This window comes from Podarcis filfolensis (genome assembly GCF_964270895.1).
Source record: "Podarcis filfolensis genome assembly, chromosome: 14".
Taxonomy (NCBI): Eukaryota; Metazoa; Chordata; class Lepidosauria; order Squamata; family Lacertidae; genus Podarcis; species Podarcis filfolensis.
Genome location: NC_139616.1, coordinates 23,424,491 through 23,568,367, shown reverse-complemented (window position 1 = coordinate 23,568,367; position 143,877 = coordinate 23,424,491). Strand labels below are relative to the sequence as shown.

General features: G+C 45.3%; 2 protein-coding genes across 10 annotated transcripts; one reads left to right on the top strand and one right to left on the bottom strand.

Moving 5' to 3' along the window:
- Positions 1–28,131: 28,131 nt before the first annotated feature.
- Positions 28,132–93,511, top strand: CHD2 (chromodomain helicase DNA binding protein 2). 9 transcript variants are annotated; one of them, XM_083586140.1, is made up of 41 exons: positions 28,189–28,924; positions 29,270–29,408; positions 44,686–44,905; positions 46,060–46,146; positions 46,803–46,868; positions 49,087–49,201; positions 52,653–52,714; positions 55,063–55,188; positions 55,829–55,978; positions 57,673–57,806; positions 58,515–58,740; positions 60,207–60,307; positions 60,572–60,616; positions 60,754–60,929; positions 61,581–61,705; positions 63,145–63,361; positions 64,394–64,483; positions 65,571–65,761; positions 67,009–67,197; positions 68,320–68,482; positions 69,561–69,713; positions 70,867–70,938; positions 71,715–71,864; positions 73,050–73,198; positions 73,345–73,441; positions 76,907–76,999; positions 77,526–77,699; positions 78,817–78,992; positions 79,410–79,451; positions 80,509–80,648; positions 80,789–80,927; positions 81,780–81,930; positions 82,901–83,023; positions 83,516–83,644; positions 84,821–84,961; positions 85,176–85,310; positions 85,818–85,996; positions 87,364–87,463; positions 88,960–89,173; positions 90,221–90,470; positions 91,706–93,511. In XM_083586140.1, the coding sequence occupies exons 6-41, from the start codon at positions 49,127–49,129 to the stop codon at positions 92,037–92,039; spliced, it is 5,211 nt and encodes a 1,736-aa protein (XP_083442266.1). In that variant the 5' UTR covers positions 28,189–28,924; positions 29,270–29,408; positions 44,686–44,905; positions 46,060–46,146; positions 46,803–46,868; positions 49,087–49,126; the 3' UTR covers positions 92,040–93,511. The 9 variants fall into 9 exon arrangements, with proteins under 9 accessions (XP_083442263.1, XP_083442262.1, XP_083442270.1 ...); XM_083586136.1 differs by lacking the exon at positions 49,087–49,201 and having other exon boundaries at positions 28,175–28,924; XM_083586139.1 differs by lacking the exon at positions 46,803–46,868.
- A 3,121-nt stretch (positions 93,512–96,632) lies between these two features.
- Positions 96,633–132,481, bottom strand: RGMA (repulsive guidance molecule BMP co-receptor a). The gene is made up of 4 exons (XM_083586812.1): positions 132,271–132,481; positions 122,232–122,347; positions 102,800–103,311; positions 96,633–101,734 (listed from the first exon to the last, which is right to left on the bottom strand). Exons 1-4 carry the CDS (start codon positions 132,282–132,284, stop codon positions 101,024–101,026), a joined length of 1,353 nt encoding a protein of 450 aa, XP_083442938.1. The 5' UTR covers positions 132,285–132,481; the 3' UTR covers positions 96,633–101,023.
- Positions 132,482–143,877: the final 11,396 nt, after the last annotated feature.

Genomic DNA, 143,877 nt, shown 5'->3' with positions numbered 1-143,877 from the left:
TTAGAATCAAGAGAACCTCTTCAGATTAAGATTCAGGTCAGATGAAAACAAGTACTTCTTTACACGGTTCGTAGTTAAACTATGGAGCTCAGCGTCACAAGAAACAGCGATGACACTGGCGGGGTTGGAATAACGCTAACAGTAAGGGGCTACTATGTAAAAGAGATAAAATACGTGACTATAGAACCTATTTGATACTTACCAAAGGAGTGGAGGGAAGTCCAAGGCTCTCGGCAGAGCCTAAAATAACTGTGTATTATACTTATGATCTATGGAGTGGATATATTATGTGTAAGCTATGTAATGGATTTTGTATATGTCTATATGTATATATGTATAATATTAATAAAAAAATTATAATGGGGGAAAAAAAGAAAGAAACAGCGATGGCAACCAACTTGGATGTCTTTGAAATATGATTCCAGGGGCAGATTCATGGGGAAGGCTGTCAATAGCTACTAACACTGATAGCTATGTTGATCCTCCCCTCTTAGAGACAGTGATGCTTCTGAATACCAGTGGCTGGAAGCAACAGGAGGGAAGAGGGCTCTTGTGCGCAGGTCCTGTTTGTTGGGTTTTCCACAGGCATCTGGTTGGCCACTGTGAGAACAGGATGCTGGACTAAATGGGTCATTGGCCTGATCCAGCAGGCTTGTCTTGTTTTCTTAAAGCCTTATGTGGCTCAGAACCCCAAGGCTTGATGGAACGCTTCTTCTAACACGAAGCTACCTAGACTTTGAGGTCTTCATCCAAGGCCCTCCTGCAAGAGATGTTTGGATGGTGACAAAAGGAGAATTTTTGGGGGGTCATTCCCAATGAGTCCTGCTTGTCACCACCAACTTATGCTATTTATTTAGCTCCAGCTTGTGTGTTTCCTTTATGCTCAAGCATTCCTTTGTATCTGATGAGCTGTGAACTACTGATCACCTTCTATTAATTGACAGCTGTGCTGGTATTAATTTAGGCCAGTGGTTCTCAATTAGCTAATTATTGAGGACCCCCTATTTGTCAAAAGCCAAGCCATGTACCCCCTAGTTTTGACAATTTTGATAACTCTACGTTGGTTACCTCTGCAAAGCAATTTTTTGAACAAAATGTGGGGTAGCCCCTAATAAGCAAAGGATTTTAGGTATACCAAAGAAACAGACAAGGGCTGGGCGATATCTGGTTTTCAACATCATGCTATATCAGGAACTAAACACTGCAATATTCCGATATATCACAATGTCTGAAATTGGAGATCAGGTGTAGGGATGAGGGAAGGAACAGTCATGGAGATCGCATGGGTGGGGTGAAGCAGTGGTATTGGCTGAGATCATCTTGCGATCTAGGGGGTGCCTTGAAATCGTCCGCTCTGTTCTCCCTCGTGTGAGGAGCAGTATATTGCTGCTCATTGTCAGGTCAAAATCATTATTGCGGTGTGATTTCAAAACTGATTTTGGCCAATATATTTAACACAGTGCTAAAACAGGCCATAAAATTTGAGGTATTATCAAGCAAAAATGACAAAAAATTAGTTGGGGTGGGAGGCAGGGGGTGGGGCTGTGAACCCCCATGGGAACTGCGGACCTGTAACTGGGAACCACTGATTTATGCTGTAATCCTAACCCCATTTACCTAGCTCCATTGAATTCTATAAGGCTTCCTTCTGAGTAGCCATGGTTAGGCTTGTGCTGTTTGGTATTTTAATGGAGTGGTGTGCTTTTTTTGTATGCCTGAAATTGTTGTTTGTTTTTGTTATGTTTTTAGATTCTTTGTTTTATATCACTTGTACAATGCTTTGAAACCGCTTTGTAGTCTCAGCCAAGACTACGCCTGGCAATCCCAAAATTGTTGGGTGGATGTTTTAAACTGTAGCTGCTTTTAAATGTTTTAAATGTTTTAAATTGTAATTGTTTCTAGAATGCTTTGACCTGGTTTATACTGTTTCTGCTTTTAAATTGTGTATCTGTTTGCCACCCTGGGTTCCTCAGGGAGGAAGGGCAGTATAAAATTTCAGTAATCATCATAATTATTTGTAGAAGCTGTTCAATAAATTGTATCACGCTCCTTGTACCAGTCTTAGAGACAGTAGTAATTGAATATAGATAACTTTTCAAAATAAAAAAAAAAATCTAATAAATAACAATTAATAACCACGTCCCAATTTGTGCTGCTGCTGAATGTGTGGCACAAAGGAGCATTTCCCCCTTGTGCTGTGCATGGAATCTATGCAGAATACATTTTCACTTGGTTCTGATGGATCCATGTTTGTTAAGAGGAGGCTGTTCGCTTTTCGCCTCTGTAACTAGGGCACGGTAGCAGTTCTCTCCTTAGAGAGTGGGTGGAGGGAGGACGCTGTTTGCAAAGACTTTATTGGCTAGGGAAAAGGGCAGAGAGAAACTCGTGGCTCTTTTACACAGGCTATATTTAGTGAAGGCAGCAACAGCGGAAACAAGAAGGTGCTTGTTATTTGGTCTGTAGAGCTTTCTATTGCTCCTAAAGGGAGTGGTTCAGTTTCTTCCTGTAATGCTGGGTTGTCTGCCCTAGCGCACCCTCCCCCATTATTTGGGTGCGTGGAGGTGGGTGAATTTAAAGTTGCAGCTTGATATTAGTGGAACTTCTGATGGCTCTCAGAAATTTATTGTTAGGAGGTCCTCACATCCTTAAGCGAGGCATTCCAGGGACAGTACTCTCTTGAAGATTTATGGTGGTCTTGTATTTTTTTATCTTTAAGAAAGATACAAGCAGTGCTTTTTTTCTTAAAAAATGTTTAGGGGTACTCAGGGCTGGATTTAGGTTTGATGAGGCCCTAAGCTACTGAAGGTAATGGGGCCTTTTATATGTCCAGCTGTCCTTTGTCAACAGCAATTGTCGCTGTTTTTTGTGTTGAATGTATGCTATATGGTAATTTATGGACCTAATAAGTATCTAAAGCCATTTGCACATGCAGAATGTAGGCACCCTATATATAGAAATGAGCAAACCAGTGATATTTCAGGGAGCAGACTAGCAGGCGGGGCCCATTACTTACATCATAGAAGTCTATGCAACACAAAACACTGTTGTTGTATGTAGGTTTTTATTTTATTTGTTTTTTATCTCATATTTTGGAAATGTACATCCAGAGTTTTTTTTCTTTATTTTTTGGGGGCTCCCTAAGCTATACCTTGTTTAGCTTACATAAATCCGGCACTGGGGTATTCTCATTTTGACTCCAGAAAAATCACCATTTTATAGTTCAAATCTGGAAAAAATAAATACAGTAAATGGACAAAAGTACAAAGATTCACAAAATGTTTATGTGTACCCCTGCATCCGCCCAGGAAAAAAGCACTGGATACAAATAAAATGCACATGGTGGCAAACAGTGTTGCATTCCTTGAAGGTGGTAGATTCACTGTCCTACATTAGATTTATAGAGGTATTGGCAACCCAGGGTGCCTCCTCCTCAAAGCTCAGACTTCTTTCTCTTTCGTGGAGCAGGTCCCTAGCAAAGTAGTAGAGCATCTGCTTTGCATGCAGAAGGTCCCAGTTTCAATCCCCAGCCCTGCAGAACTTCTGCCAGCCAATGCAGATAATACTGAACTAAACATTCCGACTTGGTTTAAGGCAGCTTCCTATGATTTCTGGATCAAGAAACCGTTTTCATAAAGATCCCATAGAGAGACATCACTTGCCCATTAAGGAATATTAACCAGTCACTCTGTCCCATTAACTCTCTTTAGACGAGGAATGGGGAACCTTCCAGATATTGTTCTACTCCCAATCGCAGCAGCCACAGCCAAGACAATGGAAGTTGGGGGTCCAGCAACATCTGGAGAGGCAGAAAGAGAGAGAGCATGTGCACCCACAATCCCCCCCCCCTTTTTACAGATTTTACTGGGTAAAAGTCAGTTCCAGTAAAGTTAAACAGAGCCTTGAAAAGCCCATCATGAAGAGATGGGAAAGAGTTCTACACTTCCAACTTCTTCCTCCATCTCTATAATTTTCAAGGAAGAAAACAGTAGCTACCATTTCATGGCCAATGGGGCAGTGAGGTGAAGGGGGCCTTCAGAAGCTTTGTGGGCACTGGGAGAAGAACCCAAGGGCACAATTATGCCCACAGACACCACATTGGTGACCCCTGTTGCATGGAACTAAAAACTTGTACGGATACATGTTTGCTGAAAAGATGCTCCAGCAGTGATCCTAAATAGGCATGGGTGGGGTGCACAGATGAAATAGGGCAAGGTGATTAATTGGGCCCAACCAAGGCATTTATTTGGGGGCTACAGATGGGTGTGGTGTAGATGTGGCAGTGGCAAGGAAGCAGGTGCAAAGGAGGCAGGGTGGCATTTTCTGCATGAAGCAGCAAAACATCCTGGGCTCAAGAGGCAACCAAAGATGCTCTTAAAGATGATTGTTGCAGAAGGCTAGTCTAGCTGCTAACCCAAGCTTTGCCAAAGGAGCCAGCTATGACTTGGTTTTTCCCCATTCTGGGTGTGACATCCCAGTTTGACTGGTTTATGGCAATCGGGTAAGAGTGTGGAATAATGCAGAGAAACTGGCTTCTGTATTTGGTTTCATAATATCAGCATGGTTTGTTCACTCAGTTTTTACAGGGCATCTTCATGATGTGGGGTGCTTCCACACTAGGGGGGCTTTCTGACAGTTGTGTGATGAGTGCTACTCTTTGCCCACCCCCAAGTTTAATCCAGATTTATCCTTTACAAGGCTGAAATCCAATAAGTTAAAGAACAACAACACCCTGTTGTCAACAACCCATTTATGATACCTCAGTGACCCATTTTACAATATTAAGCCCTTGTCTGGAAGCATTCTAGGGATGCTTCCAGGCTGTTGCTATCATCACATACTTGCTAATTAAGTTTTCACATTTAGTTGATTGGGACATCTTGCACGATGAACCTGCTTCCCCCCAAATATCAGACTTTTCGCAATAGGGAACATGGACTAGAAAGTGTAGATCAACATGTGCTTTGATGCAACATAATGTAACCTACAAGCAAATCAGAATGAATCCTCAGTAATGAGGTTGGCTGGTAGCACCCTACTTGTTTATTGTGAGATAGCCATGCTTTGTTAATTCACTTTATATGAGGATATACATTACATCTTTATCAAGTTGTTCTCTTCCTTTGGTTTTCCAGTGCTTCATCCATCTTATTTCAGATCTCAGTAAGTGTCTTTCTTGTGTCTTTATTTATTACTGTTTTCTTTGATTCCATGTTCAAAATCCAAGCTTTCCAGAAGCTGAATAGTTAAATCAAATACTAACTTGTCCCTGCAGAGCTCCAGTCTTCTGAGACAGATTATTGACACAAGAGCCACTTCCTTTCCCATCCCCCACCCTTGCAAATACATATCCTCTGTTGAGAAACTGAATACTTTGTGACGCAGTGCAGCTAGAACATTTCAGTAGCATCATGGCACAATATTTAGCGCACATGCAGGTCCTTTTATATCTCAGAACTAGAGGATAAGATTTTTTTTTTTTAACATCCCTGTGAATTGCACAACAGTCCCATGCATGCCCTTGATTAAATTATGTGAAAAACTAGTGGGTGTGGAAGTCTGCTGTTGACAGCTGACACCCAGTACAGTATGAGTGATGTGCGAAAGGCCAGGTGGCTAATAATGTAGACAGCACTCAGCAGCACATAATTTTTTCAGTTCTCTATTCAGCACGCTGTAGTTCGGGGGCTTCCTGTTTCAATTTCAATATGAAAATAAGGACAGTGAAGTCAGTGCAAATAAGAATACAGTGGTACTTCGGGTTACATGTGCTTCAGGTTACATACGCTTCAGGTTACAGACTCCGCTAACCCAGAAATAGTACCTCAGGTTAAGAACTTTGCTTCAGGATGAGAACAGAAATCATGCTCTGGCGGCGCGGTGGCAGTGGGAGGTCCCATTAGCTAAATTGGTGCTTCAGGTTAAGAACAGTTTCAGGTTAAGTACGGACCTCCATAACGAATTAAGTACTTAACCCGAGGTACCACAGTACTACTTTTGTTGTGCTTTTAAGACTGAAAGCTGCAGAAACACCACATTGACCATGCAAATGAACAATAATCTGGAGAGGTTTTGAAGGGTGGTATGGGTAATGCATGTGCAAATTTATATGTGAGATGTGAGGTATGAGGAATTGGTCCATCTAGCTCAGTATTTTCCACAACAGGGAGGGGAAAGCTCAGGCCTGGGTGCTAAATGTGCCCCTTCAGGTCTGTTTGTCTAGGGCTTGGGACTATCCTCAGACCACACACCTTTCCCAGACTGCATCCCTGCCCTGCTTTGCACTCTCCTTTACTGTTTTTGCCTGGCTGGACTGCACCCTTGAATGCTGATAATGCCTCTTGCTTGCCTGGATGGAGGATAAAGAGGACAGAGGATATTTCCCCACCTCATGTCTACAACTACTGGCAGTGGCTTTCCAGAGATTCAGGCAAGGAACTTTCCCAGGCCCATCTATAAATGCTGGGGATTTAAGCTGGGAGCTTCTGCATGCAAAGCAAATGCTCTACCACTGATCTATGGCCTTTCCTAATAGGTTTTCCATTATGCGCTCAGTTCAGTACATTCTATGGGTGTGAGACCTCATGGGCAGATGATCCTGGTTTGGGGTTATTATCAGAGTTGTTGTCAGAAGAGATCAGAGCCTAGTCAGAATAACAAAGAAGAATCAGTGTAAATCGTGCATAATTACACTTTGGGTAATTGTAGCTTATAGAGAAAACAGAAGCAAAATAGTTACACCTGAAAGGATCAGGGGACTAGAATGACAAGGGAAGAACTCCAGAGAAACAATGTGAATGTAAAAACTCCATAGATTCGTCTACCAATACATTACAAAGAAATTGTTGAGGAGAAAGTATAATAGCCAGTTTTCTACAGTACTGTGGGTGCCTCCAGACCATCAGCATCTTCTGAGAGGGATTCAAGTGCATACCCAAACTTTGGGATTGCACTCTGTAATCCTAGCACAACAAATCCACTTTTTAAAATAACAGACTTTTTTTAGTTTGGAAAGTAAATGTAAAATGCATTGAAAAGTGTGGGGTGAATGAATGATTACGAGGAAGACATGTAAACACTTCACAAGAAAATCAAATGAATGCTCATTGTCATATAACCTCATCATAAGTAAATGCTCAATAAAGACCAGACATAGCCTAACTATGTTGTAAGCTTTATGTATGCAAATCAGGATGAATAAACAGGTTATCTGGAGGAGTCCTATGTGACCATCCTTCTTTGTCTAAAGCAAGGGTAGTTAGCCTACTGCCCACTAATGCTTCTTTCTTGATGGTAAAATTTCCTTACCGCCCACCAGTGCTCGATGGAAGGAGGATTCAATAACTCTGATGTAGTTAGTGCCTTGGGACACGGGTGGCGCTGTGGGTAAAACCTCAGTGCCTAGGACTTGCCGATCGCATGGTCGGTGGTTCGAATCCCCGCGGCGGGGTGCACTCCTTCGTTCGGTCCCAGCGCCTGCCAACCTAGCAGTTTGAAAGCACCTCCGTGTGCAAGTAGATAAATAGGGACCGCATACCAGCGGGAAGGTAAACGGCGTTCCGCGTGCTGCGCTGGCTCGCCAGATGCAGCTTGTCACGCTGGCCACGTGACCCGGAAGTGTCTGCGGACAGCGCTGGCTCCCGGCCTATAGAGTGAGATGAGCGCACAACCCTAGAGTCTGGCAAGACTGGCCCGTACGGGCAGGGGTACCTTTACCTTTACTAGTTAGTGCCTTAGGTTCTTTGGTTGAGGCAGTTACCACAGACCATGTCATTTTCTTGAAGCTTTTTCTATGTGTCTAAACTTGCAGATACTGTATTTATCAAAGTCCAAATTCAGAAAGCACCCAGTCTGTGGGCTTCTAAGTGATCTACTGTCAGGTATTGGTTCAATGGACAAACTAATCAAAATTTTACTGGCAAACTAATATTTAGAATAAGAGAAGCTGAACTTTCACATTTGGTTTCCTCATTATCCTCTGGTGTTTGTTCTTAACATCCTCCTTGGGTCACAGGGCAGCCCCACTATTAGAGTGAATAAACTTTTTCAGCTGGCTGGGCGTGAAACGTCAACAAGATGATCGTGCTGCTGTCTACTGTGGGTTCACCATCTTTGTTGCAAAGGCTTAAGGCAAGATCATCAGGAGCTCATGAGGCTTTGCAGCAGCTAAGTTAAAGCGCTGAAGAAACCTTGGTTAAGTAGCGACTTTCTGTGAAGAATAGTAATGATTTATAAAATCACAGTCTCTGGTTCTCCCTTGCCCCCTCCCCAATTGTGCAATGCCCTCACTGGCAAGTTGGCATTGTCATTTGACATCTTTATCCCCAAGGCATTTGGACACCACCATTTCAGAACCCATGATCATATATGTGAAATTAATGTGGAGGGGGGAGGTTTGGGCGAAGATGCATCACTTTACACTTGTTTACACTATCATTTGCCATTTTACTGCCCATTCACTCCGTTTGAGAGGTTATTTTTGGAGCTCTTCCCGATCCTGTTTTGTTTTTAATTATTTTATTGAATTTATATACCGCCTTGTACCCGGAGGTCTCAGGGCAGTTCACGGAAAAGAATCAAAATATAAAACCACAAAATATATAATTAACCCCCCCCAAACCCCCACATAGGATGTTGATAGAGTCAACCAAAGTATCATAAGCAAAATTGGCCACCTAGTCACTGGCTCCCAACTAACTCTAGCTTATTTGTGAACAAGTTAAATAGCACAGGCGCCAATAGTTTCACTTTGCACCTCATCTTGCCCTGACGGATCTGAAGGAAGGAGCTTGAGGGACTGTTACCATCCAGTGCCCATAGTGGGCCTCCCCACAGCTGCCACCATTGGGACGACCTTGCCCTGAGGGGGGAGTGCTTTTCTAAACAACTTGTCTTTTACATTCTTTTCTCACTTTTAAAAATTATAAATCTCTGTTCATTCTCATGTAAACCGCTTTATGAGGTCCACCTGAAAAGCGGCATATAAATACTACGGAAAAATAAAGCTCTCCATTCGGAATACTTTCCATTGATTCTTACTTTGATATTAACTTTGATTGTACAGGGATTTTATCGTCCCACCAAACACACACAAAAATTCATGTGAAGCAATGCATAAATTGTTTATTTAGTCGAATTTCCATTGTGATGCGGCATCTGTGGGAGCGACACAACCGCACTTGACAGATGGAGGGAGCGTGGGGGAAGGGCGAGTGATGACCCTGCGCGCACGCGCAATAACCGCGCCAACCCCCTCCCCCCACCCCATCAGCAGCTTCGGCAGCTTTCCCTCCCTTCGCGTATTTTCTGTGGCTCTGCAAGAAGCGTGAGAGGGCGGGGGGGACGGTGAGGTGTTTCGCCATCGAAGGGGCCGGGCGAAGGGTACAGAGAAAACCGTTGCAAAGAAGCAGGGAGAGAGCGAGGGGCAGGGGGGCGGCGCAGGAGCAAACCTAAACTCGCCAATCAAGAAGAAGAGGCAGCTGAGGGACTCGCATCTCAGCCAGTTATAGTTCGTGGAGGGTGGTGAGGAGGAGGCGGGAGCAGCAGCTGTCGGAGAGCTGATGACAACAAGGCGGTGGCGAGGAAACTAAGCAATAGGGACCCCACAGCCCCGTGACAGGCGAATGCCAAAGCAGAACGACCAATGGGCGTGAGGAGGAAGGAAGGCCAATAGAAAAGCGGCTTGTCCGCATGCGCAGCTGGATGGAGGGGAGGCGGGTGGAGAGCTGCGTCGTGCGCGGGCCCCGCCTCCCTCCCTTCTCCCCCCTCCCCCTGCCGCAGAGCCGTTGCTGAGGGAGCGGAGGGCGGCCATTTTGTGATGCTGGGTAGGGGCGCGGGTGGGGGAGGGGGAGGAGAGGAAGGCTTCGCTGAGAGGCAATGAAGACGGGCACAGACTTCACTTCCCTCGCTCCCTCACACACACGCACATACAGCACAAGATGGCCGGGGAGACAGGAGCCTCCGCTGGTCGCTGCTGCCGTATCCCTCCCTGTCCCGGGCGCCTGTTCCTCCGGCCACCCCCCTGGCCCGAGGCGGCCGCTCGCTTGAGGAGTGGGTCGGCTCTCCGGCTGGGCCCAGGCTCCTGAAATGGGGGGTGGCCTGTCCGACCCCCAACCCCTCAGGAAAAACAACCGCAAAGAGAGGCGCCTATGCGGCAGGGCTGGCTCGGCTCGCCCTCGGGGCGGCGGCGGCGAGAGCGGCGGCGGCTGCGCCCGGCGAGTCCCTTTCGGTATGCCCGCCTCGTCTCTCCCGCTTTGGGTGGTAAGTATCGTCCGCCCTTTCAGCCCTCCATATCCTCCTTCTCCGCCATTGTCTCTTTGTCCTTGAGAAAGGGGAGCCGCCTGGGAGAGGTAGGTGGTGGTTTGTCGGGAAAGAACCGCCGGCCATCACTTTTAGCCGTCCCTCGACGCCGTTTTTCACTCGGGGCAAAGGCGGATTTAGGGTCCTCGCCTTCCAGTTGGGGGTCCTGTCTCCCCACCTCTCAATTAAAATCGGTGGGGGGGGGGAAAGGTGCTGAGTGTTAAGGCTTCCTGGGACAGGACCTGAGAACCGAGGGAGCAAAGACACAATTCACTATTTCGCCTGGAATTTTTTATGATTATGGGAAGGAAAAGGGCAAGAACTGACCCCCCTCCTAATTTTCCCCAATTCGGGGCATCTTGGCAGCTGGAGTTGGGCGAGGGGGGTGCCACGTAAAAAGAGCGGCAGAGGAAGGAAAAAGACCCGGTTCCTCGCCGTTTACCTGTCAAGTCTTGGGTATGTATTAAAACTCACACTTTGATGTGTGGCTTCTTAATCGGAATTAGGGGTGCCCATGAGGGGCTTCTGGGGGCAAGGGCAAAACCTGATAATCAAGGCTGGGGTGGAAAGAAGCCAACACCCTGGCTTCTTTCTCGCTTTATTTACTGAGCATGTTCTTGTTTGTAATTTAAAGGGGTGTTAAAGTACCCCTTCTCCATTTTGAAGGAGTTCCTAAATTGAATTAGGGGTTCTGTCTCTCTAGACTCCCGATCTAGGCACAGAACCTGATCTTCAAGGATGTTGGTGTCAAACCAGAGCCGCCATTTGAGCCAGAGTTTTTCTTCTCTCTTCTCTGTTGCCTCCCCCCATCTTATGCACCATTTCTTTTTTTTGCGGGGGGGGGGTGTGCTAATTAATACGCAACATTAAGGACTTGATGCACTTTCCCTTTAATATTGATTGAAAAAGGTCTGTGTGGGGTTTTTTTTTGCAAACTATTTTCTTGCTATAATTAATCCTGAAGGGCAGATATTTTGTAATGCAGCTTGTTGTTGCCCCAATGCAGCATTTGTGTAGGGCATCATAGGGTGGGGGTCTGCAGCAAATGTAGACTGCACCCCTTTACAGTATTTGGAGGAGGGAAATCAAAGGTGCCTTATATGTCTTCTGCAAACTCCTAAGTACTTTGAAAGGGAGCTGTTGTTCACCATTGCTTCTGAAAAGGGGAAACAATCCATTTCTATTTTGGTAAGAACAAAAGACGCCATGTCTGTTCTTTCTCTCAAATATAAAACTTGTTTTTCTGTATGTAGGGTGTTGGCTTTTAACTCTTTCTAAACTACCAGTAGAAAAACAGGCTGTGGAAAAAACTTTACTTTGAAATGATATGTTGAAAATATATATACACAGACAATTTATTTGTGCGTGTGTTTTAACCTGAAAGTGTCAGTGATGCCTTTATACGCTTTGGACTTAAGATGAAATATTTAGTGAGCTTATTTAAATGCATAAGGATTTTTGGTATGTGCCAATTGTACAGTTGAGTGAACTTCTAAATTAGAACTGGAAAACATAAGTGGAAAGTGCAGCTTAGTAAAATGGGACGCAGTAGGATAAAAATAAGAAATTAGGAGTTTAAAAGTCATGGAGGGGATTTTTTATTTTAAGTATGTCAATATGTCTCAGAAGCATCAAATTTTCTGTTGTTCTTAATGGAGTAAATTTAATTTTAAAATCTATTTCCTTTTACCTGAATTAATAGTAAATGCTTAAAATGGAATATTGAGCAATTGCTTTTCCTTGGCTTCCTGGAGTCTTTTAACACTTGGATGCTATGCCTTAAAATTTGGGGTTTCTGTTTGTAGAAGAACTGCAATTATATTTTGTTCAGGTGTTGTGTTAACTACTTTGTCCTTGTTCTAGAATCTTCCTGTTCAGGCTTACCATTTAGGTGGCTTGGACACTGTGTGACATAAGAAATTTATCAGAGATAAAGTTCTACCAATGAAACGAGTAGTTGGTATATCTTTAGCATGTTAGCAAATTTATTTTATATTTTTGAGGCTTATTAGTTTAAACTGATGATAGAACCACTATTTGCCATGCAGATAACTCAGTTTTATTTTTTAGGTATGTATATATATTAAAGAATCAATATCAGTGGTTAATTTAATGTATCTTCTGAAATTGTGATCTTCTAAAAAAGAGGAAATTTATAGTGTGCTCTTATGAATAAAGTTAAGTGTGACCAAGTTACATAAAGACTTCTACATCAATGCAAGAAAACAGATGAATTCAAGTGCAAACATGAAGGTTGTAGAATTTAGATACTTCACGGGACTGATAAAGATGAAAACTTCACAGAGACTCAAAAACAACACTTAGAAGATTATCAGTTTAGGTTGTCTACTTTGGAGTTTCAAAGTGGTGGTAAAATATTAAGTGTGTTGCTGTTTGATGTAACTACTCAGAATTTTGAGATTAAATACTGTATAAAGGGTAAACACTTTTGAGAGTAAATGCAAAGGGTAAGCACTTTTGACTAATACTTTTACCTTCAGATATACTCACACTAGCTTGAACAGTGGTTTAGGGATAAACATCCATAACGATGCTGTTACTATTTTGTATATGAAAGTGCAAATTGAACAAAAAGCCTGTTATGCCTTTATTAGTTATGTTATGCTAAGTTAGAAAATTGCTTAGCTTTAGAAATGCGGCTAGCACAGACAACCCTTCCAAAACATATGCCGCTACGACAAATATGAAACACTTTTAGATAAACCTAAACATGCTTTTCCTTGTTTAGGTATTCGTGAATGTTTACTACTTCTGTAACAACTGTGTTTCAGATGACCTGTACAGACTTACTGTTTGTTAAGGTAAGAATGGTTTTGAACTTCATTTTTTGTCCTGTACACTGTTTTCAGTATGCTGATTAGTTGTATATAATTTCCCCTAATAAGAATGAAATAATGAATTCTGTTAAAATTGAATGCAGTGTGGTTGTTTCTATTTATCTTCTTAATTTTTAATTGAATAAAGAATAAATCTAAGATTTCTGACTAATAAAAAAAATAGTGAGAATACCTAATTGGAAAAATTTTCAATTGAAAGTCAACAGGACTTTTTCTAAGTAAGTGGCTTATGGTCGCCATCGAAAGTAGCAATAGGATATGCTTCAGGAAGCCAGTGATAAATAAGTGGCATTTACTTCTAAATTTAGATATATTTAGAATTAGATTGCAACTTTAGGAAGTGAATACACAGTGGGCAAGAAAATGAATCTCAACATTGAGAAGAAAAGGATGGGCGACCTTGAATACCCAGTGTAACTTTAGAGAAGACAACATATATTTACTTAAAGTATATTCCAATAAACACCTCAGTAGAATGTTATTGGAATGTAGGACCTATCTGTAACTGTTTAAAAAGTTTTTAAATTTTGTGATTCTTTGGAACAAAACACTCATGCTCAACAGCGCAGTTGGCTGTGTTGTGTGTTCCTATTTTAACACAAATTTGTATGTTTCCTTAAAGATCGCATCAGGATTCTGGTAACTGGGAAGATTCAGATGGCATCAGAAGAAAACATGTCATGCCCTTCAGGTATGTTAGTTTACCCAACTTCTAATAATAGCTATTTTGTATCTTCTGCAGTTTGCAGCTTGCAAGTTTTTTTTTACAGAGTTCTTGCTTCTGTTTAAATTAAATACTTATAACTTCAAAGGCTCTGGGTAGTATTGCCCATGTCATCTTCTAAACAAGGCATCAACCATACATATGTCTTTTTAAACAACTGAGGCACTAGAAAATACGAATATTGTTTTAGCATTACAAATGAAAGTAGCTTGGAATAAATGTGTAGCTTTATATAGCACTTAAGTGCTCAAAATAACTTGCATATATTAGCTCAATCATTCAACAAGTCATAGGACAGATTATGGGGCCTAATGCCACCCGTAACGCGTTAAGGTTGAGCAGAGATTTTAACCAGACACCCCAGCCTATACTTTAAGCCATGACATGATCCCATTTTCTGATGCTGATTTCCAGTAATCCCATTTCTTAATGCATTGCGTCATACAAAACTGAAGACCACCACGGTAAAGTACATCCTGTTACTTTACTTTTGGATATCTGCACTTTGGTAATCTCAACTATGTTCTGTCTTGCTCAGTCACTGATTTTTGAATGTGTTGTTTTAAGGTAGTTATAGTGCATAATATATTAAGTAAATGTACATATTTGTAAGCTGCTGTGGAGCCTTTTCAACCGAAGAGCACAGTAAAACGCTATAAAGCAAATGCAATACAAATTTGGAATCCCAAGTCTGATGGTTGACACAATTTTCAAACTAAATTTATTTGTTTAAAGTCTTTTCATGTTTTGACTGAACAGTAGCAAAAGTCAGTGCTGCTTTGTTTAGAAATAATTATTTAATATTCAAAAATATTTCTTATTAAAATGCACCTACATCTTTAGTGCAATTTAAACCTGTAATGCAGTCTTCCCCAACGTTGTGCCTTACAGATGTTGCTGGAGTATAGTTCTCATCTCTTACTTACCATTGCCTGTGCTGCCAGAGACTGATGGGAGTTAGTGTCAAAACATCTGAAGGGCACCAGATTGGATTAAATAAACATATAATGCTAATGTAAAACACACAATGGAATCTGATGCATGTTTGCACATAAGTAATTTCTACTGAGTTCAGTTGTGACTTGGACTCTTGAATGTGCATAGGATTGCAATCATAATTAAATAAAATGGACTTAAATTGGGAACACTTAACTGAAAACTGTCACATCTTTTGTAGAAGAGTTCTTCCCGGTACATATGTGACTTTACATCCAACTGAATAGCTTGATCATAAACATTATTTACTTCATTTTTTCTTCTAATTTCCCCTGCAGAGCTCAATTTGGTGTCAATGTCCACCTCTCATCCTCATAGTTGCCCTTTAAAGCAAAATGGTAACTGCCCCAAGGTGACCTAGTAAGCTTTGTGACCCAGGTCTCCAAGGTTTTTAAGTCGGTACTGTACTGTGTCCAGTACACCTGACTGGAATGATACACTGTAAACTAAATAGTAGTTTTAATAGTAATACAGGAATTCCACCTTTTTAAAAACAACAATAATAATTTTATTATTTATACCCTGCCCATCTGACTGGGTTTCCTCAGCCAATCTGGGCGGCTTACAGAATACCTAAAAACATTCTTCGATGTAAAACTCACAAATCCGCTTTTAATTGAAAGATAAATTTATACTTTCTGTGCCACTCTGGTGAATATCATAGAACACAGACCATGATATTTTAGTGTTGAGAGTTCAGAGGGAAATGCACAAAGTTTATTTGATTCAGTCTGTGCTCTGGATTCAACTGCAAAAACCTTACATAAATCCCTTTAGTATTCTAGATTAATTCCCATGGCATGTGACAGGACATTGAAAAACACCTGTGCTCTCTTGAGGGTCTAGCTGTGGTGCAATTGGAAGATAAGTGCTTGTATATGTAATTCAGAGATTGAGTTGAGGAGCTATTTGGATATTTAAATACCTGGTCCAAAGCAGCCCCCCCCCCATTTCTAACTTTTATAGTTTTTCTTGTTGGAAATTACCTGACTCTGGTAATTAAATAGTTCTGAATGAAGTAGCAAGTTATTAACATCTGAAAAATTTAAAATTATGTTACCTTAAGTTATCTTGTCCTTTGAATGTATTTAGTGTCATGTGTTTTATACCACACTTTATTCCCGAATTTGTGAATGAAATAATCTTAGTAGCTTGTTTGGTCTGAATACAATAACTTCTCCAGAAATTAAAAATTCCCAGTACAGCCAAACCTCTAATGTATATTTTTGGAAATGTTATACTTTTATATATTGAAATTAAGGTTTGCCAGGGGATCTCATTGTGGTCTGCTACATGGTGAGATCATACTATTAATTTTTTATGATGTCTTGAGCTTCTTGCTCATTCATCTTATTTCTGTTCCAATCTCTAAAACTAAAGCCTTTTCAACAATGGCAGATAAGAGAAAAACCTAAATTGTCAAGTGACTTAATGTATATGCCAAAACTGTTTTTTAAGCATAGCTGTCTGAAAATGAGTTCTGTGAATTTGTGGGACTTGCATTGAAAAAGTACTCTGGGACAGGACACTCATACTTGAGGTTGATTTCTAACTGAACTCAACTCGCTAAGAAGCCTGGTGTTTTCTTTGGCACACAGCAAAACAAATGGATTCTGCTGTATTATATTTTAGCTACAAATTGGCAACATACTTACAAAACCTGTGCTAATTCCCATACTATTTTCAGATTTACATTTGGGTAAAGATGTTTTAACAGTATTGCATGTTGGAAACAGTTCATCTGGCCCAAATCTTGGCTGAATGTTTTTGTGAGTGTGTTTGTGTGTGTGTGTGTGTGTGTATAATATAGCCAGAATAGATTGTGGAATGAGATCCCATGAAGGAAGAACGTGAGTCAAGTGGTGAATATTTTAATTACCAACAACTTTGACTGTTTAGAAAACAGATGACAAACTATAGTATATTTCACCTTTGAAATGAGGTTTTAAGAGTGATAGGGAACCTCTTGGCGCTCCATATATTGTTGGCTTCCAAATCCCCTCAGCTCGAGCTAGCATGGTCAATGGTCCGGAGTGATAGAAGCTGGAGTCCCAGCAACTTTTGGAGGGCAAATTTGCAACTTGAAATTGCTTCACCTCTTCCTCCTAAAAAAAAGGGGGGGGGGGGAGGAGACTGGCTGTAAAGGCAATTCAATCACAAGGTCACTTTGTATCTTAAGCAGTTCTGCACACAGGGCAAATTCTGGTAATGTTGTACCCTGAGCGAGGGGCAAAATTTGCTGCCCCACAAAATATTTCTTATTTTTACAACAATTCCTTTTGGTACAGCTGTTTTTAATGGAGGTGGTATTATTATTATTATTATTATTATTATTATTATTATTATTATTATGCCCTTTGGCTCAGTGTCCTGTGCAAGGGAACTGTCCGCATCGCCCAAACTCCAGTGCTGCTGCACGTCATTATAGTACAGTGGTGGTTCCTCTGTTTTGCTTCCAGAAATTCTTCAGCTTCATTCTGTTGTATTATGCTTCAGGTTTGGCTGTGGAACAATAGGACAGGGAAATAAGCTTGCAGGATAAATCCTATATTGTGGTGGTGTCAATTTGATGATAATTTTTGACAGAGGAGGCTTATCATGATGTGGAAATTGTAGGCTGCTATTCAAAACCTGATACATACTGGGGTGTACAATTTTGGCGGACAGGTGATAGGATTTAGCTTGGGGTGCAGTTTTGAACTTCATTTAAAGGGAAAGAACACTCACTAAACAAATAGCTTGACTTCTTTGTAAATGTTGACAGAATCATGTTGCTGATGTATTTAAAATCCATTCAATGAATCTAGTGTGTTAAAACATGTCTTTCCAGGTATGTTGAAGATCTGGATGTGTAAAATATCTGATGCTGATTGAAGCACTGGTAAGTCGCTTTCTTGTGATTTAAAAAGTTTTTTTAATCATATATGTTGGATATTTTTATGGAAATGTCTTAAATTATGGATCTCTGGATCTATAATTTTAATCTTGATTAAAATAGCCATTCAACAATGATCATTAGTAGAATCAACTGATAAAACTTATAGAGCTACAGCAACCAACACGGTGCTCTTCAGATGTTCACAGAATCATAGAATTGTAGAGTTGGAAGGGACCCAGATGGTCATTTGTTCAACTCCCTTCAATGCAGGAATCTCAACTAAAGCATCCATGACAGATGGCCATCCCACTTCTGCTTAAAAACCTCCAAGGAAGGAGAGTCAACCACCTGAGGGAGTCAGTTCCACTGTTGGACAGTTCTTAATGTCAGAAAGTTCTTCCTGTTGTTTCATCGGAATCTCCTTTTTTTCTTGTAACTTGAATCCATTGGTTCAGGTCCTATCCTCCAAAGCAGGAGAAAATGAGGTTGCTCCATCTTCCGTGTAACAGCCCTTTAGATATTTGAAGATGGCAGTCATTTCTTCTCAAGTCTTCTCTCTACCAGGCTAAACATCATACCCAACTTCCTCAACCGTTTCTCATAAAGCTTAGTTTCCAGACTCTTGATCATCTTGGTTGCCCTCCTCAGCACATGTTGCAGCCTGCCAACATCATTTTTAAACAGTGGCATCCAGAACTGGAGACAGGATAGAGTGGTATTATTGCTTCCTTTGGACACTATACTTCTGTTAATGCAGCCTAGAAGAGCATTAGCTCTTTTTGCTGCTGCATCACATTTTAACTCATGATAGCCTTGTGGTTTCATGCAAAGCTAGGACCCCTCAATCCTCTTCATATGTGCTACTGGTAAGCCAGATGTTGCCCATCTTATATTTGTGTAGCTGGTTATTACTGCTTAAGTGTAGTACCTTACATTTGTTCCTATTGAAATTTATTTTGCTAGTTTTGGCCCAGTTCTCCTAATTCTATATTCTGTGGCACTAGCTATCTTTTGTAATTTGATTTTATCTGCAAACTTGATGAGCATCCCTTCAATTCCTTCATCCAAGTCGTTTATAAAGATGTTGAACAGCAGGCCCAGGACAGAACTCTGTGGCACCCCACTCGTTACTTTTTTTTCCAGGATGAAGAGGAATCATTAGTTAGCACTCTGGGTTTGTCAGTCAACCAGCTACGATTCTACCTAAGTTTCCTCATTCAACCCCCATTTTACCAGCTTTCTCGCAAGAATATCGTGGAGGACTTTGTCAAAAGCCTTACTAAAATCAAGATTCACTACATCCACAGCATTCTCCTGATCCACCAAGCTTGTAACTCCTATCAAAAAAAGATTCATCTGGCATAACTAGTTTTTGAGATACCCGTGCTGGGTCTTGGTAATCACAGCATCTTTTTCCAAGAGCTCGCAGACCAAATGTTGAATTATCTGTTCTAGGATCTTTCCTGGTATCTACGTCAAGCTGACTGGTCAGTAGTTATCTGGGTCTTCTTTTTTCCTCTTTTTGAAGATGGGGGCAACATTTGTCTGCCTCCAATCTGAAGGGACCTTACCTGTTCTCCAAGGATTCTCAAATAGTATAGACAGAGGCTCTGAGATTACATCTACAAGAGCCTTTAGTACCCTTGGATGCAGTTTATCAGGCCCTGGAGATTTGAATTCATTAAAGTAGCTAGGTGTTCCCTTACTACCTATTCCTATCTTGGGCTGCAACTCCTTGCGTCATTTATTCTGTTATCACCAGGTTGAGCAGTGCTTTCCTTTTTGGTGAAAACTGAGGCAAAATAGTTGCCGAGTGGTTCCGCCTTTCTGTTACCTAATAGCATTTCCCCGTCTTTTCCACGCAAAGGACCTACCACCTGTTTTTCCTCTTCAAACATAGCCAAAGAAAACTTAGTTATTATTTTTAACCTCACTTGCAAGCCTGAGCTTTAGTCCACCTGACCTTCTCCTTGCAAGTGTTGGCTGTTCATTTATACTCTTCCTTTGATATTTATCCTTCCCTTTATTATACATGTCCTCCTTAAATCTCAGCTCATCTGTTAGCTCCTTATGCAACCACACTGGCTTCTTTTGATGCCTCCCATTTTTGTTTCTTGTTGGAATTGTCTGCACTTGTGCCCTCAGTATTTCACCTTTAAGAAACTCAAGTCCATCTTGGACTTCTCGTTGAGTAGTTGACTATATCTCATCCAGTAGTTCCTTAAGCTTTTTGAAATAAGCCTTCTTAGAAGCCCACAGTACATGTTGGACTACACTCAACTTTCCCTTGTCTCTTCATCATGAAACCCACAAGGACATGGTCACTTTCCCCCCAAGGTTTCCACTATTTCCACCTCATCGAGGAGTTATTGAGGATCAGGTCCAAGATAGATGAGCCCCTTCTTGCTTCTTCCACCATCTGGGAAGGAAATTTGTAAGTGAGACCTTAAATTCTTGGTAGAGTTTGAGTTCCAACAGATATTAGGGTAGTTGAAATCTCCCATGACTACTATATAGCTCTCCTTTTTGAATGTTTGGTAATCTTTAGAAAGACATCCAAGTCTTCAGGCTACCTTGGAGGTGGCAGACACCCACAGTAAGGTCACTATTGTTTCCCTCTCCTACAGTCTTTGCCCATTTACTCTCAATCTGTCTTCCATGCTCCAGGTTGTGGATTTCTTCACTGGTGTACACATTATTTATATATAATGCTATTCACCCTTCCTGTTTAACCTGTTCCTTTTAAATTAGTTACACCCCTCAATTTCTACATTCCAGTCATGAGTCTCATCCACTGGGCTTCAGTAATGCCTATTGAGTCATATTTGCCATTCTGTATAGAGCTCAAAATCGTCTTCCTTGTTCCCCATCCTCTGTGCATTAGTATACAGACAACTGAAACCGTTCCCTCCAGCTGCTTCCTTCTTGTTGTTTCATTCCCTTTAGCAGGTTTCTGTAGTACCACCTCAGGTTCCTGTGCATCAATGACACTATTATCCCCAGTACCAGGTGTTCCCCTGACATCTGTAATATTGTTTCCCACCCTTTCAGGATTTAGTTTAAAGCTCTCCTGATCAGGTTTGCGAGATTCTTAGCAAACACAGTCTTGCCAACCACTGTGAGGTGCAATTTATCTCTTGCCAGAAGTCCTTCCTCAAGGAAGCAGAGGCCATGGTCCTAGAGCCAAACTTTTCCTGATGACACCACCTACGCAGCCATTGGTTTACTTCCAGTATTTTCCTCTCTTCAACTGGAAGGAGTGATGAAAAAACCACCTTTGCTCACCTTTTAGTTACTGCTCAGAGTGTCATAGTCCCTTGTTATACATCAAAGGCTGTGTTTGGCAGTAATGTTTGTACCCACATGAATCAGAAGGAAGGGGTTGTGGTCAGTGGGCTTTATAAGACTTAGCAACTTTTCTGTCACATTGTGAATCTTTGTACCTAGAAGACAGCACACCTCCCATGTGTTGAACTGTTCTTGAACTAAAACTTCCATCATCCCTTCCCATCAGCTATGCTGGCTGGGACTGACGGATTCTGTAGTCCAGCAACATCTGGAGGGTACTACATAGGCTATTCCTGTTCTGGGGTGAACCACTGTAGGCTGCAGGGAGAGAAATTACACATTTGTATACTTATATAGAAATTACTAAGGACAACCTAGCCCTCTGGGCTAGTCTGTAATATGTGCTGGTGTTTTTTTACATGGGAGATGTTCAAATGCAAGATTCCCCTACTTGCAGCCCAAATTAGTTTACTCCAGGAAAAGCTTTACTCTTCTTAATTCTCTCAATGTTCAGTTTTGTGGGCTGGTTTATATGATTAACATGTGTGTTGATATGCAAGTTCAAATCCGTTGTGCATGTAGAGTACTAAAATTGTTGCCTGTTCCAGACTACTCTGGATTGTGTGGTTAAATCAGTTAGCCACTCTACCTTATGGGACTGAAAGTGAGTCTTAGTGAGAGATATAGTACATAAATTTCTTAATTTTCAAGTATGCTATGATATTTGCAATCCTGTAAGCATTCTAGAATACTTTCTGTCACTTTCTGTCTGTTAAATTGGACCTTTTGAATGTGCATACTGGCTTGTATACGTCTTAAGATTTTTTCAGTCATCTTTTTGTGCAGTAAACAGAAAGAAGGGTATGCTAGACACTCCTTTAAGTTTAGGAAGTCCAGGCTTTATTTCCCTTATTGTTCCTCTAGTCACAAAGGTTGGTGATCAAAAATGTATACTACTGTCCCAGGGTACCAACTTGTTAAATTAATTTGAGAGTGGTGGGAAACCTTTCAGTCTTTGAAGAAGAAAATTTTTATTTTGCTTAAAAGAAAAGAAATGCTCTCATACTGAACACAAGTAGCACTTGTGCGGGAGAGCCACTTTAAATAGCATGCAGTGGACGTTGCCTTCATATGGATAGCCATTCTTCTAAAGTGACCCACTATATATAGAGAAGGCTAGTGTTAGATCAGTATATAGTAACTCCGCTATGGAGTGGGTTGCTTCACAGACGCCACTTATGTGGTGTGATTTAAAATAGCTGTTAAGGTATGAGGTGTTGTGTGGCTTTGCTCAGAGCAGAGATTGGGAACTTGTGACCCTCCAGATGTTGTTGGACTTCAACTCTTATCACTATACCAATGGTTAGGAACTATGGGAGCTGTATTCCAACAGCATTTGGAGGGCTGCAGATTAACCACCCCACCAGAACTTAAGTTTCATTTGCTTAACAACCTCATGCCACTTAGGCACTTTTTAGGACATTCAAGTTTGTTTGGTACTTCCTTGTGTTGACTCTTGCATCTATTAGGTTCCTAATTCCTAAGCATAACTCTCAGCATATTGCCATATTCTTAAGCATACTGCAGTATTCTTCAAACAGGTATATTTGAAATTCCACTTTAGCAGTAGATTTTAGATTCATAATTGGTAACTATAAGTCATTGAGTGAAAGTGCTTCCTGTACTAAAGTGCTATTATTCAGCATTTTTTATGCTATCAAGCTATTCTTAACTCCAAAACTATTACATTTATCCGGAATTGGTTGCTTTGAATTGAGTGCCATATTTCAATAAACTTCTGTCAAGACCAGTGCCTTCAAACCTTCTGTCTTCAGGGGAGGCTTTCCACATCATGCCTGCTGAGCAACCAATAAGTTGCATGGGATTCTGAGCATGTTCTAGGGTAGACAAACACCAAACATGGACAATGATGAAACCTGAATGACACAGAGATCTATGTATTAGAACCTGCCCAACATTCCTCTATGCCTGTTGCATTGGAGGGAGTTTGGTATTGGCATCCAGAGTGAGGCAGTCCAAGACATTCCTTGGAACATTTCTCTAAGTCAGCCTTTAATTTGTGATCTTCTGCTGACTGTTCTTTACATTATTCACCCCACGAGTCTTTCTGTTGCTAACAAGTTCAAAAGTGTTTCTTAGAGATTTCTGTTCACCATCGGTTTCTTTACTCTTCTCCTTTTCCATGTTCTGTATCTACCATGGATTGCCAGTAGCAATTAGTAATAACCCAAATGTGTGTTTATCTTGGTACTTTGCAAAGTATCAACATGCGAGTCAAACCTGAAGCTTAACATTATATTTAGACAAAAATGTAAATGTTTGTTAAACATTGCTAATTAGTTCTCTTGACCTCTACATGCTACTTTCAACTGTCAGTCTTCTTATAGGAAGCAAAGTATTGAATATTCTGCATAGCTTCCTAAAATATCTGTGCACACACTTAAAATGCTGCTGAGCTTGTTTTACATCCTTTACTTCAGTTTTCAATGTTGCTGATTTTAAGAGCATCTTTGTAGAGGTATATCCTTCTGAAAGTACTAAATAATAAAATGTGGAAGAAGGTCAATACTTCAATATTAGTGTACCTTGATCCAAAACACTTTTTTTAGTTTTCTCTTAAGACAGGGAACCTATGGCCTTGCTCTTGTTGGGACTTGCAGCTCGCATCATCCCTGACCATTGACCATGCTGTTTAGGGCTGATAGGAGTTGGTAGTCCACAACATCAGGAAGGCCATGGGTTCTTCATCTCTGCTCTCCTAGTGCAGGTCAGTAATTACTAAATACTTGGTTATGACTTGGCTGAATTTATATTTGACCAGTTTTTTGTTGCAATGACCCAATGAAAAATGGATACAAAGGATTGGTAAGCTGCTCTGTATGCCATAATTGTAGAGTATATTGGAGGATAGGATCACTAAATGAAGAAAGCAGATAGTAGTGTCTAGAAATGGAGATAGGTTTCCTATAACCTATTTTGAGACAAGTGCTGCCCTGAGTTTTTGTGGATGTCTGGCTATGGTCTTCTACTATGCTGAAGCATCTACAGAACATTGTGGTAATGGTAGATCAAAATAATTTTTCTGGGGCTGAAAAACACTTGAAATGTTTTTATATCTGGGCAAACCAGTCAAGTGTTCCGTGAGTCCTAGCTTCACTACTCACTTTTATTATTAGACTTTTTCCTCGTTAAATTTTGAATAGTTCCATGTTTCAGGTTTGGCTGCAGCAGGGTTTCTATGCTATAACCTGAAGTAAGGAAATCTCTGGTCTTGATAATCTTACCGTTTGTACATTAATAATATTTGGACAATGATTTTGTGAGAAGTGCCAACATGATTTCATGAATTAGCTTAAATTTGAAGTTTTCTTCAAAACTGAATTTGTAATTTCAAGAAAATGTGTTGCCCAAGAGCCAAAATATTATTACAACATTCTGTTGTATTGACAAATCTGCTGCAAGTTTAAAATCATCCTTTTTTATTTTATTTCATAAAAATTATACACTGCTTGATGGTAAAAACGCCACATACTTCAAAGTGGTTTAAACCTTGAAGATCTCTCCACCATAATTGGTGCTGTCTCATTCATTAAGTGCTATTTCTTGAGACTACAGTCACACCCAGTGTAACAGATGGGTACAGTTAAGAACTGTACAGGAAGGAGGTGGCAAATGTGAAAGGGCTACAAAACCAGACCATCCAGAACACCCGGTTGCCTTTGGGTGTCAATATAGAATTGAACCTAGTGAATAATCATTCTTAAATCAGGAGAATTAATTTGAAGGGAATACTTAATCCTCTTGGAATTTGTAGCAGGATTATAAATTTTTGCTGTTCTGTTTATTCTATGTTCATAGGGATCAAAATGAAACAATTCCACTTTTCATTTGGATCTTGGGGCCAGTCATGTAACCAAAGACCAAGCTGAGATAAATTAGTATCTAGCCAGTCCTACCTTCTAGTAATGTTCTCTGCCCACACCTTCCCATGACTTCTTTAGTCCTTATTAAATCTGTAAGGACAGCAGAACTTGTTTAGTCCCCTAGTAGTGCTGTATTGCTTATGTTTTACGCTATTTGAAATCTTCATTTTGTTGCATCTATTACAGCCTATATAACATCCAGGTGTAGTGCCCATTGGTGTGGGAGTTCACTAAACTGAACTACATATAACCAGGCCTTTGGCTGATTAACATTTTATGGCCTTTTAAATGTGTTCGTGGGAGAATATTATGTATTTTGTGTTCTAAATTTGCTAGTTCTTCCCATGCTAGTTCTTCTCAGAACAGGCACATTGAAATGGATAAAAATAAGGTAGCCATGGGTCTACTCAGTTTTCTTCCGACTGGCATGTAGCATAACCCATAGTCTTAAAAGTTTGGGAAGTGATGTATTTGCCAGCTGTGCACCTTATGAATTAAATGTGTAACCACACAGAATTGTATGAAATTGAACAAAACTTTATGAATTCAAAACAAAAAGTTTCTTCTTTCATAGATTTTTTAAAATATATATATATATTCCCTATAGTATTTTTGTTGTGAATCTCATGATCATAAAGACTGTGTCTAGAACCAGTACATTTCCTTTCTTGTTTTAGTGGTTTAAAGTAGAAAATTATGCCTACGTCCTTCCCTATAGGAATCTTCAAAAATGGCTGGTAATTTTCTCAATACCTTTTAAATGCTCCTTTGACATCACTAAATTTTCACATTTTTTGTTATTTGAAAATACATTAAAATGTGTTCAGATATGATAATTCAATGTTGGTTGTTTAGTTTAAGGATAAAATTACTTGTATTCCAACAGAATTTTTCTTTTAATTTTTTTTTATAAAGAGTCCAGACAAAGGAAGAATCTCAAAGGGAGACAACGAGTTCCAAATCAAGATGGCAGTTCCACAGATTGAGAGGTTGAGGAATGAACTATTGCATGATTGCTGATTATGTCCAACCAAGAGGGGCACTTTAGGATGAACTTCAGTGTAATCTAAACCAGAGAAGATTTGGGCTAATGATCATCTGATAAATGGATTTTTTAAAAAATCAAATGATATCTGACCCTTCCAATATGGCTTATTTGATATTGGTGATGGAATGGGCTGACTGAATTTTCAAACCAGGAATGTATGCATACTTTTCTCCCCTGTTGGCAGAAGTGCTGTGCTACTTTAAATGGCTTAAATAAAAGTGGTTTTTTTTTTACATTTTTATCTTGTTTGTCGTCTTTCAGGCTTAAAGGTTCTTAATGTATTGATCTTTCCTGTCACTGGTTGTGTTGACAAGAACTGTTTGATTACCGAAAGAATTTAATATTTTGTGAAATGATATTTCAAATACTTGCTAACTTTTCAGATTGCTGTCTGTTTTTAGTAGGATCTTATTCTTGGTTGGGGCTTTATATTCTGTGTTTTCTGGCTAGGTGCAAAAGGTTGTATCCTCCTAAGGGTTTCATGTCTGCCTAATCTAGGATAAATGGTGGTAGATGTCAGCAAGACATTTTCAGAACAATGCCACTATCTTAGAATGGTACAAATATGTGGAGTCATCTCACCATCACACTGTGACCTAGAGTCTCCTATGACAGCTCTAGCGTTGGATAATATACACATATTGAAAAACTGACTCTTTTTCTAAACATTTAAGTATAGTTTTATTTCCTTATGGTGTGGTATGTTGGTCTGATTTTCTTGATCATACTTAACAGTATTTTAAATTAATTGCTGTTTGTACAAATCTGTAATGTTTATGATTCTACCATGTTGGTTAATCAACCCTAGCTAGATAAAGAAGTTAGGTTGAATAATTGCCTATGCACACCATTAAAGTTAACCTTATGCATTTTATTGTATTACTGAATACCTACTGCCACTTCATGTCTACCAAGTAACTCAGATCTGGTAGCTTAGTAACTTGATACATAATTTTGGGGTTAGAAGGTCCATTTTCTTTCTGACATACTGCTGTGAATAATCATTAAGGGGAAACTGGATCTAAACTGCCAGATTGCTGTTGAAGATTTTTATTGATGGGTATGATGTTCATGTTTCTGATATTAATGTTGTAAAGATGGCAGTTGCGCAATTACCCATTCTTAATGTGTATTCTGTATGGCTTGCCTAGTGGTGGTTTGGGTTTAGGCAAGACACCTGAGATTCTGACTAGTGTGATTCCTTGGATATTTAATTCTGCTTGAGGTACTACTCAGAATCTCAGGTGGCCACTAACTTTGACCCAAAGGTGTTCATCAATTTGAAGACTTGGAACCTACCTTCAAGATTAGCCTTCTTCCATTGTAGAGAATTCTCAACTAAATTCTTCAAATTGCTCACTTGAAATTATGTATTGTGTACTAGCTTTGTTGGGCTGAAATAATGTGGGGAAGTGGCAACAGATTGTTTCTAGTGATGGAACTTGTCATTTGCTTGGACCTTCTGCTCTGTCACTGGAGGATAGACATTTGCCCATCCATGGTACTTTTCAATGGTATAACATGCTTTCCATATGTTTGGGGTTATGAGAAATACCCAATATCCCAATCAGGAAGGGAATGGTCGCTGGACAAGCAACTCTTGTGCCACCTTTTCCATAGGAGTTCCAAATAGTTTTGTTAATTGTTGATGTTTGAGACGTAAGCTTTTGTTATTGGAGTGTGGCTGAAATGAAGAGCTCAGGAAATAATACCATGACCATGTTAGAATTATTTTACACCCTCTTGGTAACCAGCAAATTGGAATTCCAGCACAACAATTTTGTCCTTTCCAAATAGAACCACTAGGGTGGCGCTATTGAGTCAAAAGGGCTAATAGATAACTCTTTTTGTGCCCATTGGAATTACTTTTATACAGTTAATGGCTTTGGGCTATTTGTGTCTCAGTGCCTATCAGAAATAAGCTACTTGAAGAATTGCTTTAAAAATTACCCTTTGGGGGTATTAGCCTTCCCATGTGAACCACTGGTGCCAACCCACTGGATACCAGTCTTGCTTCCATTCCTTCAAAATGGCTTGCTACACCACAACTTCCTGTCCAAAGAGGAAGTAATTTTAGCCCAAGGACAGTGATCTAAGGCAATCCTCTCCAACAAAAGCAACCAATAATATCTCTTTTGGCTTGGAAAGGGTGTCTGAACCAGATGGGGTTAAGTTGCCTCCTCCACAGATTGGAGTTGGGTATGAAGATGCCAGTGATGGGGGGTATGCACCCTTGAGGTGGAGGCTCCCCCTCTCTTTTTGGGTGGAAATGAAGGGGTGGGTCTATGGTACATCACCTGAGTTGTGGGGTAAATGTAGAGAGTGTCAATCAAAGGCAGAGCTCAGAGCTGGGAAGAAAGCTCTAGATGGCGGCTGTGCCTTGGAGAGCGCATTGAGCCTCCCTGCTTTTTTCCCCCTCCTCCGCCACTTTTGCGCAACTTTGCCCAACTTTTTGGCTACCTCAGGGGGCTCCTGCGGCCCCTAGCCTCTCGCGGGGACTGTCGTAGGGGGCATCGAGCGTTTTTCGGGCAGAAAAGCAGCTTTTTGGGGCGCTCTCCCTTCGCCTTGTTGGAAAGAAGCAGCCGTGGAGGCAGCCCAGGTCGTTGTTTTTCCTAGCTTGGAAGCCATGGCGTACCTCCATTTTTGTGCGCTCTCTTAATGAGCTTTTTTCTCCGGATCTTTTTTACCCCATCTTTTGGCTCTAATTATCGCCTCTGGCAATTGAACGAATGCAGATCGTTTGGGATTAAACGCCTTATTTTATTGTTTTTCAAAAGAAATCCGGCTTTTTTCTTTCGTTCTCCGTGTTGCCGTTGAAATATTTTGGAGCTAATGTTTTCCCACGACCCGAAACTAATATCGGGTTGGACCTGGCGCCGGTGCCTGAATCAGGTAGGTGGGCGATTATTAATTACCATTTTGAAGGTTTTTTGTCCTTTTTGAATACTTTTGATTTTTTCCCCCTCGACCGGTTTGAACGACCCTGGAATGACGCAATAAAATACCGAGAATACTTGCTTCCAGGGTTACTTTAGGAAAGTTTGTAGGATGCTCCCCAGGGCTGTGTACCCTCGTGGTATTTTTTTAAAAAATATATATAATATTCTCCGTTTTCCCCGTGTTGATCAGCGTTCTGCATTATTGTAACAAATACCATTGCAGCGTCAGGACTTTGTTCTTGGTATTGAAAGCCATAGGCACAAACTGGGACCTTACCTTTCTTTCAACTTTTGACAGTAAATACCTGGGCACAGGACTTCAAAGCAAACACAGCCACCTCTCTACCTTTCTCTTAAATATTTAAGAATAAAAAGATGATGAGAGATACGGATAAAAGCCAAGGAGAGGAGGGTTCAGTCCACAGCAATGCTTCGAGGTATGATCTCTCAACTTTATTATTTTTTTATTAACCTGATTTCATTGTTTACCTTTTGACACCCTTGGGTTACCACCAGGAGAGAAACAAAATATATATTTCAATGCTTTTGATTTTTTTTCCTAAGGAGTGACCTTGAGCTTGCTAATATGCCACACCCTGATTTTCTTTTTTTTTTGGTTGCAATTTCTGGAAGTTGTGGTGTGATTGAAAGGCCCCATGCCATAGTTAAAAGGTAAAGCACCTTTCTACAGATGGAACCTTTTCCTGTATATTATGCAAGTTTTAGCTTCTGAATTTTGTGTTTTTGAGGGGTTTTGTGCTGTGAAAAATGACCTTGCCTATATAGCCACTGCTGCATTGCACCATTTTACATATAAGGGATTTTTTTTCCTTTGAAGAATTTGTGAAGTCTAAACTTTAGTTGAAGGCCAGACAGAAGCCTGATAGTATTGTAAATAAGAAACTACACAAAGTTTTATGAATGAAAAAAAATTCATTTTATAATAAAAACCAGAACGCGTGTGTGTGGTTGACACCCTTTGCTTCATATTCAATTTGGCTTTACAGAACTTTGATACTGTTTTAGGTATTTTAATATATTTTGATACACTTTAACCAGATTTCCCCATTGATAGTAGATTCTTCCATTTAAAAGAGAAATGAACTAAGTGGGACACCTTGGACTCTTGTCTATTTTCTTTTTAACTTGGAGTAAATTTTTATGTCTGGGATTTTTTGTGTATTTTTTTTTTTGCAGGTGTTGGGATGGCAAGTCTAATAAAAATATTTTTAATTTGGATCTGTCACTTTTTTGCTTAACCCTGTAGCAAGGGAATTCTAGCTGTGTGTCCCTGATAATTCTGATAATAATTTTCTGCAACGTATTTACTGACCCTAGCTTGTTTTGTTACTTAAAATCCCATTTTCAGTTTTTTTGTGTTTATAATCCTGAAAATAATTTGTGTACCAACCTGTTCCTTGTTGTAAGTGTATGAATGATATATTGTGATGTTTAGATTTTAATTCAATAGATTATTAGAATTTGAATTAATACCATGTGGTAGAAAAACCCTAGGGGTTGTGGGTGTTTTCCTACAGTATGTTATGCACTAAGAGATTCAAAGTTTAAGCAATGTAAAATATTACAGTGGCTGTGGATATATTTAATTGATGATTAAAACTGAAGGCAGCTGCAATTTTTGATGGGGGTGAAAAAGCCATTTGATTCCCACACCTAGGTACAAGAAAGCATGGATCTCTTTTTAGGAATCCATAATTTTCAACTCTATGAAACTCACAATTCAGACATGCAGTTGTGAAAGTCAAATTGCTGACTTGGTAACAAAATTGTTTTTGAAATTAGCTGGTTAATCGGTTAATCCACGTTGATAGAAACCCACTGCATTTTAGTAATAAATAAATGTGATAAACTGAACAAAGGGGTTTAGTATTGTGAGGGGCAGCAAACTAAACCTTTAAAAAGCTGTGAAATGTGAATTGAATTAGAAAATTAGATTAACCACCCCTTTGACATTCCCCCCCTTTTTTCTTCCCCATGGGTATATTATTTGCATAACCTCCACACATGAACTTTTGCTTTCCTGGTAAGCATTATGTTAACACCTTTTGTATTGAAATAAAGATCCCTATTCTCCCCCCTCCCCTTGCAGTTCTTCAAAGGAAGATATTTACTACTAGCAATACTTTCTCACGGGGACCAATGGAAAAAACAATATTTACTGTAAACAATTCCTCCTTGGAGTTCATTTTCTGAGCTGTTGGTTGTCTCAATGTTGTAGAAGGTGTATCTGTGGGGAAAGTACTTTTAGGAAGGCCACCTCAAAATTGTACACACACATCCTACTTGCAACTTCCTTTCTGTATCTGATTGGGGTGGAGAAACGTGTCATAGATGGTTTACATCAAGGCCTCTCTTGATTGGGAGTTAAGTGATAAGATTGGGGTGCTGGTTGAAGGGTGGGTAAATGTGTATATGAGACAGAGAGATGGGACTAGTCCCATGCTCCTTATATTGTTTTTAGGAGAAAGAAGTAACTTACCTTCCTTTGCTTCCCCCACCATGCAAAAATTGGCTCAAGATTTCTTTTCCCTAAGTGTTTCCTATGCTTTGGTCCACAAGAATACATTGTGCAGAGAACACAATTCCTACTGGGAAATATTTTGAGAACACATTTTGTTCTTGCAGGAAGTTTTGCTTTTTAATACTTGCTCCACAGTTTTGGAATAGGGATTCTATGTGGCTCATGATCTTTAGGGTCACTTGTTGTTCTCTTCTTCTTCAATATGCTATTATATTGGATGGGATAAAAATCCCAAATAATATACAACTCAAGTCCATGTTCTGATGCAGCTTGTCATTGCACAATGGTTACCTACTATAGTTTCTCTGGTTTTATAACCTTTAATCCTATTCATAATTATAATGTTACACACTTCTTAGCCTAACAAGTGGATGCTGTGAGTGAACAGTGAATATTCTCATGTGGTTATGGGCAAGTATGTTGAATGAAAAAGCTGTGGTGGCATATTCTGCAACAAAACCTGTTATGGTTTAAGTTGGGTGGAGAACCTGTGGCTTTCCACATGCTGTTGACCTACAATTGCCATCATCCCTGACAATGGGACACACTGACTGGGCCAAAGGGATTTTTTAGTCCAACATCTGGAGGACCACAGGTTGCCCACCTTTGGTTTAGGTTATAAATAGCTTGGAACACTTCCAGTCGTTGGGAAAAAAGATTTCGTTCAAAGCCCAAGCTATTAAGAACTTCACACAAGGTTTGTCATGGAGCCATATTATTCCCAATATACTCACGAACCAGTTAATTTTAAATTCCCATACCACTGCATGTCAAAATGTTCTGCAATGCTTACAATAAAAACAGAAAATCAAAACACAATGTAATATTTTAGAAAGAATAGAGAAACACACTCCCTCTTAAAACCTGGCTTAAGTCACAGTCCGATGCATGTTATGCGGAACTAAGTCCTGTTGAACACAGTTGGGCGTCTTGTGTTAATGAAAAGCACTTTTCAGCGATGAAAATGTTTCCTGTTGCTGCCTGAAAGCTAGGGAAGGAAGATACCAGGTTAATCTTCCTGGCAAGGGAATTTGCTAACTGGGGTGCCACCCCCAAGTAGGCTGTTGATTGGGATGGGCCACCAGTGCCTCTCCAGCTGTTGCTGTTCTGTACTTTCCATCATCTTTGATTCTTGGTCATGCTACCGGGGCTGCTTGAGTTGGGAGTCCCAACAGTTTCTGGATGGTCACAGGTTAGTTGCACCTCCTGCAAGATCCTTAGCTACACCATATTTAAGATGGGAGCACCTGCAACAAATACTACCTATACATAAGAAGTTCCATGAGGCTGCACAACCTGACCCTAAGTATAAGTTAAAGAAAACTTGCTTCCAAGTAAACATAGTTGGGATTGGGTTGTTACTTGAAAGTAAGCTCTGCTGGAGTCCTGGTAAACAGTACACAGGAATGGGGTATTCAATAACACATGAGAGGAGTCTTCATAATGTTACGATTTCTTACAAATAGCTGTTTGAGACTTGTCTTTTGTGCTGTTCGAAATGCATGCTCACATCGCAAATCCTTCGGTATGGCAACATTTATGTTTTCCTCCATGCACCACAATCTATAAACTAGTTAAGACTACACAGTTAATATAGCATTTTTGTTATGCCCGCTAACGCTCTCCCTGCAGGCTGGGGGCTTTTATTTCCAGAGCAATTAATTTCTCATTAAAGCTGTAAGCAGTAACTGTAAGCTGCATCTTGCAGATTTCTGTTAACAAGCACATTCAGCTAGTGGCGGCCATTTTATGAAGCACCACTCCTATTTAAAATGAGGATTTTTAGCTGGGGACAATGAGCAATGAGAGTGGAGGGGAGAGGGAGAGAATTACTGGCGGGGGAGGGGGGCCTTAATATCTCTTGCGGTGTGAGGCGCGAAGCATTTATTTTGGGGGAGAATATACGGGCTAGGGGGGTCAGATCAAAATAAGAAAATGCTAAGCATTTTACTGCAGGTCTGCTTTGTCACAAAATGGCTGTTCCTTTGTGCCGCATAGCTGACAGACATACTGCATTGCACTGTGTACTCTTTTTTTTTTTTAGCACAGCAGGAAGTTGCTGGTGGATAGTTCAAAGGCCATCTTGGGCTGGACGAGAGCTCTGGTTGGCTGCCGGCTCACTTGGAAACAGGAGGGTCAACAATGGCAGAGCTCTGTGTCAGCCGGAGCCCTGCCTTCCTGGTGACATCACGGTACTCTCATATCTCACAGCCAGACAGCTTTCTGCCTGCTCCAGCCAACCAGGGCGGATTAGAAAGAAGCCTTTTGCATGCAGCGTGCTCACTTCTTCCGCGGTGCTGGAAAGCAAGAGGCTGAGAGCAATGCAGCGCTTAAAAAGCACGAAGCTTTTTTAAAAAACGAAACAAAAACTGTGTGATGGCAAAATAAAAAAAGGATGTGCGTCTTCATAGCCAGCGGCAACATGACCAATAAACCAGAATACACCGCTAAAAAACGCTGGGTTTTCCCTTGAGTAATCTACTTCCCCTTATGCTCAAACCATTTTTGGAAGAATAGCAAGAGAACGGCTTTTCAGGCAACATACTTTTTGAGGAACGAGCTTTTTTTCAGGCTAGAGCACACTTCGTCGGCAGTCTCGTCAGATATTGGGGAGAACCCAACCATTTCTCCCTAAGCTATTTTGCTTTAATGGGTACAGAACGTGTGTATGTTTAACTATGTCTGATCTGGCTGCAGTTTAACAAAGGAGAACACAGTCCTTTATACTGGAAGAAGACTGCTATTTGGGGCAGCCTCACACATTAGATCAAATTTAAACAGGGATTTCACAACAGGAAGGTTATGTTAATACCCTATAATCCCCGGCACCTGGCCAGGTGTGGAATAATTCAGGTGAAGCACTTTTACAAACATTTGCTGAAATGTTTCAAATTGAGATTTCATAATGACATAGGTGTATGCATTCACAGCTGCTGAAAAGCCACATTGCCTATCCTGGAAAGCTCATAATTTTGGAGGTGTTGTTCCCTCAGGTGTTTAGGGAAATGCATTCTATATATTTTACACATATTTCCTCAAAATAGGTGATGTTCCCTTAACAATTCAAGCCAGCTGGTAGTGCTTTGGCAACCTTTGAACTGAAAAGTTTGTGTTTCCTGTACTGTGAACTCTTGCTACTTAATCCCAAACTTTTTTGTTTTGGATCCTGTCTGGAGCTCCATTGAACTTTCTGAATCATTGCAAAACTCACCCTGATCTCTCCTTTACACCAGAGGTTTACCTTGTGAAGAGTATAGGTCAGAAGAGTGCCTGTGAAGAACATATTTAATGCAGTTAAAGATGTAAGAGATCTGGAATGTCACAAGACTAGTGTTTGTCTTCCGCCTTCCTCTGACTTCCCCATTGTTTGAGATGTGAGTCACAGATGGCCTCATTCTTGCTGTTTGCAAGCTAGCAATTGCTGCTAATTAATGTAGAAGCAGCCCAAGTAACTGGATCTGGTTTAATGAAGAGAAAAGGAATGGCCTCATTCTGCATAACTTTAAAGTGCCATTGTCTCTTATGCCAATGAACACAAGTACAGGAAAACAAAAAAGCCCTTGCTCTGTGTACACAAATAACCTGATTGCAGACTGGCAGGTTTTCAACTTGTGTGCCCTGTAACCCTGCCTCAATTTGTAATTGTTCGGTCATCAAAACTGTTCCCACCCCCAAATGGCAAAATATGGATCCGAGTTTTTAATTGCTCTATTAATTTTCATCCGTCTTGTGGGCACTTCACCCATGAAATGGTAAAAGCCAGTGGGTGATATTCAGTAGGTTTGTCTACTCTTATCAGGACTATTTTGATGTATTGGTACATGTGCACCTTAAATCTGGTAGGCTGCTCGTCTACAAATGATTCATTGCTTTCCAGGCACATTTGCCTAGGCACCTGGGTAGTTTCCATCTTTTTGAGGTTTAATTATTTTTAGCAGACCATGCCCACAGCGGCTCACATTAAATATTTTTTTAAGAATCAACAATTAATCACCAGGCATGCTGACGGTTTCAAATAGGACAGAGTCAAAAAGTCAGGTTCAACACTACAGTGAATAGAGAAAAAATGCAAATTTCAAAGGGAATTTGCATCTGATGGACTCTAGTTATGAAAGCTTGTGCCACAATAAATATGTTAAGCCTTTAAGATGCCACTTTTAAGGTTTTAATGAAGTGCAAAAGCAAGATCAAAAACTGCAGTGAAAACAAAAAGACTAGCTAACCAAACTCCCAATTCCAGTGCTGGTCTTGCTGAACTCCAGGGGAGCACAGAAGAGTTCAGTCTGAATGCAGGTAAGATATTGTCAATTTGGAGGGAAGATAGGCTGTATGCCCGAGTCCCTTCTAATCCCTGGATCCAGCAAGGGTTAAAATCTAAGCAAGGATTAATTTGTTGGAATAGCCAGGCCAGCTTCTTTGTAATGGCTCCCTAAGTATGGGTCATTAAGGTAACAAAGGAAGTGGCTCTGTGCCAGAGGCGAAATAGGTGCCCCCCCTCAACTGGCTGGTAGTTAGAAATACAAAGTCCAGAGTAGAAGCTAGAAGCAGGAGGCAGGCGGAAGCCTGAGAGACATGCTTGATTTTTGCTTGAATCCAACTCTCTGGCTATGGAAGAAGCAAGACCACCTTGGGGTGTTAATGCTTTCAGCACCTCCAGCATAGGTTTAGGTTGTATATGTGTGTAAATAAGCCATATATCCTAAATCAGGCATAGGGCAACTCGGACCTCCAGATGTTTTGGGACTACAACTCCCATCATCCCTAGCTAACAGGACCAGTGGTCAGGGGTGATGGGAATTGTAGTCTCAAAACATCTGGAGGGCCGAGTTGGCCTATGCTTGTCCTAAATACACCACAGTCTCCTCTGATCCTCATTCTCAGGAAACTGAACCCTGGGTAGGCACCTGAAATCGCCCACTACTCAGAGATTGGGTTGGCATGCAACAATACATTGGGAATGGGTAGTGAGCTAGCTTGTTTTCACCTGTTTTCACTTCAGGGAGACCCTTGTGGCATCTGCAAAGTGGGCATCCTGGGAACATAGGGAGCTACTCTAGGCTGATTTTGGTTCCTCTAGTTTAGTATTGTTCACTCTGATCATAGAGCATAGAATGACTGGTAGCAGCTCTCTGACTTTCCGGGCTGCGGTCTCCTGGCAATGCTGGGAATTCATCTTCTGCATTCAGAGCAGGTGTTCAGGGTTAGGCTTAACTCTACAGCAAACCTGGTGATGTGGGTTTAATGGAAAATTATGAATTGGAAAATTGTCCCATGCAGATTAGTCTAATTTGATTAGGCAACGTTGCGTCGGGAATTTTCCAGCTTATATTAGTAACATTTTTGATGCTTCAGAAAGTGATCCAATTTAGCAGGTTTATTTGTGTTTGGCAAAACTTCCAAGTTTGTTTAATGTTGTATTTGCAATCACTGTGCATTTATTGTTCCTAAAAAAATACTTGCACCACATGCATGAAAACAGGAAGCAACCAATGAAAATGGCAAAAAAAGGCAGATCTGTCTCAAGGATGCTGAATAGCAGTGCTTTTTATTGGTGGACATTCATAAAAAGTGTTACTCTTCAGCTTCTTTGAGATTGATTTGCCTTTTTTTTTGTCACTAATTGTGAAATGACCCCCTCCCGCCCATTCCATACTATATGACCCAGCTTCCAGTAGAAGTGCTTGATTGTGGGCTGTGACCCACACCAGTGTTGCTTCCTAAAGGTGGTGAGAGGTGTGGTTTTGTGTGTGTGTGTGTAGAGATGGCTCACATTTCAGAAATTATGCTTAACCCTACTCAATTTAGTTTCCCTTCCTATTCAAGAAGACAAGAGTTTGCAAGATTCTTGTGAAGAGTTGTGGTTTGTGGGTAGGTCAGATTCTTAACAGGGCCAGTGATGCCACAGACCAAAAACTTGAAGAAGTGATACAACTTCTTTAATTAGGATTATAGTTGCTCAAGATTCTGGCTGTGAGTTTCTGCAGTCATTGAAAGCAAGATTATTATTATTATTTATTTATTTTAAAAGCTGAATTTCCTTGGTTTGGGTTCGAAGAACACAAAGTTGTACCAAGTTAACATTTTCCACGAATTTGTGTGTGTGTAACTTTGAGCCTGGGTTTTATCCACCTTCAACGTGCGTTCAAAGCAAATTTTCACCCTCAAAGAATTCTGGGCAATGTAGTTCACCCCTCACAGAGTTACGATTCCTAGCAGCCCTTAAACAAACCACGCTGTCCGGAATTCTTTGAGGAAAAGAGTGTGTTTTTAAAATGTCATGTGTACCCAATTTATGTCACACCCAGAAATTGGTTGCATTCAGTTACGTTATACTCAAAAGTAGGCCCACTGAAATAAATGGGCCTAAGTTAATAATGGCCGTTAATTTCAATTGGATGCAACCCCTCCCCATCTACCCCTCCCCATGCTTATGCCTGAAAAAAGTATTGTGTAACTTGAAAGTAAGCTCTCATCTGTTGGGATGCTCCCCACCCCCCATCACATTGCTGGGAGAATTACTTCATCTTTTGAGTCTAAAGTAGCCTTTGCTTTTTCCTCTCTCTTTCCTGAGTGTGAACTGGGAAGAGGCTTCCTATTGACATTGTCAGAGATGCTCTTTAATCATGGGGGGTGGTGATGGGCCATTATGCTTGATCTCTTTCTTTGCTGCACTTTTTGTTCACTCAGTAAAACATCCGTATCCCTAGCAACCTATTATTCCCTGATGGAGGCCACATTCACAGGGTTAAATCCAAGCAACTCCCCCTCTGGATGTTGAAACTCCAGATGTCACAGAACAACGGAAATCTTGTGGCCTTGCAGCAAAAGCAGCCTGTGGGGGCGTATGCTCGGGAGTCAGGCCCCTCCAGTTTGCATTCAGTGGCTGTCTGGGAACGGGCCTGTGTGATGTATTAGGAAACTGAAAAAGAGGGTGAATATGAGGATCCTAGAGGGTTTTTTGGGGGTGGGCGGGCACAAAGGAAAACAGTTATGAGAAAGTTTCCTAAAAGCAATGCAAACCATGAGAAAAAAGAGTGCTGTGATAGTGTGTTGCATGGGGAAAGAAAAGTTTTTTAGTCTTCAAGGTTCCGCAAGAAATCTCTTGTTTTTGCTGCATGACACTAAGGCCACATTCATACATTTAAAGCACCGTGATACTGCTTTGAGCAGCCAGTTGCTTTTACTGGGGTACTCTGAGAATCATAGCTCTCTGATCTACACCCTTCATAATACACAGTTTCCAGAATTCTTTAGGGGAACCCATGGCTGTTTAAAGTTGCATCACGATGCTTTAAATGTATGGAGTGAATGTGCCCTTGCTCTGCTGATAGGACTGGACTAGATGGGGGCAATATGGCAAAGGAAGGGTCTTTTGAAGAAGCCAGGCTTCAACTCTTTGGAAGCACATCTCGCTGGAAGGGATAATCTGTGGAATAAGATGGCCATTTTGAGAGAGCCTTCAGGTGTCCTTGGAGGAGAGAAGGGCCATCATCACTGTCCTCTGCAGATATCAGCTTAGCAGGAGGTCCATTCACACAATACAGGAACCAGGCCTTGAGCTTTGTGGCATCTGACCCTTGGAAATTCCCTCAGGTTAATTACCAGACAGAAGCTGTATCTGTTACCTTTTCTGTACCTTCTGAAGACAAGCCTTTTAAGTCAGGGGTCATGAACCTTTTTCAGCCGTGGGCCGGTCCACCGTCCCTCAGACCAGACTATATTTTGAAAAAAAATATGAACAAATTCCTATGCCCCACAAATAACCCAGAGATGCATTTTAGATAAAAGCACACATTCTACTCATGTAAAAACACCAGGCAGACCCCACAAATAACCCAGAGGTGCATTTTAAATAAAATCACACATTCTACTCACGTAAAAACACACTGATTCCCGGACTGCCCACGGGCCTTAGGATGCCTACGCCTGTTTTAAGTGGAGATGTTTATCCTAGTCTATATCTGCTTTGGAATTGTCATTAGTACGTTTTATGTTTTTGTTTCGTCAGTTATGGATCTGCAGCCCTGGCCTCCTTAATAATAATGATGATGATGATGATAATCATAATCATAATCCTCATCGTTCAAGCTGGCTGAGGCCGATGAGTTTTGGAGTCAAACAAAATCTGGAGGGCACCACTTTGGCTACCCCTACCAACCAAAGTTTGAGTTTAGTACTTTACTACATTTTCAGATGAGTATACATAAACAGAGCAACTTTATTGTGGATGAAATTGCTCGAGAGACGTGTTTATGAAATGCACTCAGAGATCAGGCATGTGCACCAACACTTTTAAGTTTGTTAATAGCAGCTTCCTGCAGTTGAAGGGGAAATCCCCTTTTCTACCAAAAGATGCATCACAGAACTGGGTGTGTGGCTAATTTTGCAGGTCCTTTGACTGCTCGGTATGTGGTTTGTGTTAGGAAGCTGAAAACCCTTTAGATTTCTCTGGGGAGGAAAAGTAGCTTCATTGTCCCATTTAAATCTTGCCTGTGGCTCTTGTGTTTGGCAGAGGCTGAGCCTTTTCAAATGCTGTCTATTTTCCTGTATTTACTTTAAAAACCTGTTGGTCCTTAAGAAAAATTCTAAAACATTTATTAGTGCAATATCTTTATTAGATCAACCAAATGATCACAAAATACTCAAAATATTTGCACACTATTTTTGGGACATTTTTGGTTGGTGTAATAAAGGTATTGATTGCCCTAATAACTATTTTGGCTTATTTAGTGTTGCCCTATTTCAAAAAGTAAAAACCAGGGCATCCTGAAAGTTGTTAAAACCCCCCCAAAATTGGGAAACCCCCCAAAAATTTTGTAGTACCACCTTTCGGAAATCCCCCTCCGGACGTCAATTCTGCCTTTGAAATCCTGGTAATATGTGGGAAAATCCGGACCTATCCAGCTCTAGATCATTTATTTTAGGTAGCCCATTGAGATACTGATCTACCACAAAGTAGCCCATGTATATTCTAATTACGTTTACCCCACTTCTCCCTAACACGGGTTGCCACCGACCCAGAAAGCACACACTCTGGTCTGCTCTTACGCCTTTAGTATCAGATTGATTTGTATAAATTGGAAAATGGAGATATTAATCTCTGTGCCATGAAAAACTCCTGGTAATTCTTACAGATCAGTTCACAGCTAGGAGGGTGCCAGCTGAAACTTTGGTTACTCTACTTTTTGCTTGGCAGCACCAACTGATCTCTAAGCTGGCATTCCCAGACCCTCTTCAGCAGAGGCATAGCTAGGGGAGGCCGGGGGCACTGGGTGCCACACTGTAGAGGGTGGCACTTACCGCGGGGCCTGCAGCACGCCTGAGCTGCACGTTTCTCCTGGGAGTAATGCAGTGGCTTGGGTGGTGTGGGGCTTATGTCTGCCTGCCTTTTCGCTGCTCAAAAAAGTGCCGCAGGCCTGCAGGGCGCTTGTGCGGAATGTGGTTTGGACACTGGGATTCTGGCGTGCCCTCACCTGTCCCAATTTGGAACGTCACAAATGTGCTGAAGAAGAATAATCACTAGAAAAGTGCCTCTAGGCACATGCAGAGTGCATTTCCCTCGCACTTGAGCAACCACAGCTTCCTGCATTGCAGCTAGGATTAGGAAGAAAGGCCTGAGGATGAAATTCAAGCCCCAGGGTGCTCTATGTGGCCCTCAGAACTTTCACCAGGTGGCACCCAGCACTGGCCCGTTTTTTTCCACACTCTTGGTGACTGCTTCTGTCTGGTTGGAAAATGTGTTTGAACTCTGATAATGCCTCTTTCTTGTCTGGATGGAAGACACAAGAGGGATGTCTTTGTGTAGAAACCAGCCTCTGCCCAACCCACCACTGGTGTGTGGCCAATGAAAGGTTGCCCAGAAGGTAATATGGCCCTTGGGCTGAAAACAGTTGTCCCACTCCTGTTGTAGGTAAACAAACAATGGCTGGGCACATGCTAGCTTCTTTTCCCTTGTGAAACGGAACAGTTGTGTTTTGATAGGTTTTTAAGGTGTGGCATAGCTAATGTGGTGACCTTCAGATGCCGCAGGACTTCAGTGTCCATCATCCCTGGCAACTGGCCATGCTGCCCAGGGTTGGTGGAAGATGGAGTCCTATAGTATCTGGACATGGAAGTCCAATAGCGGGCCAGGATCATTCAGTGTGCACCTTAAAGGGTTACTTCTGTTAATTTGTCAACTAGCCAAGGGGTGGCAGCAGAGGTGTTGCTTAGCAACCAGGTAGAGTTGCATGATCTTCACTGTAGTAGCATGTGCCCTGATTGGTTGTATAGTTCTGAGGGAGTTTTACCTCTGTACATTTGGTTGAGTACCTTCCTTCTATGTAAAATACCTGAACTAAGAAAGAAAATCTCTTAAAACTTTCTCCTCGGATTGTACTGTTTTGTTCATTTTCCTCAGTTATCAGGTTTTCTTCTCTATTTAAGTCCTAACATTCTGGAGCTCACTGCATGGGCTGCCCCTGACCTAGTTTTATTTACTGCCAGTTTTGATATGTAACATCCTTTAGCCTTGCTGCCTGCGTCCATGACTCCCGCTCCTGTTTCACCCTCACAGCAACCCTGTGAAGTAGGTTAGATGTACGTGATACCCAGGGATCTTTTTGGAGAGTTTGAACACAGCTCACTTTGCTCCTTGTTCCAACACTCCACTTCTCAACCACATTGCTTCTTTTACTCTTTCCCTCCGAAGACCTCGAGACTTCATGTCAAACTCAGCAGCCTTACATATGGAGAGTTTGGGGGACCTGGGGTAGCTCAGTGGAAAGAGCATGAGACTTTTACTCTCAGGGTCATGGGTGCAAGCCCCACCTTGGACAAAAGATTCCTGCATTACAGAGGGTTGGACTAGATGACCCCCGTGGTCCCTTCCAACTCTACAATTCTATGATTCTGTGTCTCAACTGAATCAGTCAAGACACTGAGGATTAAGCAACTAAACATGGGGGGGGGGACTCCCCTGGTTAGTTCAGAACACTTGATGATCACAATAAAGGAATCAAGGGCAATTGGCAGGCCCCAGCCCACCGGCCGGTGTGTTGGGCGATCTCCAGTCCTTGGATCAGTATGAAACTGCTAGCTTCAGAAGCTGGGCACGCACACTCAGCAGAGTAAATAACGCTGTGCAACAGAAGTGGCAGGGAGAGGCTGTGTTGAGCGTATTTATACACAGTTTATTCAGCATACATCAGGACAAAAGGAAAACATGTCTTCTCCCCTTCATGTCCAAAGCAAGCAGCATAGGTGGAAGTTCCCAGCAAGCTCTGCTGGAGTGTAAACAGGCATGTGACACACTACAATCATGCCTGTACTTAAGGTGGAATGGAATATTCTAACAGGAGGGCTTAGGAACATATATTTGTTGCAGTTTGAATATCCCCTTCTCTAGTTCCCCCAAAGAGGTAACGGAGGGAAGTGCCATAGTTCATTGGTAGAGCAACTGCTCTGCATGCCAAAGCCCAGGCTCGGTGCCTGGAACACCCTCTTGTCTGAAACCCTGGAGAGCTGCTGCCAGTCTGTGTGGGCAATATTGATGGACCAATGATCTGACTTGGTATAAGGCAGCTTCCTCCGTCTAGGAAAGGGTTGCAGTTCACTGGTGGGGCATCTGCTCTGAGTGCAGAAAGTTGCAGGTCCAATTCTCAGCATCTCCAGGTAGACTAGGAAAAACACCCACCCTCTGTTTAAACAGCTGGAGTCAGAACTCCTGGCACTTTGAAGAGCCTCTGTTGGTCAGTGTAGACAACCCTGAGCTAGATGGACAAACTATGAGGTAGCTTCCTTATTCCATGCTCTGAAACGGCAGTGAATACGTAGCTGCTGTCCAGTTCAGCAACTAGTGTGATGCAGGCAGTTGTCCGAATCCTCTGCACATTTTTCTGGAGACCATCCTCTTCTTAAATTTGCCTTATGTCCTCTCAAGTGTTTTTCAAAGGCCCTTCTGCTTAATTGTGCTTTTCACAACACACTTCTTCCCTTTGGGTTATCGGTGAAGAAAACAACGCTGGGAGATCTATAAGATGGTGGAGAGAGAAGCAGAGAATATTTTAAAATGGCTTCTGGCTCTCTGCCTCTGGAGCTGTTTGTTTCTGTTCTCCCCGCCACCTCTCTGCCTGAGTACCTCTATATTGCCCTCTGCCAGCTTCCCAAAGAAATGCATTTTGTGTTTTTGACCTTTTCCCTCTCATATTAAAATAATTCAACTTGTCTTTTATTTTTTTAATATTGTATTAAACCCTGCTAGAATAACATTCCAACCTCTGTGCCAGATATCAGTTTAAAGCCATTTCGTATTTTAGCCACAAATCTTTGGATTTGAAGTATTTCTTAGTTTATAACCTCCCCCTCCCCCTTTCTTAAAAAAAAAACCACAAAAAATGCAGTTGGCAGTGGTTCTTGAACTTTCTTTCTCTTTGGGCCACACTTTCAGGAGAAAAAAATTGCTTGCAGCACAACAAATTTTTATTGATGAGAAATACTTTGGAAAGAAACAACCCATAGCAGTGTTGGATTTTGAAAAGATATCTATCTGTATTCTGCAAATAAAAACTATATTTTGATGCTATACTATCACGTACCCACTTTAGCAAAACAAAAACAAAACAAGGCCACCAAGAGCAGTTCAGGTTTACAATCAAATACTGCCTTTCCCATGGAAAACGAGCGAGGTCCCAACCAAAGAAGAATGGCAGCTTAAAATGATGCAATATGCGCAGCTTGCGGACCTAACTCATAGAATAAGAGAACAAGAAGAACATAGGTTTAAAGAAGATGGACAATGTTTATTGAATATATGGGGGGAAATTGTGTACATTCGAAAATGTTGGCAGCATTAAGATAAATTCAACAGTGTAAATAAGTTTTGATGGATGTAATAATGGAATACACTGAATGGTTTAGTTTATATAAGATATGCAGGGATTTATGTTACGCAAAATGAACCAGGGAAAGAGAAGAAGGGAAGTCATTGATATTTTATGGTAGTCCAGCAGCATCTGAAGCGCACTAGGTGACTCACACCTGCTTAAGAATAATAACAACAATAACTTTATTATTTGTACCCTGCCCATATGACTGGGTTGCCCCAACCACTCTGGGCAGCTTCAACAGGTCTTAAGTGTGTGAACTTGCAAGATGGTTGACAATGATGAAACCCTCTCTTCTTCCTCCACAAGTCACTCAGCATCAGAAGAGGCCTCGGGGTCTGACTCGGCCAGCCAGTCCGACAGCGAGCAAGGAAGCGAGCATGGGAGCGAATCCAACAGCAGCTCGGAGACTTCCGAAAGCCAGTCGGAATCCGAAAGTGGCTCGACGGGCTCAAAATCTCAGCAGACGCCTCTGGAAGCCAAGGAGAAACCAACATCCAAGAAAGAAAGGCTAGCCGATGTAAAAAAAGTATGTTGTTCCCTTGCTGGTGGGTATGTCTAACTCATTTGGGTAGCCTTTGGCGGAGGTGGCAAAGCACAGCCTGGTCTCTTGCCATCTACTACAAGGTCTTCTGTTTCCGGGGTTTCAGGTTTTGGTTTGATATCCTGATATTCATCTGCCTTTGCCAACCTGCTGGCTGTGGCTGATGGGAGTTGTAGTCCAAAAGGTCTGGAGGGCAATGACTTGGCAAAGCCTGAATTGTGTACCCTTCTGGATTCTTTTGTGTGTCGTTGGAATTTGGCTGAGTTGCCTCTTTGGTACCGCTGAAGGAAATTCTGAAAAGAAGGGACAGTTTGATTGGAAGGTTTGCAAAGAGCTAGTCATGATGCGTTAAAATAAAATTTAAAAAGTGGCAGGGAAAAGACATAGAATGAGGAATGTATTAAAGGTCTGCAGAATTAGAAAGAGTTTGTAGGAAATTCTATCTTGAAGGAGAGGTGAGCTTGCAAAATCCACACACTCCATGCTATTCCTACTTTTGTTAGATAATAATTTAAGGGTTTTTCTGCTGGATCAGGCGAAAGGCCTATCTTATCCAGCATCCTTTTCTGACAGCAGCCAAGCATTTGCCACTTTTGGAAGCCACAAGCCATCCTTGAGTGCCGGCGATGCACCAATATAGGGGCAGAGGCAAGGAGCTTGTAATCAGTCTGTGGAACTCACTGCCACAAGAGAATTTTGTTTATTCATTATTTATTTAGCATATGAGTGATGGCAGGCAACCCATCTGCATGGCTTTAAAAGCAGATTGGACAAAATCACAAAGCCTTGGTATGTTAGCTGTTACTGGCCGTGATAGTGGAGTTGAACCTCCATGTTGTTGTTTTTATTTTGATTATGTACTTTGCGATTTTATATTCTGATTTTATCCTGTGAATCGCCCTGAGACCTGTGGGTAGAGGGCGGTATATAAATTCAATAAATAATAATAATAATAATAAAGTTCTTTTGAGTACTGATCCCTGGTTGTAAGTGAGAAGAGGAAGCCATTGGTGTCTCGCCATTCTCGCTTCTAGCCTTGCAGAGTTCTTGGGAGCATAAGAAAGAGGGAACATCTGTTGACTGCCCTGAATCCATGGATGAAGGATGCAGTACAAATGTGATTATGATTTATTTTGCAGATGTGGGAAGAATATCCAGATGTTTATGGGGTGAGGAGGTCGAACCGAAGCAGGCAGGAGCCCTCGCGCTTTAATATAAATGAAGAGGTAAGGGGAGGGAGGATAAAGAGGAGGGGAAAGACATTGGGAATGGCCAAGCCATTCTGTTCAGTGTTGCCTTTGAAACACAGAGGTGGCGCCATGGCAGCTGCATTTTTCCATTGGACGTGCCGTGCGCCATTCCTGCAGTCTGACCTGAGCAAGCAGCGCCCATGGAATGCCCCTGAACTTTCAATGTTATGGTTAAAAAGTTCCAGTTGCACAATCCGAATTGGAAGTCTGATGTGGTTGTGATGTAAATGCTGGGAAAATGATTGCAGGAACGGCTGTGCGTGGAACCTCAGAGGGGCACCATTGAGATGAATTCATTTTGTGTGTATGTAGGGGTGTGTGTTTGCATGATGTTTCGTTTCACTAAACCATTTCCCTCCCTTTCGCACCTGTAGATAATTAGTCATCTCTTGAATTCAGTGCATGAAATGAACTCAGTTTGGGGTTTTAATCATCTGTTGGCTGAGACATTTCTCTCCTTCCCTGCCTTCCATCAAATTCTGCTAAGAACAATGTGGTTCTGGAACTTGCGACCTTTTATTTGCTGTCCATTTTGTGAGTTGCTTTTTCCTCCCCCCTCCCTTCAATATTCCCCCACAGCCTACCAATTTGTAAGGAGGGTAAGCAGTGGTTTCGCCTTCTGTTTTTTACAGATGGAGAAAATGAGGCTCAGGAAAGTTCAGAGTCACACTGAAAATGTCCAAGTTGGAAACCCAAAGGTAGGCACCTAAATTTATATTCAAGCACCTGAAAATATAAGCGGCACCCGCATCTCCCATTCGGGAGTCCTCTGAAAATGGGTCCATTTATGCTTGGGTGCCTATATATGGATTTAGGTGCCTAGCATCAGGCACCCACGGTTGAGAATTTGTCTCAAAATGCAAATTATTGTTCTTGGCCACTTGCGGCCAACTCGGAGCTGAGTTTTGATTAGATTTGGTTTTCCTCAGTGTGCAACTTGATAGCACACTGACTTGTGTTGCATCTCCAGGGTCAAAGCTGGCATGCATCTAAGGACCAGTTGCTGGGGTGCACAAGCGAGGGAAAGTGCTGTGGCATTCATATCCTGCTTGCAGGCTTCTCAGATGCATCTGAGAGCATGTTGCAGGACTAGATAGCCTGTTGGTCTGATCCAGCTGCCAGGCTGTTCTTACATTCATAAAAAAGGTAGTGCCAGAGATTGTCTTGTTTCCTACCTTTTTATACAGTCTACCTGCCAAAACCCTCGAGGCCGTTTACATTTTTATAATAAGCACTTCTGGATTTAAGATCTGACCATCAGGACAAACTCACATACTAACACATAAGGTCAAACACACACTTGTCTATTCAGGTTAGGGATAGGGAGCCTGTGGCTCTCCATATACTCCTGGACTACAACTCCCAGAAACCCTGACTATTGGCCATGCAAATTGGGGCTGATGGGTGTTGGAGTACAGGCAATTCCCTGTTTGTGTGGGAGTTGCGTTCCAGGTCATGGTTTGTGTTGGCGGTTGCATGTCAATCGGATTCACACAAAATAGCCTTTACCTGTATATCAGCATCTCGAGGGCCACAGGTTCTCTATCCCTACAGTATATATATCTGCATTCTGCAGTGTTTCTCCCGCTTGACTGCCCAACACTTTCCACAAATACCAGTTGTGTTTTACTCTGTAAAAGCAGTATGCATGGGGTGTTTGTGTGTGGACGCAAGGAAAGTGCTTAAGCAAATGCTCCCCGCTATTGTCCACCCAACTTCCCCTCCTTTTTCTGCTGCTCTGGGGAGACCCCCCCTCCCAAGTCCCAGATGTGGGTGGTCCAGCATCCCTTCCTCTTATTGCCTCACAACAGTAATTAAGCAACCAAGCGTCCTTTACAATGGTGCTGCCTGCCAAGTGCCAAAGCCTTAGAGCTGCCTCCGTGTTTTGTTTTATAACTTTCACAATAATGGTAAGCCCGTATTCTCATTTCCCATATTACAGAAGAGGGAAAACAGACTTGCTCACTGAGTGAGTTAATGGTGGAGGCAGAATTTGACTCTCGGTCTCCTAACCATCACACTGAGCCAGGTCTCAAGATGCTGGCAAAGAGATGCACCCCGTTTCCATACTAATCAACCATGGCACCCATTTTTCTGCAGTACTCTGTGGCCAGATTGTTGCTCCCTTCCTGTCCTATGATACTTAGTGATCCTACTATCATAGATGGTGCCCCCCTCCACTTCAACTCCTCCACCTCCCAAACTTACTAGTTTTCATTATGAGATGGGAAATGAGAAAGCCAAGAGACGCTTTGCAGACCATTGTAGTTGTTTGCTTTAGGAGTGATCAGGTTGCCTGTGGCCCTTCAGAGGCTGCCAGACTTCCAGCCATGCACACAGGACATAAGTGAACAATGAGATAGTGAGGGCCACACAAGAGATAGTGAGGGCCACCAACCTGGATGGCTTCAAAAGAGGATTAATTGAAGAAATGGCTATCAGTGGCTACTGGCCAGGATGCCACAGTATGCCTCTGAATACCAGTCACTGAGAAGTGTAGAGAGGGCTGTTCCATCCAGGTCGTGCTTGTGTGCTTCTCAAAGGCATCTGATAGGTCACTGTAAGAACAGCATGCTGGTCTAGATGGGCCTTTGGCCTGTTCACCAGGGTTCTTATCTTCTTAACTTATCAACCCTGACCATCATCCACATTGGTGGGGGCTACTGGGAGGCAGATTCCAAGAAAGTCTGGAGGGTGCCAGGTTCCCCATTATTGACAAAAATCCACAGATCCTCCCTCCCATAGCTGTCAACTTTCGCCTTTTCTTGCGAGGAATCCTATTTGGAATAAGGGAATTTCCCTTTTAAAAAGGGAAACGTTGACAGCTATGTTCCCTCCCCGTCCCCCAAGAAAGGTCAGATCCAGTGGGCTGTTAGCATGCCATTTATGCCAGCTTTTGTTTCCCTTTTTCCCAAGTTCTGCCAATACTAGGCTCTCTCTGTAACGATGGCCCAGCATGCACTGTGCTGGTGATGTCACACCCACCTCAGATCTCCGCTGCAGACGAAAGCAGCGCCCTCTAGGGGCTCAGGTAAGTCCTGTCCTTTTTTTGTTTTACAATATTATGTGGTCTCGTAACTATTGGGCCCATTTCCTCCATTGCCATTGGCTATGCTGTAAGACAAAGAGTTGAAAACGGAAACAAAAAAATACACACATATGTGTCATTCAGTAGGAAACTTTTGCTTATACCACACAATATTGTAAAACCCAAAAAAGAACGCTCCTCTTCCCTTCTGAAATGGAGGTGGAAACGCAGAGTAGGCCCATAGCTCACCACATGGAACAGAGACTTCCTTCCATGGAACAAGGAATGGGGAAGTTGTGCTGACGCACAGTTAAGAAGTTGTGGGAGATTTACTGCTCCCTCGCTCCTGCCACCAAGCGATGGTTTGGCTTGGTGTTGTGTCCCAACCTGGGTTCGGGATTGGTCTCACTTCAAAGGAATCGCAAGCAGTAAGCCAAGAACAAATCTTGGTTGCAGCTTGTGGTTTGTTTGGAGCGACACAAAGCCCAGCGCCGGGTTGGGACATAGTGCTAAGCCCAACCTGTGCAAGTAGCGAAGCGGCTGCAGTTTTGTCACTGTGCGCCAGCATGCTTGCTCGCTTGCCTTAAGCCATAGTTTGCCCCGGCGCTTTGTGGGAACCAGGCCAGTATGTTAACACCAGCCTCCTTCAGCCATGGATGGAGTTCAAATCAGTTAAACCGAGCTGATGCAAAATTTCTGCATGTAGACACTGTGGTTGCTAAACAAGAGGCATTTAGGCTGTTCTGGGAATTCTGTCTCACTTTATGTTTTTTAAACCAACACCATTCAGCGAAGGAACACCTTCACCTGTGTGAATTTGCACAAAATCCCAGAAGACATGAAACATGTTTCTAACTGGAACATAGATGAGATGCTGGGAATACATATTCAGTCTTCTCTTAGCTGTCTCCCACCCCCAGGTTCGGTATCAGGATAGTCTCCTTATCTGATTGGAACAGGACAAAAAGGGGCACTTAAACTCCCCCCCCCCTTGGGCAACTTTCTAATTGAAATTGCCCCCTCCCAGTCCATTTCCCGCTGCTGTTTTGCCCATGTAATCCTAGAAGATCCCTTGCTGTCTTACCTCGTTTGTCTTTCATTTAAAAAAGGTGCTCTTTTCTTCATTATAATGTACACAAAATAAAAATGAAGGAGACAACACCTACAAGCAGGCGAGGAGTCGTACAGGTGGAAATGAGGCCTGAAAAAGTCTGAAATAGACACAACGGGTGTGTAGGCAAATGTTGGGGAAGGTGGAGCAGGACCCCTCTCCAAAATAAGCCACAGAATGAAACTAAGCTCTTCTATGTCCACTAGCAGTGGTTTAATTATGCTGGTATGTTTTGGATTAGACCTCAGGACCTCTAAGGTTTTCAGGTCCACACCGGCCACATGGCTGCCACTTTCTTCTCATCTCCTCTCCTGCCCCACCCATAGTGACGTGACCCTCCACTTTTGTGTGGGTGTGGGCAGTTGGGAGGATTCTGCAAGTGCCATCTTAGGACGGGCCGGGCACGAGATGCCCTACTAGGCTTCTTGCCTGATGACAAAGCCCTGAGTTCAGCCTCTGGCCTCCAGATACTGTATTTTGGATGACAGCTCCCTGATAGGAGTGGCCTTAGACAGCCAGGACCTGAAGCAAAGCTTGGCCTGAGACCGGCTTTTGTTGGCGAGGCTCTTATCTGCAGCAGTGAGTGCCAACGAAGGGTGAGACATGCCCACCAGCACAGCACAGAGGCTTCGTGGTGATCGGTAGCTGGCAGGTGGGACTGCCTCGTGTTTTGGGGCAGGGAGCATTGAAGTTGACAAGCCTGGGCCTGTACGTTGGTGCATGTTGGTGCTTGCAAAAGGGGGCTTGCTTAGGGTTGGCTGACATGTCAAGCATTAGCGGTTCTTGGGAGGTGAAGGTTGCTTAAAGTAAGCAAATGGTTCACATCACAGAGCCATAGAACTGTAAGGTTGGAAAGGACTCCAAGGGTCCAGCAGCTCAACTCCCAAATCAAGGATGTAAGTGACAGCGAATAAGCATGTTCCTTCGCCTTTGAACTCTGCAAAGCTCTTTTTCATTCTGTTTTGTTTTTTTTTGCCCCCGATGTGCCTGCTTCAAACCCCAGAGAGCTGCTGCCTACCCGTGGAGACAACACTGAGCTCTCACACCCCCTTCTCGACCATCTCCCTATCCCCTGTCATATGACTCTTGCTTCTGCCTCTCTTCAATTCCCCCCCCCCCCATGGTTGTTGATTGCTTTCTCAAGGATCTTGCCAGTACTGGGACAACTAGGGGTTTTTTCTTGCTATGGTGCTGTGTGTTTGTCCATTGTTGAGAAGCTACTTCTCTTTGCCTTTTAATTGCAAATCGCACTTGTATGTAACACATGCCCCCTTCTTTGGGGTCCTGCAGAGCAACGGTTGGAACTTTCTGGAGAGGGGTGGCTGACCCTCTTATTCCCAAGGGACAAAATTCAGCCCTGGAAAAGCCTTTGGGGGCTACATGCTAGTGATGGATGTGACCTCGCACACAAGCACACAAGAAACCCAGCTGACCTCCCCATCTTTGTGGATCAGCTGAGGAGGGTTTTTCCTTTTCGCTCTTGCTCATCAAATGATTCATCTCATGACAGGGGAGGGGGCATAATCAGGGTGCTCCACTGGGTGGAGATATTTCTGCCTACCCTAGTACTCTTTTTGCATTTATTTTTGCTACCACTGACAAAATTGGTATGTTCTTACTGGAGAAGAGAGGAGAGGCAATGGAAACAAATTGCTTGGGAGGCTGAATCGGGCCAGCTCTGATCTAGAGCCTAGCCTGTCACAAACTTTTTCAGACATGGAAACCCATGCCCCTTAGAGAGCTTGTCAGAGTCACACATGGGGAAAGGCCATAGCTCAGTGGTAGATCACCTGCTTGGTATGCAGAAGGTCTAAGGTTCAATCCCCAGTATCTCCAGATAGGGCTGGAAATGCTTCCTGCCTCAAACCCGTGGAAAGCTAGCTGCTGCCAGTCAGTACAGACAATACTGAATGAGATGGACCAAGGGTCTGACTCTATACAAAGACAGCGTAAAGGTTATTGATAGATTGCCTTGTGCACTTGTTTCTGTTTTGTTACTCATTTTAGTCTCCTTGCCTTTTGGGGTTTTTATTCCTTGCTGTGTACCTCCTTCTTCACCCATTTGTGCTCCTGTAGCAGAATAGACCTTTTTGGGTCAGGGCTGCAGGCGTTAAGGTGCTTGCCCAAATGGCAGATTTTTTATTTTTTTCCTTAGGCAAGGAGAGCCATCTTACTAGTGTTTTGTCCCGAGTAGTTTGGTGTTGCTGCTTTTGCAGTTTGGGTGTGAATGACGTCCATGTCCGACCACCATTAGCTGATTGTGAGCATTCAGCAGCAGCAAGGTTGGCCTCCTGCGACCAGCCTCGTTCATGGTTCCCCTTCCTCTCTCCTTTTTCGTTTAAGGGAAATAGCGAGTCTGAGAGCGAAAGCCCCAAAAGAAGAGGCCAAAAGCAAATGAAGAGAACGTAAGTTTTGAGGGCCCTGTAAAACTCTGCATCCTTATTTCTATGATTGATTAATCACATTCTAAACCACCACCTGAAGGTGACTTACACATAAGAATATTAAAAACAGCTAAGAATGCAAAAAACAACAAATGCATTTATAACAAGACTAAAACCCTAACAAATTGATCCTCATTGCAAAGGCCCATTTGTCCCGCTGAGAAAACCTGTTGGAACAAAAATGCCATCCATTGATTCCAGAAAGTACTGCTAGGCTGGGAGTGGGCTATCATATCTCAACAGGAATGCTGTTCCACAAAACATGGGCAGTCACACTAAACACCATGCTCGCTGAGTTCCTTTTTCAGGAGGGTTCTTGCCAACCTTTTATGCTTGAAATGTTAATCCCTCTTGAACATAGTAGAATCATAGAATTGTAGAGATGGGAGGGACCACAAGCGTCATCTAGTCCAACCCCCTGCAATGCAGGAATCTTTTGCCCAACGTGGGGCTCAAACCCACAACCCTGAGATTAATACAGCCACCCTCAAACTGGTACCCACCAGATATTGCTGGACTCCAACTCCCATGAGCCCCAACCAACATGGCCAGTGGTCAGGGATGATGGACATTGTAGTCCAGCAACATCCAGAGGGCATTGCAATGCACATGGCCGTATTCTTCATGCAGCCCACATATGAATTGTGTGTCTACTTAGAGCATCATTTGGGGCAATCTAGAGCAGAGGTAGCCAATGCCAGGTCCTCCAGAGGTTGCAGACTACAGCTACCATCATCCCTGACCAATGGCAATGCAGGCTGAGGCTGGCGGGAGTTGTACCCCATCAACAACTGGGGGGCACCACTTCGGCTATGCCTGCTCTAGAGCAAAGGTGGCTAGCCTGTGTTCTTCCAGATCAGGGTTTCCCAAACTTAGGTCTCCTCTCCAGCTGTTGTGGGACTACAACTCCCATCATCCCAAGCTAGCAGGACAGTGGTCAAGGATGATGGGAATCATAGTCCAAAAACAGCTGGAAACCCCAGTTTGGGAAACCCTGTTCCAGATGTTAGACTCCAGCTCCCATCATCCCTGGGCATTGAATGTGCTGACTGTGGCTGATGTGAATTAGGGTTCAGAAACATCTGGAGAACCACAGGTTAGTCACCCCTGTTCTGCAGGGAAGCCAGTCAAGCATTTTTAGGTGTGATAGCCTATAACATGGGCTATATTGTTTTAATGTTTCAACCTTATATGCCTGTCTCTCCTTCTCTAGGGCAGGGGGATCATATAGCCCTCCGGATGTTTTCAGGCTACAGCTCCCACTATCCTTTGATCCATTGGCCATGCTGAAGTCTAACAATATCTGGAAGGCTACAGATCTCCATTCATGCTCTAGATGCAAAAGGGGACATCTTCTGCATAACAGTTGCACAGAAGACAGAATTTTGGATGATGCAACTTTTACCTCACTCCTTTGGGGCAAGCTGCATCTGCTTACCCCCCCTCCCAACTATTAAAAGCAAAGGGCCCTTCTTGTTGTTGTTGTTGTTTTGTTTTTAAAAAGGAAAAAAGGCAGGGGGGAAATTCTAGCCAAAGGACTGGTGGTAATGTTTTTCAGTGCAGTCTTCCACCCAGGCCAGGTTGTGACCCACTTTAGAGTGCTGAGCCTCTGGCTGAAGACCAGTAACACTATATCAGTGGTATTTCTTAGTGTAATGATCAAATGGCACATAGAGCACATTATCCTAATGTGTATAATAGAGTAAAAAGAGTCAAATCAAGTACAGTCGTACCTCTGGTTACGTATCCTTCTGGTTACGTAAACTTCAGGATACGTAAGCAGCAAACCTGGATGTATATTTCTGGCTTTTTGCTGTGCACACGCAGAAGCGGTCCTTCCGGTTGCGGAAACCAGGAGCTCCGGAACGGATCCCATCCGCAACCGGAGATACCACTGTACATAAAAACGCCATAGAATGAAATAAAATGAGTGTCAACATTTTGCTCTGTTCACATCACAAACTCCAAAGAGGAAAAGTGGCAAAATGTCTGGGGTCAGTTCCTGGTGGGTTTTCCCTTGCTTGCAGCTTAGTACTTGGCCACACCGAGCGCGATAGATGCCTTTTGATCTGAGAGGAGCGAAAGGACATAAAACGCATCCGATCATCCTGGCAGATTTGACAAGAGGGGCTCTGCAAATGTTTTGTTGCACATCTCAGTAAAAAGGAGCAAAGCAAGGAGGACCTTGGGTCACCGACTCAACTTCTCCAGAGCTGCAGGGATGCTTGTGCTCCTGGCATGTTGTGTGTTCCCTCCAGAACTGGACATTATAATGATAACCCTTGTTGGCGCTTTGCTTATAAATCTAGGGAACGATGGAAGAGGGAGGGCTCTGAGGATGATGGTGAGGAGGAAGACGGACAGGAACAAGGCACCAGCGCAGAAAGCGAACCAGAGCAGAAGAAAATAAAAGCTCGGAGACCTGTCTTGAGGAGGTAAGAAGGGGTTGGGCGGGTGCTGTCTTCCTTGGGTTTTCTATGCTTCCCTCACCCACACATAGACTCTGCTTCTGGGCTCTTTTAACAAGCAGCCTGACCTACATATATGTTCAGGAAATGAAACATTTCCTGCCCTTCCCTGGCTGGGCTTGAGGCTCCCAGGGGAGACTGGGCTTACCTCCCCCTGTCCTCAACTGCTGCAGTTGGGCCCCCTTGCTCTCCCCAGCTCCTCTCCTCCCCGACACACCTCCCCTCAGTAGGAACCACCACCGACAACAACAACCCCACACAAATATAAAATGGTGGAAACAATTGTTGGGCTCCCATTAGCCCCAGACAGCACAGTTAATAGCCAGGGATGATGAGTGATGTAGTCCCAACAACATCTAGAGCAAACATAGGCAAACTCTGGCCCTCCAGATGTTTGGGACTGCAATTCCCATCATCCCTGACCACCGGTCCTGTTAGCTAGGGATGATGGGAGTTGTAGTCCCAAACATCTGGAGGGCCGGAGTTTGCCTGTGCCTTATCTAGAGGGCACCAAGGATGGGAATGGCTGTCCTTGCTCAGCTTCTCCCTTTGTATCCCACTGTCTATATAATACACACCGTGGTCTGTTTTCATGCTTGTTTTTTAGAGCAGCAAGCAAAGCCATTGCGAAAAAGGTCCACAAGCCCCAACGTGGGAAGAGGCGGAGGAAAACGGAGTCGTCTGAGGACGAAGATGATGATGAAGATGACGAGGCACCCAAAAGGCAGACCCGGCGCAGAGCAGCCAAAAACGTCAGGTAATGGCGGGCAGGAGCCCTGGTGCACGGAGAGCGACCATTTCTAGCTTTGTATATGGGCAGAAGCAGACCAGTGTCTGCATGTGAACCCCTGTGTTGTCTTCAGTCCTCTACTAAGAGTGTCCTCTTGAGAAAATTCCCAAAAAAATGTTATATTGATGGTATTTGATGCCTTGGAAAGTATTAAAAAATGTACAAAAATGTCCCAAATAATTGTTGGAGATGTGGGGAACCAGGTGTCAATATGTTCCATATGTGGTGGGTGTGTAAAAAGATTAAAATATTTTGGAGTGATACTTATTCGGAACTAAAAAAAAAGAGTTAAAGGTATCCCTTCTTTAAAAACCCAGAATCGTTTCTACTCGGTATAACAGGCGCTGACATTCCTCAGAACGTAAGAAAGGTTTCCCTATATGCTACAGTAGCTGCAGGAATATTTATTGCTACACACTGGAAAAGTGATAAAGTCCCCTCCAAATCAGAGTGGCTATTGAAGGTTGTAGAATATGCTGAGCTAGATAACCTTTCAGAAAGGATCAAAGATAAGCCAAAGCAGGAGTTCATCTCAAGTTGGGAAGTTCTCAAGAAATATCTTGAGAACAGCTGCTGTGACTTAAATTCTGTAAGAGCCTTTGAATAACCTCTGTAAATAATTTGTACAAAAAGAGAATGATACAATTATTTGTACTTTATTACTAAACAAACGGACAAATCTATGCAATAGGTTTCAAGAGAACAAAATATGGAAAAGACGGGAAGTCTGACGCTTTGGAAGAAAATTTATTGTTAAAATGTTAGTTTTTTTCCCCTTTTTGTATCAGTTTATTGGTAACAATGAACTCAAGTTTATGTTGTACAGTTGTAAATAAGTATAATAAAGCATAATGAAATTATTTTTTTAAAAAAGGTGGCCTCTTGAGGGAATGTTTTGTGTATCAAGTCGGAAGGTGCTTTACACTGAGTCAGATCACTGGTCCATGTAGCTCAGTACTGTCTACATCAGTAGTTCCCAGTTAGCTAAGTACTGCAGACCCCTGTTTTTCAAAAGCCAAGCCATGGCCCCCCTGCTTTTGAAGATGTTTATACAGTGGTACCTCTGGATGCGAACGGGATCTATTCTGGAGCCCCGTTCGCATCCTGAGTAGAACGTAACACACGACTGCATGGGTTGTGTTTCGCCACTTCCGCGCATGCACGTGATGTCATTTTGAGCGTCTGCGCATGTGCGAGCGGCGAAACCTGGAAGTAACGCGGTCCGTTACTTCTGGGTCGCCGCGGTGTGCAACCCGAAAACGCTTAAACTGAAGCTACTTCAACCTGAGGTGTAACTGTACTTCTTTGGCAGTTTTTGTTATGTGAATGGTGCCACCATAACCTCCAACACATCTCAGCGCAAACCTGGGGCGCACTCCCATGCAAGAGCGTGACACCCCAAGAATGAGTGTTTTGGGGTGCCGCAGTCTCATGTGAGTCGTGCGTCTTGCACGTTTTGGGGTGCCGTGCTCTCATGCTAAGTAGGACAGGGGACCCAACATGTCAGCAGCCATGGGGGTTGAACTCAGCACTGCCTTGTCACCTCGCCACTCCAAGAGGGATTGGAGCCCCACAGCACAGCAGAATATAAGCACATTTGTTTATATATATATAAAGAAAGAAAGAGACTTATGCTGTTGCCTTTTTGGTCCTGCCCGAAGTTACAAGGAAGACGATGACTTTGAGACGGACTCGGACGACCTGATTGAAATGACAGGAGAAGGGACTGAGGAACAGCAGGATAACAGCGAGACCATCGAGAAAGTGATAGACAGCAGGGTGGGCAGGAAAGGAGGTGAGTGTCTATAAGCAGGGGGCACCTGCCTTGTGCCAGTGGTCTCACTTGGTATATTTAGCTAAGCTTGGTCAACTCCCGACAGGGTGATGCACAGGTACAGATAGAAAAAAAAGCCCCCCCATGCAATAGCGTTCAGCAATAAAACAACATAAACGCAAAAAACAGCAGTGCCATTTAACCAACTGAATTATAAAACAAAAAACTTAAAACCAGCTGTTCAATATGCTGGAATGTCTGGCCAAAAAAACAGAGGCTTCAGTTGGCTGCGAAAAAGACAGATACCAAATTGGGATGATTTTAGAAGGGGCCAAACAGACAACAGAGAAGGCGCCCGTCTGGTATTTAATGGGAGGGAGTTCCCAAGCATTTTTGCAGGTTTGAAGTTTTCTCACTGCAAAACTCGCTTCTACAGGAGGCTGTGATGGCCACCAACTTGGACGGCTTTGAAAGTGGATTGGGCAAATGCACAGAGGACAAGGCTTTCTGTGGCTACTAGCCAACGGCTACGCTCTGGTTGGAGCCAGATGCTGCAAACCAAAGGGGTTGGTGGGGGAAGAGTGCTTTTGTGCTGCATCCTGCTTGCTGGTTCCCCACAGGGATCTGAGTTGACTCCTGAGAAAACAGGATGCAGGACAAAGATGGGCCATTGCCCTGACCCGGTGGGCTCTTCCTAACGTTGATTAACTTCTGCTGTCTCTTTGACAGCCACTGGCGCTTCCACCACTGTCTACGCGACAGAAGCGAACGGGGACCCTTGTGCCGACTTTGATCCTGAGAAGGAGGAAGGGGAGCTCCAGTACCTGATTAAGTGGAAAGGCTGGTCGTACATCCACAGCACGTGGGAGAGCGAAGATTCCCTGCAGCAGCAGAAGGTCAAAGGGCTGAAGAAGCTGGAGAACTTCAAGAAGAAGGAGGATGAGATCAAGCAGTGGTACGTCTCCTCTGTATTCAGGGGTCCTCTTCCCTAGGAAGGACACTTGCACGAAGCAGGATGCAGGTCTAGCCACACGGAGCGAGCTCCCACCCCACTTCCATGTTGGTGTAGTGGTTAGAATGTTTGACTAGGACCTGGGAAACCAGGGTTCAAATCCCCACTTGGCTGTGAAGCTCTCTGAGTGACCTTGGCCCAGTCATGATCCCTTAGTTTAGTTTAGCTTCACAGGGGTGTTAAAGGTAAAGGTAAAGGGACCCCTGACCATTAGGTCCAGTCGTGACCAACTCTGGGGTTGCGGCGCTCATCTCGCTTTATTGGCCGAGGGAGCCGGCGTACAGCTTCCGGGTCATGTGGCCAGCATGACTAAGCCGCTTCTGGCAAACCAGAGCAGCGCACGGAAACGCTGTTTACCTTCCTGCCGGAGCGGTACCTATTTATCTACTTGCACTTTGACGTGCTTTCAAACTGCTAGGTTGGCAGGAGCTGGGACCGAGCAACGGGAGCTCACCCCATCGCGGGGATTCTGATCGGCAAGTCCTAGGCTCTGTGGTTTAACCCACAGCACCACCCGCGTCCCTTCTCACAGGGGTGTTACATGAGGATAAAATGGAGGGCAGGGAGCCTGCATGTCGCTGTGAGCTCCCTTGGAGGAATTGTGGGATCAGCTCTCAGTGTCACGCCTGAAGTGGGTGTAACATCCCCCCCGCTTCCAGATATGAAATTCGGGCTCTGAATGCTGCTCTTGATTGAAACCTGCTTCAGGTTTTCAAGTGGCTTTAAAATCTTCATGGAATAGTTTGAGCAGGATAGCGCTCGGATGCTCTGGCTCTCAAGGGTCGCCAACCTTTGGGTGCCAATGTCCTCATTTGGAGTTTTAAGGGAGTGCCATGGGTGCCATCACAAGATGGCAGCCACGGGGTGTGTGGCATAACACAAAATGGCTGTCGTTGGGGGCATGGCACAATGCAAGATGGCTTCCGTAGGGGTGTGGCATAATGCAACATGGCTCCTCTGGGGCCGTGGCATAACACAAGATGGCTGCCACATCTGAAAGAGCAGAAAAAGAGAGAAGGATACAAAATGGTGCAAGACTACCAAATCAAACACACCTATTGGCTGACAATAGGGGCCTTTCCTCCTCACCGATGTCAGCCACTGCTCTTACAGAAAGAAGCTCCTCTTCTCTGTTTAGAATAGAAGAGAGGGTGGACGTTCAGTTTTGGCACCCAGTAGAAACATGGTCCCGTTTAAGAGTGTGTGTTCAATGTAAAAGAGACTTGAGCCAGTGCAAACAGGAACTGAGCAGGAAGAGCAAACAGTCTCTTTCACATTGTGGATTTTTGAGGAGTTAGGTTTGGAGACCTTTTGTGGGCACCTCAGGGCAGCACATTGGCAGCCTCCTGTTCTAGCTTTTACCTGCACTCACTCTGCAAAGGGCCTTTATCTGTCTCTTTCCTGCACAGGCTGGCAAAGGTGACTCCCGAAGATGTGGAATACTATAACTGCCAGCAAGAGCTGGCTTCCGAGTTGAACAAACAGTACCAGATAGTGGAGAGAGTGATTGGTGAGTCCAGAGCTCTGTGTTCGCCCCAGGTATGCCACTGAATGCTAGTTACCAGAGTCACAGGTGGGGAGAGAGTGCTCTTGCACTAGAGTCCTGCTTCTGAGCATCCTCTGGATGCCTTTAGCCACTGTGAGGACAGGGTGCTGGACCAGATGGGCCCCCTTTGGCCTGATCCATCTTCAGGGCCCTTCTTACATTCTTTTGATGGTCTTCACAGTTCTACATCGCTGTATTTATTGGTGCTGTTCTGTTCTTGATACGCAGCTGTGAAGACGAGCAAATCGGCAATCCCCGGGTCTGAATTTCCAGGTAACTTTTAACGCTTTTAATGGCTTCACTGAAACAAACGGCGCCAGTTTTTTCAGAAGGGGCCTCGTGTAGGGTAGCACCTGTCAAAGATGACACCAGGCCTTTCCTGTTTTGTTGTTTTGTTTCAACACCTGTAGCTCACAACCGCAAATCCTCCTCCACTGATCCCGAATACCTTTGCAAGTGGATGGGGCTTTCGTACGCAGATTGCAGCTGGGAGGATGAGGCCTTGATAAGCAAAAAATTCCAGCACTGCATTGACAGCTTCAACAGTAGGAACAACTCCAAAACGATGCCCACCCGGGATTGCAAGGTTTGTCTGCTTTTCCTTTACCTCTCTGGACTTTGTTTTGTCCACACACACACACACAAAATAGATTTGATTTCTCTCCAGTGGATAGTCGCCAGCTGGAAAAACCATATGCTTTCCTTCGTAAATGTTGGTGAACCTTTCAACTATGTGATGCACTCTTTGTAATAACAACAACAATAACAACAACAATTATTATTATTATTATTTATACCCCACCCATCTGGCTGGGTTTTCCCATCCACTCTGGGCGGCTTCCAACAAAATATTAAAATACAATAATTCATCAAATATTAAAAGCTTCCCTAAACAGGGCTGCCTTCAGATTTATTCTAAAAGTCATATAGTTGTTAATTTCTTTGACAACTAATGGGAGGGCGTTCCACAGGGGGGCGCCACTACCAAGAAGGCCCTCTGCCTGGTTCCCTGTAGCTTCACTTCTCATAGTGAGGGAACTGCCAGAAGGCCCTCAGTGTTGGATCTCAGTCTGGGTGGAGACGCTCCTTCAGGTATACTGGACCGAGGCTGTTTAGGGCTTTAAAGGTCAGCACCAAGACTTGGAGAACCTGCATGGAGAACCTGATTGCCCTTTCCAACTTTCAAACCCTTCAGTTTTATTCAGTTGACCAAGAGTCGATTATCTTGCCTTCCCAGGTGCTGAAGCAGAGGCCTCGATTCGTTGCCTTGAAGAAACAGCCAGCTTACATTGGTGGTGAGAACCTGGAGCTCCGAGACTACCAGCTGGAAGGCCTCAATTGGCTGGCTCACTCGTGGTGCAAGTAGGTGAAAGGAAGTTGGCTGGAGGGATGATCGGGTTTGAACTTGAGAGTGAATCCAAGCTTTTCGGGACCCTTTTCCTTGGCTTTCCCCAGTGTTGTTCAACCTGGGCTGGTGGTGGTGGTTCACCTGCAAATCACAGGCATCCTCTGTTGTCATCAGAACAGAGGGGGGGGCTGCTTTATCCTAAGTCAGACCTTTGGTCCATTTAGCTCAACGTTGTCTACACTGACTGGCAGCATCTCTCTGGGGGTTTCAGAACAGTGTGTGTATGTCTTTCCCAGCCGTATCTGAAAATGGCATGGATTTAACTTGGGACCTTCTGCATGCAGAGCAAATGCTTTGTCACAGAGTTACAGCCCAAAGCCCAGATTTGGGATGTGTTCCTATCCATGCCTATGGTCCACTTAACTTCACCTTTTGTTGTGCCCCTGGCATGCGGACCTGGGAGGTTAGCTATGAAGGAGTGTGGCCCTGCAGCTGAAAAAGATCCCCCACCCCTGATGTAGACAAATGCTGAGCTAGATGGAGTCAGCTTCCTTTGCGATTACCCTTCTGAAGCATGTACATTTCTGAAAAAGCTACTTCTTCTGTATATTCAGTGACTGCCCCCCCTTTTTAATAGTTGCCCACTGAGCAGAGTTGTTTTTGGGATATAATGGTTGGAGGTGGATGGGAAGTGTCTGCGTTTCCTGAGCTCTTTGCAGGATGGTTTGGATAAAAAAGCAATTAATAAACGAACTAGAATTACCTGCCAAATGTGCAAATCTGTTTTCTTAGAAAAGAAAAGAAAAGGAGACTTTGACCTTTGCTGAGAGCATTATATAGTTGTTAAAAGGTTTTTTTTTTAAAGTAAGCATGAGACATGCTCTTAAAGGGAGATGCCCTCTTCCCCCAAATCTGTAATACTAATATACTGTTTCATCTGATGAGAAACGCAGGCTATTCCCAAAAGAACGTTCTTAAGGTACTTTGCATTTTTGCAATGCAATCTTTAATATAACTTTGTGCAGGTCTTGGAAGCCTCACCATGACCCTGCTAAAATCTCTTCCCTCCCACTTTCCCTTTCCTGGAAAGCAAGAAATGGCTCCTCTGGCTATTGGCTTCGTCAATAGGAATCAGTTGGTGGATTTATTTCGGATTCTTTTACGCTGCTACTCATGTGTGCAAGATTCTTGTGGTATCCACACGATGTTGTCCTCATCAAAATGTTTCTGCAGAGTTGGGTTAAAACAAAAAACCCTTTCTGTATTTCCCACGAAAATGGTAAATCTGAATTAAAAGAGGAAAATAAGTAGGACAATGTTTTGATTAGGATGGCATGCATGAAGAAGCAGTATAAACCTTCTGGCTTATACCAGAAATGCGTTGGAAATCTGAGCTGACCAGTGAGTCGTGGGCATTGATCGTTTCCTCCTCTCTTCTCCTGTGTCCTTTCAGGAGCAACAGCGTCATCCTGGCAGATGAGATGGGCTTAGGGAAGACCATCCAGACCATCTCTTTCCTCTCCTACCTCTTCCATCAGCACCAGCTGTATGGCCCCTTCGTGATCGTGGTGCCCTTGTCAACGCTGACCTCGTGGCAGAGGGAGTTTGAGATCTGGGCCCCGGAGATCAATGTGGTTGTCTATATCGGAGATCAGATGAGCAGGAACGCTGTAAGCTACAGCCCAAGAAGCTGGGTTAACAGAGAACGTGCAAATGGGAGCATATCTCGGGGTGGGTTTTGCAAACACAGGGTCAAAAAAACTCAGCATTCCTGAAGGACTGGGCTGGCAGTGCATTGAACAGATAATTACTTTTGTAAAAACTACAAACTGTTTCATGTCAATGTGTTTGGCTTTTCTAAAGAAGTAGTAATGCAAAGTGAATGTTGAATCGTCCTTCCCAGGGCAAGCCTATATTGACTGTGCAATCATTATTTCTCTTTTCTCCTTATTTGTATTCTTCTTATTTGTAAGAAAGTGCTGAAGCCACACTAGAAATCTTGGCATACATTCAAATGTGGGGAATATTGCATTAGTTTTCCTCATTACTGTATTGGCCTGAATATAAGCCACACCCGCAAATAAGCTGCACCTTTAAAATTCAAGGGGGAAAAAGAAAAAAAAGACAACAACCTGAATATAAGCCACTCCCTTAAAATTGGGTTACAGGCTGAAAATTGCTGTGGTTGGTAGAATTGTAACTCCGAGCCAATTTTAAGCCTTTGATCTTGCAAACCCGCAAAAGTTATCGTACAGTCGCTAAAATCGCAAATCGCTATTCAATTGCTACAGTTCCGCAGGCACTCACACCCGTAAATGGCAAATGTAGAAGAAAACCCTACGGGTTAATTTCACAACAGTCTCAAGCTCGCAAACCGGCAATAAAGCATTTTTTTTGTTCCGTTTTACCGTATGTCTGTTTCAGCAGTGATATCATAAAAGCCCATTTTTGTAAGGTCACAAATTTAAGCTGCACTTTAACTTCATGGTTGGAATTTGGAAGAAAAAAGGCGCGGCTTATATTCGGGCCAATTCGGTATCATGCTAGCGCTGCTTTCCTTTCACACTGCTGGAGCAGCTGCTTTGCGTGCCGAAGGTCCCATGTCCAATCCTTGGCCTCTCTGGGCAGAGCTAGGAAAGACCCCCATCTAAGAACGTACCTTGCAGATGAAGCTCATGCCTGAACTTTTGCCTCCTCCTCAGATCCGTGAGTATGAGTGGATTCACGCGCAGACCAAGCGGTTGAAGTTCAACGTGCTCATCACAACATACGAGATTCTCCTGAAGGACAAGGTGATTGCGTAGGCGAGGGCAGGACTGTTGTCTTTCTCCTTGGAAACGGGCACTCCTTCGTATACCACTGGTGACAAGAACCTCCTCCTTGTTTTCATTGGCTCTCCTCTTGCAAAACGTCTGTGTTCAATGGTACATCTTCAGCTTAAAAACAGGGCATGTTAAATGAATTGCGGAGCAAGGATTTTAACCTGGGTCTTCTGGGCCACAAGGGACTCTGACTTGTTAACGCAGCTTCCTTTTCTCCATGCAGCTCCTTCCTGGGTTGCAATACTTGGGGGGCCAAGTACCCTCTGTAAAAAGCGACTTGCTTGCTTTGTGTCCCTCAAGGCACCATGAGGTAGCCATAGATCTCCTCCTTGCTCCCAGAGACACAGCACTTAAGTTTTGCCCTGCTCTGAAGTTGCCATTCAGACATGGAGGATAAGGCAGCCAGCCACGATGGCTGTGCTCTGCTGCTGCCGTCTGAGGCAGTTACAGTTCTGAATATGCTGGAAGGGGAGAGAGTGCTCATGTGCTTGAGGGTATCCAGCTTCCCTGAAATAGGAAGGGGGCCAGGTCTCAGCGGCAGAGCAGATGAGTTACGTGCAGAAAATCCCCAGCTCAATTCCTGCAACAAGCTTGTTGCAGGGGATGGGAAAGTTCTCCTTCTGCCCAAGACTACAAGGAGCTGCTACCAGTCAGAGTAGACAATTCAGAGCAGGATAGAACTGCTGTTGGTATGTGGGCAGAGTGTGTAGCCTAGAACTTCCCCCAGAAACTTCTGCAACACACTGGCCGCACCTGCATTATAAAGCAGTATCCTATCCTTTTAAACAGTCAGGAAGAGTGACTGATGGTTAAACCGTTCTGGAAATTGTAGCTCTGTGAGGATAGTAGGGGTTGCCTCACAATTCTCAGCACGAACTACATCTCCCATGATTCTTTGGGGAAGCTGTGGCTGTTTAAAGTGGTATCATAGTGCTTTAAATGGAGATGGGGCCTGCAATTTTAATTTTCTGTGCAGAGTTCCTTTGGCAGATGTAGAAAAGAGCTTGCCAGAAGAGCTAGTAGGTTTGAAAAAGAACTTGTTGATGTGTCGCTCTAGACCGTTCTGGGGAGCATTAACTGGGCCTTCTTGGGTGTGGACGAAGCGCATCGTTTGAAGAACGACGACTCCTTGCTGTACAAGACGTTGATCGACTTCAAGTCGAACCACCGGCTGCTCATCACTGGGACGCCCCTTCAGAATTCTCTCAAAGAGCTCTGGTCCCTGCTGCATTTTATCATGCCGGAGAAGTAAGCCTCCTTACTATGCATCAAAAGTTACACCTGCCTCCAGGGCAAATGGAGCACAAAGGGTGCAGAGCAGTAGGAGCATGAGAGTTTAGAAGAAGCTGTGGGGGTGTTATGAGATGTTGCAGAGGGAGCCACCAAAAGTGCAGGGATAGGTATTCTGAGCAGTCTCTTAAGCCTTCCTTCCTTTGTTCCTTTTTTGGAAAGGGCTTCTAGACCCTATGGTCAAAAGTGAAAATAATAATAACAATAATAGTAATAATAATAATTTTCTCATTATTTATACCCCGTCCATCTGGCTGGGCTTCCCCAGCCACTCTGGGCGGCTTCCAACAAAATATTAAAATACAGTAATGCATCAAACCATAAAAGCTTCCCTAAACACGACTGCCTTCAGATGTCTTCTAAAAGTCTGGTAGTTGTTGTTCTCTTTGACATCTGGTGGGAGGGTGTTCCACAGGGTGGGTGCCACTACCAAGAAGGCCCTCTGCCTGGTTCCCTGTAACTTGGCTTCTTGTAGTGAGGGAACTGCCAGAAGGCCTTCAGCGCTGGACCTCAGTGTCTGGGCAGAATGATGGGGGCGGAGATGCTCCTTCAGATATACTGGACCGAGGCCGTTTAGGGCTTTAAAGGTCAGCACCAACACTTTGAATTGTGCTCGTAAACGTACTTGCATGCTTCTAGTCCTTAATGCAGAAAGAGTTGGCTTGAAAGGACATTGCCAGTGGCTGGGCAGGGAGCTCTGTACAGAGCTCCTTGCCCCTTGCCCCCCATGATTAGCAGCAGAAGAAAAATAGAGAATAAGATAAAAAAAGAGAGCGATGCAAATATACTCAGCAGAGCTCCAGTTCTTCCAAGCACAGAAAATGGCATAGGAGTTTGTGGCTGAGTGTGAGTGCATGCATGGACATGGGTGTGTGTGTGAGCATGTGCCCAGGTGAGTGTGAATCCAAGTGTGTGTGCCTGTGAGTACAAGCGTGCATATATGTGAGTGTGCAGACTCGGGGAGGATGCCCAGCACCTGCCCCTTTCATCTTCACCCTGCAGCCTCTTTCCTTCCTTGCCAACACAAAGTGAGAATCTGCTGCAGATGGTTTTGAAAGCAATTCTGTTCTGAACCTGCAAACTAGTGCAGAATTTGGGTAGCCTTTGATATTTTTTGAGGGTGGGTGGGTCAGAAAGAGGAGAAAGAGGGAGTCCTGCCAGCTCATCTTCACCGTCCTTTTTTTGTGCCCTGTTCTCACTGTCAGGTTTGAGTTGTGGGAAGATTTTGAAGACGACCATGGGAAAGGGCGCGAGAACGGTTACCAGAGCCTCCACAAAGTCTTGGAGCCATTCCTCCTGCGCAGAGTGAAGAAGGATGTGGAGAAGTCCCTCCCTGCCAAAGTGGAACAGATCCTGCGGGTGGAGATGTCTGCCTTGCAGAAACAGTATTACAAGTAGGTGCCTGGTGTCACGGCCAGGACTTCCCAGAGGCTGTGCTGCAAGAAAGATTCTCAGTACGCCTCAATGTACCATGGGGAATAAGGTTATTAGATAAAGGCCCCTGTGAACCCCAATATCATCCCACAACCCAAAGAGGTTGCCTGATGTATCTCTGTGTGATCTATCCTTTCCCCATCTCTGCATGTGATTTGGAGTATTTGTTTCCCTCCTGATGCAAAGATAGAGTAGCATTAGCTACCCACAGGAGGTTCCCTGTTGCATCTCTGCTTGAGTCACTGCCAGAGTCCTATCTGGGCCAGTGACTCGTGTAAGGGCACAGGAGACAGGTTCCTCCAATAGTAGTAGTTTTTGCTCCTGGCATCCTCTTTGCCAGCCTGGTCACCCTCTAGATGTTTGGGCCACAAGTTCCACCAGCTTCAGCCACCTGTGGTTCAAACTGTCTGAAGGGCAGCCGGTTGACGGAAGCACAAGCACCCTTTCAGCTTTACAAGTGGCCTCTGAGTTTTAATTCAGAACCAATGAGGCCCTCCGCTTTCTAGAAGTCACGGGGTTTGCGTAACGTCAGGCTGTTTAAATTGCAAGTGGCAAAAGCTGCATTGTGGATGTCCTTAAATTTCAGAACCATTAGGAAGCAGGGAATGCCTTTCATAGTTATAAGTGAAATCTGCTGCAAAATGCAGCAGTATGGAGTTTGCCTGGTCAGCCACACCCTCGTCCAGGATACTCCATTCCATTCTCCCCTGCCCCCCTTTTATCCTCCCATCAAATTTCTGTGTTCGTGGCACTTTCTCTGTTTTCATAGTTCTCATTTGGAGGGCCCTCCCGCCACCTCAAGTACCTTGGGGGTTTTCCTCCTAAATATTATCTTTTGTACTTTTGCAAACCTCCTGGTGATACCTTTGCTTTGAGCATGATTGCTACAATTGTGGCTGAATTCAGGACCCATGCTCACATATGAATTCCTTACTTCCCTTGTGCTCAGTCTCTGTGAACTCGCAGCACACCCACTTGGTTAGGATCATCTCCCCAAGTCCCCTTACTAACCAGCCTTGGAAGTAACACAGTTGGGAGTTCATGTCTCCTGCCTGACGCCCCGTTTCCGGTTTGCTCTGCAGGTGGATTTTAACACGCAACTACAAAGCGCTCTCTAAAGGCACGCGCGGGAGCACGTCCGGCTTCCTGAACATCGTGATGGAGCTGAAGAAGTGTTGCAACCACTGCTATCTGATCAAGGCCCCCGAGGAGAATGAGAGGGAGAATAGGCAGGAGCTGCTGCTGGTGGGTAACGTGGAGGGAGGGAGGGGGACAGCAAGGAGGGAGCACATTGGCCCATGTGCTGGTTACATAAGCCTGGGGTGTGGCTGCATTCAGAATGCTGCTGCACAGCCGCTTCACTGCAGCAAGGTCTTGCAGAGTTGGAGAAGGGTCAGAAAAGGGGAAACCAAACGGTCAAGGGCATGGAGCAACTTTCCACGATGAGGAAAGATAGTCGCATTTGGGACTTTTTTTTCCCAGCTTAAAGACAAGTAAGAGGCAACATGATAGATGTTTATACAATATGCAGCATATAGTTAAACTGTGGAACTCCCTCCCACAGCATGGTCACCAACTTGGATGGCTTTAAGAGAGGACTGGGCAAATCTATGGAGGAGTAGACTTATCAGTGGTACTAGCCATAGCGGCTATGCTTGGCCGTCATGCTTCTTACCACAGGTGGAGAGAGTGTTCTTGCACTTGAATCCTGGTTTCAATCTGAGGCAATCTGAGAACAGGATGCTGGACAAAATGGCCCATTGGCCTGATCCAGTAGGCCCTTCTTATATTCCCCATTGCACACTGCTTCTGGACATCTGTGTTAAATGTGTACAGATGTGTAACAGTTGTATAGCAGTTTTAAGTGTTTGAAATCCTTCACATGCATTGTCTAGCTGTAATCCATGGGAGAGCTTTGTAAGGCTCTGTTAGGCTACATTCCAGTAGCCCCACACGACCCAGAGGTTTCCTCACACCTAATTTCTTCACCCAGGCAAGCAGAATCACAGTGCAAGAATGCTTTCCGGCCATGCAGAAGTACTTGAGCAGGACATGTGAGGTCTGTGGCCTGGGGCAAGTCCTAAGGGCCAGATAGATTTTCTTAGAGGGTCATACTTGGCCCCTGGCTCTTAAGTTCTCCACCCCTGCTGTAAGTTAAGCCAGCAGCATTGTCACCCATATTACAGATGGAGACACTGAGGCTAAGACAGATCGGCTTGCCTAAATCCCCCCATGTCAGATCATGGCTGACTAGGTGAGATTCAAACGAGGGATCTTCCTGATTTGTAGGGCCATTTGCAAATGACCACCATGTCCCCTTCAGTCTTTAATCAGGAGCAGCGGGAAGCTCATCCTCCTGGACAAACTGCTGAGCAGGCTGCGCGAGAGGGGCAACCGAGTCCTCATCTTCTCCCAGATGGTGAGAATGCTGGACATCTTGGCAGAGTATTTGGCCATCAAGCACTACCCTTTCCAGGTGAGGTTGCCATGGGTGAAACAGGCACAAGCTGCTGGCTTGGTTGGTTCAAAGGGGACGGTCTCAGATAAGCTTCAGATGTGGAAACCAAAGGTGCATGCGAAGAAAAGGAGGGGATGATGCATTTTGTATTTTTATTACTGAATTTATACCCCACCCTTCCTCCCCAAAGAACCCATGTACTCCTTATGCATCATACCTAGGTCTGCAGAGGACTTCCCTCTGATGTTAAGATAGTGTGGGCATACAGAGACAGTGTAGTTCGGTTCCCTGAGAATCTCGGCTTTTATTTCGAAGCGAGCAAGTTTCTAGTCCTTACGGGGGCTAGTTCAGGGGGTACATCTTAGCCCGGCAAAAGTACTTTTAAACTGGAGACATTTGCTGGTTTGGTCTGGGACTTCATCCAGTGAAGCTGAATGTTGGAATATTCAGGGTGGATAGAAGAAAGTCATTCTTCATGCAGCGCATCATTAAACTATGGAACTCACTGTCACTGGAGGCAGTGATCAGGTGGCTTTAAAAGAGGCTTGGACAAATGCATGGAGGAGAAGGCTATCAATGACTACTAATCGCAAGGGCTGTGCTCTGCTTCCATGGTCAGAGGCAGTAATGCTTCTGAATACCAGAAGCCACAGGGCGGAGAGTTCTCTTGGCCTTGGGTCCTGCTTCCCACAGCCATCTGGTTGGCCTCCGTAAGAACAGGATGCTGGACTAGATGGGCCATTTGCCTGATCCAGAAGGGCTCTTCTTATATCCTTATGGGACCCTCTGAACTGAAATCTGCCACTGAGCTTTCCCCTTTCCACGTGGCCTCTTGTGTCTTATGCCTCCTCGTGTATTTTTTTTTTTAAATAAGCGCTTCCACAAGCAGTTCCTGGCTCAGGGCTTGTAATGGGAGCTGCGGAGTCACCTGGTGCCTGTTGAGGCTTCCCGGGCACCGTCCCCTGCGGCAACAAGGTTATTTTTAATCACTGTTATTTTTAAAGTGTTGCCTTGCTCCAAGCTGGTAGAAGCTGGACAGGGATTTGAGTTTCTGAACCATCCACTGCAGCAGTACCCAGGGTATTGTTTATTTTTGTGTGAGTGTGTGTAAGTGTGTAAAAGCAGTGATTCCACCAGTGTCCTTTGTTTCAATCACTGTTGTTCTTTGCAGCGCCTGGACGGCTCAATCAAAGGCGAGATCCGAAAGCAGGCACTGGATCACTTCAATGCTGACGGCTCAGAGGTAATGATCATTGTGACCTGCCCATTCAGAGGGAGGGCAGCAGCTGGCGGGGTCTTCTGAGGGGAGGCAGCAAGTACCACAAGAAAGGGCATGTCATGTTTATCATCTTTATCAGCCATTCGTCGCTGATAAAAATGGTGGATTATACCGAAATGGCGAAAATGACCAGGAATATCAGAAACCAGGAAGATAGAAACTTTAACAAGGAATGGGGGCAGTTTATAAGTTATCGAAGAGAACACTTTCAACGACTAAAAACTTTGGCAGGATTATAGTAACACTTGTAATGTATGAAAAACTGACGTAAAAATGGATTTTTAAGATAAATGGAGAAACTATAAGATGCAATAAAAAAAGTTTGACAATGGAAACCATGGAGGCGTGGAGGGAAGTCTAAGGGTTCAGAGAATCCTATATGTGTATGATTAATGTTTAAATTCAAATGTATATTGTAAAACTGAATAAAAAAAATTAAAAGGAAGAAAAAAAGAAAGGGGATATCGTTGCAAACATTTTGCAAAGAGTTTTTTGGGAGATTGAAACTTTTCCTTTCTATCCAAGCTTTGTCCTTGGCTAGCCAGCCAGATCTCTTTTTCAGCCTCTTATCAGAAACATCCCTGTGCAGAAATCTGCCCTCTAGTTCCCCAAAGGTTTTCAATCCAAAGGAATATGTGTGTCTATGTGTGTAGTTATTGCATTGCAAATCACTTCTTTGGAATGCCTCAGGGAAGCAATTCATGTGCTTAGCACTGAGGCCTTTTTTTTCTCCTCCTCAGGACTTCTGTTTCCTCCTGTCCACGCGAGCTGGTGGCCTGGGGATTAACTTGGCCTCTGCCGACACGGTGGTCATTTTCGACTCGGACTGGAACCCTCAGAATGACTTGCAGGCTCAGGCCCGGGCTCACCGGATAGGGCAGAAGAAGCAGGTCAGAGAAAGAGCCGAAGCTCTCATGTTGCAGCCATGGATGGGTGGTAGCAGCCCCTAAGATTCTGGAACGCCCACAAAGTTCCTGCAGGCCGTTTTCCTGGGTTGTTTTTCTTCGGACATGACAGTTACCTCTTAGTTCTGTGCCAGTTGCTTTCTTCATTCCGTAGGTGGAGAGGGAGACGGAAAGATAGGATCTGAGGTAACACCAGGAGAAAGGGATATTTTCTGCCCTGTTTCAGTCATGGCATCCTATTTGCTATTTTTCTTAGAGGCTTAATAAGATGCTGTTAATCGTTGTTATTATTTAATTTCTATCCCGTCCTTTCTCCCAATGGTGTCCAGGGCGGCAAACATCTAAAAGATTAAAAGAGGATCGGACAGATTCATGGAGAAGTTTTTTATTGGTATTTTAAAAACAATATGAAGACCAATAAAAAAAAAAACCATTTGAAAATCATCTAATAACAGTCGTGGCTCTCCCCAAAGAATTAGTTTGTTGGGAGACCCCCCTATTTCTCTCCCAGAGCTATATTCCCAGAGTTTTCTGGGAAGAGGGCTTGATGGTTAAACCTCCCTGGAATTGTAGCTCTGTAAACGGAATAGGGCAGGCATGGCCAAGCTTGGCCCTCCAGCTGTTTTGGGACTACAATTCCCATCATCCCTGACCACTGGTCCTGTTAGGTAGGGATGATGGGAGTTGTAGTCCAAAACAGCTGGAGGGCAAAGTTTGGCCATGCCTGGAATAGGGGGTAAGCACCCTTACCAAATACTTTGAGGGAAGCCATGACCATTTAAAGTGGTATCATAGTGGTTTAAATGTATGGTGCAGACGGGAGCCTTTGTAGAGAGGTAATTCCACAGTTGGTTCAGACCTCTACTTTAGAAGCAGCCACAGTCGTATAGAGCTCTAAGTCATTAAGGGGAAACAAAACCTCTAAGCTGTTTACGTGCGGCACCTCCTTCGAGCTCCTCTGGCTTGCAGGGCAGGAGTCAGGGGCAAAGTAGTAGCTCATCAAGCAGAAGGGACCCCTCAGGTTCAGTCTTTGTCATCTTCAGTTAAAAAGATGTTGCGTTTACGGGAGAAAGAAAAGCTTCTGGCTTTCATGCTTTGGGGTAAGAGAGGAACCGTGATCTGACTCTCTGGAAAATGGAGCTTTTATCTGTACCCTTTCCCCCCCTGCAGGTGAATATTTATCGATTGGTTACGAAGGGGACGGTGGAAGAAGAGATTATCGAAAGAGCCAAGAAGAAGATGGTATTAGACCATCTGGTGATACAGCGCATGGACACCACTGGTCGAACTGTTCTGGACAACAACTCTGGCAGATCCAAGTAAGGAGGATGAGAGAGGATGGGGACAGGTTCTCTTGAGGACTACAGATCCAAACTAACTAGTCTCTCTTGGGTGTATATCAGCCTTCCTTGAGATGCTGCCCTCCAGTAGGTCCAACGTCCACTTCCTTCTTGTTCCCTTGCAGCACAAACCCTTTCAACAAAGAGGAGCTGACGGCCATCTTGAAGTTTGGTGCGGAAGACCTATTCAAAGAGCTGGAAGGGGAAGAGTCTGAGCCACAGGTGAGCCCAGCCAGAAGGGTTTTTGGTTGGCACACTTCGTTAGAGATGGTACCCCCTCTGAAGGTTGTATTCAAAGCTACAGTGGTACCTTGGTTTTCGAACATCTTCGTCGACGAACATTTCGGTTTTCGAACACCGTAAACCCAGAAGTAAATGCTTTGCTTTTCAGACACTCCGCAGAAGTTGAACCAGAAATGCTGCTTCTGTATTGAGTTTTCTGTTTTGAGGCTTCCATACTGAGTTTCGGTTTTGGAAATCGAATGGTCTTCTGGAATGGATTACGTTCAAAAACTGAGGTGCCACTGCAGTCCTACCCAGACCAGGCCCACAAATCAAATCAAATCTTTATTCTTACAGTCAATGACCAGTATTTAGTAGACCCATGAAAGTTATTAGACCTAAGATAGTTGCATTAATTAATTTCAGTGGGTTTACTCTGAGCAGGACCATCCCAATGAAAAGGAAATGCAAGAAAGCAAAGTGGCTGTCCAACGAGGCCTTACAAATAGCGGGGGAGAGAAGGCAAGCAAAATGCGAGGGAGATGGTGAAAGATACAGGAAATTGAATGCAGATTTCCAAAAAATAGCAAGGAGATACAAGAAGGCCTTCTTAAACGAGCAGTGTAAAGAAATAGAGGAAAACAACAGAATGAGAAGAACCAGAGATCTGTTCAAGAAAATTGGAGATATGAAAGGAACATTTCGTACAAAGGTTACCATGATAAAGGACAAAAGTGGTAAGTACCTAACAGAAGCAGAAGACACCAAGAAGAGGTGGCAAGAGTACACAGAGGAATTATACCAGAAAGATATGGATGGCTCGTACACTCCAGGTAGTGTGGTTGCTGACCTTGAGCCAGACATCCTGGAGATTGAAGGCAAATGGGCCTTAGAAAGCACTGCAAATAACAAGGCCAGTGGAAGTGATGGTATTCCAGCTGAACTATTTAAAATTTTAAAAGATGATGCTGTTAAGGTGCTACACTCAATATGCCAGCAAGTTTGGAAAACTTAGCAGTGGCCAGAGGATTGGAGAAGATCAGTCTACATCCCAATCCCAAAGAAGGGCAGTGCCAAAGAATGCTCCAACTACCGTACAATTGCACTCATTTCACACGCTAGCAAGGTTATGCTTAAAATTCTACAAGGAGGGCTCAAGCAGTATGTGGACCGAGAACTCCCAGAAGTGCAAGCTGGATTTAGAAGAGACAGAGGAATCAGAAACCAAATTGCAAACATGCTCTGGATTATGGAGAAAGCTAGAGAGTTCCAGAAACACATCTACTTCTGCTTCATTGACTATGCAAAAGCCTTTGACTGTGTCGATCACAGCAAACGATGGCAAGTTCTTAAAGAAATGGGAGTGCCTGATCACCTCATCTGTCTCCTGAGAAATCTCTATGTGGGACAAGAAGCTACAGTTAGAACTGGATATGGAACAACTGATTGGTTCAAAATTGGGAAAATGGTATGACAAGGCTGTATATTGTCTCCCTGCTTATTCAACTTATATGCAGAATTCATCATGCGAAAGGCTGGGCTGGATGAATCCCTAGCTGGAATTAAGATTGCTGGAAGAAATATCAACAACCTCAGATATGCAGATGACACAACCTTGACGGCAGAAAGTGAGGAGAAATTAAAGAACCTTTTATTGAGGGTGAAAGAGGAGAGCGCAAAATATGGTCTGAAACTCAACATCAAAAAAACGAAGCTCATGGCCACTGGTCCCATCACCTCCTGGCAAATAGAAGGGGAAGAGATGTAGGCAGTGAGAGATTTTACTTTCTTGGGCTCCATGATCACTGCTGATGGTGACAGCAGCCACAAAATTAAAAGACGCCTGCTTCTTGGGAGAAAAGCAATGACAAACCTAGTCAGCATCTTAAAAAGTAGAGACATCACCTTGCCAACAAAGGTCCATATAGTAAAAGCTATGGTTTTCCCAGTAGTGATGTATGGAAGTGAAAGCTGGACCATAAAGAAGGCTGATCGCCAAAGAATTGATGCTTTTGAATTATGGTGCTGGAGGTGACTCTTGAGAGTCCCATGGACTGCAAGAAGATCAAACCTCTCCATTCTGAAGGAAATCAGCCCTGAGTGCTCACTGGAAGGACAGATCCTGAAGCTGAGGCTCCAATACTTTGGCCACCTCATGAGAAGAGAAGACTCCCCGGAAAAGACCCTGATGTTGGGAAAGATGGAGGGCACAAGGAGAAGGGGACGACAGAGGACGAGATGGTTGGATAGTGTTCTCGAAGCTACCAGCATGAGTTTGACCAAACTGCGGGAGGCAGTGGAAGACAGGAGTGCCTGGCGTGCTCTGGTCCATGGGGTCACAAAGAGTCGGACACAACTAAATGACTAAACAACAACACTCTGAGCAGGATTAATTTTTGATACAAGCTTGTATGTTTCTATGATATCAACAGAGGTGAACAACCCCATACCAGTTCCCAAGCTGGTGTCCCACAAGGAATAAATTGATTGCATTCTTTATTCTTTCATTTTAAGGATTCCTTACCTACCCCTTTCACCGCAAGGTCCCAAGACAGGTTACGACCATATAATAATACAGTTATAAAATCAAGTAAATCAGTTTATGATCGTAAAACTAGCAAGACCATTCTAAATGGAACGGGGGACTTTAAATTCAACAAAAGGAAGTGGATCTCCCCAAAACAAAATACCTTAATTTCCAAGGGTCAGGGTAAAAGAGGTGTGTCTTCAGCACTGGGTGGAAGCTGTGGAACGATGATGTCAGGCATTGTGGGGAGGGAGTTCTAGAACTGAGGGGCCATCACAGAGAAATCCCTCTCCTGGGCTATAACTGTCAACGCTTCTGAAGGTGACAGAGCGACATTTAGGTACTCCTCTGCTGGTAGCCTGGGAGGGCCTGCAGGCAGGGATGGAGACAACTTTTCAGATATTTGGGGCCTTAGTAGTAGTTGCTCCGTGAGTAATGCAGAAAATTATTTGTTGTGAATCTTAATTTCGGTGTTGAAAGGGGCACATTCCTCTACAGTCGTACCTTGGTTGCCGAACGCCTTGGAACTCGTACGTTTCGGCTCCCGAACGATCGAAAACCGGAAGTGAGTGTTCTGGTTTTCGAACGATTTTTAGAAACTGAACGTCCGGTGTGGCTTCCTATTGGCTGCAGGAAGCTCCTGCAGCCAACCGGAAGCCGTGCCTTGGTTTTCGAACAGTTCCGGGAGTCGAATGGACTCCCGGAACACATTCTGTTCGAGAACCAAGGTACGACCGTACTTCTGAAAGAAGCAAAAAAACCGGGTGTCTTTGCTTTTAGAAAGTTTGGGAAATGCTGGACAACGCTATCCCGTCTCCTTCCATTTCTCTAAAGCACTGAGCACACTTCTCCCACATCCCACCCCACGGAGTTCATTCTTACTCAATATTCGGTTATTGCAGATTCTGATTCCCTCCTGTCTTCCCCACCCCTTCCAGGAAATGGACATCGAGGAAATTTTGCGCTTGGCCGAAACCCGAGAGAACGAAGCATCCACGAGCGCCACAGACGAACTTCTGTCTCAGTTCAAGGTATGGACCTGTGTGGGTGGAGCATAAAGCAACATTAGCATGCTTTCAGTTATTTTTTATTGAATTTATATCTCAGCCTTCCTCCCCAAGGAACCCAGGGGCAGAGGATAAGACAATTTAGAAATGAAATGAAAGCATTCTCAAATAGGAGCCCAGGGGTGGAATATGACCAACCCTGTGAAGATGTGATGGTTTCAGAACTTACAAGAAGTACCAGCACAGATGGCAGATAATTTTGCCAGTGGCTGTAGAGCAATTGTGTCCAAACTTGGTCCCCACCTCACTCCGGAAAAATTCCTGCAGACACTCATGATTGTGACCCGGGTTCAAATTCCTTCACGGTCCCGGTGGCCTTGGAGAAGGCATGCACTCACAGCCTCAGTTTCCCTTCGTCTTAGCGGGTTCCTTCTCACACAGTGTCATTGTGAGGAGAGTCACACACACACAGAGGCCATGGGATCGGTTCGAAATATTTTTTAACTTGGTGATGAGGAATGAAACCTGGTGGGTGTTTTATCCTTTGCAGGTGGCCAACTTTACAACGATGGAGGAGGAGGAAGCCGAGCTGGAGGAGAGGTCCCAGAAGGACTGGGACGATATCATCCCGGAGGAGCAGAGGAAGAAGGTGGAGGAGGAGGAGCGGCAGAAGGAACTAGAGGAGATCTACATGCTTCCCAGAATCCGCAGCTCGGCTAAAAAGGTATGGCCAGGGCAGGGAGTGTCCTTCTCAAGTTGAACTCAGACCAACCACTGCCATGTCCCAACAACTCTTGTCAGCTAAGAATGTAAGAAGAGCCCAATTCATTCAGGCCAAAAGTCCATCTAGTCCCCCTGCGGCCACTTGGTGCCTTTGGGAAGCCCCCATGCAGGAGGTGAGTGCAGCAACGCTCTTCTTTTCTACATTTAAGGCATTCACACAGAGCCTGCTGCTTCAGTGAGGGACATACGGCATTTATTATTTCCTTCGTGCCCTCTTCACAATGTGGGGCGCTTGATAGAGGGACGTAAGCAAAGGCAGGTGCTTGCCCCCAAAGGGTCTACATTCTAAATTTAGAAAGTTGGGGACGTCGGAGGCTGGGCTTAGGAGGTGAGAGAGAGGGCAATGCAGGATTGGAGACTGCAGAATGGGTTAAGCGAGTCCCTTGCAGATTTCAGTTTCCCCTCTTGCAAACTCTGCTTTTTGAAATGCAAAGCAGGGCCCCTCGTTGGGAAGGAACATAGGAGGCTGACTTACATTGAGCCAGACCATTGAGCTCAGTATCACCTACTCTGGCTGGTAGCTGCTCTCCAGGGGTTCAGACTGATCTCTCCGAGCCTTGCCTAGAGATGCTGGGGATTGAACCCGGGGCCTTCTGCCAGCAAAGCAGATGCTTTACCACTGAGCTGTGGTCCTGTGCCTTTAAGGATTAAGTTTCTGCTCCTCATGGTTCGGAATAAAGGGCTGATTTGCATAGCAGCAAAGGAAGCTGCCTTAAACCGAGTCAGACCACTGGCTCAGTATTTTCTACACTGGTACCAGCTCTCCAGGGTTTCAGGCAGGTGGCAGTCCCAGCCCTAGCTGGTCTCAAACCTGGGACCTTCCACATGCAAGCAGATGCTTACCACTGAACAATGGCCCTTCCTGAACAAGTGGGTCTGCTTTTATAGGCGATAGCCAGCACATCAAAGCTCCAGCAGGACACTGGAAGCCTTTCACCCTCCTCCTCTGCCAAAATATCTGGGGCATCCTGAAGTGATGAGAGCTCAGGGGCTAAGATACCTCCTGCTGCAAGCAAGCAAGCAGCCTGGCTGATCTGTTGTCCTTTCTGACCCCGTAGGCTCAGGCCAATGACAGTGATTCGGATGTTGAGATGAAGAAAAAGCTGCAGGGGTCGTCCGGCTCGGAGAGTGAGACAGAGGACTCGGATGATGATAAAAGACCCAAACGAAGAGGGCGGCCCCGCAGCGTCCGGAAGGACATGGTGGAAGGCTTCACAGACACGGAAATCAGGAGGTCAGCACTGAGCCCCGCTCCAGCTGCCTGATGGGGTTTCATCTGCATCATTTATTCCTCCCCCTGCCCAGTAGTCTTGAGCAAGCTCCGATACTTCTTAAACTCATTTTCACTTAAGCGAAAAAGCCCGTTTTTTTTTTTTACAATCCAGAATTACTTTATTTACCTGGCAGCTATTCCACTCCCCCCACGCAGCCCAGCAAAGTTTTGTGATAACCCTTGGAATTCCAGAGAGATTGTGATACTCTTGGGATGGTGGCACAATCATGATTTGGGAGCTGGAGTTAGCAGGATCCCTGACTGCCTTTTGCCATAGTTATGTGACGACCTCCACAGAACAAGTTTATTCAAGTAGGAATGCACTTGCTGGAACTCTTTTGACAGCTGTTGCCCCATTTTTTTGTTTGAATCCCGCAGGTTTATCAAGGCCTACAAAAAGTTTGGCGTTGCCCTGGAACGGTAAGTGCTGATCTATTTAGTTGGGGGTGCCAGGGATTACACTGAGGGTACTGTTATTATTTTTTATTTTATTGGATTTCTCATCATGGCTTTCCTACCCGAGAAGCCCAGGGCAGCAAACAATACATTTTAAAAACAAAAACATTACAAAACAGATAAAAATATTCTAAAAAACAATTTTAAAAACATGTTAAAACAATTAGAAACATTCTTTTTTATTTTTTATAAGCCACCTTGATTTTATTTTTACGATTTAGCATTATATAAATATTTTTTATAAATTATAAACAACAGCAATTGCAATTTAAAAATATTCTTCCATCCAATGATCTTGAGGTTGCCACAACATTTGTGGGCCACCAAATTTCTGGGTAGACTGGAATGTTTTCCAATTCTGCCTGAGAGTTGATAATAATGGAGGCAGACATACCACACTAAGGAGGGTAATTCCCAAAGGTCCCTGGGAAGAAGGATTGATTCTTCAGACCACTCTGGGAATTGTCACACTGTGATGAGAATGGGGGTCTCCTCACAACCCTCCGCACCCTTAACAAACTACAACTCCCAGGATTCTTTGGGTGAAGGCTGTAGGATGTGGCATTTCATTTCATTATTTCATTTTTATTGATTTATCAACAGACATGTGGTACAGACTAACACATGATACAAACCATAACAGAATGATACACGGAGCATATTCAGTATATAAGTCAAATTAAAGAGATACAATTAAATATAGCCAGTTTCTTAAGATGTGTCTACATAGCCCAGGAGTGAGTCATAGGAGGAGTACAGCTTTGGCTCTCCCTATTTATGTAATTAAAAAAAAAAGTGGAGACCTGTCTGCATCAAAACTGTCTGATTTGGCTCTGCCCCAGACTACACGTATATGTCTGACCGGATGTTCAGATAAAATCACATCCCATACACTGATAAACGATGCCTCTGGCAGAGGAACTTCTGATGATTTCCAGTGTGGCACTGGGTTATGAACAGTCTGCTGCCACGAGGGAGCTGCGTTTCCATTCACTTCATTGTCCTCTTCTCCCTCTTCCAGGCTGGAGTGCATTGCCCGAGATGCAGAGCTGGTAGACAAATCGGTGGCCGACTTGAAACGCCTCGGGGAGCTTCTTCACAACAGCTGCGTTTCGGCCATGCAGGAGTACGAAGAACACCTGAAAGAGAACCCTGCAGAAAGTAAGTGGAGAAGAGTCTTGCATCCAGGAAAAAAGGATTGGTTAAAGCACTTGGATCCTCATGCTTTTCAGATAAGCAACTCACCCCCCCCCCCGCCCCCGTTGCTTGTAGCTGAAGCATCTGTGGCTCTTTTTTTCCAGACAAAGGACCAGGGAAGAGAAGAGGCCCCACCATTAAGATTTCTGGCGTCCAGGTGAACGTGAAAGCCATCATTCAGCACGAAGAGGAGTTTGCAATGCTGCACAAGACCATCCCAACGGACCCGGAGGAGAGGGCAAGGTGAGTCTGAAGGTTCCTGGGTACGCAGGGAAGAAGAGCGCAAGGAGGCGAGAGTTGGCGTAGAGCAGGGGCAACAGTGGCCTGACTTTCAGCTGCTTTCCAGATTGCAGCTTTGGTTAACCTGTAAATTAATGGGACTCATTGAGCTTCAGGCTCACTCCTTCATCTTCAGACTCCCAGCTTACTTTCCTTTCTTGAATGAGATAGGCAGAAGAGAATATTCACGAGGGAGCCCTCAGCGGGTCCAGAATGGAGTCCTGCTTCTCAGAAGGGGTGTTCATCGTATGTTACATTCAAACCAGTGTACCATCTCTGGACATATCTAGTTGGGGTGCACAAACAGTTGTGCTGTGGACTCGTGGTTATTTGTATGTAACACTCAATGTATCTAGCTGTGTACACACCATAGTGGAGCTGTGCTCAACAAGTGTACACTCTTTTCACACACCAACACTTGTACATGTGTAGAGGAAGCTTCCACCTCAGTGTAATGGGTGAAGAAGCCTAAAACACTGGAAAGTTTAAGTGAGAAAGACACAAATTTGTGCCTTGTCTCTCTCTCCCTGTCCCCCTTCTGTTGCAGACCTTTAGAGGCATAGAAAAATAACTCTGATGTAAAAAGTGAAGAGAGACAGTGTCATTCAGTGGTTATAGTGTTGGACTTAGACCTGGCAGGCCTGTGTTCAAATCCCTACTCAGCCATGGGTGACCATAGGCCAGCCACCCTTAGCCTGGCTTACCTCACAGGGTTGTTGTGAAGATAAAATGGGGAAGGAGGAAAACCATATATACCATCTTGAGCCAAACAACAAAACCTCTTACCTGTTTTTCTGCTCTCCCATTAAATTGCAGGTTCTGCCTGACTTGCCGTGTGAAAGCTGCCCATTTTGATGTGGATTGGAGTGTGGAAGATGACTCTCACTTGTTGGTGGGAGTATATGAACATGGCTACGGGAACTGGGAGCTCATCAAATCAGACCCAGAGCTGAAATTGACCAACAAGGTACAAGAAACCGCAGAGGGAGGCCTGGTTTGCATGTATAGCACTAAGCCACGGTTAGTTTAGCCAAAGAGTGGTTTGTTTGGCTGTGCAAACTCAGCCAACAGACTAACTGAGGTTTGTTTCCTCCCAGCCAAATCACAACGTGAAGCCACAATTTGCTGTTGGCTTACAAACTGTGACATGTTATGGCTATGGTTTAGTGTTATGTTTGAAACCATAGCCTTGCTTAACCATGGTTTGTTAGGCCACTCCACCCTAGACGCTCACTAAGCTGTGGAGGCAAAGCTAGCTGGAAAATGAAAGCTTTGGAGAAACAAGATGCGCCTTGTTTTCAGGTCTGTGAACATGGTTTGTTGAACGAGCCATAGCTACAACAAACCATGGCACACTGTCATGTGTGAACGCAGGCAGTGCGTGTGTGTCTGCAGACAAGTGTTTGGCTTCCTCCAAAGACAATTCCAACCCTCCACTGAGCAACCAGGCTTAAATCAAAACAAGTAATAACAATAATGGTGTAAAACAACATGTCTGGAAGTCTGTTGTGCTCAGGGAAACTGGGTATAAATTCTGTGGTTCAACTGGCAATGTATTTTGCTGTTGACTACACCCCGCAAAGCTCATGGAAATCTGGGCAGAAGAAAAAGAAATGAGGAAATAGGAAGCGGAGGGAGGGTTTCTGATTGCTTTGATCCTGACATGGCGTGAGCTTCTGTGCAGACCTAGCCATTTATTTATACTCTTAAAGAATGCTGCCTCCTAGAGCAGAAAACACTGCTCTAGTGTTTGGATTACTGATGGGTGTCCAATTCCCCCCACTTTGAATTCTTAGTCCACTTTCCCATTTTCTTAGTTGTAGCTTTCTGTATCTTATAATTGGAAAGTATATGGGGGGGGGGCTCTTGCTGTCAGACCTTTGCTTTCGTTGATGCCCATGTCCTTAAAAACATTTCTCTCCTCCCCCCCCCCCAAGATCCTTCCTGTTGAGACAGACAAGAAGCCTCAGGGGAAGCAGCTCCAGGCACGAGTCGACTACTTGCTGAAACTACTCAAGAAAGACATGGAGAAAAAGGACGGAACGAAAGAGGTGGAAGAGGTCAGTTCCACCATGGATGAATCGCAGCAGAAAAGGCAGAGTCACTAGACCAGGCCTTGTGCATTTCACACATCTGACTTGGCACTTCAGTAGTGCACAGGTCAGCTTTCTAGTCTCTGTGGAGGCAAATGCATGCTTTGGAAACATATGGATGGGGCTTTGCAAAATCTCTCAAACCAGAGTGAGGGCTGAATAGGACCCTCAGGTCTTTTAAAGCATCATATGCCAAGCCTGGTGCCTTCCAGTTTGGACCACAGGTCATCAGCCCCAGCCAGCACAACTGTGCTTCTGTTAACATCAGCATCATGCCGCCTAGGGCTGATGTGAGTCGTAGCCGGTCCAGAACTCACGAAGAGGGGGCACCATGTTAGCAGAATGCGCCGTGCGCTACGAGGCTCTGCATCTCGGTCTGTGTGTCATCTGGGAGGGAAGCTTTCCTTGGGAAGTTGCAGTTCTCCTGCTCTTTACTGACTTCTTCTCCTCTCACCTTAGACCAAGGCGAAAAAGAGGAAGCCCCGCACAAAGAAGGAAAACAAGTCTCTCAAAGGGAGAGATGAGCATGGGAATGAGGTCTCCTCTCCTCGACACTCAGACAACCCCTCAGAAGAAGGAGAGGTCAAGGTAAGCCCAGTTTGGCAGGTCTCCTGTGATTCCACATGCCCACCTGTGTAATATCTGATGTGCAGATTCTATTGTGTTGAATAATATATACAGCTGGCAGATGAAGAATTGGAAATTCTCCTTTTTGTCCGTCCCCCCCCCCCATTTTCTTTTTTTCCTCTCTGTGGTGTAGTGTGTAGGGAGTCATGTGGTGTAGTGTGTAGGGAGTCAGTGTGGTGTAGTGGTTAAGAGCGGTAGATTCGTAATCTGCGGAACCGGGTTCACGTCTCCGCTCCTCCACATGCAGCTGCTGGGTGACCTTGGGCTAGTCACACTTCTCTGAAGTCTCTCAGCCCCACTCACCTCACAGGGTGTTTGTTGTTGGGGAGGAAGGGAAAGGAGAATGTTAGCCGCTTTGAGACTCCTTCGGGCAGTGATAAAGCGGGATATCAAATCCAAACTACTACTACTACTACTACTACTACTACTACTACTACTACTACTGCTCTTCTTCTTTTTCTTCTTCTTCTTCTTCTCTCTCTCTCTCTCTCTCCTTTTCTGGTCTGTGTTTTTATTTAGATAAGCTTTTTGGCTTTGAAAAAACAAGTATTTGATATTTTTGTATTCCTTTTAAAATTTATCCCTCCCCCCCCCCCAAAAAAAAAAATTCCACCAGGAGCTGGTGGCTAAGATTTTGTTTCCCAGATGCCTCACCTCAGGCACAGTCAGCAGAGCCCTTTCCCCTGTTCAGCTTCTGTAGTCTTTCTCCGCTCCCCACAAAGATAGCTTTGAAAACCAGGTTTTTTAAAAAACAACAAACAAACAAACCCATAATAGCTGTGAACATTAGCCTCATGTGGATGATCCATGCCATTGCTGTTCTGTTCAGATTATGGCTTGTATAGACTATAAATGGGCCCTTCAGATGTTTTGGACTACAACTTCCATCATCCATAGGCAGAGGTGTTATCACAGTTCAAGGATTCATTCCAGCTAGGTAAAAGCACTTAAGGGCTGGTGAGGAAGAGAAGGTAGGATAGAGGAGGGGCCTGGATAGAGTCACTAGGGCCTGATACAGAGGCGCAGGGGACGAAATTCACCACCACCACCTAACCTGCAATCCCTCAGCCCTGAAATAAATGAAATAGGTTTGATTTTTTTCCCCCCTCCCCTTCCTGCTTTCCCCCTTTCCTACAGGAGGATGGCTTAGATGGCAGCCCTGTGAGAAAGAAGCAGAAGAAGAAAGAGGACAAAGAAAACAAGATAAAACAGACGGCAAGCAAGAAAGAAAAGGAAGAGGAGAAAGAGAGGAGGAAGACAAAGGGCAAAAGAGAAAAGGTAACGGAGATTGTCTTGCCGCACGAGGAAAAGTCACATAGGAATCAGTTTAGCAACCCTGGGTGAGATACTGAGTAATAATTTCTCACGCAGAACTGTATCAGGAACTGCCTTCTGTGGCTTCAGCCTGGCCTCATCTCTCTCCTGTGCGAAATTGCTGCAAATTCCGTGTTTTGTTTTTATGTTTGCCATGCCTCGTTTTGTCTTTTTACAGGCCAAAGGCAGCGATGCCAAATCTGCAGGCAAAGGGAAGAGATCTCAGGGCCCCGTCCACATTACAGCTGGGAGTGAGCCCATCCCCATTGGAGAAGAGGAAGAGGATGACTTGGACCAGGAAACATTCAGCATAGTAAGTATTTCCTCATGGGGTCAGAGAGGAAGGGGTCCCGTTCGTCATTCCAGCCCCGTGTGGTTTAGACTAGTTGATCTCTTGCATCTTTGGGCTTCAGAATTTTTGCAGCTACTTTATTCAAGTCAGCAGCATGTACCTTTTCATTCATTCATTTAGAAGCATTTTATATAGGGCTTTGTATTTCAAGAAACCCTTAAGCAGGGCACAGTAGGCAGTGGTATGAGCAGGTTGGGTTTATGGCGGGTGGTTTGGACTACAACTCCCAGCATGCATTGGTCAGGGCTGATGGGAGCTGTAGTTCAAAACCTCCGGAGAGCACCAGCTGTGGAAAATGTTGAAAAGGCAGAATGAATGCTGGAAGTTCTGTCCCATATGTGGTGGCATGAGCACAAATAATCCCGAATTCACAATTTTCAAAAGATGGCTGGGGCCGCCCCCTGTAGGAAGGCGGTAAATAATCCTCAATAATGTGTAGCTTTGCTCTCTCTGCTGCTCCCCTCCCAGTGCAAAGAGCGGATGAGGCCTGTCAAAAAGGCTTTGAAGCAGCTGGACAAGCCAGACAAGGGACTGACGGTGCAGGAGCAGCTGGAGCACACGCGCAGCTGCCTGCTGAAGATCGGAGACCGCATCTCAGAGTGCCTGAAAGCCTACTCAGACCAGGAGCTCATCAAGCTCTGGAGAAGGTAACTAGCTCCACCTACCCGCCTGCCTTCCTGCCTGTCAGGCCTTCCACTGCGCTCTCACACTGGTTAGCTACTGAGGTGTGGTTTAAGGAAGCTGGCTTGGTCCACCTAGCTGTGTATTGTCTACCCTGACTGGCAGCGGGTCTTCAAGGAACCCCTGCTCCTCATGCAGAAGGTCTCAGGTTTGATCCCTTGGAGATCTGCCGGTCCGTATGGACCTTGGTGGACCATAGATCTGACCTGGTATGAGGTAGTTTCTTCGGTCCCTATACCTTTGGGGGAAAGAGCATCCAATTTGTGTGCAGAAATCCCCAGGTACAATCCCCAGCTATTCCTGGTAGGGCTTGGAAAGGCTGCCTCTCTAAAGCCCTGGAGAGCTGCTGCCGGTCAGTGTAGACCATATTCAGGTAGAAGGATCAGTGGTCTGCTTCTTTTATAAAGAAGCTTCCTGTTCATTTCATTTATTAGATTTATTAGTTGCTCGTCACCTGAAGGCCTCCAAGCAACTTAACAGCAAGGACAAGATATACAACGCACCCTGTGCTGTAAGCTACCCTGGCAGAAATGTAATATAGGGAGTGCAAAATATAGGAAGTTGCCTTATACCGAGTAAGACCATTGGTCCATCTAGCTCGGCATCATCTTCTCTGATTGGCAGCAGCTCTCCAGGGTTTCAGGCAGGGGGCATCGTGTCCCTACGTAGAGATGCTGGGCATTGAATCTGGGACCGTCTGCATGCAAAACAGATGCTCTCCCACTGAGCTTTTACATTGCAAAATATGTTGCAAAATAACGGTTGCTTTGGCTTAGAATTTAGATTTAGGGGTTTTTTTTAATGAAAGAGTTAATGATACCAGAGTTTAGACAGTAAAAGCATGTGTTGTAAAACAGCTAATAAAATTGGGTTAAAAAAACAAACATCAGGGTAAGGGCAGGGTAGGAAATCAAGAAGAAATAGGTTTAAAAATGTTTAACGTTCTGGAATATTTTTGGAGGTTTAATAAAAATGATTGGGGGCGGGAAGAATTTAGATTTAGTTTTATAAGAATAAAAACTATAACATTACTGCCACACACAGCACGGCAGGCTGGATTTCTTGGGTTATATTTGATTTGACGTTCTGCATGGCTCAGGCCTTGAATGTAGAAAGTAATCCCAAAGAGAAGAGATGCCTCCTGAGCATATGCAGAGTGTACCTCTTCAGTCTCAGCTGGGTGATCTCCAGATAGACTGCATTCAGGTGGAATCAAGGGATGGGGTCTCATCCGGGCTAGACTGATAGAGGAAAGGGGTAAGCAAATTGCTGTTCTGTCAGTTCGCTAAAGGGGGGGAAATGAAAAAAATGAAATCCATTCGCCTCCTTCCAGGAACCTGTGGATATTTGTGTCCAAGTTCACAGAATTTGACGCGAGAAAGTTGCACAAGTTGTACAAGATGGCTCACAAGAAGCGGTCGCAGGATGAGGAGGTGAGTCTGAAAAGCAGAGAGGAGTGGGGGGTGGGTGGGTGAGAGAGAGAGAGAGAGAGAGAGAGAGAGAGAGAGAGAGAGAGCACGCTAGGCTCTTGTCACTGAAAGGCAGGATACAAATCTAATTTAAAAAAATAAGCAAAGGAGATTTGTCCTGTAGAACAGGCTTTGCCAAGCTGGTGTTTTCAAGACGTTTTGAAGTACAACTCTGGACAGCTACCTCTGTGATGCTGGGGCTGATGGGAGTTGTGGTCTAAAACATCTGGAGGGGGCACCAGGTTGGTGAAGGCTGCTGTAGAAAATAGGCGGTGCCCTTGAGGTCCTTTCCACCTCTGTAGTTCTGTGATTCTGTGATGCACCCTTAGAAACCAGAAGGAGCCTGGGCAAAGCTTTCTTGATTTGGTCTGCAGATGTACAGTATTCTCTTTTGCTTCCAGACACTCTCTGCATCTTTTGCATGGGCTAGCTGGGAGTCAGAAGGCTCAGTAAGGAGACTATAGAGCCAGAAGAGGGCTGGAGCAATGGTCCTGCAAGGAAAAGTTGCAGTTTTGGGGAGGTTGTTTGTTTGCTTTGATAAATAAGGGGAGATATGCTGGATACGAGGTATATAAAGCTATGCGTGGTTTAGAGCAGTGGGTCCACAAGTGAGTCACCAGGCCGTGTAGGATTCATCAGCGAACACAGATGGCGTGCTTACCTGCCCATGAATAAAAACTCTGAATAACTTTGTTAAGTACTATAACAATTTCAATGAAGTCCAGATTGATAGGGACGTTAAGTAAACTTTTTGCTTGGAGGCCTCAAGTAATGGCAAAAATAGGCAAACCAGCAGTTAAAATGCACCAGATTGATGGATGCCGAAGATGCAAAGTTCAAAATTCACGTGACAGTCGAATCAATGGGTCGCCATTCTGAGTAAATTTGGACCAGCAGCTCACCGTACTAAAAAAAGGTTGGGATCCTCTGGTGTGGAGGGACAGTGAGCAGAGGAATGTTTTTCACCTTTTCTCGTAATACTAGAGCTCCATTGAAGCTGAATGTTGGGAGTTTCAGGACAAACAGAAGAAAGGACTTCCTCATTCAGCAGCATAGTTAAACTGTGGAACTCACTCCCACAGGAGGCAGATTAGCCACCAGCTTGGACGGATTGGGCAAATGTGTGGGTTATCAATGGCTACTAGCAACGATGGCTATGCTCTGCCTCCGCAGTCAGGCCTTATGCCTCAATACTAGTCTCTGGGGCTCACAGGAGGGGAGATCTACTCTTGCACTGAAGTCCAGCTTTGAGGCTTCCTGTTGAGGCCTCTGGTTGGCTGCTGTGAGAACTGGATGCTGTGCTAGAAGGGCCCCTGGCCTGATCCAGTTGAGGCTCTTCCTGTGTTCTCACAAGAAGATTTGTGTGGGAAGGGCCCATTCGCGCTGTCCTCAGGTGACTCAGTCAGTGCCAGGAGCCTTTTATTGTGAATTAACTGCCCCCCTTCCCTCGTCACCCTCAGCAGGAACAGAGGAAAAGGGAGGAGGCCCTGGGAGGCAAGAAACCGTTTCGGTCGGAGGCATCCGGGTCCGGCCGAGATTCCGTGATGTCTCAGATATCTCATGGACCTCATGCTCAGAAGCTCCACCAGCCTCCGACATCGCATCCTTCCCAAATGCACGGGCACCAGAGGGAGAACTACAACAACCCAAACAAGAGGCATTTCAGCAGTGCAGGTCAGAGACCAAGCAGGAGCCCACAAAGAGCCTCCTCTCTTTATTCCTCTAGGTAGAACTTCTCCCTCCCTCCAGATTGAGTGGATGGTCATTGCTCCCCAACCTGGCTTCTTCCAGATGTTGCTCAAGTCCTGTCAGCCCCAGCCAGTATGGCCAGTTAACAGGGAGGATCCATCAACCTCCAGGCTGGACTACTATAATGCACTCTATGTGGGTCAGCCCTTGAAGGCAGTCTGGAAATTGCAACTAGTGCAAAATACCATGGCAAGAATGCTGGTAGGGGCAGGAGGCTCTGAACTTACCATTGTCCTTTTAAATTTTTTTGCCTCAAGATGCCTTCAGGAATCTTTTATTGTAAAAAAATGGCATTTCAGAAATTGTGTTTATTTAGCTGTATACCGCTTAAGGGAGCGGGTGGCGCTGTGGTATAAACCACTGAGCCTCTTGGGCTTGCCGATCAGAAGGTCGGCAGTTCTAATCTGTGTAATGGGGTGAGCTCCCGTTGCTCTGTCCCAGCTCCTGCCAACCGAGCAGTTCAAAAGCATGCCAGAGCAAGTAGATAAATAGGTACCGCTGCAGTGAGAAAGTAAACAGCATTTCCGTGTGCTCTGATTTCCGTCATGGTGTTCCGTTGCACCAGATGCAGTTTAGCCATGCTGGCCACGTGACCTGGAAAGGTGTCTGTGGACAAATGCCAGCTCCCTCGGCCTGAAAGTGAGATGAGCGCCACAACCCCATAGTTGCCTTTGACTGGACTTCACTGTCCAGGGGTCCTTTACCTGTAACCTTATACCGCTCAGTGCAAAACAAGGCTTATAAGTGCTTCACAAAGTATAAAAGCCTATGATACATTTTGGCTTAAGGGTTTGTACGGAGGGACAGGCAGGCTTTGTACAGTCCATTGTGACAATGCCCAGGACTGATATGATCATGGAGAACCCCCGCAGCGCGCATCAGCTTCCAGGGACCCCTAGGGATCCTGTCCTGCCCATTCAAGGGCGTTTCGTGAAACCGAGTTGAGCCTTCCCCTCCCTTCCGTTTGTGCAGAGCGAGGTGACTGGCAGAGAGACCGCAAATTCAGCTACGGCGGCAACAGCAACCAAGTGTGGGGTGGAGAACGGCATCATCAGTATGAACCTCATTGGTACAAAGAGCACCACTACGGAGACCGCCGGCCACGTGGTGAGCCTCGTGGTGAACCTCGCAACTACCGGCTGAACAACCCAAGCCGCAAGCGGCCATATGAGCAGTACAACAGTGACCGAGATCACCGGGGCCACAGGGACTATTACGACAGGTGAGCCACCAGCAGCAGAACTTGGTCGGGTAGCCGATTCCCTGCACTCAGCAACCAGGCCTCTCCAGCTCTGCCCTGAGCTGTTTCATGTCCTCCTCGCCCCCAGGACTCGCCACTAGGTGGAGGCCTGGCTTTGTTGAATGAGGTGACAACTTAATTTCTAGCCAGGCCCCAGCATCGAGCAGCGACGTCAAAGTATTCCAACAAAAATGGGAGAAGCGGGAGTGGAGATGGCCAATGTTGGCTTATTCATCCCACGTTCAGGACTGAAATCAATCCAGTAAATGCAATCTGTATTCACTGTTGTTTTTGTTTTCAGTTCACAAACCATACGCAGTTGATTAGTAGTAGTAGGAACAGTTTTGTTTAGCTGTAAGCCAAAACAGAGAAAAAAGACAGATTTGAGCCACAAGCTTGGCTCTTAATTTCCTGTCAGCCAGTGCAATAGAGAAACATACAAGGTAACATCGTTTTCCTTGTCCGTCTGCAAAAAGCACATGCGCTCACTTGGTGGAACAACACCCCCACCCCGGTCGCTAAAGACAAACATTAGATTACCCCCCCCCCTTTATGCACTGCATTTCCTTTGCATTGAAACGAGCAGGGTGGAATAACGTCATGACGATGGAATGCATTTGCATAATTAATTATGTTAGTCGTGTGATTTCACCACAGTCAGACAAATGACATGGTTCTGGGCAGAAGACGACTTGCAGTGGACTGGAAGCAGTGCCGCATGTAGACCAGCAATAGGATGATCTCCTGCTCTCAGCTTCCTCCTGTCAATTACTGTGTCTTGAGGAACTTGGGGTGGGGGGAGCCAGTCAGAACGCCATTACAGAGTGAGGCCAACAGAGATCGGGGGAAGGCAACTTTCCCTTAAGACTGGCTGGAACTCTAAATGTTTTCTTGATTATTTGAATGGGTTGGACATAGTCTTGTTTCGGTAGACATGGAGCCCTGCACTTCCCAAAAAGAGGCGAGGGAAGAGCTAGTTGGGGACTAGGGGACTGCTTTCTCCCATACAAACTGCCCCAGGTCACTATGGTCTGCAGGTGGGTCATTGCATGCAGACATGGGCCTGTGATTTGCTTCTCTCCAAACAAACCATGTTGAGAAACCAACCTGGTGCCCTGATGGCCTATGGCTCCCACCAGCCCCGGCCATCTGGGAATGGGATGTTTCCTCAGTCCCCACTTCTGAGCTGACTGCTCTCTGTTTTTGCTTCTGCCTAGGCATCACCATGATTCGAAGAGACGGAGATCAGACGAGTTCCGGTCTCAGAATTACCACCAGCAGGACTTCAGGAGGATGCCTGACCATAGGCCTTCCATGGGCTACCATGGCCAGGGTCCCTCAGACCATTACCGGCCTTTCCACCTGGACAAATCACCGGATTACAAACAGCTTCTCCCCCCTCCTCACTCCCAAGTCTCGGACCCTCGCTCCCCACCCTCACAGAAATCCCCACACGACACCAAGTCCCCTCTAGATCACCGGTCACCCCTAGACAGGTCATTAGAACAAAAGAACAATCCAGATTATAACTGGAGCAGCCGGAAAACTTAGATTTCATGGTTGGGAGATCAGGCGAGAACCTCATCTGAGGTAATTTGGCCTGAGGTAAAATGGCAGCTGCTGTGGTTCGTAACCAGAGACTCTGAACCTGCTGCTGTTGGGTCCTACATTTGCAGAAGGATCATAAGAGCTGGACCAATTGTGGGGGGGTTGCCTGGATTTCTGCCCCAATCTCTCCTCACATAATCCTGCTGGCCAAATGTTTGGGGAGTTGACTTCCCTTCAGTCGAGTGACCTGTTGCGGGGAAAAGGCCAGGCGCACCCTGGGTTTTTGTTTTGTTTTCTGTGTCTCGAGGCCTAACTGGTCTCCCATGGACATTTCATGGAACTTGAATCGATGGCTGCCTGAGGCACAGACGGAGGAAAGAGACCCGTATGGCCTCGCTATGGAGATCCAAGTCGTTATATGGGATGGAGAATGGGAACGGAGGTGCTGGCCTGTATGGGTTTGCCCCTCTTGAACGGTGGAGGTTTGGCATAGGTGTGAGGGATGGGTGGGGGGGAACAAGTCCTGAGGTGGCTGGCGCAGCCTTTCAGTAACAGGACCTGAACATCTCCAACTGTAGGTGCCCAAGACTTGCACATATATATATATATGCAAGTCTTGCACATATATATAGATTATATGCAAGTCTTGCACACACACACACCACACACACACACACACACACACACACACACACATATATATGCAAGTCTCTGGCGCCTACAGTTGGAGATGTTCAGGTCCTGTTACTGAAAGGCTGCACCATTCATCTCAGGACTTGCTCCTCCCCATTCCTCCCTCACCCCTATGCCAAACCTCCACCATTCAACAGGAGCAAACCCACAGGTGCCCAAGCCTTGCAGGACTTTAACATCTCCAACTGTAGGTGCCCGAGACTTGCATATAGTCTCAGGCACCTGCAGTTGGAGATGTTCAGGTCCTGTTACTGAAACACCAGGGCTTGGGGGGGAAATGCACTCCCCCACTGTAGGTTGATTCTCATTTCTCGTTTTCCCAGGAAAGAACATTAACTGCACATGTTAGAATCTGTATTGTCTGCTGTGTGCCAGGATTGAGGAAGTAGCGCTGGGTTTGGATCTCAGTTTGGATGAATTCTTGATGGATTTGGGAATGGGGGAGGAATATTATTTCTGGGGTCCATTCCCAACATCTGTATGGCAGTATTGTCCCCCACCCATTTTCTCCAATATCTACAGGCTGGAAGGACTAAGCTGTGGATTTCTGAGGGGGAGGGAGAAACAGAACATTACCCCACCGGCTAAAAGAAAAACAACAACAGCCGCAACCAGTTATTGATAATTAATTTATATTTGTGACAAAAAGAATTGCCACTGTCCTAGTGATTTCTGATGTAAATATGTTTGTTTATAGAGTATGTATTAAAAAAATTTTCCTACATTGTAGGCTGTACTTTGGATTCTTGTATATTAAAATGTGACATGGACATTTTCAGAAATCGGACTGACTGCTTGTTTTCTGTTTGCTACCACCGTGCAATGAGTTCCTTGTGTCGATTTGTTGGATGGTTTTGAGGTTTGGCTTATCTGGACTGATTCCAGGCTACAGCAGACATGTCCAAACACACTCTCACATGCAGTCCTGCATGTGCAGGCACATGTTCTCACACACATACTTTCTCTCACCCATGAAGCACTTGGCGAGGGGGAGAATGCTCTGTTTCCTCGAGTTCCTTGGATGAAAGGCAGGATATAAATCTTGGTCTTCCCTGCTACTTCCTGTGCAGAAAATGCAGGACATTTTTCTGGATGAACCCACCATGTAGGCACACGTTTTCCAAAATGAGGCTCACCACTTCATTGAAAACCTCATTTTATGTACACATGTAACAGCGGGATGATGAGCGAAGGGTATCCTGCCTTCCAGAATCTTAAAAAATGCTCCTTAAATCGTTTGTCAGATGCTCAAGCTCCAAGCTGCAGAATATTCTTGAATCTGACCTTTTCATCAGATCCTGCACCAACTCACCATCTGTGTTTCAAGCACTGCATCTGTATAAAGCTTGCTTGACAAATGACCTTGCATGGGTGTTGTCTCCTGGCTAGTACCTGAGCAAACTGGCTCAGTTCCCAGGTGCTGAAGAGGCCTGTACATAAATACACTGCAATTCAATAGATCAGGATGGAGAACCTCGTCTGAATGGGTAACTTTAGGCCCCAAGTTTGGCCTCCAAGTCTATATATGGCCCTCAGGATTCTCTGAAGCACGCGCGCGCGCGCGCATGCACACACACACACACATAAATTCACCTTGCTTTGCACTTTCCTGGTTTAATTTTTTTTTTTTTTTTTTTTTTTTTTTTTTTTTTGCCTGGCTGGCCTGTGTGCTTGAATTCTCACACAACTTTTTGCCTGCCTGGATTGAGGCTAGAGAATTGCGGCCCTCAGACTGAAAAACCGCTCGGATGACTTCATGGGGTCAGCCAAAAATGCGATAAATGAATTCATTGACGTAGAAGACAACAGCTATAACATGATGGCATGTTGTATGTATACTCATGGCAATATTTTAGAATCTTGAGTTTTAGTTTCCGTATTTGTGGGCATTGGCTACCAGGCTTCCATTAAACTGGAAGGTAGTGGACTCGCTGGAGGTTTTCAAGCAGAGGTTGGATAGCCTTCTGTCAGGGATCCTTGAGCTGTGATTCCTTCTTTGCAAGGGGTTGGACTCGATGACCTTTGAGGTCATTTCCAACTCTACAATTCTGTGATTCTATGCTTTTATGCATCTATCATTTCTTCAAATAACATGAAATGTCACCCTGCATTGACAAGTATATGTAGGTTTAGAAAGGGGCAGACATTAGCAGCTTGGAGGGGAAGGGCATGCCTTAGGAGTTGGCTTTTTCTGGCTAGAGCTGTCTTTCCACATCACTTTTTGTAACAGAGACTTTAAGGTTTAGTGACAGGATGTTGGACAAGATGGGTCTTTGGCCTGCTCCAACAGGACTCCTCCTTAAGCGACAGTGGAGCAGCGCTCAGCGGAGTAGGATGCCTTGAGTACATCCTGGCAGCCCTGGTCTTTAATCTTCTGCCTTACTTAGCCTCTCCAGGCCAGTGCATTTTACAGAACACACACCTCTGACTTCTGTCCCTTGGGCAGTTGTACATAGCGCAACAGATGGGGGAAGTCCACCCGCAACTAACTGGCTTTCTGCCTTCAGAAACAGTTTTGTTTGGTTGTTGGTTGGGCTTGTTTTCTTGGAAACCTGGCTTTGTTGAGACCAAAAGGGATTTACTGGCCTTGCCCTGTTGCTCAACTCTCACAGGTGCTTAACTTGCCTGGCTGCTTCCCGTCTTCCGTGAAGCTTCCTCCGCTGGGGCTCTGCCTTACACCCTGGGATTCCTCAGAGTTGAGTAAGAGCAGAAATAAAAGCATTTTCATGCAGCAGGTCATTCATGGCGAGAGGACAGGAGGAGAGAGCCTAACAAAGGATTTTCCACACCTGTAAGCACTGGAACCAGGAGTGAAATTTCACAGCTGAGACGTGTTCCCCATAGAGACAGATTTTATAATGGAAACACTGACTCAGCCATTTATTCCAAGAGTCTTGGCAAGGGCGAGCAGTCTGGTTTCGCACGGAGGCCCAGAACTGGAAGAGAAGGGGGGTATTCAAGGAGGGAAAGTTCATCTGAAACCTGTTGGGTCTGTGGGAGGTATTAAACCCCTGCGTAGTTATTATTAGTGTGGATCGCACCCTTTTAGTTCCATAAATGCTCTATCTAGAAGTTTGGTCGTCTTATTCTTGTGATAGATCTCCAAAGGTATACAATGGACACATTTCTCTAGAAACCCAGAACATACATAAGTAAAGCCCGTTAAGTTTTCTGGAATTCTGAAGTTTGTGGATGTTTATCGGAGGTGGCAGGCCTCTGCAAACCAGTTGCCAGGAATTGTAAGTGGGCAGAGCACTGTTGTGTTCATGTCTTCCTTCAGGGATTCCCAGAGGCATCTGGGGCTGATCACTGTAAGACGACGATGGACTGAAGGGGCTGCTGGCTTGAGCCAACAGGGGCCCTTGTATTTTTACAGTTCCTAGATCACACTTCAGCTGAAACATACTTGGCAAAAGTTCTAGAAATTTGACGGCCGCAACTCTAAAAACTCACTCAAAAGGAAGAGCTATGGGGTGGTTTTGTTTCGTACGAAGGGGTGGCGGGGAGGAATCAATGTTAGTTCCTTAATAATTTAGCTGGAAGTTTCAGTAAGCTGATTCACACAGAACACAGGTACAAGCTGCCTCTACATATACACGCTTGTGGGAAAAAGTGTATGTTTGTTGATCTGCACAGACCAGCTAGTAAGTACACAGATACCCAAACTGTACACATGTGAGCATCTCTAGGGTTAGGACAGATTGGGAAGACATTTCAGTTCTTTAAGAGACCTCACACTGCCTGGGGCTGATGGGAGCAGTAGCACAAAACATCCAAAGACCACTGGGTTGGGGGAAGTTAGGCTAAGCAGTTAATGAAAAGGAAAGGAAGGCACATGGTTTGCGACTTTTCTCACTCCTACAAAAAACTGCATCACAAGAAAGGAATTCACTGTCCATATGGTTGGGAAGAAAATGTTTTACTTGCACTTTTCATCAATAAATAATTTACAGTATTTACAGACAAAATTCTACACACAAACACAGAAGAAGCTGGGAAGGAAAAGGGTCAGTGAGGCTGGAATTGTGTCTCCCCCCCCACCCTTGTGTTTTTGTTTTTTAAAAAATCCATTGGGTTTTTATCGGCTTCACTTCACCTGCAAGCCAGAATGAGCCCTATAATGTAAACCAAAATAAAGTGCTTAAAAAAATATTTTTTAACATTAGAGATAGTCCTATAGTTGGAAAACCTTGTTGAACTTTTTGGACTGTGAGGTCAACTGGAGAGGAGGAGGAACTGCAATGGCAATGAAGAAGGGCCATCGCTACCTAATTTGAAGACCTTACAAAGGCCATATACATTTAAAGCACTATGGTACCACTTTGGTCAGTCATGGCTTAACCCCAAGAATTTGGGGAGCTGTGGTCTGTTGAGAGGTATGAGGAGACACCCTAACTCCCTACCAGAGCTACCATTCTCAGATTGTTAAACCAATCAATCCCTCTTCCCAGGGAACTCTGGGAATTGTAGCTCTGTGAGGGAATGTGTGTTGAGGTCTCCTAACAACTCTGAGAACCCTTAACAAAATATGGCTTCTGGGATTCTTTGGGGGAAGCCACAACTGTTTTAACATGGTCATCACAGTGCTTTAAATGTATGGTGTGAACGTGGCCTCCATTTTTCCAAGGAAGACAATTTTGAACTAAATATGGTGAAATGAAGCTTATGAGCCTCGTCTCCAATATTGCTCCTACTCAGAGTATGCCTGTTGAAATTAATGGACATGGTCAACTTGGGTCTATGAATTTCATTGAGTCTACTCTGAGTAGCACCCACAATTCTGCAACACAAGCAGCATTAACTGTTGCGAGTTGCCGGTGGATTAGAATGAACCACCAAGGTGGTGAGCTCAACTTGCACACCAAGGACAGAGAAGCTGTGGCCCTCCAGAGATTGTTGGGACTCCAACTTCCATCAGCCCTGACAGTTGACCATAACGGCTTGCAGGCTGATGGGACTTGAAGTCCAGCAACATCTGGAGGGGCAATACTTTGTAGCCCCTCTGGCTACAGTGAGCGCTTCTAGAGTACATGAAGGCCAAGTCCCACTTTTCAGCCTTAGCATCTCCCAATCTCCTCGTTCCTTCCACATGACTCCCGAGTTTGCACACTTCACAGCTCAAGTTGAGAGCTCCCAATTTCAAGATCAATGATGAAAGGAGGAGGAAAGGGCCATTGGTGAACAAACCATAGAATGAAACAGTCAACATGTATTTTTCTTTAAACCGTTCAGGAAGGAAAAGAAAACTACACCCCTGTACAGTCACCAATGTGAGGGCATTCTATATATTAGAAGACACAATCCTATATATCAAATGGCTACTAAATTGTGTTCCTCTGCTGCTTTTTCAGTGTGGGCAGCAGAGATGCTGGTGGGTGGAAGTTTGACTGCTGGGCAAATTTCAATTGATCACCAAGTATTATGGGGGTAGCACCTTCCATGTGAGCTGGTTCCTCAAAGATGCTGCTCTTTGATAGCTTAGTCCTCTGGTCCACTACAGGGGTCTCCTTGGGGCAGAGGAGATGCTGTAGCAAACAAATGAAAGAATTTGGGGTTATGAGCTCCATCTCTTTCCCACAGAGAAAGAGCTTCTGTATAGGAAACAGCACAACACCCACACGAAGGTTGCCACATGTGACATTTTGCATATATGCAAGTCACTGCGTGTACAAATAATGAAATACACAGGTGTGCAGTCACTGTGGAACAATGTCGATGGCTGTGTTTTATGGGTGTGCATCTTCTGGGCTTTGGGATGGTCCAAGGAGCACCTCAAGCTTGTCTTCCGTGGTTGACCTGCTGGTTGGACACATCTGGGAACTTCCACCACAAAACTGGCATGGCTGGTGCACAGATTGCATTTGACATGTACAATGTGGCCCTAAGTGAGGACGGGAAAAGTGGAAGAGGCTTGAAATGTCACACTGTGAGCTGCCAAAGAGAGTCAGGGGGCAGGGGATCCAAGCTGAAGATGCCATTTGCCTGGAATCTCTATCCAGGGTCAGTAAGAGTTTTCCTAGACACTCCCTGGCTTGGAAACTTCTATGCAGGAAGACAAGGTGATGAGACACAAAGGAGAACAGGCATGCTAAACTGTTTAAGACTTTTCCAAAATACTGAGGCTTACTTTCCCTGCCCCCCAAAAAACCCAAATTAAAATAGAGGTATGGTTTGCTCTCAAACCTGAAAAGGTCAATATTTTGAATAGTGCTGTGCAGAAAAAAAAACATTCCTGCATTTTATTTGACCCTTTTCTACCAATTAATGAGAAAGGGGGGGGGGAATCAAAAATTATCACAGGGAAGAAATACTTCTGATTAAATTCTCATGAGTTGAGTGCAGGGGTTTTTGTTGGGCTTCCCTTACTTTGGAGGTGGTTAAGGGTGCTTGTGAGTGACCTTTCTTTCATTCCACAAATCATCTCACCAGTGGTCTGTGCTCTGCAGCCTTCCTGGGTGCCTGCATTGTCAATCAAAGCCCAGGGGAAGACATCACAAGGAAACTCCTCCCTTGGGTTTTTTTCAGATCAGGATGCCCAGGCAGCCAGGGAGGCTGCAGAAAGGCTGGAGAATATTACTGGAAATAAAACAAAGACTACTCTTGGCCACTTTGCAACCATAAGTCCCAAATCTTGCACACACGGACTACTGAAGCACCCTGAGAATGAGGTATAAAAACTGAAGCATCTTTAGCAGGGGAAGAAAACAAAGAAAGCAAACTGGAGGACTGATATCAGCACAGCACTAGTTTAAAGTGATCAACGGTGAGACTTTACCCATTTTCTAAGGAATCTACTTCCTGAATTTCTCCAAACCCAGAGCAGGAATGCAGAGATCCAGCAGGTAGCCTCCTCAGAGGGCTTCTCTTCAGCAGGAATTATGGATCATCTAATCACCACACCTGTGGCTCATGCATAAAGGAGGATTTCAGGGAGCAACTGCAATCTTCAAACATAGGCTTGGGAATCAAACTGGAGTGTAGGGAAAACAAGCACGCCTTTTTGGAACTCTGAAGGTTCTCCCCCGGGCTCCCGATTGCTTGGTGTGTTTTTTTCTCTACAGCACAAAAACCCGAAGGAGGATTTTGGGTCACCTAAGCAAAGGACTTTGAAAGGAAGCAAGTTCTTGATGCCCATTTCTTGGACACCACGGTAGCCTTGGTTGTACCAAAAAGGAAGTGGCACTTTGGGCCACCAAAATACTGGCCTTGTTTTACCCCTCTGAAAGCACCAGAGGAGGATAGGAGGAAAGAGGAATTAGCAAATAGACAGCAATCCTTGAAGAAAAACAAAGATCTGAGCTGTAGGGAAGGCCTTCTACAAAGGTAATGCTGGATCAACGTCAAAAAGCACAGCATCGTCCCACAATGCCTTCCCTATTGGAATTCAGTTCTTTCTGTTAAAAGGGACTATCATCCCCTTAAGGTTCCCCCATTGCTGGATGCTGAGAAGGTGGGAAGAAGCACGTTCTTAGAGACTGGGTCTCCTGTACACCATCCTTCTGGGGCCAGAGGAGGCGAAGGCTTAATGCTCATCCTTTTCCCCACCCACCTGTGCAAAGGCAGCTGCCAGCAGCTGCACACAAACAAGATCACAGAAACTGGGTGTGCACCCACAGCTGTTTGCACGTGCAATGGCAAGTCTCACATGTGTGAGGGTGTGAGCACGCGAGAGCCAGTTTGCCAAGAGCGTTCGGCACACCCCGGGAAAAGCAGGTGCATTGAACTAGAAGCCAGCTGTGGGGGAGAGAACACGACTCTTCTGCCGCCCATGCCTGACTAAGCTCTGCTCGCACATAACCCTTTGAACGGATCTTTCTTTCTTTCTTTCTTTCTTTCTTTCTTTCTTTCTTTCACCTCTGTTCAGTCATGATCCTGCAGTTCATTTCTGGAACTGGCAACTTGCCACTGCCTGTCTAAAAAAAAGCAGCAGCCTACTTTGACTTTTACACAAACGCCAATGTCACAATCACCACAACCATTTGTAGTACAGCAAACATGGAGGGATCGGGGTGGGGGGACAGTGAGAAGCCTCCCATTATCCTTTCCTATCAGAGGAGGAAGGTAACAAGAGCAGGGGTCAACCACAAGTTCAGAACTCTTTAACATAAAAGGAGGCCTTCACTTGGAAAGAAGGTTCAAACCTATTCGATCAATTGCTTTTTCTGGGGGTTTCCCCCCCTGGAGAAAAAGCAGTCACTAAAACTGTTCGCTCTCAGCTGGCTCAGCCTCTTAGTTACCCAGTACAATTGTTCTCTTGTTTTCCCCGACTCAGGAGGTCTGCCACAGATGACGGCCTATAGGAAAACAGCTGTCCACTGGCTCAAGCATGCCAACACCCCCAGAAAAAGGAGAAGTGTGGGAGGCTCCAAGGGGGCCGTATTGCCTGTCTCCAAGTCTCGTGTCCGTTCGTAGAGGTGCAAATTGTCTTTGTTGGAGTGCAGCATTTTGACGTCTTCAAAGGCATAGTAAGCAGCAAGGGTAAAGTTGACGTCGCCCGTCGTCAAGAGGTCGAAGACACAGGACTGGAAGTATAAGTCCTCCACCGGAAGCTTCTCCCGGCACTTTGCTGTGGCTGTCTCATAGGTGAAATGCTCTGGCGGAGACGGAGAGCTGGCCCCTTTCTGGCGAGCCCGGTTCTCTGTGGTCTGCGCGGTCGAATGGAAGGCCTGGAAGTCTATCTGCTGGTTAAGCGGGCAACCCCAGAGACAGAGGTAGAGGCCCTGGTTGTCTCCATCTTCAACCGCTTTCACCACCTCTTCGGGCATCCTCACAGCAAAGGTGAGGTAGCGGCCCACCTGCCTCACCACAATGGTAGTGCCAATATACTTGGCCTGGATCTCAATGTGTTGGCCGGACACCTTCTCAGTGATCTTCAGGCTGTTGGCGCCATGCTTGTCGCCACCGTTCTTGGAGCCATCGGCAAAGGCCGCTGGGAGTTCATCCGTTTCGGCCTGGTAGACTTTCTGCTCCACGCATTCTTGGAAGCTCTTGAAAATTATGGTGAGCTAAATAGGGAAGAAAGGTTGGAGGGTGGGGAGAGAGATGGTATGAAAAGGGAGAGTTACTGAGATTGGTAAGAGCTCATTGATCCAACCATAGCCACTCATACACTTCTGTCCCTTCAGTGGAGGGGTGGCTAACTTGCCCCCCAGTCCCAGCCAGCATGGCCAATGGCTGGGGATGATGGGACCTGTAGTCCCAGAACTCCCTAGGGAAAGGGGATTGATTGTTAATCCACTCTAGGAATTGTAGCTCGGCAGGGGAGGGGAGAGAACAGCTCTCAGCACCCTTAACAAACTACAGCTCCCAGAATCCCTTGCAGGGATAACGTGATATCCCAGTGCTTTAAATACATGGTGTGACCAGCGTTAGAAACTCAGATACATAACCTAATCGCCAAATGGCACCTTAAATCTAGGTTGAACAATGGAAGCATTTTTTCCCCTGTGGAATTTAAAAAAATTACTATTATTATTCATTTCATTTCTAATCTGCTTTATGTTTGAAAAAAATAATCTCCAAGTGGTTTACAATATATTAAAACATTGAATACAACAATCTAGAATAAATCAAATTCAAGGGAAATATTTTGGATCCTTCTCTAAGTGTCATTTTGCTTTCCCTGTATTTTTTTACCTACTTGATTTATAGAGCTGCCGCATAGCAGAAATACTCTAGGAAGCCAGTGTGGTGTAGTGGTTAGAGTGTCTGACTAGGACCTGGGAGATCAGGGTTCAAACCCCCACTCACTGGGTGACCTTGGGTCAGTCACAGCCTTTTAACCTACCTCATAGGGCTGTTGTAGGTATTAATTGGGGAGGGGGTAAACCATGTACTCCTTGGAGAAAAAGGTGGGATATCAATGCAAGAAATAAGCTCTTCTGGACCCATGCCAATTGCAAAATGCACCTGGCACCTGGGGAAATTTCAAACATACGGCATGAATGTGGACCTAGAGATGTGCCTACTTTATTCAGCTATGTGAGACACAGAAGTGGGAATTCTCAGCAAAGCTGCTGTGAGGCATCGTCATCTTGAAATAACAGGCACTGAATAGGTCATGCCTTTACCTTGCTAGTAGCTGTCGCCGTGGAACCGGGTAAGACAGGTGTGTTGGTGACCTGCACATTCAGGTAGTTGTTGTTTATGAGCGGCCATGCCCCTTGGACTATGCAAGTCTGGAAACTGTCAGAAAAAGTCCTCAGGTGGGGGTCTCCAAACAGCCCACAGTGCGTATAGTTGGGAGGAGGAGAGTGTTTGTGGAAGCTCTTCTCATAATGGCAGATTTCCGGGCTGTCTGAGCGCTCCTGGCTGTCGCCTCGGGGCAGAGGGCGGACCCGCGGCTGGGAAGTGGGGCCGTCTTTGGAGCAGTTGTGCTGGGCCATCAGGTCGTCGATGCCGTGGACGGCGGAGTGGTAAGCCAGGTCTCCGCGGCAGGTGCGGGCGGTGCGGTGAGTGCAGTGAGCGTAGGCTCGGAGGGCCGTGCAGAACTCGGGGGTGTCCTCTGCCCCCACGTGGTGGGGCCCCGACGTGGCCGCCAAGAACTCAGAATTGCACTTCATGATTTTGCACTGAGACGTCACTGTGGGGGAAAGGAAACAAGGCAGAAACCTTTAAAACATGGAGAGATTTTGAGAAGTTTTAGGCAGGGGAAAGAGAGAGAAGAAACTGTTCGAGGCCGGTAGGGGGAGATGTTTTCCTAAAGGTTTTATGTAGTTTTAAGTTCTGGGGAAAACAGCTTGATGTGTTGTTTCACATACACGACTCCATATAAGGCCAAATTTCCAAAGCCAGGTGTCATACATAAACTTTCAATAAGACGTGTGTGTATTAGAGAGAGAGAGAGAGGAAAAAGAACAAATGCAAAAGCCATACTTTTCCCCAACCTCCCAGACTGTCACTATTTTGCAGGACAGATTCAAACGCAGACTAGAACTTTAGGTTCGTGCTTTTAAAGTGAATTGAAGCACTTGCATCAACCTAACACAACAAATCCACTTTAAACACACACACACACACACACACACACACACACACACACACACACACACTTTTTGCTTATTGGAGAGTGACAAGGGAATGCTCCGAAAAGCAATGGGACAATGCATTGGAAAAGTGCGGGGTGACCCTTGCTTTGATGCAAAGTTGTCTAACCTCTCCACAAGCAGATCAGAATGTGTGCTCACTGAACAGCCAATGTCATCTAATCTCCCTACGAACCAGGATGAAGACTCAATAAGCCGGTCATCTTAGAAGCAGCCCCTTCAGCTGTAGAAGGGAATAGCGGCATCTTCTCCTGTGACTGACAGGCAGCATGAAGCTGCCTGATTGGCCAAGCCTGGTATAAATTCCAGGAGTCAGTCCTGTGTGCTCTTTCCTCAACAAGAGAACCTTCTCCCTGGAGCGTCAGGAGCTGTCTAAAATACTGAATCAGGTCATTGGTCCAGCTAGTTCAGTTCTGTGTCTACATTGACCAGCAGTGGTTCTCCAGGATATTGCACGGGTCTGTGTCATCAAACCCTCCCCCTCCCCCCCCCGAACGAACTCTCATTAATGCACCTGATCTGAGAGCTGGAAGCAGCCCCTCCTCACTCATCTCCTCTCTCCTGCTTGAAGGAGATAAAGGCTTTTACTGAGAGTTGAGCATGGCTGGGCCACTCAACCTCTGCTGCAGCTGGTTGGCCACCCTAATTGGTTGACAAAGGGCCGCCTTCAGCACCTCTGCTCAGTGCCAATGCCTTCAGATTGCAAAACACCAGCGTGACTCAACCCCCTTGGCCCGCTAGTGCAGAGGAGTCAAGATCCCTCAATTTGCTCTGTGTGTATGTGTGTGTGTGTGCGTGCGCGCGCACAGAGGGAGGGAGACATGTGGAACGAGTAGCACAAAACAGCAGAGGAGAAATCTATTACAGCAACTATGCTGACACCCCACAATACCACAAGGGAAATCCAGGCTGGATAGTGGTGTGAGAGGTGGTGATATTTATCTTAGCCGAGAGCCAGAGGTGTAAATCCAGAATTCTCTGCTCCGAAATCCCCAGCTGGGCAGGATTGTAGGTGTACAAAGCACACAGCTCACATTATCTCAATCATCCTTGCAGCAGAATTTAAGGACCTGTGTAGGACGTACATAGTATAAGAGGGGAGGTCCCTGCCCCAATCAGCTTACAGTCCAAGGATTGTTGTAAGGATTACTGTAGGAGTCAGGAACCTCAGCCTTGTGACGTAACTACCTCCTCCCAGGCTGACCCTTGGGAGTCTACACAAACCATTCCCTTATCCTCTTGATGTCTGACATCTCCACCATCTAGAGATGAATGCCTGGGGATCACGAATACCACATCCTGTGGAATTCTATCAGTTGTATTTTATCTGCACAGTCAGAATGAATTTCAGGAACCCAAATGCTTTTTCTGTGCAGCCTGAGAACAATGTTATAGTGAATTGTCATCACATGTCTTCACTTACCCATCTGCCCGGCTCACAGTTGTGAAAAATATTATTTCATTTTATGAATGGTCCATGTCACCATTAAGAAAGCGGTAGGAACAGGCCTATATAGATGTGGACTGTCCCTGGATCAAGTGACTTTTCTTCTTTTACATTCTCAACTTTCTTAACCTAGCTCAATGCTGCCATCGGAACAGAATCAATCACAGTCGTGATTGAAAAACAAGACTTTTGGGCAGCCTTGCCCCAAAATGGCAACTAGACGTTCAGTTTGGGTGACTGTAACCTTGGTTGAAGGAGCTATTTGGTGCCTGGCTTAAATATCTGAGTTTCTAACACTGGCCACTGCAGCTGCCCCCAATTGCTCTGAGTCAAGAACCCTGCTGGATCAGGCCAATGGCCTATCTAGTGTAGCATCCTGTTCTCACTGTGGCCAATCAGATGCCTGTGGGAACCACACAAGCAGGACCAGAGGACTCTCCCTGCCTGTGGCTTCCAGCAACTGGTATTCAGAAGCATTTACAGTGGTACCTCGGGTTAGGAACTTAATTAGTCCCGGGGGTCCGTTCTTAACCTGAAAGTGTTCTTAACCTGAGGTACCACTTTAGCTAATGGGGCCTCCCACTGCCGCCGTGTGATTTCTGTTCTCATCCTGAAGCAAAGTTCTTAACCCGAGGTACTATTTCTGGGTTAGCAGAGTCTGTAACCTGAAGCATCTGTAACCCGAGGTACCACTGTACTGTCTCTGGCTGTGGAGGCAGAGCACAGCCATCTCTGGCTAGTGAATCGGTGCAGTCTAGATTGTGGGGATCCTGTCTTCTTTGTCTTCCCACCGCTCCCCCAGTCTCCCATCTGGAATCTGGGCAGGGCTAATGCCTGCTAGCCGTAACTCCATCTCCTCCCCTCCTCTCCACCCACCCTCAGGGCAACATGCTCCGTACAGCCAGCAGCTTTGGCGCAGCTCTGGACAAACGGATTTGATCCGAAGCCAAGAAAACCCTGTTTGTTCAATTTCACATAATCCATTTTCCATCAACTCACAATACATCTGCGTTTCGGCCGCGGATGACTTAGCACAGGAGCTGGCCTCGCTGGCTCCAAATGCTCAGGGAGAAGGAAAAACTGAACCACAGGACTTGGGGGTGCAGTGGGGGGCAGGCGGCGGGTGAGCCAAACGAGAGGCTGCCCTGTGCCACAGTCTGCGCAAAAGCAAATCCAGTATTATCTGGCTGTGTGCACGGTCTGAGTCCGCACGGGCACAGAGGATAAATAAATGCAGGATGTTGCTGCAGGCTTTAATCCCGGGATGTTTGTGTTTGCTTTTCAAACGGCCACGTAACCATTACACACATCGAAGATAGGCTTCCCCAAGCTGGTGCCCCACAGATAGAATCACATAATTGTAGAGTTGGAAGGGACCGCAAGGATCATCTACTCCAACCCGCCGCAATGCAGGAATCTTTCACCCGTGGGGCTTGAACCCACAACCTTGAGATTAAGGGTCTTATGCTCTGCCGATGGAACTATGCTGCCTGATGCCTGGGAAAGTTGTAGTCCAAAACATCTGATGTGCAGCAGGCTGGGGAAGGCAGCTCTAAGCTTTAGCATGGTAGCCTGCATATTTCTCTTGCATTTCATTGCCTTCTAACCCAGTGATTGCCAAACTTGGCCCACCAGCTGTTTTGGGACTACAACTCCCATCATCCCTAGCTAACAGGATGATGGGAGTTGTAGTCCCAAAACAGCTGGAGGGCCAAGTTTGGCAATCACTGCTCTAACCTCACTGCTTGTCATGCGCAAGATAAACCCATGTGCTGATCTGCCAATGAAGTGAACTTTAGTCTATGACAGTATCTGCCATAATGCATTACAGTGGTACCTTGGGTTACATACGCTTCAGGTTACATACGCTTCAGGTTACATACTCCGCTAACCCAGAAATAGTGCTTCAGGTTAAGAACTTTGCTTCAGGATAAGAACAGAAATCGGGCTCCGGCGGCGCAGCGACAGCAGGAGGCCCCATTAGCTAAAGTGGTGCTTCAAGTTAAGAACAGTTTTAGGTTAAGTACAGACCTCCGGAACGAATTAAGTACTTAACCCAAGGTACCACTGTAATTGGTCCAAAATACATACATCAGCTCCAAGGCTGGCATATATTTTTCCAAGTTTGGGGGTGTGAATACCAGTTGCTGAGAATAACAAGTGGGGAGAGGGGCTGTTGCACCCAGGTTATGCCAGAGGCTGTGAGAACAGGATGCAAGGCATACAAAAGGCAGAGAACATCAGGCCATCCACACCATACATTTAAAGCACTACCCCTTTTAAGCAGCCATGGCTTCCCCTAAAGAATTCATAGAATTGAAAGGGAGCCCAAGAGTCATCTAGTCCAGGCATTCCCAACCTGTGGCCCTCCAGATGTTTTGGCCTACAACTCCCATGATCCCCAGCTAATAGGACCAGTGGTCAGGGATGATGGGAATTGTAGTCCAAAACATCTGGAGGGCCAAAGGTTGGGGATGCCTGATCTAGTCCAACCCCCTGCAATGCATGAACCTTTTGCCCAAGATGGGGTTCAAACTCACAACCCTGTGGTTAAGAGCCTCATGCTCTACCGACTGAGCTGTTCCAACTGCTGCGTATTATATGAGAGGGAGACAACCTCTTCCCTATACACTAGCTACTGTTGCCTGGAGCCTCCCTTGCCCCAGCCCTCCTGCCCTGGTGGTGATTGATGCCTGCTTTGAACAGCGCCCCTCCATAGGCATGGAAGGGCTGAAAGGGACCCACAGGAGGCAGGCCGGTCCTGCCAATGACCAGAGCAGGAATGAATGGGGTTTGTGGGCCGGCCCTGACAGGCCATTAAGCTTCTGAGCCTTTGAACTGCTAATCATTGAGCTGAAGACCTTTGCCAAAGAATAGGGCGATTATCACAGGCTTGTTTGCATGACAAAAAATCAGGGAGCAGGGGGAAAGGGTCCCATAAAACTGATTTGAAGGGGGGGAAAGAGACTGGGGGAAGGGTGGGAAGACCCCCAGAGACCCTAGCCAAGGGGTTGGCTGAAGGAAGAGAGACAATGAAATCTGCGAAATCTTTTGGGTGAAAAAGAAAAGGAGGACTCCAATACAGGCCAATAAAGTTACCACCACGTGCAAAGGAATCGGGTCAGATTTCAAGAGCAGAGGGAGAGGCGTGAAAGTAGAGGAGGGGGTGAAAACAGAGCCAACATTCCTTACATGGCAATTTTTATTGTGTAATGGAGCAGAGGTTGCAGGGTGCAGAGAGCAAAGAATCTTTTTCGGAGGCAGGGGGGCACCTGGAAGATTTTAGGGCTGGGATTCCACAATGTTCTTGACATTTGCATCCTTCCTGCCTTTCCTCATAAAGCGGGGCTGGTTTTCCCAGCCTGAGTGACACATTCCCATGTGGACAACTGGGCAGCATGGACCAGAAGCGAAAGTGGGCAGAGGACTGGTAAGGAATATAGTCTGAGGAGAGTCTCAAGACCTGGATACAGAGAGTACCTCACCTGTGCTCTAAGGAGCTGAATATCCCTCCTCACTTAAACCCAAGTTAGTTAGATTTTTTTAAAATTCCTTTAAAAACTAAAGAGATGTTCCGCAAGGATGTGCCCTATGGGAAGCTGGCTTTGGAGACCAGGCCCGTTAAACAGTATGCAAATTTGAGAAGAAGGTTGGCCACATCAACCTCACCCTGTGGTTGCAGAAAAGAGAGATAGTCAGGTTGTGCACCCACAGCAATGACCAGAGAAGGAATGATGGTGGGGAGGAGTGCAGAGAGAAGAAACACCGCAATGCATCTGTAGCAGCACAACTGGATGCCTTCATCTGCCCCAGCTGAAACTAAACATGTCTCTCCTGCATCGGTCTCCACAACCACAGCAGGCGCTGTAACCTTCGAACAGTCTGACTTCACCCCCAAAGGCCCAGCCCCCTCAAATACTTTATTGTGGGGGCCGAAGCCACCATGGCCCCTACGAGATGGTGCCTAAGGACCAGAACATGGTTCCTCTAGAACACAGCATCTCACTTCCAACTTTTCCTCACTCTGTTTTGGGACTACAATTCCTATCATCCCTGACCACTGTTCCTGCTTGCTAGGGATGATGGGAGTTGCAGTCCAAAGTTGGAAGCTGCAGTCCAAAGCCTGAAGATCCAAGTTTGCGAAACCCTGAGCCAACAATCAAAGCAAGGCACCCTCATAGGCAGGGAGGAATACCCCCCCCCAAAAAAACTCCATAAGGTAAACTTCAAAGCCTTTGGAAAAGGAGTGTTTATAGGAAGTGAAATCATAAACCCGGGCTTGAAAAAATGATTTTTCCCTTTTTTACATTACAGACCTGAATGGCACCACCAAGTCCATGGCTGATATAGTAGACCATTTTAAAAGAGCGTTCCCCCCCCCCTCCACAATCTTCCCTTAGCAGCTAGAAAGCAACAAGGGGCACTTCAAGACAGTCCCAATTTTCAGGCAAGATTCAATCACATACCAGCAACGTCAGGTTGCACAATTACAGCTGAATGGGAGGTCTTGCACAATGAATTTGCTTCCCTCCAAAGACTGGATTTTTTTTTGCGATAAGGAAAGTTACCAGAAAGTGTGGGGCAACACCTTCGTTGATGCAATGTCATCTAATCTCTGTGCAAACAAATCAGGATGTGTGCTTGCTATACAGCCATTGTTTTCTATTCTTTCCCGAAAACCAATCAGAGCAGATAAAAAGGCCACTTGGAAATGCCCCAGGCCTGGCAAAGATTGGTTTATGTGCTGCCTGGGGCTGATCGGAGCTCTAGTCCAAAACATCTGGAGGGCACCAGGTTGGCAAAACCTGGAGAAACAGCTGCTGTGATGGCAAAACCTTTCACAGTAAGACCCTTTTTTTCTCACAGTGATGCCTACCCTGTGCCAACTCAGGTATATCAGGAGGACCCACCAATATAGTATTTTAGGCAACTAGTAAAGATAAAGGTTTTTCATTTTCTGTTCCTATGTTTTAATCCCGATTGCCCTTTTTGGAATTGCTACTATAGTTTTGGCTTTGTTTTTTAAAGTTGATTCTTTGATGTTATGACAGGGTTTGGAAGCAGGGATTGCAATATATATTTTAATATTGTTATGATGTCTGGATTTGCTAGATGCCTTGAGTTTCTTCTGAAAATCAGGTGGGATGCAAGTTAAAATAAAATGATTTTTTTAAAAACCCTTGTTCTCTACTCTGGGTGCCACCATGTGTAGACACACAGTGCAGATTCTATTGGATTCTTGCAGTAAACAATCTTGCATTATGGTGGGGATTTTGCATATAAATAACACCTGCATATTTCACTCCAGCTCCAGGGACTTCAAGAGGCTTCAGCTTGCCTCCACCATGAAATTATTGGCAGGAAGATGCTTCATTGTGGGAACTCATGCTTTTGGATTGTTCAGCTCAACTCAATGCGCGCGCGCGCGCGCACACACACACACGTTTGCTCTGCCTTGCACACATGCAATCCCAAAGGAGTACAGGAAAAGAGCCCCAGGCACATAACTCTCAACAAAAACAAATGCATACAACAGATCACTGCCAAAACATTGCAGCATTCTCAGGCGGAGGTGTTGATTCCAGTGAAGGGTGGGGTATAAAGGATCAAGAGCTGAAGATTAAAAAAGAAGAATAAAAATGGGTGTCTGGCAGAGCCCAACAACTTGGGCTTCTCAGCAAAATCGAGAGGCAAATCGTTTGCGGGAAATGGGTTTCTGCTGATGTCCCTGCACCGCAAAACTCCCTTCCTGTCCCCACTCCCTTAGAAACTCACTGGAACATCTTTCAGAAGTGCTGAAGTATTATTGCAAGATCTAGTTGTCTAAGCAAGAGCTCATCTGGAAGCGGAGAGGTTGGTGTGGGAAAAAGTGCACTTTTAAGGAGGGCTTCATGTGTTAAGAGAATGTGTCAGCAGCATTCATCAGCCAAATATCCATGCCAATAACCTACGCAAGTTACTAGGCCACAGTTTTTAGCCGATCGTCACACCTGCCCAGATGCTGTGACCAAGAAAGGAGGAGAACTGGATCCCTTCAGAGCTGAATCTTAAATAGCCACAGCAACTGGCGATTTACAACCTTGATTTGAAGATGGTTATCCTTTCAAGTGCACATCCAAAGCTTGCGTCTAGGACCATGTCTGGGTCCCCTCTCTGTCCCCCTGTTCCTCTCATAGCCCTTCCCTTCTCCTCCTCTCCTGACACCACCTATTAGTCAAGATGGCTACATTCTACCTCCACAGTTGGAGGCGTTACTGCCTCCGAATGCTGGTTGCTTGGAATCCCAGGTGGGCAGAGGGCGGTTGGCCATGGGCTTAACCACAGGCATCAGGTCAGCCAGCGGGAGAACAGGATGCTGAGCTAGATGGGTCATTGGCCTGATCCTGCAAGGCTTGTCTCGTGTTCTTATCTGTGGCTATCACTGACAGGGAAGCCGTGAGTAGGAGGACAGCAAGCCAGGCAGCTGTTACTACATCAGATCAGATCATCCAGCATCGCCCAGAGTCGTGTTCTCACACAAAGCCCTCCGCAGTAGGGAGGGGAAAATCTGTCCATGTTGGTTTCTCTCACTTTCTCATTTTTTCCTTTCTCATTTTCCTCTTCTTCATCAGTTTTGTAACATTTTTTTTTTCTAATGAAAAGGCATACGTTTCCCTCTGCATTCCCAATGCACACATTTTTTCGCCCCTAATATCGTGCATTTTTATGGTGCATTCGTTGGGCAAAAGATTCCTGCATCGCAGGGAATTGGACTTGATGCGATCCCTTCCAACTCTACGATTCTGTGATTTTAAGACTCTACGATTCTCTAATATCACAAATTTCACAAACATGCATATTCTCCTGTGCACACCTTCCCATAACATGTGCTTTTTTGCACCTCCTTTTTTCGCTTGAAAGTGGCATCGCAACATTTAGAGAAGCAGAAATTTTGAAGGATAGCTGCATTTCAGTTTTATGTGGACTCAGGTTTTGATTTGGCAGTTGAACCTATCTACCCAGCCACCCAGGGCCATCCTCACGCCTGAGGCATTCTGTTGGTGCGCAGAGTTGTAGTTCTGGGAACAAGCGCACTAGCTCTGCCTGCTTGCCTCCTGTACCTGCGGAGGTTCACGTTCCCCTGGCAGAGAAGGCTCCATCCTTCAGACTGCAGCTCTCCAATTGGCAGAGAGCAATGAGAACGGCAACTGGGGTTGCTGAGGCAGAGCAAGTGAGCTTCTCCATCCAGTCACCCCTTGCAGGCTGGCTTAACACACTGGACCGCAACAAGCCAGACCACAGTGCTCCATGCACTGGTAACTCCTCTGCTGCATTGCTTGCCTATTTGCTACCAGGCCGGTTCTTGGGTTCATTCACAAAGGCCTGAACAACTTGGGCCCAAAGCACCTTAAAGACCATCTGATCCTTCAAGCTCCACCTTGATCACTGAGACTCTCCAATGGGGCACTGGATAGCTCACTTGGATAAAGTGTGGTGCTAATAACGCCAAGGTTGCAGGTTTGATCCCCATATGGGACAACTGCATATTCCTGCCTTGCAGGACATTGGACTTGATCCTCAGGGTCACTTCGAATTCTATGATTGTAGGATATCTATGATAACTTCTGGAGATCCCCATGAAGCCCCTGAGGTTTGGTTGACCTTGGGAGTGATTTTTTATTGTGGCAAGCACTGCCCTGTGCAGACCCTCAGCAGCTTCTCCCTGCCTTCTTTTAGATGTCTTCTGAAAACTGTATTGTTTAGACAGGCCTTCACTACGAAGCCTAAAAACAGATGAAGACAAAGATCCTCTTCCATGTGGTTTCCAAGGGTATACTGCATCTGAAACTGGAGTTTGAACTAATAGTCACTGATAGGTCAAGTCTTTTCCCTGCATTTGAGAATCCCCTACCAAAGTGATCTCAGCCAGTGGCCATCATCAAAACGCCTGGCAGTGACTTCCATAAGTAGTGTTAATGAAGGTCCTTCCTTTTCTCCACCCTGAATTTATTTATACACTCACCATGCATAATCTGTTGGGGTGGAGGACCTTGACCCAGGACCCCCGTTTTGCTGGCAGCCCTGGGTTTCTTACACTATATCCTTGCACCTTTACACGACATCAGAGAACACACTGCCCAGAAGGAGCCATTTCTCTGGGACGGAAGCAGAACCTTTTTCGTGGTGACTCTAGTCTATATGCCTTGGAAGTGCTCTCCCCAAGGAGACTTCCTTGCTATCACTTTAGGTCAGTGGTGAGGAACTGGAAATCACCCTTGAACTGTGATAATGCCCCTTGCTTGCCTTGATGAGAGGTGTGTGAGCATGTGAGGAAAATAGCCCTACTGTACAAAGGTAAGATTCATGTTTGTGGCCCCACCCACCGCTGGCCAGTGCCCCCCCTCCCAAGATTGCCCCAGAGGACAATACAGCCCCCAGGCTGAGAAATGTAAGCTCCTCCACACCTAACTGAGGAGCCAGGCAAAAAACCCTTCCGTTTTCCCAGGCTTATAAGAACAGCTAACGTAAGCATTTAATTATTTTTTAACTCTTAAGAGCAATTTGATTTTGCCATCCATTTGAATGGGCTGTTGTTGCTTTAGTTTAGTTTAGTTTTCTTTGTTGGCTGTGTTAAGTCAGAATGCATCCATCTGTATCAGGACTGCTGTATTGCAGTGTTAGTGTTGATGCACCCTGTTCCTGGGACTGTGGTTGGTTTTAGCTCAGCGGCTCTCAAACTACCGACCACTCGAAAATCACAGAGGGTCTTGGTGGACCACTTAATAATTTGCATGCCTGTTGTAGCAACTGTTATGTGCTGTGTTAGATACTGTATGCTTTTTAATTCTGGTTTTTACAGACACACACACACTGTGGACCACATGAATAAAGAACTAATTGTGAACCACAACTTGCTTTAGACCTTTGTTTTAGACTGCTTCAGTATTGCATCTTAAATTGCTGTAACCCACATTGGGACCTTACGGCAAAGGGTGGGTAACAAAGTGAATAAATCACCATCATCATTGTACGTTATTTGTTTGTTTGTTTTTGTTTGTTGTTGTTGTTGTTGTTAAATAACAATAAATTATTATTATTATTTCTTACTGCTCTGTTAGCTGCTCTGGGAGCATAACTGTAATTTGAAGGTTGGGGTATACAGTGGTACCTCGGGTTACATACGCTTCAGGTTACATATGCTTCAGGTTACGGACTCCGCTAACCCAGAAATAGTATCTCGGGTTAAGAACTTTGCTTCAGGATGAGAACAGAAATCATGCTCCGGCGGCGCAGCGGCAGCAGGAGGCCCCATTAGCTAAAGTGGTGCTTCAGGTTAAGAACAGTTTCAGGTTAAGAACGGACCTCCAGAACGAATTAAGTTCTTAACCCGAGGTACAACTGTAAATGATAAGTAAACACATCAAATAAGTGTGTGAACTAGCGGTTAACAAGGGACAAGGGACAAGGAAGGCTATTATGGATGTCTTTATGCACAACTTTGTCGCTGTCATCTGCCAGGCTTTTCTGTTGGAAACCACAGTGGGCATCAGGTATGACAGGATCATAGAATTGTAGAGTTGGAAGGGACCCTGAGGATCATCCAGTCCAACCCCCCTGCAAGGCAAGAATATAAAGCTGTCACTTTTCCTTTGATCTCATTCAGCATGGCAGCCCTTATCGCTATTATTACTAGCAGCGATTGTTAAATAGAAGCTCTGTTACTCGAGGCACTAGCCCTCGGCTATCTGCTCTGGCTTGCAAGCTTTCAAAAAGGCTAGAAACAGTAGGAGACAGAACAGGTAGGGAGGTCCTTTGGCATATTCCACCTGTGCAATCCTGAGGTTCACTTCCCACTGCCAAATTACCCCCATCAAATTTTACTGCCTGGCAGTACAGAAGGGCCATAGCTCAGTGGTAGAGCATCTGCCTTGCAAGCAGAAGGTCTCAGGTTCAATCCCCACCATCTCCAGGGAGGGCTGGGAGAGAACCTTGCTTGAAACCCTGGAGAGCTGCTGAACTAGAAGGACCAGTTGTCCGACTCCCTACATCCCTATACAGTAGTACCTCGGGTTAAGAACTTAATTCGTTCTGGAGGTCCGTTCTTAAATTGAAACTTTCTTAACCTGAAAGCTAACTTTAGCTAATGGGGCCTCCCACTGCCACCAGAGCACGATTTCTGTTCTCATCCTGAAGCAAGGTTCTTAACCCAAGGTACTATTTCTGGGTTAGTGGAGTCTGTAACCTGAAGCGCCTGTAACCCGAGGTACCACTGTATAGCTCCCATGCTTGTGGTTGTGAGGAGAGAGTCAGTCCCACACACAACGTCCTCCCCATCGCAATCACACGTGTGTGTACATGTGGATGCATACATGCGAATGAGCCTTTGTAGTTATGTAGCCCTCTGGCAAGCGGCCCCTGACTTCTCAACCATTGCTGCATTTGGCCCTCGGGGACATAAAGGTTGCTTGCCACTGCTCTATAAGAGTAGCCAACCAGCACTTTCTGTGCTAACAACCCTGTGACGTCACCCAAGAAAACACATCTGCCTTGGAATTCAATTCCACCGCAATGACACCAACACACCCTGTGGAAGCCCTGGTTAAACGGACAATACCTTCCCGGATGTGATCATAGGAAGCTGGCTTCTACCGAGTCAGATCATTGGTCCATCTAGCTCAGTACTGTCTACACTGACTGGCAGCAGCATGCCAAGGATTCATGCAAGGGGTCTCTTCCAGTCCGACACGGAGATGCCAAGGACCGTCTAGCAGGGGTCAGCAAACATTTTCAGCAGAGGGCAGGTCCACTGTCCCTCAGACCTTTGTGGGGGGCAGACTATATTTTTTTGGGGGAAATGAACTAATTCCTATGTCCCCCAAATAACCCAGAGATACTTTTTAATTAAAAGCACACATTCTACTCATGTAAAAACACCAGGCAGGCCCCACAAAATAACCCAGAGATGCATTTTAAATAAAAGGGCACATTCTACTCATGTAAAAACACGCTGATTCCTGGACTGTCCGTGGGCCAGATTTAGAAGGCGATTGGGCCGCATCCGGCCCCCGGGCCTTAGTTTGCCTACCCATGATCTATAGTTCTCTTCCGTCCATTTCTGTTCAAAATGGATGCAAAGCTGTGCTAACATTTACTCTAGGCTGGGTTGTTCTTTTTTATTATCATTTTTTTTTAAAAAATGGCACTGTTACGGGATTTCCATTCTTAATTACGATATTTGACAATTGCAGGTTGCAGAGCCTTTAAAACTATTTTACGAGCAAATCTGAGTCCCAGTGAAAGGAGCCGGGGCCCGGTGCTCATTAAGCTGACGAGTGAGAGCAAATCCAGCTCCTCCGAGCCAAGCGAGCTGCGCCAGGGCCTCAGTCCCGCTTCCAGCCTCTCGCCTTCATGTACCACAACCCCAATTTTGCAGCACCCTCCTGTGGTTTTTGGCTCCTACGTCTCCCTTCCCAAAACCCTGCCCACGCAGCTCATCCAAGGCAACAGATGATCTCCCGGTTCCTGCCACCTCTCCTCCACAACCTGTCCGTCCTCCAGGCCAGTAATTCCAGTCTCAGTGACATATTTATGCACACACCCCCATACTCAAGGATGAAGACCTCCCCAGGATCACGTCACTGCGAAAAGGTTTACGCTGCATGGGTGTTGCAGTTTTGCTGCCAGACCAGGCTCAATATTCTTTTGTTAATTCACAAAGCTCTAAACAGCATAGGCTCAAAGCACCCTAATGATTGCCTGGTTTCTTATCCTTCACCTCCACCACTGAGGTCTTCTGATGGGACACTTCCAGTGATAAATTCTTTATTTCTTATTCCTTGGATATATATCTTGCCCTTCCTCCCAAAGGAGCCCTGGACGGCAAACGGATACACGATTTATAAACAAAACCCTTCAAAAACAGCTTAAACCTTCCAAAAACAATGACCCACTAAAAACATCTAAGAGCAGTTACAATTTGAAACATTCTGAAGCCAGTTAAAAACATTATTTCATCCAATCTTAGGGTTGCCAAGAACGGTATTCTTCAGCCACCTGGGTAAACAGGAACATTTTCAAATTCCTTCTGAAAGTAACTAATGATGGAGACAGGTGCAACTTAGAAGGGAGGGCATTCCGCAACCAGGGAACCACCACCAAAAAGGCCCTGCCACAGGTCAGCGCCAACTTTACAGCCCCTAATGGTGGCATCACCAACATGACCTGCCAGTCACAGGGCTGATATTGAAGAAGGTGCTCTTTTAGGTACTTGGATCCCAAACTATATAGGGCTTTCTATGACACCACTAACACCTTGAACTGGGCCCAGTAGTTCACCCGAAGTTTATAGTGTGGCAAGTACAGTGGTACCTCGCAAGACAAATGCCTCACAAGACGAAAAGGTTTTTCATTTTTTTGCGTTGCTTCGCAAGACGATTTTCCCTATGGGCTTGCTTCGCAAGACGAAAACGTCTTGCGAGTTTGCTTCCTTTTTCTTAAAGCCGTTAATACCCAGCGAATCCGCGCTCCACAAGACGAAAAAATCGCTAGACGACACAACTCGCGGAACGAATTAATTTCGTCTTGCGAGGCACCCAATACAAGTTTGGAATGAGCCATCCCTGCTCGCTTTTAGACATCTTCTAAAGACAGGTAACTCGCAACTTACATGCATTTAACAAGCACAATTTCAGGTTTACGCATTTGGTGGGCGGCCAGCTGAAATCACACAAATTAAACACACACACACACACAGCAGAAAGCTTAAAAGCTGTTCACTTTGCATGGGAAAGCTAGGGATGGTTGCGCCGGGGGGCGGGGGGCGGGATAGAAGTTCTGGTGTTGTTCTGGCTATAAGTGATTTCAGCTTTTATGCACAGTACCCAGAATATAACCCCCATGCAATCTGTGAGTCATGTGTATTATTCAAACAGGCCTTGGAGAATTGGAGAGTGTGCACCAGTCAGGTCTCACAGAAACGTCTGACATTTTTATTGAAATACAGTGTCTGCATAACTGCCTTGTGGTATTGTACAGGAAAGTATGATTTGTAAATGTTTAAATAAATCAACAAAAATCAATCTACAAATAAGGGCTGTGTGTCATGCGCTGGCCAAGTCAGATTGCAGATCCATCAAGGCCACCGCTGACACTCTATGGACCAGCCTTCCCCAACCTGCTGCCCTCCCATCATCCTCAGCCCAGCAGAGTCAAATCATCAGGAGAGTACTTGGTAGCAGAAGGGCTCAGTATGGCCACATTCACACCACACATATAGATGTGGACAGGGACCTAAAGAATAAAGAACCCATTTCATACCCGTTAACATCAGCAAGAGGAACTGTGGCAAAACCCTGGGAGACATTTGATTCAGATAACTTACGATTACCAGTATTCAAAAGTCTGGCAAACTGCTCTTCTAGAAAACTTCTACCCAAAAGTTGAAAGTAGCTAGAGCATATGCTGTAAGAGACTGGTGGTGGTTTTTTTTTGGTCATAGGACATGACTTTTTATTTTATCTACCAATAAAGAAGTCTGTAGCCATATGGCCTCTCCTGCTTATTCCAAAGGGTAGATTTTGTGAAAATATGTTCAGGTACGTTTCTGTTGAACTACTACTAATTGGGAACAAAGGGAAATAATGATGTTAACTCTTCGTTCCTTCATTTTTTCCCCATTTGGCAAGTCTGTATGTGAACTCCTTAGTTTAAGGAAGTGCCAAGTTGCACAGAAAACATTTTAATTGTTTTGTCTTCTGCCGGATCTTATATTACATATGATTTTGGCACTTTGTTTTCTTGTTATTTCTTTTATGTAAAAGTTTCCCTTTTTTGCTATAATTTACAATTTTTTAAAGAAAAGTATGCCCATATTCACAACATGCATTATAAACATTGTGGTGCTACTTTAAACCACCATGGCTTCCCTCAAAGAATTCTGGGAGCTGTAGCTTAAGAGTGCAGAGAGTTGTCAGGAGGTCCCTATTCCCCCTCACAGAACTACCATTCCTGTAAAAACTGCTGTAGAAATTGTAGCTCTATGAGAGGAATAGCAACTTTCTAACAACTCTCAGCACCCTTAGCAAACTACAACTCCCATAATTCTTGGAGGTGTGGTGGAAACCATGAAGTGTTATCATAGTTCTTTAAATATATGGCATGAATGCCTCACAAAAGTGCTTTACAATTCTTTGTTGTGCCCAACAGACTCCTTTGAGAAATGATTTTAGAGTCACCGAGAAAATCTCTTTCTCTGTGTGTGTGTGTTTAAAAGCTTTCTTCTTTCTGATGTGCTCTCAAAGCAGGAGCAGAACAGGGGAAGCTCTCCACTCTCAACCTTTCAGAGATGTGACAGAACTGGGCCAACAACACTCCCCACTTTCCTTTCTCCTTTTATATCTTCTGAGAAGGGAAGCACAGCAGAGGCCGTTTTTACCAAAAGGAAGGCCTGCATAAAACTTCCCCCACTAAACAGCTGTTCCCAAGCTAGGAGTGGAGCCTGACCACTTAAGTGAATTTCTAACTGAGCAGGATTTGAACTCAGACCGGCCACTGCTGAGCACAACACTCTGTTAGCTAGGAGAGAGAGAGTCTGGCTGCTGGGTCAGGCGGGCAGCCCATCTAGTCCAGCACCCTTGTTCTTACAGTGGCCAGCCAGACACCCCAAGGGAAGACTGCAAGAAGGACTCAGTGTGCAACAGCAATGCTCCCCACTTACGATTCCATGGTTAGAACATAGCCATGATGACTAGAAGCCTTTTCCTCCATGAATTTGGCTAATTCTCTTTTGAAGCCAGTGCAGTTTTGCAGTGTACTATCTCAGAACTATTAAGAAGCTGTGTGTATGTGTCAGTCACTAGGAGCAAGACAACTAAATCCTACACCATCCTTGTAGGGTAACACAAACCCCCTAGTCGTCATTCCCACCCCAACTCCCAACCAACACAGACTACTGACAAAGGGAGGCCCCGGAGCCAATCGTGATTAATACAGCTTAATTGCCGCAGGGGTGAATAATAACGAATCGCACACAATCTGCTGCACATCCCAGATCGAAGATCAAGTTCCTTCTTGCAAGGTGATCTCCGGCTCCAGCACGTTTCTCAGGGAAAGAATTCAATAATATCTCAGATCAGATAGCACCTTCCCAGCAAATCTGCATGAAGGGGAGGGCTGGCTTGTGCACACACTTGGAAAGGCAATTCCAAGGCTGCGGAACCGAGCTCTCTCGAGTTTTTCCAAAGCATTTCATCGGAATTGCTTCAGTGTGTGAAGGCTTGGAACGGATTTGAAGTGGGGTGGGGGGAGAGAGAGGAGAGATTTTTTTGCTACATGATCAACCAAGACAAACACCAAATAGTCAGGGTGTTGCTTGTGTGTGTGTGTGTGTGTGTGTGTGTGTGTTTGTTTTAAAGGATACTTCCCTCCCCCCCATCCAATCACTTCACACTTTGCAAAGAAGAGTTTTGCAATAAATCAATATACGCACAAATGGCAGTTATACCAGGAGCTCCAAGCCCTAGAGCAATTAATAATTCCTTCTGCTCTCTGCGCCCCCCCCCACTTGCCTCAACGAAAAGGGGGGGGGGGAGAGAACCTTCGAGGTAAAGAAACTGGAGAGTTTTTGGAAGGGAACAACTCTCCCTGTGTGAAGTTACTTTCCCCTCCCCCAACAAAAACAAGCTTTCATAGCTTGAAGGAATTTGCAAGCAAGAATCCGGCAGAAACACGGTGGAAAAGCCAATGGGGGGATTCATTGGAAACAGATGGCGTTTTCAGCTGTGATTCTGAAAACCCGCTCCTTTTTCTGACACCGTAAAAACAAACCATGGGATTAAAGGTGTGTGTGTGTGGGGGGGGAACCGATGGAGAGGAGGGGAGCGAAGGAGGTAGACGCAAATGTTAGCAGAGAAAAGCTTAACTCTGGCTACTAGAGAAAACATGCAAATTTGCAACAGCAAATAAGTCAGGCTACAGGTCAATAATAATAAAGAGGCGATAAAAAACCTGCCAGTGTATCCCCCTCACAGCGGGCAGCCCCCCCTCTTTTTTTCTTGCTTTGCAATATTGAGTAGATATTTGCATTCAGCAAAGGTTTCCAACTTAGCAACAAGTGGCAGGTTTGAGCAAGATCAGTGCATCTGCCAACATGTCCCAGAAAGAAAGGAAGAAAAATGTGTCAAGAGGTTCATTCCTTGCCTATCTGGGACCCCAGTCTTGGATCTGGTTTATTCTACATCGCAGGTATAACACAGCTGAGCAACACCACCAAACCCAAATTTAGGTACACACATATATTCCAGACATGCACATGTAAACATTTGGTTCAAGAACTTTCCCAACCAAAATCACTTGAAAATATCCTTCTCACCATCCCTCTGGCTTTTAAAAGTCTATAAGTCAACATTTGCAAAACAAACAAACATAAGAAACAAGGTGCCAAATGGTGTGTTTTTTGATCTTTCACTCATGAGGAGGAGTACAAATGCTTTCTCTCGATCTCGCAGCCATCGCTAAAGCCTTTAACGGAAGAGTAAGGTAGTAGTCAGGGATCCCCTTCTGCTTCTCTGTCGCAGAGACGCGCAATTCTCACATGGGCACTCAAGCAAAATGCTCTGGGGACGGAGAACCCATGGGACGGGGAAACTTTATCGGTGCCTTTTGTTAGCTCTGAAGCCCAGCTACAAACCACCCGGATCCATCTGCCCTCTCAGTTATGCTGAGCAAAAAAGGCATCTTGATGTGGCGGACAAAAGTCTCTAGGCTAACCGATGCGAAGCGAAAGAAATTTGCGAAGAGGTGGGTCTGGTGTGCCTCTGATCGATTCAGGCTGGGTGCCTGAACACCACCAGGTTTTCCAACATGTGGCTAAGTGCTGTGAAATGAGAGCAAATGGGAGGCCCACAGATTGGGGGCTTGAGGGAGGGTGGGAGAGAAACCGAAAAGGCAGTTCTTGGAAAGCTGGTTCCCCCCCCACAAAGATTTTTTTTTTAATGCAAAACAGAAAAAAGCGGGGGAGCTGGTGCTCCTTACCTGTTGGGAAGACGCAGAGAGAGAGAAAGAGGGTCTGGATCAGTCCAAGGGCTTGGCCGCTTGCCCCTTTCCCCATACCCATCCATCCAGCTTCAGCTCTAACCACTAGCCTCTCCCTAGAAGAAGAGTTTTGGTTTGCAAAAGGAGAGAGGGAAAAAGAAAGAGAAAGGTAAGAAGGAGGGAGGAGCGGGGAAAGAACTCAACTGAACAGGAGAGGAGGCATGGAGGGGAAAATAAAAAATAAAACACCAGCACCAGCAGGACACAGAGGGGAGGGGGAAACCGGAGCCTGGCTCTGAGCGGGGAACTCCAAGCGCCCGGGCAAGAAGTGAACAGCGCGCACCGAATTCCACCCGCCTCGTTCTCCCTGGAAAACAGCCCCAGCCATCAATCACCGCGCGCTCCCTTCCAATGCGTAAAGTCTTGCTCCTTGCTGGCAGGGCCTGGCCACTCAGAGGCCTGGTCCCGCCCGCGTAGTCAAGGCACGTATCCGGTTACAGAGCCAACGTGAAGAAGGGGGGTTGGGAGAGAGGAGAGATGTGTTACAGCTGGATTCCAGCACTCCATCTAGAGACAGAGAAGGCTCCCCCCCCCCCCCGCCTCTCTCTCCAACACCCCTTCCAAAGGAAGCAAGAGGAGAAGGAGGGCAGCTCTGGGGAAGGGCTGTGGCGCAGCAGGGGTAGAGCATCTGCTTTGCATGCAGAAGGTCTCAGGTTGGATCCTCAGCGTCTCTCTGGGTAGGGCTGTGAGTGGCCCCTGGCTGGAGATCTGCTGCCAGTCTGTGCAGGCAGTACTGATCTAGATAGACCAATGGTCTGATTCAGTCCAAGGCAGATTAATTGGCATGGGGTTGCAGCAGATAGGGAGAGCATCGGCTTTGCATGCAGAAGGTCCCAGATTCCATCCCTGGCATCTCCAGGTAGTCCTAGGAATGCCCCCAGCCTGAAGCCCTGGAGAGCAGCTGCCAGTCAGTGTAGATGGCATTGACCTAGCTAAGTCACCAGTGGGGGAACCTTTGGCCCTACAGGTATTGCTAAACTACAACTCCCACCAGCTCTAGCAAGCATGGCTAATGGTCAGGCGTGATGGGGAGTTGTAATTCGATGACATCTGGAGGGTAAAGGTTTCCCCCATTGCTGGGCTGAGTAGAAGGCAGCTTCCTAGGTTCCTGTGCAGAGGCCCCCAAGCCAAATCTGGCCCTGGCTGTTTGGTTTCATCAGCATCGCCAGCACACACGCCCAGGACCAAGAGGGAAGAGATGGCTGCAAGATTTGCCAGAAGTCTGCTTTCCCCAGATGTCTGCTTCAGTCAAACTAGTTGCTGAAAGGGGACATGTTAATATGTCAACATGGGGAAAAGAGATATTGGAGGATCAGACTAAATGTCCATCCAGTCCTCTGCTTCCAACAGAGGACAGCTGTGTGCCTCTGAGAAACTCTTAAGGCAGGGCACGGAAGTGTCAGTCATCTCTAGGAGTTTATTCTCAGCACTGGATATTCGGGAGGGTCCATTGCCTCAGCTGGGTGGATCATAACAGCCTAATGCCATTAAAAATGGGGCAGAAGAAAGTTTTGTCACCGACGCCTTACTTTTATCATCCTTGTGTTGGAAAACAAATGCAAGGGTCAAGGTGTCATTAACAGCCAGGGGGGCCGTGTGGCTTGTTTTACAAAGGTAAGTCCTCTGTTTGAAAGGCTGTCAGAGGACAGTCCTCTATCTGAAGGCGTTGTCTGCCCAAGTCCAGTTTATAGATAAGGAATAATGAAGAGTGAAGGGGGCTGTGCAGTTGTCCATCAACAGCCTGTGCCTGGATAGCAAGTCAAGCTGCTGGATGCAGGTCACCCAAACATAGCCTGACCTACTGTTTTGCCATGTATTGCCATACCAAGTATTGCCATGCTTTTTAAAATCACAGTAATTGAGTGGTATTAATGTGGCACAGATGCGGGTGGCGCTGTGGTCTAAACCACAGAGCCTAGGGTTTGCCGATCAGAAGGTCGGCAGTTGGAATCACTGTGACAGGGTGAGCTCCCGTTGTTGGTTCCCTGCTCCTGCCCACCTAGCAGTTTGAAAGCACATCATAGTGCAAGTAGATAAATAGGTACCACTCTGGTGGGAAGGTAAATGGCGTTTCTGTGCGCTGCTCTGGTTCGCCAGAAGCAGCTAGTCATGCTGGCCACATGACCCAGAAGCTGTTTGCGGACAAAACACTGGCTCCCTCGGCCACTACAGCGAGATGAGCGCAGCAAACCCAGAGTCATTGGTGACTGGACTTAACAGTCAGGGCTCTTGGGGCAACAATGCCTTTACAAAGAGGGTTAGACAAGCTCAAGGAGGATAAGGCTGCCAGTGGCTACTAGCCACAATGGCTAGGCCACAACCCTGTGTGTTTGAAGGCAGTATGCCTCTGAATATCAGCTGGTGGAAATCACCAGGGGGAGACTTGCTGTTGCTCTCAGGTTCTGCTTGGAGGCTTCCCATAGGCTTCTACCTGACTGGCCACTGCAAGGACACCATGTCTGGCTACATCAAACTCGGGTCTCCAGCTGTTGTTGGACTACAACTCCCACCATCCCTAGCTAGCTGGACCAGTGGTCAGGGATGATGGGAACTGTAGTCCAAAATCAGCTGGAAACCCAACTTTGGGTTAGATTGACCATTGGCCTGATCCGTTAGGGCTCTGAAATATACTCGGAGTCGAGTGTGGATTTCATGCTCTTTATTCAGCTCATAGTAATGAGGAATGGAGATGTTTCCCCGAACTGTCTGCTTTATATACATTAAATAATGGGCCCCACATGATTGGCTAATTCCAGGTTTCTCCTATAGGCCAATCAGGTTGCGGATTCACTCCCACCTGGAGTTGGATTGGGTGGCTCCTGTGGACCAATCAGACTGCTGCATTCTGAATCCTACTGTTCTAGGAGCAATCAGTCTGCTGCAATTTGGATCCTATTCAACGCAGTACATAACAGGCTCATTTTATGATCTTAAGCCTTTCCTTGCCCACACCTCCTCAGCAAGACCCAACCACACACAAAAGGGCAGGAGGAGAGCCTGCTGGATATAGGCCCATCTAGTCCAGCAGTGGCTTTGGGAAGGCTGCAAGCAGGACAACAGCAAGCAGCAAGCAACAGTGACTCTCCCCTCCTGCTACTCCCAGGCAAATGTTATGCTGATCGTAGAGGCAGAGCATGCCGTCCTGGCCAGTAGCCGAGGGACAGTGGCCCCTTCACCAACCTCCTCCCTGACAGGGCAGAGAGATATTTGCAACAGAACAAAGCCTTCCTTGTCAACACAGCTTGGCGGCGGGCACTGCACTTGCCTCCTGCGGGAGACCCGCCGTTACAAAACGAGATATAAACTTCACACATCGCAGGCTTTATTCTAAACCGTTCATCAGAGGGTTGGCTGGGATTCTCCCTCTGTATATTTTGTTCTCTGTAGGGAGCAGTCTGCCGTGCACCCCCCTCTCTACCATTCCCCCCTCAGAGCCAGTCCTAAACAATACCCTCCCCTTTGCACACATTTCACATCTCAGCAAACCTCTAATAAACAACTGGGCATCATCGGTGCGTGGAACCGGAAGGGGAGGCTATGAAGAAAATGTATCCCACTGTGTTACAAACCTGGAGGATTTTTCAGCTGTAAAACAACCCAGAAACAGTGGCGTAGCGTGGGGGGTGCAGGGGGGGCCGGCCACACCGGGCGCAACATCTGGGGGTTAGGGTTAGGGTGCGCAAATCCACAGGTTAGGGGGCGCAAATCCACGGGTTAGGGGGCACAAATTACTTGCCTTGCCACGGGTGCTGACAACCCACGCTACGCCACTGCCCAGAAAACCCAAAGATTTAAAATGTGGCAGTTGAAAAAGCCTCTTCTTACAGAATCAATCATATGGGTGGAATGATGAGAAATGAACACTGCTCTCCAGGGCCAAATGGTCAGATTCCAGTTTTGGGGTTTCCCAAAACTCCCCCAGAAAAATGGCAAAGGCTCTCTCACAAAGAGGAAAGGCAGGATAATTTCATGGGACAAACATTCAGTGTGCTTTGAGACTCCTTAGAGTAGTGATAAAGCAGGATATCAAATCCAAACTCTTCTTCTCCTCCAAGGATTTTAAACGGCAACTCAAAGGTCTGCATGCTCCATTAAGACACGCAGAGCTTGACACTACAACCAAAGTGTATTTAGGATCTGGGTGTTGAGGCAACGAGGTCTGGAAGTAGGAACTCTCATTCAGAATTCTTATCTATTTATTTGATCTCCATCATAAGATCTCAGGGCGGTTCACAAAATGAAATTTATGGTTCTCAACTGACTAGAAAAAATGCAGCCTGGCCTGCTCCCGTGCCTTAGCGTCAGCTTTGATTTGCTGAAATCAACCAGTGAACTTTTTCACGGTGTAGAGATAAGCACCGCCACTGGCTAATTCATTCATGCTTAGCTGCTGGTAACAGCACAGGAACCCAGGTCCAGTAAGAAGCTGGCAATCTAATGCAAAGTTGCTTTAACTCAGAGGTGGAGAACCTGCCTCATTCCCTAAGTTCTTGGACTCCAGCTGCTCCCATCCCTCACCATTGGCCATGCTGGTTGGGGCCGAGGAAATTTAGAGCAGAACAACATCTGGAAGGCCACAGTTCGCCATCCCTTCTTTAAATGAATGCCAAAGATTATCGAGTTAGCCACGGTCTAACAAAAAGCTAGTTGCATTCATCATTGCATTGATACCCCATGTCCCTTCCAAGGAGCTTAAGGAAACATACATGGTCTTCAATTTTATCCTCACAACCACCCTGTGAGGTAGGTTAGGCTAAGAAACAGTGATTGGCCAAAGGTCACCCAGTGAGTTTCATGGCTGGCTGGAGATTTGAACCCGGGCTTCCCAGGTCCCCATCAGACACTGGTTTGTCTGGTCTGTATTTTTTTTCTGAACAAAGAGTTGATGTGACTTCTGGTCAAACACAGTCCTCACCCCACAAAAAAAGCACCAGCATGATGACTACATTTGAAGAGAAGTCAAATCAATTATGTGGCTTGTTCGCTGTTTTAAAATTACAAGTGGTTGCTTTCTTCCTAAGCTTAAATACAGTTTGAGGTTCATTGGTTCCCAGTAGATGGCACTGCTCTCCCTGGTCTGCTTGCGGGGGTGGGGGTTGGGGGCAAGAAAAAGACCTGCGCCTTGAATAAATGCAACCCTAAGCCTCCTTAAACCACATGACATAACAGCCGTTTGTGAGCTTCCCATTAAAATCTCAATTTGGGGAAATTGATTCCACCTCGAAGCAATTGCAATGCAATTACTCCTACAGGCAGCAATCAAGAATCACATCTAAACAACACCAAACTTTCATCTCTTGCCTGAGTAACACAAGCAAGAACGTCATACTCTCCCAGACACAAACCTTTGCAAGCACAAAATAATGCAGATTTATTTAAGAAACTAATAAATATTGCTATAAAAGGAGGGGGGGGAGATCACTGCCTTTGTGACTTCTTATTAAATGTCTCCCTGTGAATTCTTATTAAATGCCACTAACAGCTGACATGATAGAGTGTGTTATGCTTATATCAGCTCCAATTACCTGTGACAGCTACACTGAACCTCCATAGATAGGTGCACTATATCTTTAAGTACCAGGTGCAGGAGGTAGTTAATGTGTTCATTCTTCACCTCCATGTGCTGTTTGTGAGCTTCAGCAGATCACTGTTGGAACCATAATGTTCACCAACCTGGTGCCCTCCAGATGTTTTGAATGGAGGGCAACAGATTAGAAAGCTGCTCTAGGTGGATCTTTGGTTGTGGCCCATAGAATTATACAATTGTAGAGTTGGAAGGGACCCTGACGATCATCTAGTCCAACCCACTTGCAATGCAGGAATATGCAGTTGTCCCCTACAGGGATCAAACCTGCAACCTTGGCATTATCAGCACCATACTCTAACCAACTGAGCTACCCATCTTATACTATCCTTAATGCTTTGCTCTTACAAGCCGCTTGATCTGCACATATTTGTAAAGAGCTGCTAGCTTCTGTTCATCAGGTTGCCATTAATGGCAGAGGCTTCCTGTCCTCCATAAGTTGGCAACCCTATTTGACATCTGGACTTCCTGCAACCAGCGGGCAGCTAGCATGCATTTATCAGTTAATAACTGTCAGGAAAACTGAGCTTTACTCATCTGAGTTCCACCCTTCCACCACCTGGGACTGTCCATCATGCTGTTTAACTTTGCACTGCATTTAACACCCCCCCTTACAATTAGTCATATAAATCAGGAACAATGAACCTGACAGTAACTGTATCCTGCCTCCTGCCCAGTGCCATTTGTAAATGTACATATTTCTATATGTATATATTTTTATATGTTGCTGCTTCTTTTAATGTGAAAGCACAACCATATATTTTTTTTTTGGGGGGGGGCAAGTCTTTCCTGCAGGGGCAGCTAACCTGTGGCTCTCCAAATGTTGTTAAGACTGCAGGCGGGATTTCCAAAACTTGGGTTGCTAGCTGTTTTAGACTACAATTCCCATCATCCCTGACCACTGGTCCTGCTAGTGAGGGATGATGGGAGTCGTAGTCCAAAAAAACAGCAGTAGTCCCAAGTTTGGGAAACCCTGGACTACAGTCCCCATCACCCCTGACCATTGGCCTAATTGGCTGAGGCTCAGTCAGAAAACATATGGATGACACCAGGTGCCCCAAAGAGTATTCATTAATGGTTCCTTGTTATCCTGAGAAAAAGTGACCAGTGGGGTGCCTCAGGGTTTTCTCCTGGGCCCATTGTTGTTCAACGTCTTTATGAATGACTTGGATGAAGGAATTGAGGGGATGCTCATCAAATCTGCAGATGACACCAAACTGAGAAGGGTAACTAATGCCGCCGAAGACAGAATCATAATTCAAAATGACCTTAACGGATTGGAGAACTGGGTCTAAGCTAACAAAATGAATTTCAATAGGGACAAATGTAAGGTTCTGCACTTAAGCCAGAAGAACCAGATGCACAAATATAAGATGGGGGACATCTGGCTAACTAGCAGCACATGTGAAAGGATTTTTGGGTCACAGCGCACCACAAGCTTAACATAAGTCAACAGTGTGATGCAACGGCAAAACAGGCTAATGCCATTCTAGGCTGCATCAGAGGCACAGAGCTGTCCTTTGTTGGAAGCAGATGGCTAGGATAGGTGGACATTTAACCTGATCCCCCAATATATCTTTTCCCCATGTTGACATATTAACAAGTCTCCTCTCTGCCACTAGTTTGACTTCGGGGAAAGTAGTCACATGGAAGAGGAAACAAAATTGTTTTCTTCTGCTCTGGAGGGTAGGATTCGAACCAATGGCTTCAAGTTACAAGAAAGGAGATTCTGACTAAGCATACAGAAAAACTTTCTGACAGTAAGAACTGTTCAACAGTGGAAAGGTCTTCCTTGTGAGGTTGTGAGGAAGTTTTTAAGCAGGCATTAGATAGCCATCTGTCATGGATACTTCAGATGAGATTCCTGCATTGTAGGGGGTTGGACTAGATGACCCTCGGGTCCCTTCCAACTCTACAATTCTGTTGCACCTGGGAAGGCCTTTTCCAGCCTGCACCCCCCCCAAGTCTCCAAGCTAACCTCATGGCTACAACACCAACCTAATTTCTGGATTTGCCCCCCTCACTTTCATCCCAATCTCCCCCTGCTTTGTGCAACATCTTGTCTGGTTAAGAGACCCAGAGAATTCAAATGCTTGCCCCACCGCTGTGACATTGTGGTTTGTCCCAATGGAGTAGGGGTGGCTCACCAGCTGTTGCTGGACTGCAACATCATCCTTGACCAGTGGCTATGCTTGGTGGGGTTGATGGGAGTTTGAGTCCCACAATACCAGAAGATACCCTATCCCTGCTATAAGGGCAGCCCACTGTGAATTTGTGAGGGGGGGGGGACAAGTCTTTCCTGCAGGAGCAGCTGTTCCACTCAAGGGGTGCCAACTTGAATAAAATATTAGGGGGGGCAGGTAAGCCCAGTCCCACATAATCAATCACATGATGTGGTGCACACACACCATTTGAACGGCAATGGCCATCAACTTTGTGGGGGCAGCCCCCTCAAATATTTTATTTGAGGGGCTGAAGACCCCTAGGAGTTGACTCCTATGGATCAATCTTTGCAACTGCAGCCATGTGCATGTTGAATTGCAAGACAATCCTATTATTATTATTTATTGAATTTATATACTGCCCTATACTATTGAGAAGGGACGCGGGTGGCGCTGTGGGTTAAACCACAGAGCCTAGGACTTGCTGATCAGAAGGTCGGCAGTTCGAATCCCCGCGATGGGGTGAGCTCCCGTTGCCTGGTCCCTGTTCCTGCCAACCTAGCAGTTCGAAAGCACATCAAAGTGCAGGTAGATAAATAGATACCGCTCAGGCAGGAAGGTAAACGGCATTTCCGTGTGCTGCTCTGGTTCGCCAGAAGCGGCTTAGTCATGCTGGCCACATGACCCGGAAGCTGTACACCGGCTCCCTCGGCCAATAAAGCAAGATGAGCGCCGCAACCCCAGAGTCGGCCACAACTGGACCTTTACCTTCTTACTATTGAGTTTGATGAGTAAGTTGCACAGGCCTGCAAGTTTTAGAATGTCCACCGTCCCCAGTTTGGGGCCCTCCAGATGTGGTTGGACTACAACTCCCATCAGCCTGACCATGGCCATGCTGACTAGAGGGAGCAGGACTTCAACAACCTCTGGAATACCTCCGGTTTGGAAGCTGAGAGCAATTCTCCCCTAATGCTGCTAAATCTCACTCTTTCAGCGTAGCAAGCAAGCAAGCATTAAAGAGGGAATGTGGAAAAATACTTCGGGAGGAGGACTTAATATTGTACAAATAGGTATTATGTTATTGCAGATGAATCAATGGCGACATGTTGTTGTTTTTAAACACCACTTGTGAGATCCCCCTTCCCGCCCCCAAAGGGCAAATCCAGAGGGGGAATCTGTTTTAAATTCTAAATTGGTGATTGCACAGTCACTCAGGACTCATTTGGTACCCGGCGCATGGAAAATGGCAGTGGAGCAATGCGTGTCTAGCGTGCCCTAAAATACATGCCTGCTGTAAAATGTCATGAATGTCAATGGGGCAGGTTTGTTTGGAAATAGGAGTAGGATGGAAGATTTGAGAGGTATGTGAGAGAGATGCATTTAGTATAGGAACACAGGCAGCGTCAATTTAGGTGGCGGGAATAGAGAGTGGAAGATCAAGGAAGATATCTGAGCGGGTGGGGGAGAGGGAGGAATACCTGTCTTTTTCTTCTCTTTTCTTAGGAAAACAGAGTTGTATAGTTTGCATGCAGGCTCCAGCATGACTAAATTTGGAAATGGCAGAGGGCAGGGGGAAATAGGGAAAAAGATATTTTCAACGGGAATCACGCTTCAATTCGAATCGCTGTGCTGACATTTCCTTAGGAGCAAGGAATGGGAGCAAAAAAAGGGGGGCTGGGATACGGAGTTTTAAATCGCGGATCTGTGCCTGGAGAGAGCGGGGCAAAAGATAAGTGTGGATCAGCTCCAACAAGGAAGATGTCCAGCTAACTGCGCAATCCTATGTCTACTCAGAAGTCAGTTCCTATTGCATTCAACGGGACCTAGTCCCAGACACATCTGTTCATATCACTGCAAAAAACTGACTATATTAAAAAAAGAGAGTGAAACTCAATTCCAGCGGAATGCAAACACCAGAGTGATCCTCAACAGGTTCCGCGTGCAAATCGGATTAGGGGAGAGGGAGGAGGCTTTGCATCGGAGAGATCAAGTGTCGAAAAGGGAGTTGGAAAAACGGAAAGTATGCAATTCAGCCTGAGAAGCAGGAAGCAACGGAGAAGGGAATTTTCCTTGGGGGGTGGAGAGAGATGCAATTAGGAAAGGTGCAAAGAGGGCATTACCTCTTTTTTTGTTTTGTTTTCCCTTCATACCCCCCATTAGACCTTGCATGCCGGAAATTCCCCAGTCCCCCCTCCCGCACGCCCAACATTATCACCCACCCACCGCCGCTTACCTTAGCCGCTGCATGAGCCTTGCACCTGGAAGGGAGGAGAAGGGCTGGAGCCAGCTGCAAACGCCCCTCGGATGCACGAGACCTGGAGAGGGAGGGGGCAGATGTGCAGGATGGTCCACGAGAGAGCGAGCCCCTCCTCCTCTGCAGAACCTGCTGCGCCCCTCTCTTCCCTGTAGAGATTGCTACGCGGTGCCCCTCTTCACCCCACCCCACCCCTTTAGCAACCGCAGGAGCGAGCAAGGAGGTCTGGCATCTTCTGTTGTTGCACCAGCTGCATCTCTCTGCAAAAAAAGAGAGAGAGAGGAGAAAGGGAATCGCAGAGCGATTCTCAATGCAGATCACTCGCTGAGGCTGGGAGCCCAGATTAGGTAGGCAGGCAGGCAAGCAAGCAAGCAAGCGAGGAAGATGCGCCTCTCTTGTGGCTCTCCGTGGGTTAGGGTGAGGAGGCGAACTATTTGCAGAACAGGCAGCAGAGGGGAGGTTGGGGAGGGCAGGGGGGCTGCAGGCAGGGCAAGGGAGAGAAAGGTGGGGAGTGGGGCCACGCCCACCAACTTAGATGGCTTTAGAAGAGGATGTGGTGACTCCATTGGGGGATAAGGCTAACAGTGGCTAGTACAGTGGTACCTCGGGTTACATACGCTTCAGGTTACAGACTCCGCTAACCCAGAAATAGTATCACGGGTTAAGAACTTTGCTTCAGGATGAGAACAGAAATTGTGCTCCAGCGGCGTGGCAGCAGCAGGAGGCCCCATTAGCTAAAGTGGTGCTTCAGGTTGAGAACGGACCTCCGGAATGAATTAAGTACTTAGCCCGAGGTACCACTGTACTAGTCACTACGGCTGTGTTCCGCACCCACAAATGCATGTAGGATCAGGATGCTGGGAATCGCAGAGTGCTGTTGTTGCGCTCAGGTCCCTATTTCCAGTTGGGGTGCCTAGTTGGCTGAACTCGTCAGGCCCCTGGCCTGATCCAGATGCAGGGGGTCTTTATTGCTCTCTGAGGAGAGAGCGTCCAACCTCCACATTTCACAGGTTGAAAATGGAGATCCCTCTCACCCGTGTATACATAAGGAGATAGGAAAGATCTGGCCAATGGTCCATTTCGATGAGCATCCCGGCTGACCAAATGCCCTGCTAGGAAGCCTGCAAGCTGAGGTGCCAACAGGAATAAAATATTGGGGCAGGGGCAGGTAAGCCCCACCCTGCATAATCAGTCACAGGATGCAGTGCATGCACACCATTTGAATGGCAGTACCCATCAACAAAAAGGGACGCGTGTTGCACTGTGGGTTAAACCACAGAGCCTAGGACTTGCCGATCAGAAGGTCGGCAGTTCGAATCCCCGCGACGGGGTGAGCTCCCGTTGCTCAGTCCCTGCTCCTGCCAACCTAGCAGTTCAAAAGCATGTCAAAGTGCAAGTAGATAAATAGGTACCGCTCCGGCGGGAAGGTAAACAGCATTTCCGTGTGCTGCTCTGGTTTGCCAGAAGCGGCTTAGTCATGCTGCCCACATGACCCGGAAGCTGTACACTGGCTCCCTCGGCCAATAAAGCGAAATGAGCGCCACAGCCCCAGAGTCGGTCACGACTGGACCTAATGGTCAGGGGTCCCTTTACCTTTACCCATCAACTTGGGGGGTCCCAGCCCCCTCAAATATTTTATGGGGGGGCTGAAGGGACCTCGGCCCCTAGGAGTTGGCTCCTTTGACTGCAAGCTCTCCCCACTCAAGTCTTGTGCACAATTCTTCTTGTCCCGCATCTAGAAAGCTCAGGTCCAAGCAGTTTTGTCTATGCTTTCTAGCTATGGATCTAAGCGCTCTTGCCAGGCAGGTAGTAGCAGCAATACGTTGGAGGACAGAGCTCAAAGTGCCACCTGGTTGGCCCCCTATGCCCGCCTAAGCTACCATACCTCCCATGGAGGACTCTGCCCTATTGGCCTGCTTATTTATATCCCACTTTTCTCTCACACTGGGGTTCAAGGCAATTTACAACATTGAAAAAGAGCATTATAAGATACAAAGGAATAAGAGCAAACTGGCTAACAACGATAATTTTAAATACATCAGAACACATTTAGTGACAGCAATTAAAATATAGTCTGCCCTGCCCAAAACATTTTGGCACCTGAGGTAGACCCCAAAATAGTGTCCCCCTCCCTGCCAGGAAGAAGGGGTGAGGGGAGATCTAAATCAGGAACAAGGGGTGGTGGTGGTGGAGAAAGTTCACCACTGAGATCTGCTGCCTCACTTTGCCTCATGCGTGGGCTGGCCCTTATAAAGATCTACCTTGGAACCTGCTGCCCCTGTGGATTCTGCTGCCTTAAGCGGTCGTCTCACTTTGCCGCATGGGTGGGCTGGCCCTGGCCCTGACGTAATCCAGTGATCAGCATCATCTGCACCTTAGTTTTCAAAGGCCTTTCTGAAGAGGAAGGTCTTAACCTGCCAGCAGAAGGATAACAGAGAGGGAGGCAGTTTGACCTTGTTTTGGGGGGGAATTCAATCACATGGGAGCAGCCACAGAAGAGGCTCCTTCTTGCCTTGCTTCTGATGTTGATGGGAATGAGAAAAGGTGCTCATCAGAGGATTCTAGCACCTGGGCAGATTCATCTAGGGAGATACTATCTTTCAGATAACTTGGACCCAAGCCATTTAGCATTGTTGGCATCAACCACCTTCCCCAAATTTAATCTTAATTTACTGGTTTTTTTTGGGGGGGGGGGGGAATTCCACGAAGGAAAACAAAAGTCCTGCTGCCAGCGACCTGTTTTTGATATCTTAACAACCCACTTACAATTGTAAGGCCCCAATGGGACATGACCAAGATTGTAAGGGGTTTCCTTCACTTCCAAATCAATAAAAGCCAATCTGTTTCTAACAACAGATAGTTTACTTAACCTGTGCTAATATTCTGAATGCGTGGAGGCAAACACACTTGATTGCTATTGCTATATTTATTTATATCTTGCCTTTCCCCCTGGCAGGGCCACATAAAGGCAGTCAGTACACACCCTTATCTATAGACACCCAACAAGGGTTCTTTTTGGCAAGCGCTATGAATGATCCCACATGCTCTCATTGTGATTAGGTATGCACATATTGCAAACAACTCACTAGTTAAAGCACATAGATTGAACGTGTTCAGACATGTCATTTTTCTGTCTTTCTCAGTGCAGGAAACTAAAACCTTAAGCAAGCCAAGCCACACAACTGAATTATTTTGGGGGAGGCGGGGTGGGAGGGAGAAGATACTGGGAGTGCCTGTTTTCTCACATAAGATTTCCCCCCCTAGTTGATTCAATCCTTAAAAGAGAAAAGAGAGAGAGAGCTTTCTGGCCTCTCCAGACTGGTGTTTTCTCTGGGTGTATTCAGATGTGGCAAATCTTGATTAGTTTCCTGATTATAATGCTAGTGCTTTTGTCACATTTTCCAATGTTCTTTTCACACTGCAGTACCTGTTCTGAACAGCTTTTTGACTGAGATACCATCAGGTTATGCTAAATTTCATTCACACCAGTGGGGCAAGGTGTGACTCAACAACAAACTCCCCTGTTCCCCCGCCTTTTCTGCAAATGCATGCTTCTGTTTCCTCATGAGTCAGGCATCAAAAAGGCAGGGAAGCACCGTGTGCTGGTATGCCACCCCAGATTTCATTACTTTACTCCCGTGATTTTCTGGGTTAATGGGTTGCAAGTGGATTATACATGGAACTGATTCACATGGATATGAGCACTAAGTTTCTCTGATACTCGGCTAGAATGCCAAACTGGCTTTTACGTCACATGAAAGCTCAAATATAATGCAGAAATTAACAGGAAATGGGATAAACTGCTGCATCTATGAAGCCTCTCACATGTCATTGTACATTAGTCGTGGGTTTATTCCCAACCATCATTCCACTTGATTAGTAGTGCTTCCCCAACATGATTGCGTATCAACATGATATGGAGGGGCACTCTTGTGCTATAGTGCAACACTGGCATGCTTTCGAATTGCTAGGTTGGCAGGAGCTGGGACAGAGCAACGGGAGCTCACTCTGTTTACTTTTATAGTGCAACAAAAGTGGGATAAAAGTAATAATAAAGCAACACATTTGTGGCATAAAATGTTTCGGGGTTTTGGCAGGAAGTTACAGGACAAGCACTGATTGGAAATGAAACACAATGTCAACTCTGAAACCTTTGCAGGCACAAAGGGTATTGAAAGCGGGATCATGTATGGCCGGTATATGATGGGCGTTCATTAAAGATTTCCCCTGATGTACTTCCCGTGGACTGAGACAAACAAAACTGGGCACAGTTATTAGTCCTTCTCCACATAACTACCAGCAAGAGTCAAACACTTCTCCCATCACTTTATACAGCTGTGGAGACCTCCTCTGTAGAAGTCGGCAGGTTGCGTCAGAAGCCACAACTTGACCTCAGAAATCAGCATTTCATCGTCTGGAAAAAGCTTGCCTTTCAAAAATAACTTCATGGTTGGAAAGAGGCAGAAGTCTGATGGTACGAGGTTGGGAGAATAAGGGGGGTGAGGAAGGATTTCATAGCCACAGGACCATGCTTCCCTCTGAGCAACATGCAAGTTGTGAACCGGGGCATTATCCTGCAGGAGGTGGACACCTTTGGGCAGCATACCACACCTCTCGATTTTGATGGCCTTCTGCAATTTCTGCAACAGTGAAGCATAGTATGTCCCAGTAATTGTGGTACCCTTTGCCAAGAAATCCATCATCACTACTCCGTGCTGGTCCCAAAAGACTGTGAGCATGACCTTGTCCGCTGGTACATGCCTACTTTGAAGGTGGTGAGGCAGAGTGCTTCCATTGTTTGGACTGGGATTTAGTCTCTAGGTCATAATGATGGACCCATGTTTCGTCCTGAGTAATTAGTCTGGCGAAGAAGTCATCATGGTTTTCGTGACACATGGTCAAAAGAGCCCATGAGCATGTGATTTGTTCCTGCTTCTGGAAAAGCATCAGGAGCCAGGAAACCCACTGTGTGGACACCTTTCCCATGTGCAAATGGCCATGGATGATTTTTTCTACAGAGCCCACACTGATTTTGACATCTGCAGCTAGTTGGTGAATGGTTATGTGGCGATCCTCCAAAATGGCGGCTTCCACTTGCTGGATGGTGTCTTCATCAATGGTGGACTGTGGTTGCCCAGGAATGGGAGCCGTTCCACCAAAGTCCAACCACACTTGAACTGACGATGCCAGTGTTTGACTATGTCATACAATGGGGCACCCCCCCATAAGTCCCTTTCATTTCACTGAATATCTCCCGTTGTGTGTGCCCTTTCAAGTACAGGAACCTGCAATCAACTGGTTCCATTATCTGATGTTACTCCATGTTAGCACCTGTAGCAGAGAAACTGTTAGGAGTTCAGGGCTACAAATTACCACATTACCTATGGAGAGATGTATCATTATACACGTGCAATTTCATCCTCCTACGATAACCGGAAGTGGGTCAGGAGAAAATCTTTAATGAGTGACCCTTGTACCTCTGAATCACTTGTAGAAAATCACAGGTTCTTCTTTTGGGCTTCCCATTCACATCTGGTTGACCACAGTAAGAACAGGACATTGGACTTGATGAACCACTGGTCCAGCAGGGCTTATCTTATGCTTTTATGTTAACCACCCCAGTACCATCATGAGCACAAATGATCATGAATTCACAATCAAAGAGGATGTCTGGAGGACCCATTTTGCAACCTCTCAAAAGGCAAAGGAGAATGCAACCTAAGTGATAAGTTAAAATGAGTAAGAAAGATAGATTTAATATTCTCCTAGCAGGTTCTCTGGCAATCTGCCTCCTCCCATTCTCAGGTGAGTAAATGTCCTATGTATTAAATCAAGTTAATATGAACTGAATGTGGAGCCCAGCCCCACGAAGACGCATCAGACCATTTAGTGTGGACAAGGTTATCAAGAGTTCAATCCTATACCTCTTCACTTAGCAGACGAGGTACCCTTTAATTGTTAAATCACTGCAACAGGAGGGATCTTCCTATGTTTGTCCAGCTGTGCAGGTGTGATGTTTAAAGGTCCCAGAACACATTGAGTGGTGCTCACCCCATGGCTATTGCCCACATAACCAGCATCTCGAGCCATATTATTCAACTTTGGGTCCCTACATGTTTTTGGAATACAACTCCGTCATCCCTGAACATTGGCTAAGCTCATTGGGAATGAAGGATGAAGATCCATCTCTACATCCACATTGCCAGAAGAATATTGTCTCATAGACAGCACTGAAACACATCCAACCGAATGTTTGGTTTGAAGCCAATATGGAATTGGGAACTGGCAACCAACTTCAGCAACCAACCATCTTCCTTTGATCAATATCCCTGACCAATCCTGCATTAGGCAACTTTCATCACCATAGGTCAGTTCTTAATGATCCCTCTCCCCATCCTTTTGTTTTGTTTTGGCTGTTAATGAACTGTACTGATGAAAGACTGGGAATGTTTCAGCCCTAGAAACCATTGGATTAATGAAGAAAAACCTCAGATCCTATTATCAACATGGTGCTGTTTTAAGAGAGCTAAATAGTAATGGCAACACTTGGCAGATTTGTGTGGCCAGCCGCTAATTAATTGCAACATTCCTAGATCTTGTCATATACTCTAATGATGCAGCTGCTTCTCCAAAAGCAGACTTGGGTAGTAACAGCTTAGATTGTGTTTGGATTTTTTTTTTAAAAAAATAATAATTGTGGAAAGAGGAAGTGTTACACCTACCCCCCCATCTCTGCAGCTAGGCTTTGAATAAAACATAATACCAAGTATGTGTTAGGTGCCAATTGGAAAACAGATGTGAATTAATAGTGCAAATCTAAACACCCCAGAGGGCATGGCAGACTAACATCAGGGTTGAGACTTTGCCTTTGCCCAAAGACTGTTCTAAGGGCTTGCACTTGATCCCAATAATGCAATTTCACCTACTTTATTTTTTTTTACCATTCTTCGTCAGTTAATAAGGAAAGAAATAGTGTTTGAAAATTATTAATGGGAAGAGAAACTTCCATTAAAATTCTCATGGGCAGGATGCGGAGCTTGTGTTGCGTACTTTACTTTTGAGGTAGCTGAGGGCCAGTTGCCTGTGTGCTAGTTTTCATTCTGCAAATCATCCCGCAAGTGGTCTGAATGCTGTATGTAGTCTCCCCTCCTTCCAGCACTTCAATCAGTGGTGAAGTGGTCTGGGTTGCAGGGGTTCAAAGACCTGCTTCTATTTCTGCAGGAGGGTCCCTATCTCCAGAGTCTTAGACCCTCTCAACCAACATGAAAAGGAAGGTTTTTAGCCACTGAGAAGATGTCTTCTCACCCTTTGAGAGTGAAGGGAAGTGAGTCAGCCAATGAAGATTGACTCCTAGCATCACTCTGGAGAAGGTGCATGGGAAAAACACTGAGGAGTTGTTCTTCATGCTCCAAAACTAAGCATTTAGGAACACTTTTCGAAGAGATAATGGTGTGCAAGTTCTGTTACATACAATGGAACTTCATGGAAAGCAGAAGATCCACTCCAAATCATTTGTACATGCACAGAAAATAGTAGATCTGACATGGAGGTCTGCACTGATCATTGTAATGGATCCCTAACTATAGTGTATAATTCTAAGATTATTGTATAAATTTAGAAGGTAATATAATCTTATAAGGAGGTGTGGCTGTGAGTGAGCTTGGCTGTCTATCACGAAGGGACCCTGAACTTCTGAATTTTCTGCTACCCTACTGCCTTCCTCTGAAGGTGGCATTTTCAGATCAGGAAGTCAGGGCACCTCTGTACTGCAGAGGACAAATGTGCTTGAAGTGACACGCTGGCTCAAAGAGTATTCCATAATACAACCCTGTTGCTTTAGAGGGTATCCAAAACACTCTAAACACCATCTCTTCCAAGTCAGAGAGCTATCTACCCAGACTTGGGACATTTTGCTGTCTGAGGGGAAGTCAAGATGGTGGCTCTCTCCTACTCCATGCACTGATGTCAAAGTGACAGCACTGGTGTCTTACTTCAGCACCGGTGATCGGACAGCATCCTTGACCATACCTGAATAATATAGACAAGCTTAGAGTACAGGAAAGGCTGTGTAGAACGTGCAGCAGAAAGGATTGCAGCTCAGGATTACATGCAGAAAGGAGGCTCAGATGCAATTCTTGGCAACTCCAGGTACATAGGTCTGAGACAGACTCCTGCATGAAACTTTGGAGAACTGTTGCCTGTCAGTGTAGCCAATACTGACACCAATATTGCTTGGTGTCAAGCAGCTTTCTATATACGCCTCCAGGCTAAGGACCATAGATCAGTGGTAGCACAGAGACTTTGCGCCTGCCCATTAGGGGAAATAGGAAGCCCCGAACATATATTTTTTAGATGTCCTTTTTATGTTGAGATTCGTAGAGACACCATTGATCCTTTGCTGAAGAGGCTTGCCGATCTTTCAGACAAGTCTAAACTTAATTCTCTCCTCTTAGGCAAATATCACAAGACAACCTGGCTGGTAGCCAGATTCTGTGCCCAGATTTGTAGGCACAGATCATCCTCTAGAATAAAATAGCTTACTAGGGAAATGCTGAAGTTGCCCTTTGGGGTGCCTCAGGGCCATTTTTTATGGTAGCCCAAATCTCAGTTGTACGGGTGTATGTATATATCTCAATTTTAACCCATGATCTATTGCTGAAATCTGCTCTGATTGTATATTTTATCTTTATGAACGCTGTTTTTATTGTGTTATGCAAGCTGGTCTTTAACCGTAATAAATTATCTATTTATCTACTCGGTGTTGCTAAGATGGGTGCATTGGCACCTGGAATGGAGCATGGAACAATTAACAAGAAACAGTTATAGATAGCTCAGATATCCTAGCATTGGTCGGCTAATTAGCACACCTTGATTAATTAGCGCACATGAGAAAATTATAAGCTCACTCTGCTTCACCTTCTGAGAAATGATGCCACTGCAGCCCCATTTCTTGTTTCCACTCCAGCATTTTCTCACTATTAATACACAAATTAGGAACCATTGAGGCATATGAGCCGGCCCAGCTGTCCTGTATTATCCAGACTCAGCCACCGGCACAACAGCTTTTCAAAAGCTTCAGAGCCCTGCTACCAATTGCTGCTGAATGACAAAGGAGCTTCTCGCCTATCACAAAGACCCATTATTAGCATCCTTATTGGAATCAGCCACATAATTTCTTGGGCCAGAGGAGAAGGCTTCCTTGCACGGGTGGGAGAAGAAAACTTGATTTCCAATTAAGTGGATCTCTATCCATTTTATTGCAGCACTTGTAAGGGTGGAGAAGATGGGTGTGGAGGGTCTTATACATAATTTGTGGCCTGTACATTTCTGGAAGATGTTAGTACTCATGATTGTAAATTAGATAAGTTCACCTGCCGATATGAGGCTGCTTCCACACAAACTGTTCATTGAGCATTCATTCTGATTTGCTTGCAGGAGGATTATATGATGTTGGCTATTTAATTCATACTGGTTTGTTTGTGCAGTGTGTGTGTGTTATCCAATGAAGCTGGATTCCAACACGATCTGATTCAGGACAGAGGAGAAAAAAGGCATTCATACAGCTCATTGGTAAACTACGGAACTCACTTCCAAAGGAGGCAGTGATGGTGACCAACCTGGATTGTTTAAAAAGAGGATTGAATAAAAGCATGGAAGAGAAGGCTAGATCTACCAGCAGCACCGTACTGAATCACAACATCACAATTTTTGGAACACCTGAGAACTGGGAGGGAGGCAAGTAACATCTCTGCTTCATCTGGTGCCTCCTGTATCTGCCATCAGCACTGGAGCTGTGGGAGGTGTCAGTAGCACCCACCAAGGGAGGACATCCTGGCCTGTGTGGCACTGGCAACTAGGCTCTCCAGTAGCCAGGAGACTCAGCTGTGGAATGGCATTTGCTGGGACATTCAAGAAGAGGAGGAAAGGGGATGCATACATCATGCCTCTGCTGTAGTGACTACAGTATTGCATCATTGTCTGTTTCAATTTATATTTGAATATGCCTCAGGAACCTCAGTTAGTAGTGGGGTATACCATAAATACAACTAAATTAAAAAATGGGAAAAAATAATACATGGTTACTAGCCACGATGGCTATGCACTGCCTCCATAGTCAGAAGCAGTAATGCTTCTGAATGCCATTTGCTGGAAACCACAGGAGGGGAAAGGGTTCTTGGGCTCAGGTCCTGCTTGTTGGCATCTCAGGTGCATCTGGCAGGCCACCGTGACAACAGGATGGGTCATTTGCCTGATCCAGCTGGGCTTTTCTTATGTCCTTTTGAATTCCCCAGCCTAGGGGCTGCCACATAGAAGAAGAAGAAGAAGAAGAGGAGGAGGAGGAGGAGGAGGAGGAGGAGGAGGAGTAGTAGTAGTAGTAGTAGTTTGGATTTGATACCCCGCTTTATAACTACCCGAAGGAGTCTCAAAGCGGCAAACATTCTCCTTTCCCTTCCTCCCCCACAACACACACTCTGTGAGGTGAGTGGGGCTGAGACTTCAAAGAAGTGTGATTGGCCCAAGGTCACCCAGCAGCTGCATGTGGAGGAGCGGAGACGCGAACCCGGTTCACCAGATTACGAGACTACCGCTCTTAACCACTACACCACACTGGCTCTTTCCCAGGATGCCACTCCTCCACTCCAAGCACCCAATTTTGATGTGGAGGTTCTCCAGAGCAAATTCAATCTCACCCTTAGATCCTACATCTCAGTTGAGTTCCTCTGCTGTTGGGTTTTCCAAGTTCCAGAAGTGGCCCGATTACCTGTGTCAGATTTGCGGGGTCCCAACCTAGGAAACAGACCATGCAATTTGAGCATTCTCCCATGCTGCTCCTAACCACCTTGAATGCTCTGTGCAAAGTGAAAAAGATTGCCCTGGTTGTGTGTCCACTTAGAGCCCCTGCAGGTACCTGACACAGCCACCTTGGGAGCTCATCCTACTGACTGCACAAGTAACAAAAGGACTAGCTGCTTGAAGTCACAGCAGAGAATCCGGCACTTGTGCCTCTCTTTAAGAATCAGCGAGCCCCCTGTGCTTTGTTAAGAGAGTGTGCACGCCGCTTTTGTGAAATGAACGGCTGAAGGCTGTAAATGATGCATGAAATGAGAAATCCAAGCTTAATGCCCAGGGAGAATGAGGGTCGCTCGGAAGCGGAGCTGCTGCATAATCCGCTGCCCAACATACTTGAGCAAAACCCTAAACAACAGAGCAGGAAAATCATCAAGAAGCCCAAAGCTGTCTAAGCTCAACTAAGTCCTGGGATCTTAAGTCATCCCTGCTTTTCTTTTTTTTCTCTCCCTTCTTTTCTTCTCTCAGTCAATTTTCACCCTCCAGCAAAACTTGCCTCTTCAGAAAGGTCTTTTACGAATGACTAAAAGGCACTGCATGGTGTATTAACCTCGGGGAAAGGAGGTTTAAGGCGCTGAAAGCCCCATGCATCTCAGAAGGCTTTTGAGCAGGTTATGTTCTGGATGCCGCAATGGAATGGGAAAGGTTCCTGAGCTCTTGCGATGGGGAGAAGCTCTGGCCTTAGAGGGAATGAGGGGTAGAGACCCCAAAGATTGCCTTGAAATCACAGGTGGTGAT

Bases quoted from the DNA above. Each gene is read 5' to 3' on its own strand.
- CHD2 (XM_083586136.1), top strand. From the start codon at position 29,347: ATGATGAGAGATACGGATAAAAGCCAAGGAGAGGAGGGTTCAGTCCAC. The intron at 46,869-52,652 runs GTAGGCACCTAA...TTTTCGTTTAAG, and splicing joins TCCAAGTTGGAAACCCAAAG to GGAAATAGCGAGTCTGAGAG. The intron at 85,311-85,817 runs GTAAGTATTTCC...CTCCCCTCCCAG, and splicing joins ACCAGGAAACATTCAGCATA to TGCAAAGAGCGGATGAGGCC.
- RGMA (XM_083586812.1), bottom strand. The intron at 103,312-122,231 runs GTAAGGAGCACC...TTTCCCCCACAG, and splicing joins TCTCTGCGTCTTCCCAACAG to TGACGTCTCAGTGCAAAATC. The intron at 101,735-102,799 runs GTAAAGGCATGA...TTCCCTATTTAG, and splicing joins CGGCGACAGCTACTAGCAAG to CTCACCATAATTTTCAAGAG.